The sequence below is a fragment of the Camelus ferus genome, chromosome 7, assembly GCF_009834535.1.
Source record: "Camelus ferus isolate YT-003-E chromosome 7, BCGSAC_Cfer_1.0, whole genome shotgun sequence".
Lineage (NCBI taxonomy): Eukaryota > Metazoa > Chordata > Mammalia > Artiodactyla > Camelidae > Camelus > Camelus ferus.
Window position 1 is genome coordinate 77,937,473 of NC_045702.1, and position 144,179 is coordinate 78,081,651.

At 40.5% G+C, this 144,179-nt stretch overlaps 3 protein-coding genes and 1 long non-coding RNA gene across 10 annotated transcripts; 2 read left to right on the forward strand and 2 right to left on the reverse strand.

The window, feature by feature from the left end:
* Positions 1 to 5,636: 5,636 nt before the first annotated feature.
* On the forward strand, positions 5,637 to 54,749 carry SLC26A4 (solute carrier family 26 member 4). 6 transcript variants are annotated; one of them, XM_032484229.1, is made up of 21 exons: positions 5,637 to 5,660; positions 6,684 to 6,850; positions 8,424 to 8,563; positions 13,970 to 14,080; positions 15,693 to 15,877; positions 16,478 to 16,642; positions 21,779 to 21,931; positions 22,027 to 22,109; positions 25,266 to 25,413; positions 27,213 to 27,326; positions 31,210 to 31,287; positions 31,426 to 31,521; positions 32,693 to 32,799; positions 34,863 to 34,932; positions 41,139 to 41,231; positions 42,275 to 42,370; positions 43,158 to 43,388; positions 45,372 to 45,426; positions 47,852 to 47,997; positions 49,813 to 49,896; positions 51,972 to 54,749. In XM_032484229.1, the coding sequence occupies exons 2-21, from the start codon at positions 6,687 to 6,689 to the stop codon at positions 51,993 to 51,995; spliced, it is 2,343 nt and encodes a 780-aa protein (XP_032340120.1). In that variant the 5' UTR covers positions 5,637 to 5,660; positions 6,684 to 6,686; the 3' UTR covers positions 51,996 to 54,749. The 6 variants fall into 6 exon arrangements, with proteins under 6 accessions (XP_032340120.1, XP_032340119.1, XP_032340115.1 ...); XM_032484228.1 differs by lacking the exon at positions 5,637 to 5,660 and adding an exon at positions 5,685 to 5,715; XM_032484224.1 differs by lacking the exon at positions 5,637 to 5,660 and adding an exon at positions 5,740 to 5,896.
* Positions 27,390 to 34,925, reverse strand: LOC116665043. Its single transcript, XR_004321631.1, has 3 exons — positions 34,843 to 34,925; positions 32,637 to 32,824; positions 27,390 to 28,127 (listed from the first exon to the last, which is right to left on the reverse strand). It is a non-coding gene; the product is annotated as an uncharacterized LOC116665043 (long non-coding RNA).
* Positions 54,750 to 72,878: 18,129 nt separating the features above from the next.
* On the forward strand, positions 72,879 to 88,824 carry CBLL1 (Cbl proto-oncogene like 1). 2 transcript variants are annotated; one of them, XM_006185311.3, is made up of 6 exons: positions 72,879 to 73,013; positions 77,764 to 77,931; positions 80,744 to 80,844; positions 81,257 to 81,340; positions 82,314 to 82,387; positions 84,558 to 88,824. In XM_006185311.3, the coding sequence occupies exons 1-6, from the start codon at positions 73,001 to 73,003 to the stop codon at positions 85,591 to 85,593; spliced, it is 1,476 nt and encodes a 491-aa protein (XP_006185373.1). In that variant the 5' UTR covers positions 72,879 to 73,000; the 3' UTR covers positions 85,594 to 88,824. The 2 variants fall into 2 exon arrangements, with proteins under 2 accessions (XP_006185373.1, XP_006185374.1); XM_006185312.3 differs by having other exon boundaries at positions 80,747 to 80,844.
* A 3,066-nt stretch (positions 88,825 to 91,890) lies between these two features.
* SLC26A3 (solute carrier family 26 member 3) lies at positions 91,891 to 117,925 on the reverse strand. The gene is made up of 20 exons (XM_006185310.2): positions 117,597 to 117,925; positions 116,858 to 116,997; positions 115,248 to 115,358; positions 114,821 to 114,996; positions 113,414 to 113,578; positions 111,632 to 111,784; positions 111,095 to 111,177; positions 107,622 to 107,769; positions 107,400 to 107,513; positions 107,207 to 107,284; positions 103,790 to 103,885; positions 102,314 to 102,420; positions 101,113 to 101,182; positions 100,924 to 101,016; positions 99,417 to 99,512; positions 98,876 to 99,106; positions 97,108 to 97,162; positions 94,234 to 94,376; positions 94,040 to 94,105; positions 91,891 to 92,304 (listed from the first exon to the last, which is right to left on the reverse strand). Exons 1-20 carry the CDS (start codon positions 117,725 to 117,727, stop codon positions 92,281 to 92,283), a joined length of 2,280 nt encoding a protein of 759 aa, XP_006185372.1. The 5' UTR covers positions 117,728 to 117,925; the 3' UTR covers positions 91,891 to 92,280.
* Between the last annotated feature and the right edge of the window lie 26,254 nt (positions 117,926 to 144,179).

Sequence of the window (144,179 nt, forward strand, 5' to 3'; positions counted from 1 at the left end):
CTGAACAAACTACTGACTTTAGTTAGTAAGAATGTATCACTATGGCCTTTTAAACTGTGGCAAATATGCCATACAAATTTAAGATGTTCATATGGGAGCTCTTTGTATTATCTTCTTGATTTTTCTGTGAATTTAAGACTGCTCTAAAAAGTGTATTTTTTAAAAAGTCTCTTGCTTCCATCAGAACCTATCATCTTGTGACTCTTCCCAGAAATACTCTATGCTTATACATAGAGAGTCTCTACTGGCTCCTCCCTGTCCTCTCTGCACTTTTCTCTCCTCTGCTCTGTGTCCTGAGGACTCACCTTATGTGCGATGCCCACAGGCTCCTCAGCTCTCTGGCTTCTTCCCATAGAACTTGAGCAGTGGAGGGAGGAAGGGATGGTGGGGAAGTCCCTACCAGCAGGAGGTCAGACGGGAGGGGAGGAGTATGTGTACTCATTCCTCCAGCTCCTTCCTCCTTGAGCCTGGAACTAGCAGGCTCCATACCTCTACCCTAGGCCACAGTGCCTGTCCAGCAGGGCAGCCCTCTCCAGCCACACTCTGGGTCCTGATAACAGCTCCCTCCTCCACCCCCTGGGGTGAAGATTGCTGACTGCTCTCTTCTCTGACCTTTGACAGCTCCCTTCAGCCAGCCCTGAGGGGTTTCACTCTGCCTCGTTGGTTTTCCTTGAGCCTGCCCGCAGTTTTGTAAACAGTCCGTTTAATAGCTCTATCTCAGTGTGTGATCTCGTTCTTCCTAGGACTCTGATTCATATCATATTTGAATGTACATCCCCTTCATTTATACAGATATGAACACACACTACACATTTTTTGTACTTTGCCTTTTTTCATCTATAATACATGTTGGATTTCTTTCCATGTCATATACATTGATCCACTTTGGTAGGATCCTATAGTACCCCATTTTCTGTGTATATCATACTTCTAAATATTATATCAAAAGAGGAGAAATTGAAGCTGACATTTAGCAGAGGGACTGTGAAGCCTGGGCTGGGGCACTAAGACAGGACTAGACATTCTGTGATTTGGGGGCAAGGTGAGCTGATGTTGATAAAGTCCTGGGTAGTTTCAGAAAAGTGACAAGAGTGGCCTTTGGAGTCAAATTTCTTGGGTTCAGACCCCAGCTCAGCCAGACTGTGTGACCCTGGCCAAATGACTTAACCGTTCTGGGTGTATCTTCTCATCTGTAAAATGGGAATAACAATATCCACCGTGATACTTATGCTCAAAAGCAGTTTAGTTTTCAATTCAGACCACACAGGGCAATAGGGCACAGCCAGCGGGAAAAATGCCTTGAGCCTCCGTCCTGCTCTCTCTCCCCTGTCCCAGTCCTTTGATTCTTTTCTCTTCTGCCTCCCTCCACTTTGTCCTTCCCTCTCTCTTCTCTGCTCATGGACCAGCCTCTTCCTTTATGCAGGAAACGCTTTCTCTCTGTTGATACTGAAGCTTCGTTTTTTTAAATGAAGAATTAGACAGTAGACTCTAGGATTAATTGTGTTGTTACTAATCTGTAGTTTGATAGAGGAGATATGACCAAATTTTAAAAGCATTCTTTTTAAAGCAAAGTAGCTGTCATCCAGCTCCCTCTCCTCAAAAGAAAGACAAACAGCCTTAAGTGATCTGCTGTTGTTTTCCACCAAAGGAAGTTGGTGTGACTGCCTGGATCAATTTCTGCTCAGAACTACTTGAGTTACCTTGACTATTGAGAACTTACTGAATGGAAGGCACCACCAGTACCAAAAAAGTAAACTATTAAGCACACAGGCAATAATTAGAAACCAATAGGATACATTTTAAATATTAGGATTTCTTCCTTTACATGTGTTATTTAAAAGCATAGCTACCAAAAACATTTATTCAGAGAATAATTCTTCAAAGCATTCTAAGTATTTTAGATTTTTTTTCCCTCCACCTGAGTTCAAGGATTCTCTGCATTTTCCAGCAGAAAGAAGCCCCCTCCCCCTCCTGCTGGGATCTCTCAGGGGCTGAGTGCTGGCCTTGTTTTATCTGTCCACCTTCTCTCCCTAAATGCCAGGTTATAATTGCCGCATGTGTACGGAGGACTATCTGCTATCTCCAGATCTGCCTTATCCAGATTTCAACCTTCCTTTCTGTTTCTCAAGCGCATCACACTCCTTCCTGACTCAGGGGTTTTGCCTTCGCTGTTCTCTTTTCCAGGAAGGCTGGTCTCCTTCTCATACTCAGATTCCTCTTAAAATGTCAGCTCCTTCAAAAGAGAGAGGCCTCCCCTGACCACCCCATTTAAAGCCTTCCTCTCGCCCTGCTGTCATTGCCCCCACTGGTAATTCTACATGACACCTTTCTGTTTACTTCTCTAATAGGTTTTACCATCACAGAATAGTATCTGATTTATTTGTGTATAGTCATTGTCCCCCGCTAGACTCCATGCCCTTTGAGGGCTTGTTCTCTGCTGTATCCCCAGTGCTTACGATGGTGTCTGACACAAGTAGGGGACTCCATAAATGCTCACTGAATGAACGAGTGTCTGAATATATGTCCAGATGAATGAATGAATGAATGAATGAATGAGATACTTAAACATCCAACTCAGGATAACACAGAACATCAGTGTTTACTTGAAACATCGCTCAAGTTTCTTTTTTCTCCCTTCGTTGAAAAACCATAGAGTTCATGGAATAGGTAAGCAAAGATAACTTTAAAAGTTAAATACCTTTAAATAATAAGAAACTTGGGCAGGCCTTTAAATTACTTTGTTTAAAAAAAAAAACTGTGCCATTATTTCATGCCAGTGAGAGACAAATTTACTAAGCCACATATCAAATTTGGATTCATATTACAGAATGTACAGAATGTACCTCTACTATGTGAGACATTTATTGAATTACATTATATAAAAATGAATTTTTATTGACACTGGAAGTTGCTTTAAATTGGAATGGACTGCCACATAAATTTAGAAAGAATTCTTTCGTTTAGTGATTTTCTTAAAAAAAATTCTCATCTTGAAAAATTAGTTTCATTCCTACCCAATGATTTTTCAAGATCCCATCGTTAGGAATATGAAAATGAATGTGTGTATGTGTGTCCCAGTCATGCATATACATACATATATTAGTTTTCATGTTCTTTTTCATTAAAGGTTATTACAATATATTGAATATAGTTCTTAATAGATCCTTGAATAAATGAATAAATGAGTGAGTGTGCAGATCTAATAATGGACTCTGTCTTACACTCCAAGTACCTAAAGGCTAAATAAGAAAATGCATTTTAAATCAGCATTAACTGCTAAATAAGTGCTGAAAAGTAACACTAATATTGTCTGACATTTGTTTTGAAATGACACATCCATCTCTTTGGAAAGAAGTCCTGGAAACAATTATATTCTGGAAATAAGAACCACCCACCTGCATGAGGAACAGGTGAAGCTTGATTTCTAAAGCCTAAGTGAGTAATTTTGAGGTGTTTAATATAACAAGTAAATCAGATGAGGAGAGCAAGCTGTTATCACGTCCTACTCTTTGTTTTTAAAGGATGGCCACATTCAGACCATTGAAAAAAGTAGTTTTATACTTTATAGAAAACTGTAAGGGAGATGCCATTTTGTCCATGCACCATTCATTTCTTCAGTAGAAAAGGCTTTTAACAGGAAAAAAAAAATCAGTATCTTCATCCAGGTACATACAAGTCTTTTAGTGTGATAATTATTAAACTGAATTCTTACATAGTAAGATGCAAAGAAGAATTCTGTCTATTCTCCAAGAGAAGTTACACCATTGACTCCTAGGGTTATTTGATAGCTTATATTCTCCTCTGTCCTTCGGACACCTTTATCCCACTCTTTGTTCCTTTGAATTGTGCCATCACCATCATCACCAAGTTCTGAAGCAAAGTGGTCCACAGAGCTGACTGGACTACACTAAAACTGTTCACAGTAGCAAGTAACAGGGGTCAGAAATGCCTATCAGAATGGGACTCAGATTATATTTATATTTGCACAGCATGCTTTCAGATTAACTTAGTAAAGAATGGTGAGTTGTCTGGGTAAGTTACTGTGGAACTGAGTATGTGAGCTGATAGTATGAAATCCTAGACAGCTACTGATAAAGTTAAGAAAAATCCATATGTACTCACCTGGAAAAATATCCATGACATAGACTTAACTAAAAAAAAAAAAAAAAAAAAAGTTGTAGACCAATATGTAGTGTAATTTTTAATTGTTTTTATTCTACTTTATTTTAATTTCTTTTAGGGGGAGGTAATTAGATTTATCTGTCTGTTTTTTTATTTTTAGTGTAGGTACTGGGTATTGAATCCAGGACCTCTACCACTGAGCTACACCATCCCTCCCTTGTTTTGTTTTGTTTTGTTTTTTTAATATGTTTGGGCTGTAGATACATCGTTTTAGAAGACATTAGGTAGAAGGTAATAATGACTGAATGTTTAGTAGCATCCCTGGCCTCTTTCCACAAGATTACAGCAGTGTCCCTCCAATATGACAGCCAAAAATGTGTCTAGACATTGCCAAATCTCTCCCGGGTGGGAGTGGGGGTGGGGGATTGTCCTTAGTTTTAAGAACCACTACCATATATATACTCTCCTCTGCAGAGGAATAAAAATCCTAAACTTTGTGACTTGGATTTTCTTTTTAGATCATTTCTTCAAGGGTTCTTAACCTTAATAATGGTCAAGTAAGCTTTGGAAGATCTGTAGAAAGCTGGAGACTCATTCATTGCTCAGAAAAAAAAACACACACACACGCTTATATCTCATCAAATACAATTTCAGGGGATTTACACTTGGGTTCTCCTGAGAGGATTCTGTTTTCTGTTGCTTGTAGAATTGTCATGGTCTGTATTTTCCAGGTAACGGAAGGCTGGTGTCCGGAGGTCCACATTTTGGAGCCTCTTCTGCATATACTTCAGAACACACAATCAGGGGAGAATCTTCCTGTTTACCAAACTCTCTTTCCTTTCATCGTGACCTGAATTAGTCAGTTTTAGCAAGATTCATCCCAGCAGAAGACAAAACATGGATGAGGTAGGATCCACCCCACTCTCCCTCGCTCCCTTCTAGTCCTGATTCCTGTCTAGTCCAGCTTATTCCCTCCTTGATTTTCCAGATGCATGAGAAGAAAGAAAGAACCAAAGAGTCAGTTAGGTAAGAAAGGGGGCCAGCTGGACACTTGATTTTTTTTTATTGAGGTATAGTCAGTTTACAATGTTGTGTCAGTTTCTGGTGTACAGCACAATTCCTCAGCCATACAAGAATATGCATATATTCGCTTGATTTTGATGGTGTAGTAAAAACACAGGGTCACAGAAAAGTTGGTATCTAAGGTTTATGAATAAATTATGAACTCTTTTTAACCACCACCCACCGGGTACTTCTTAAAAAAAGACTTAGAAACCGAAAGCCTAATTAAATGCAGACTGGCCACTGCTCCTTTCCTCCTCCTCACCTAGTGTGAGGGCTTTGTGGTAGACCACGGAGCTTTCGGATTTAGGCGTCAAGGTCAGCGATGCCGGTAATCGCTGGCCTCTTCTTTCTTCCACGCTGGGCTCTGCTCTCCTGTAACAAGTTCCCCTGGGGCTGTCCCGCCCCTGACCTCGCAGCCCACGTTATTAATTGCGAGGCGAGTGAGGATTCGGGTGGCCCCTGGGTGACAGCCGGTAAGATTCTCAGCCTTCCCGGTTCGTTTCAGGAAAGGGAAAGAATGCTGGAGGGGTAAGATTTTTCTTTCCTGGTAGGATAGGTGGGGAAAGACCGCTGCCTGTGTGTCCCTCTTTTGGACTAAGGTGTCTCTGTTGCTCCATAAATAAAACGTCTCACTGCCTTCTGCGAGCGCTATAAAGGCGGCGGAACGGCCGTCCCGGGGGCATTCCAGGCAGGACGTGAGCCGAAGCAGGTGAGATCGTCACTGAAGACGCAGCGCACCCCACCCCGCCCTGGCTGAACTCTCGGGGAGGCATCGCAGTTTGGGGATGGGACTAATGGCCGGGGAGGTGTGGCGGCTGGGCATGGAGCCTCCGGGCAGAGGCAGCACAGCCTTCTTTCTGAGAAGCTGAGAGCGAGAGGGAAGATAAGAAAACAGGCCCGGGGTGAGACGTGCTCCACCCGCCCAAACTTCTGTCCCGGGGAGAGCGGGAACCGCTGTTGGAATTTGCCTGCAGCGCGCGCGCAGCCTCCGGACCTGGGGAGTGTGGCCTGAGGGTCTCACGCCCGGCCCCGGGGGCTGTGCTTCTTTCTAAAGGGGTGCCTGGCGCTGCGCCCTGGGTCAGGTACCGGAGAAGAGGGACACTCATTCGTAGTGTCCCCTGTCCGCCCCATACGCGCCGTGGGCCCCAGCTCGAGTTTGGGGAGATTTCAGGACGCGGACAGCGCCCTGGCTGCAGGTCGGAAGGGACTTGGTCCGGCTCCGGCAGCCCCCGTAGCGGGCCTCACTCCCTAAAAGTCCCGGAGCTCCGGGCAGCAGGTGCAGGCTCAGGACCCGGAGGTCCTCGGGGACCCCTCAGGGAGGCTGCTGGTGCGCGCCCGGGGGCGGCGGGCCTGGGAAGCCGAGGGCGGCAGCGAGCCGGCCAGGCTTTCGGGGATCGGATGCAACAGGTGGGGCCGGGAGGCAGCTAACGGGCGGCCTTCACCTCCTCTTCTCGTCTGGCGCTCCATCGTCTCCGTTCTCCTCGTCCTCCTCGCAGGTCATGGCAGCTCCTGGCGGCAGGTTGGAGCCGCCGCCGCTCCCCGAGTACAGCTGCAGCTACGTGGTGTCGCGGCCGGTCTACAACGAGCTCGCCTTTCAGCAGCAGTATGAGCGGCGCCTGCAGGAACGCAAGACGATGCGCGAGAGCCTGGCCAAGGGCTGCAGGTAGCGGCCGCGGCAGGCGGGGCGCGGGACGCGGTGGAGCCGGGCGTCGGGGCGAGCGGACCGGCGGGCGTGCCTGGCCGCGGAGCGTGGGATGCCGCGCCGCCCTGACGAGTCGCGCCGGCTGATGCCAGCGCACGGACTCTGGTTCTCCCGTCCGCAACGCGGGCTGTCCTGGGGGGAGGGTAGCGCCATCATTCTCGGCCGGAATCGACCCTAGTCTCGGAAACTCATCTTTGGGGAGAGTGTGTTCCGGGAGCGCCATCTCCTTTTCCTTTCTTAAGAGTACTTGGAGTGCGCCTTGGGATTCAGCGAGTTCCTGCGGCCTTCTAGTGAAGGCCAGGCTGAGAGTGGGAGAGCAAGGAGCTCGATTACAAAGAGATGATGGGTAACCCCATCACCTGACTTAGAATCCTTGAAAGCCTCAAGCTCATCTAGGCAGGATGCTACTCAGACACGGAATGAAGGCTAGAGCACAGGAGAAGCGCTGTGTGCTCCAGGTTCTCCACCATCAGGCAGTGGGACACCCCGCCCCCGCTCCGGTTCTAAATCCAAACGGGCCACCGGTAATTAGAGATCACAAACAAAAAGAACTGTCAGGTGCTGCCAGACTTTTTCTTAAAAAAAAAAAAAACTTTCATTATAAAACATTTCAAATACATTCAAAAGTAGGCGTGGTCGTGTAATAAACCCCCTCCATGTTTTTACCCATCACCCAGCTTCAACGATGATCTCAAAGTTAATCTTGTTTCACCTATCACCACACACTTGCCTCACTTCACTATTTTTTTTTTTTTTTTGGCAGCAAATCCCATATAGTGTTGCTGGTTGTTGTTGTTGTTGTTGTTGTCGTCGTCGTCTATATTTCAGTATATATCTTTTAGGGACTCTTTTTTAAAATACAACCACAATTCCATTATCACGCACAAAAATAATTTCTTCATATAAAAATTGAGTCAATAAAATTTCCAATTGTCTCAAATATAATTTTTAAAATAATTTATTTGAATCAGGAGACAGTGTTCACCTACTTTTAATATGTGTTTTTCTTTTGCCTAGATAGAGGTTGTTGAATTTAAAAAACTAGATAGCAAGGGACAGTGAGATATACACTCATGTTAAAAGAGCTTTGTAAAAACTGGTTCCAAGCTCCTATTGCCAAAATAGACAGAGCTTATTTATGTTTCTTTAAAGCAAAATAGAAGAAAAAGAAGGTGCCTGGGTTAGGAAGTCTGAAAACTAATCTCCATTTAAAGACTCCAACATTGATCAGTCTGTGGCTGGACCAGAAAATGGGTTCTTGTTTAGGGATATTTTCTCAGAGGATTAAGAAAGTGGGAGAGGGGAGGGAACACTTAATCCTGTGTTTTCTAGTACAGTGCATTTAAAAGGGTAAATAAATAGAGTTCTTGGCAAAAACATGGTAAGCACTTCACTGTTAGTATTTTCCATGCAATTCCGATTCTTTTTTCTAAGTAGTTAGAAACATTAGCAGAGTTCGGTTCAAAATTTTGTGATTTGCAGTGGGTTGTGACCGAGATTGAATTGGCAGTCTAGTTTTCTTGTCTTTTGACAGTTGTCCAAGAAAGAGGACCCTTGGTGTGCTGAAGACTCTCCTGCCCATCTTGGACTGGCTCCCCAAATACCGGATCAAGGAATGGCTGCTTAGTGATATCATTTCGGGAGTTAGTACTGGGCTAGTGGGGACACTACAAGGTAAGCTACTGCTGGGCTAGCTCGTGAGTGATTGAGCATCACAGTTTCCAGCCGCAGTTCCTAACTGCCGCCTGGCTCCCATGAGTCTGCACCAAATGCTTGCTCATCTTTTAAGACCTTTTAAGACCTTCATCTTTTCTTCAGAGCCTGCCCCTTAGTGGTGAGAGTCCCTTCTTTCTTCTCTTCCTAGGAAACCCTGCTGCTTCGCTAGCTGCCTGGCTCCAACTAGAGCCCTAGCACCTAAACAGTGACTCCCCAGTTTTCATTGACCACAGCCCATGGGAAGAAGTATGTATTACTTCATGACCCATACACATGATCAGTATCTCAACTTTTGCGAAATAACATTTACCTTCACTACAAGTGATACCCTCTGATATTTTCTATCCTGCCCTATTCTATTCTGCTTGTATTTTTTAAAAAATGATGATTGTAGCCCTGTAAGTTATTTGACATTTCATGCATGGTCTTGACCTGCAGTTTGAAACTGACTTAAGTTTCTCTTAAGGAAAAGAGAAGAAAGTATTTTAGTCTAGACTACACGTAAGCATTTTTTTCCTGCTCCTACCCTCACCCCCACTTTTTTAGTCCATTCCCATATTTTCTGGCAAAATGTCCCAGACTAGGTGGTTATTCATTTTAACTGCCTTTATGCTGTATTTCCATGAGGGTCTTGGAAATCTGTGGCATAGCTGGTGAATAGCTGTATGGGCATTCTCCTCTATCTCCCATCCCCATCATCTTGCTTCTGCCCTCCCCTCAACTCTACAAATCCCCTGAACCATGAAAACAGAAATCTCATTTATTTATTGTAATTTTATGGAACGGGCATATGTTTATGCCGGGCAGTAGGTACACTGACATGAATAAGATGCACCTCCTGCTTTCTAGGTGTTTATTATAGTCCAATGGGGAGGGAGATAGATAACAATTCAATGTGAGGGCTGTAGCAGGGGTAACATTGCTTGGGAAGGGAGTGTACACAGGGGCAGTCGACCCTGGAGACTGGGAATGGCTTCCTGGAGGAGGATTGGTCAGAGCTGTTTCCCTGAAGGTTGAGTCTCAGTTTGCCAAGTGATGGGAAGTAGGGTGGAATAGAAACGTGTGTAGAAAGATGGCCCGGAAATGGACTATTTCAGAAATTAGTCATAATGGTTGTGCAATGTCATGAGCCAAAATTTGCCTGTGGAGCTCTCAGGATTACTAAGAGCAGGCCAGGTAGAGTTCCACAGAGAAGGAGGATGTGCTGTGGCCTCAGTGTGGAGCCCCCACCTAGTCAACGGTGTTTTCAATCACAAAGGTGCACAGGAGAGTTGGACGGGGCTGTGCGGCTCCTATGTTGAATGATGCCAAGTACCTGTGTGCACAGTGGGCTCTAGTAGCTGTGACATGGCAACACCCGGTGGCTCCCCGGGGACGGGAACCATCTAATTCATGTTTGGTCCGCTCGTGCCTCGCATGAGGCTGACACAGAATAGATGGCCCTGTAACACTTAATGAAGAGGACCGAATTGCATTCCTGATAATGAATCATCTTTATATATGAAAAATGGTATTTCAAACTGTGTCTCCCAAGTGTTCAGAGACAAGTATCTTATAAAGACTTAGTTTTAATTTTAGTTTTGTTTATTATCAGACACTATGCTAAGGGCTTTGGCCAGTTATCTCATTTAATCCTCACAACAACTATAATTAGGTCATTTTCAGTAGTTGAGACATCTGTTAAATCCTGCTCAAGGTCGTGGAGCCAGGAAATGGTAGAGCTGGGATTTGAACCCAGAGTCTAATTCCTAGGATCTTAATTTATACACCATGCAGTTCCTTGATTTATGAATATGTTTTCCAGAAACATTATCTCTGTAAAGTTATCTTTGTAAGGTGAATTTCTAGGAGGGTAACCTGGTTCATTCATACATTCATTCTTCATCCATCATCATTCATTCACTTAGTAATATTTATAAGACCAGCCATGGGGATTCAGTGGTTTACTGACAGGCACAGGTACTGACTTCCTGGAGCTCATTTTGAGTAGTAGACAGAGGAATTAAATAAGCAAAGAAATAGAGAAATAATTATAGATTGTGGTATCTATTATGGTGGATTAAATATGCTTTAATAGGGATTAATTTGGGGAGGGACTGTTTATTTTAGATACAATGGTCAAGGAAGGCCTTCCTGAGGGGTGAGATTTAATCAGTGTCAGGAAGATGGGAAGGAGACAACCATGTAAAGGAGCAGAAAGAAGAGTGTACCAGGCAAAGGTGCAAAGTCCCTGAGGTCAAAAAAAGCTTAATATTTTCAAGGGAGGAACGGGAAGAATTCTAATGTGTGGGTGGAGAAAGGGCCAGGGTGGGGGAGCAAACAACGAGATAAGGTTAGGGCCAGGGTTTAGGGTGAGATGGATGAGTCACTTACAGGGAGCCTTCTTAAATAATGTGCCCTGGGCAACTCACTTGCCTCGCCCTAGTCCCAGCCCTGAGGATAGACAGCTTGAAGCAGGTCAAGCAGGAGATGGAGCTGAACAGATCTGAAATATATTTTGGAGCAAGAATTACTGATCATATACTGATGGATTAGGACTGGCTGAGGAGCAGGTTTGGGATGAAAAACCAAGTTTCCTTTTGGACATGTTAAATTTGAGATGCACATGAGACATCTAAGCAGAGATGCTCAATACAGAGTTGGAATTACTGGAGGCATGAAGGTCATTGGAGAGGTCTGGGCTAGCCATCAAAGTCAGGAAAGCATCACTCTAGAGGTGATAGTTAAAGGGAATGGGAATGCCAGAGAATATCTAGGCAGAAGGGGCAGATGAGGAAGAGAATTGGGCTGGAGTACTTAAAGGTGAGGAGGATAAAGAGAGCCCACAAAGAAACATGCAGAGGTTGGGCTCAGGAAGTTAGAGAAAAAGAACAATCTGAGCAATGTGGGGTTAGAAGCCAAGAAAGAAGTTTGCTTGCTTGCTTGCTTTCTCTTTTTCTTTCCTCTCTCTCTTTCTTCCTTTCTTTCTTTCTCAGTATAGAGGTATTGATAGTGTGGAATGCTCTAGAGGGCAGAGTATGATGATGAGACAGACAAATGCTTTTAAGAAGGTTTGCTGTGAAGCAGAGTAGACAAATGGCTGTAACCAGAGGCATAAGGGACAAAGGTAGAGTGGCAGGAGGATTTATTTTTCCTTTAATATATGAGGTCCTAGAACATATCTGTGACCCAGTGGGAATGACCTAATAGAAAGATTTGTGGTCCAAGAGGTAGAGGAGAAATCAACTGAAAGTAGTGAGAAGGGGCAAGTGTAGATGGGTTCAAGGACAGAAGGGGGAGGGCCTAACGATGGGATAGTTCCTTCATTTTCAAAGGAGGAAAGACAGACAAAATGGTGCAGATGCAAGGAGACTTGAAATTGTGGTAAAAAGCCAGTTAGGGACATCTTGTGGATTCTGTGGTTTGGATGAAGTTGAAGATTCATCCGTGAATCATGTCTGTGTGGGATGGGTGGGGTGGGCAGTTTGAGGAAAGTAGGGGAAGTCTGAGTATCCAGCTCAGAGATAGGAAGAGCACACTTCCTGGGAAATGGGATTGGATCACCAGGCAGTGTTAAGTGCCCACTGGGGGTGGGCCATCGTGAAATTTATGTGAAACTTGTCAGCCCCAATGTAGTCTCTATGTCAGTTGTCTAGCTGTTCCAATGCTGGCATGGAAAAGGGTGATGTTTGGGTTCAGCCAGATTGGGGTTTCACCGGACAAGAAAAGGAGAGAAGAGAGAGAGTGGAGCGAGGAAATTCAGGGTATTTGCGAAAATTCTACGGACAAGGTGGCAAGTGAAGGCAGGAAGCTGTCAAGGATAGGGGAAAGTGGGTCACTTCGTGGATTAGAAGCCTCATGAGAACAGAGAAATGTTGCAGGAAGGATTCCTGAAGCAGGTGAACGGAAGAGCTAGGCGGATGTAGGCCGAGAGACGGAGGCTCAACATTGATATTTCAGAGCTGATGCTGCTGTTTCTACGGAAGCAACGTCTGTGACATATCCGTTGGCTGGGCAGCCGAGGAGTGGAGGAGAACTCATCAAGGCGACAGAGTTACTGAGAAGCCAGAAAGGCTAAGGATAACGAGGTCTTTTTTACTTTTGTTCTTAAAATAATTCCCAGCAGGCAGCAAGAAATCAGCGCAGCCCTTTTAGTGCTATTTTTATTCACAGCTATGGGGAATGCACTCTCCACTCTCTACTTTTGCCTTCTAGATGCTTCCAAATAGTTGCTTGGCACCACCTTTATCAATATATGCACCATTCTACACATGAAGTGCACCAACACAGAGATTCCATAGTTTAAAACAATGGCTTAAATTTCTTTACAAATTGTATAATGTCAAAATTATTGTACCAACTTCCTATATGATTACAGGATATTTGAGTGGCATTTGTCCCTAAATAGGATACTATGTGAAAAATGTAAAAGTCCTCATTTCCCAGGCCTGTAAGAACTGTAGAGTCCAGTTTAGGGAAGTGGAAGTTTGAGAAAGACTTGGAAGTTCATTTCCTGTTCCTTCTTTTCTTGTCTTCCCTTTGTAGAGTCGTCTTTTATTCCATCTTCTTAGAGAACAACTGATTATTGCAATTCCTTGCTGTAATTTATATATTGAAGCAACAGCATCAGTAATACAGATTTCTCTTCTTGAATGCAAACTCTCTAAGGGCAGAGACTTTGTTTTGTCCACTGCCGTATTCCCCCAAACCTCGAACAGCGCCTGGCACATGGAGGGGACACACTCAATAGCTGTTGAATGAATGAATGATTAAATGAATGCTCATTGTGGGAAACTAGAAAAGACATATAAGGAACATGAAAAAATACCTTACCAACAAACTAGAAGTCTCCTTTGATGCTACCATAGCGACAACCCACTGAACCCGTATTTTAGAAAACATCCTACTAGACACACAAATGCCTATGTATATAAAAGAAGAAAGAACTGTCTGAGAATGATAAGCACTAAATTCAGGAGAGTGGTTCAGGATAGTGGTTGCCTTCTGAGGGTGGAGGGAGGAGACAGGAAGGGATGGAGAAAGAGTATACAGGGAGTTTCAACTGTACTGGCAATAATTTATTTCTTAAGCATGATGGTGGATATTATTTCATAGTCTTTATGTCACCCAATGAGAGGATGACTGGATTATTGATCGGTGGAGTCAACTCATTTGAGCAGGTGACACTGTGAAGATGCAATCATTATCCCAGCTGACTCGAATCATGTTCTGCATCCTAGGGTAGCCACAGACCGTATGCAAAATAAGGAGATCACTCAGGACGAGCTGCAAATCGAAGAGGTCTATGAAAAGACGTCTCCTTGTACAGTAGGAATATAGCGTAACTTTTGTTTGTGGATCTGACCATTTTGGATGTACTTTCAGGCTTGGCGTACGCTCTGCTAGCTGCTGTTCCCGTGGGATATGGTCTCTACTCTGCTTTTTTCCCTATCCTGACATACTTTATCTTTGGAACATCAAGACACATCTCAGTTGGTAATTATCTGCATATACAATTGTATTTGTTCATGTGTTTTGGCTGTATTATGTGCGTTCTGCTTCCATATCTTTGTTAACGTTTGCCAGGGAGATGTAGGACATAAGAGCTTTGACAGCCCTTCCTAGTCAATGATGCAATGGTTCTTAGCTTTCAGAATACTATGCTGTTAGTCAGGTTTATGCTTAACTTTTTTTTTTTTTTAATGAAGAGGAAGAATTGGAAAGATTGTTTAAAAATTATAGCCTACCTTCAAATCTTAGCATGTTTTGATTTTCAAAAATATCATACATTTGAATCCATATTTAGAAAGTGTTCTCTTCCAAGGGGAAAAAATCTTCAAGCGGTCTTTGAACCTACTGTTTTACTAGATTAACTCAGCTTTGACTAAATTATGTTCATCAAATACATATTCATTGTTTTGTTAAGGAGCATACTTAAAGTCACTAATATTGGAAGACTGGCAAAATCGTGCCAAAAAAATTTAGAAACTAAACTTGACTTTCCTTCTTGGCATGGCTCAAAATAGGTTTATTTCCTAATGTTCCTAAAATTTGAATTTTCTTTTGCTAGAATGTTCTAGTAAATGAATGTTTCAATGCTATTTTGCAACTCTGACATTTATACTTGAGATAATTTTGTGCCTACATCCATCTGCTGGCTAGACATGTCTGCCTGGACAATCTTCTTGAAACAAATTCAACCACCTACTACTATATCCCCTACCCCTATCCTGGTCCTTAGTTGTACTTTCCCCAGTAGTGGGCATATTGCCTTTTCTGTAAAAGGGAATCAGGAAGAGGTTATTGACTGACGGGACTTCCTCACCTGGGAGAATGGATCAGTATCAAATGAGTGACAAGCTGAGGAACATAGAAGCAGATTTTCTTCCCTTTGGTATTCTATGCATTTAGATACTCCAGGTTACTGCACTTGGATCCTGAGTCCTCCCAACTGTTAAAACCTTCCATGATCAAATGATAGGATCGTCATCATCATGGATAAAAATATCAGTAGTGAATGAAGCAGCTGCTGGAAGAAAAGTACTTTTTAAATATAGAATCTTACAGATTGGCATTTGATATGAAAAAATAATCTGTCTTGGAAAGAGAAAGAGAGAAAATCTATACTCCGTTTGCTATTTCTTTATCTGAATTTTGGCCCTGTGATATTGATCAAGGTACTCAGTTCTACAGAGATCAGGACATTGGACACTGTAGGAATTGAACTTACGTGGAGTAAAAATATCCTGGGACAAGTAAGGATTCAGCTAGTATGCCATTTCTGCCAGGAAACCTTTCCTGATAGCTCCCCCCTCCATCTCGTCCTCACCCATACACATGAAGATCAAACACAGATAGGTTAGACACCCTTTATGAGTACTTAGAACGCATCCTGAAAGCTGTATTATAATTACCCACCTACATGTCTGTCTTGCTCATTTCTGGGTCATGAATGCCTTGAAATGCCTGCTTTTTAGCTTCTTTTATGAACAAACAGTATTTTCTCAATCACAGCTAATTACTTCAGTACTTCCAATCCTATGTAGACATATTGAGCTTAAATATTTGCAATTAATGCTTTTTAACTGATAGAGGCTTCTTTCCCCAGGACCTTTCCCAGTGGTCAGTTTAATGGTGGGATCTGTTGTTCTGAGCATGGCCCCCGATGAACACTTTCTCATAACCAGCAGTAATGGAACTGCACTGAATACCACCGTGATAGACTCTGTGGCTAGAGACACAACGAGAGTATTAATTGCGAGCACCCTTACTCTTTTAGTTGGAATCATACAGGTAATGGGTTTACAAGGAATATATAGATTGGCATGATTTTTATTTGAAATAACTTAATTGTAAGGCAAGTAGACTTAAAGATTCATTTAAAAGCAAAACAAATCAACTTACTGGTTCCCCAAAGTTATTTTTTAAATTATATTGTTTTAGGTCAGATGCTAACATAGTCAGCGAGAGCCCACTTATTAAGGCTCACTTAATCATCAGAGACAGAGAAAAAAAAGTAAAAGAACATGCTTTTGATTCAAGTGATTCAAATGACGATGAGAGAAGGGAAGTGGGCAAGAACCTATCAAGAGAAAAAGGCATTCTGGTGAGCAGAGCCATGAAACTTCAAAGTCACAGACATAAGCTACAGGATTTTTCCTTTTCTTGTTACATATCTAGAAATACTTCTAGGTGCATGTTACACATGGTTTTCAAATTTTAGATTGGTGAAGGGGGGGAGATAGGGAATTAAGAAATTCAGATTTGTTTCCCCAGGTATGTATTGGCAGGCTACCAGAGTTTTAATTGGTGTTAAATTTAATTTACTAATAATTCAAAGGGGTTGGTTCTTCTCCCAGGCAAACATGTAATTTTCCTTTCTTCGTGTTCCAGTTGATATTTGGAGGTTTGCAGATTGGATTCATAGTGAGGTACTTGGCAGATCCTTTGGTTGGTGGATTCACGACAGCTGCTGCCTTCCAAGTGTTGGTCTCACAGCTGAAGATCGTCCTCAACGTTTCAACCAAAAACTATAATGGAATTCTCTCCATTATCTATGTAAGTGTTGCTCCCTACTCCGGGGATGATTCAGTTTTTCTGTTTAACATGAATCTGGGGATCGTACGGTTCCTTCTTGCCTTTGGGGGCCGTTGAAAATATTCTTCTCTGAAATAAGCCGTAGAATCAGGAGTAACATTGAAGAAGACGGATTTTGCAAATCATTGTTCTCAACTGATCAAAATGGTTTCAGATGTGTCACTGCTCTTAAAAATATTAATGAAAGCAAAGTGGTATAGTGAAGTGAAGACTGATTTGGGAGGCAACAGACTTGAGTTCTGGTCTCAACTTTGCCTCTGACAAGAAGTGACCCATGTAGACATATCATGGAGGATAGCAGTTGAAATCTCAGTTTTGGAGCAAGATGACCGGGATTCATATCCTGACTACTAGCTTTATGAGCGTATCACCATGCCTCAGTTTCCTTCTCTGCAAAATGGGGTTGGTAATAATATCTACCAGTTAAGTTAAATAAGGACATAAGAGAAGCACTTGGCCCCCAGGGCTGGCACTTAACAAAGTCCTCAAAAAAAAAAAAAAAAAAGCATTATTTTGAAATTATTATTTCACATCTCAAGGCTTCTTTTCTGTTTTATTTATAAAAATGAAATGACTTGAGATGTATCTCTAAAGCCCTTTTTAACTGTGAGAGTCCATAAAATGCATAATATAAATGTCTCAGCAATTATAGATGAAAAGGAACATTAGATTCAGAGATGATTCAACATGCAAAAGAGATGCAAAAGGAGGATGTAGATCACACTAATTAGATCTGCAACAGTTCTTGGATCGAAATGTATGTTCTATATAAAGCATGTTATCGATGCTTGAGAAGTGGTGATAATAGTAACATGATGTCACCCACGCTGGGGGAGAACGGGCCTATGCAAATAGAATGTGCCAGCATTAAGAATGGCGTTTGAGTCCTTGAATGAGCCAGGTGTTAGTTTCTAAAACAATGTAAGGCTGTGATCATATCTAAAACTTAGTGAGGTTGGGGGGAGTTGGCTCAAGTTCACAATAGTGCCACAATCCCCCATTACTTGGGCCATTCAGCAAATACTGCCAAGTGCTAGCACAGGCCAGGTACTGTGCTAAGTCGTGGGACAAGGTAGAGGAGGGGGTATAACACAGGGATTAAGACCATGGACTTTGCCCTTCAATAGACTTCAGCTGGAGTCCTGGATCCACCACCTACCCACCCATGTGATTCTGGGCATGTCGTATTTAACCTCTCAGTGTTCTCGGTTGTAAAATGGGAGTAATAATGGTAGCTGCCTGTAGAATTGTGAGGATTCAACAAGAAAATGTGTGGAAAGCCCTTAGGCTCCAGGGCTCATGGTGAGAGTTCAGTCTCCTATTGTTATTTCCAGTCTCGTGATGATCAGACCCTGCGGAGGTCACTGTTCGCTTCTCAAGGACCCAGGCTATTAGCAGACATCAGCACAGGCTGGTTTTGAAGTCATCATTATTTTTGTCATTGTTGATTTTTTTCCTACCAAGTCCTTGGTTTGCTTTGAGACCTTCTGACTGCCTTTTTCTAACAGCCCTCTCACTTTGGCCGTCCCTACGAACCTTGCTTTTTCTTGCATTCATATTTTCCCTGTCAACTGTTCATTCATTTATTCCTTCATTGTCATCCATTCATCTTTTCAGGAAGTATTTATTGACAACCTACCATGTGTCAAGCACTGTTCACTCCCTGTACAAACCCACTGACTCCTGCATCCACCAAGACACCCCTGAGTGTATTCGAATGCCTCTTTGTGTGAACAGTGCTAGGCCCGCATCCACACAGATCACAGGAGGCCTAGGCCAGTCGTTCACCTGGATCCCTGACCGTTGGTGGACTTCTACAGACGGGGGGCTGAATCAGTTCTTCTGGTCTCCTAGGACTATGTTGAGGATGAATCTCGCTGCAAATAATCCCACTTTCAACAAAGACTAAAATAACCAGGAAACACTAGAACAGCATCAAAACTAGTCTAAACCAAATGCGATCATTATGCAACTTATGTCCTGTTGAACATTGTTCTTGAAGCCTCAGGTTAGAGTGTGTCCCAGAATTCTGCAAGCAGTTCCTCCCACACCAGCCAGGTTGGATAAGGATACTTCAATCGTCTCTATGTGAGGGTGAACATTAGCTTGCTCCTCCGGAAAAAGAGAGTCAACAGATCTGGAAATAATTGCATAAGGGTTGAATGAGCCAGTCAGTACCTGAACAGAGGGTTCTCCTTATGATATTACCAGTTGCAATTATTCGTGAAAGAATCCTTCAACAAATGCAGGGCAGCAGTGGATCCCTCCAGGCAAGACTGTAAGATTGTTGTAAAATGCTGTTCCTGGAATGCAGTTAACACCCCTTTTGTTACAAGCCTGTACTTTGAATTGCCTGCCTGCCACTCCCCTCCATCCCCCCCAAAAAAGGAAATAATGAATACAGAGAATAGGAGAAGGAAATATTGGGGAAGAAAAGAAAAATAGAAAACTTGATTTACAAACACCAGAGAGGCTGGGTATGGGATGCAGAAGGGAAAAGGACAGGGTGTTGGCAGAATTCAGAATTAGTAATACTCTTCCTGCCACGGTGTACTATTCAGTTATGTAAGTAAACCACACAGTCCCTTTCCGAGTGTTCATGTTTTCCTGTCCTTCTCTGTGAGTTGCTTGTCTCCATAGACAAGGGGAGCCTCTTACTAAATTGATGCTATTTCCCCATTGCTTCCCCTAATGAGAAGGAAGAATACACTGAAAAGTTCTGCCCAGATGGCGAGAGTTTTGAAAGCCACCACTAAGCTCGATCAGATTCATTACTTCGAATCTAGTTCAGTATGTAAAAATGAAGCCATTGTAATAAGGAAAGTAACACGTTAAGGGTCGAGCTTATATACACACAGAAGTTCCGGCAGGAGGAAATGCCTGAGAGCAAGGGGTGATTATTGAAGGATTTGTTATATTCGTAGAGATAAGATGAATTAAAATAAACTTGGCACCGAAAGTTAACCAATGAATTTTCTCATATGTAATACCAGGTATAATTTTTAACTTATGGCTGCCTATACCCAGAAGGAAGAAATTCTCTGAATGAAATGGTCCTAAAATTCTCCAAGCATGATAGGAAATATAGTAAAATATTACCCAGTTCTGAAAAGTTTCATTATCTTGATTTGAACTATTCTGGGCTAAAATAGAGAATCATAAGCGTATTCATATTTTAAACATATTTTAGTAAGTGTTTTAAAAGTAAACTAAATTAGAATTACTTTTCAGTGCTTTCTTAAAGCATCATTTCTGTATCTTTGAGAACAATCTCACTACTTCAGTTTATATGGGTGAGTTTTATTTCCAAATAGGTTGAACTTTCTATTGCAGAACTTAAGAGAGTCAGCTAGTATATTCATATGCCTTGCTGGGTGCAATTGTGTAATATAAACTGATTTTGGTTTTTGCAGCTCATAGTTGCAAGAGATGCTTTTTATTCAAAGGTCTAAGTGACTCTCAGCTTAAACGGGAACCCTGTCAGTAACCACTTTTGTAAGATGAAAGGTTTTAGGATTGGGATAGTCATTCTGATTGTTTCTGAGTTTGAATTTTTCCATCACGCCCTTAAAGTAAACCTTCATCGTATAGACAGTTAATTGAAATATTGTATCTAGCTCATGAATTAAGGAGGGTCATCACTAGAAAACTGATAAGGTAAAGGGCCAGACAGCAATATCTTCAAGACTCTGAGGTGTGTGGGGCTGTCTACCCCCATGGTAGACGCCCTAAGTTGTGTCCACTCCTGGTAGTTTCTCCATTTTTTTTTCGCCCTGCTGCCACTTGCTTCACCTTGTTACTATCAATGTATCCACATTTTTACTAACTCTGGAAAGCAACATAAATGTGCTAGTATTGGGTTGAAAGCAAGAGCAAAACTGCAAGTCAGAATCTTGAACTCTGGTTCAAGCACGTGCAGGAATGTACTATGCTTGCACAATGACTTCTCTCGCTCCCTTACTCCTGAATATTTTCCAAAGAGTTGAGGTTGCTGGCAAGATGACTCTTAGATTACTTAGCGATCGTTATAGATAATTGTTACCTGGTTGTTATAATTATTTTAAGTAGTATTTTATCCCCATATAAAAGCATATCTTTTTATATCTTCATATAAAAAGCATATTCAAAGAAAAGCAACCTTCACCGGGGGATTACTTGTCTCAAAGAATTGAGGAATACCTCCTTCAGTCATGCCTTCTACAGAACTGACGTTGCTATAACAAAGACACCAGTGTTCTCCCCTGGGATGCTCCCTTGCTAATCTCCCTTGATTCCCAGAAACCTCCTATTTACAAAACAAAACGAGTTCTTCTTGAGCTGGCTTGTCTGTCCACTTGGAAAGAGTTATTTTTATTTCAGTCATCTTAGTTCAAGTTTCAATTAAGTACCAGGTTAATTTCTAAAAATTTATACTTGACCTATATATCAATTCAGTAGCTTTTCTTTGCCGTAAAGAATGGATCAGTCCATAGGCATCTACCTATGAAGTATTTTAAGAATTTTTATTATCACCTGTATCATTCAGGCTTAGTGAAGAGCTCTACCTAAAATACTGGTTAATTGGGACTTTTTGGTTTATCAGTTTTTAATCTCAACAATACCATATCAGCATGGTAAAAATTTATAGGTCATTTAATGGCACCTGTAAAACCACTTAAGCTATAAACTTTTAAAGCTTCTCTGCAAGCAAAAGACAGTATATAATGATATATTTTATATAATTTCTATTTTTTTAACTGTTTTTTAATGGAGGTACTGGGGATTGAACCTAGGACCTCGCATGTGCTTAGCACACACTCTACCACTGAGCTATACCCCCACCCCCAATTATGATATAGTTTCTTTTTTAAAAGGGCTCATTTTTATTGTAAAAAGTACCGATAAGCAAAAATAAGAAAGCAGAAATCACCTATAGTTTTACACTCTAAATTAACCATCATTAATAACTTGGTATATGTATTGCAGAGACTGGAGGTATTTAATTGTTTCTGTATTAGCCAACACACTTTTATGATTTTTACATGCAATTCTTAAGTGCTGTTTGGTGATGATATGATTTTTCACATGGGAAGTATATAAAATTATTTTTTTTGACAGACTCTGATTGAGATTTTTCAAAATATTGGTAACACCAACCTTGCTGATTTCATTGCTGGATTACTCACCATTATCATCTGCATGGCAGTTAAGGAAGTAAATGATCGGTTTAAACACAAAATCCCAGTCCCTATTCCTATAGAAGTCATTGTGGTAAGTAGAATATGTCATTAGAAAATTCAGCATTCATGAGAAAGGAAAGAAATTGTTAAAACACATGAACTTTTACCTCTTTCATTTTGTTTCAGACAATAATTGCTACTGGTATTTCATATGGAGTTAACCTGGAAAAAAAATTTAATGCTGGCATTGTTAAATCCATCCCTAGGGGGTGAGTACGGAGTTGCTCTTAGGCAATGCTGATATATTGTCGGTGCTTTCTATTTAAATGAAACCTTTTATTACAAGCTTCATTTCATTGGTGCTCCTTTAACACTCTTAAAGAAATACCCATTTGTGCAAACTAGTGGATAAACAGTATGTGAGTAGATAAAGATCAAGCTGTTTGTTTAAAAGCAGCCCCCAGATGCTCTCTTTTCTCTTTCTTAAAACACAGCAGGACAGGCACAGTTAATGCCAGGCTCCTGACTTAAACTCACATGTATAATTACAGTATACAATAAAGAGAACCATGGCTAGTAACATTTACTGTACTGAGAACGGTCTGCTTAAAGGATAAGGGACATCTGGCCTAAATTCTCCTCCATTTAGTTTAATCAGTCTTAGGTAACAGTTACATCATTTGATCTTATAAATAAAATGGTTTATCTTCAAGGGAGGTTTGATGTTTGATATGTTTGGTAGTTTGGTGAATGAAAAGAACAAAGAGAGGGTGGGTAATAGCTCAGTGGTAGAACATGTGCTTAGCATGCATGAGGTCCTGGGTTCAATCCCCAGCACCTCCATTAAAAAAATAAAACAGTAAAGAACTGAAGTCCCTTGTCCACCTCTGTCACTATCTAGCCCTGTGGCCCTGGCGGGCTCTCCTATAACACAGAGATAATGACAGACTTCCGAAATCTCAACTGAAGCTTGTGGTGGAACACCAAAGAGGTCGTTCACATAGTACAGCGGGGACCAAGGGCCCTACACTATAATTTGATCACAGGACGTTGAAAAAGAAGCCCAGGTGTTTATTAGATCTGTAACACTAACTTATAGCATCTACGACTAGACTTGCAGTTAGATAACCAGTAAGTACTAGTCTCCCCTCCCTCAACACTAGCTGAGGAACCTGGACCAGTCTGTGTTTCTCATGCTCTTGGTACAAACTCCCTGGGTTGGCGAAGTCCTGGTGCTCATTCCCCAGGAACTGCTGCCTTGCTATTGGATTACTCTTACAGTTCCTTCTAATCTGTTAAAAAAAAACAAACTGAAAAATTACAACTGGCTGTATGGTGCTTAATTTACATATCATCCATTCCAGTGTTTCTCAGACTTACTTCTTTGTAAGAATCACAGGAGACCCTGGTTAACACACATTCCCAGTTCCCACCCTGAATCTATGGAGTCAGGCGTTCCAGGGGAGGGACCTGGGACTTAATATTTTTCAAAGGGTCCTCAAGTGATTCTAACAACCAGGTAAATTTGGGAAACTTTACATTAGGATCAACATTTTGATAGTGAATCCTAATGCCGGCATAAATTCAGTGATAAAAGATGCAGCGTGGCTACTTGAGTGACGGCGTTTCTACCCTAACAATTAGATGATTTGAGTAGTTGTAAAGAGCTACATTAAGAGAGACGTTTTAGAGGTCCCTGTTGTCAGGCTTTCCAGGATGTAGCACTTGGAGGAGGTCCACAGCAAAGGCGCTGTCCCAGAAGTCCATGCTCCGTTAAGAGGTTTTGGGAACTCAGTTTTGCTCCCTAGCTGATCCTTTCTGGTCCTGTCCAGAGCTTTCCTGGCTGCACTCCTGCTGAGAATGAATCTCTGGCCTCTTGCTCTGGGGCTTATCAAGCTGTATCGCTGACAGACCACCTGGTGTGACTGGCCAGCTGACCTAACCTATCTGGCCCTGGGACTACAGCTCCTCCCCCAGGGCATGATCCCATTGGTCTTGTTCGCTTTTTGGTAGCACAGAAACAAGCCTGGTAACATGAACAAAGAGAAAGAGAAACGTGGCGCTAGCCCACCTCTATACCCCTCCCCGGTTCAGTCCCCCAATAAGGGAGTAAAAGCATCTTCCTTTTGTCTTATTGAGGGTCAAGGCCATGTGTTAGTGTCACTCGGTGCCCAATGACACCGTCCCCCAGATCATGACCATTACCCTTCTCCCCACCCCCTATCCTGGCGAAATACACAATTTCTCCATGTCCGGTCAGCTTCTGAGTAACCCACTAAGATTCACCCAAACCCTCATTCCCTCACTAAGGCTTTTTCTTAACACGCAGGCTCTAAGAGGGCCCATCAGCCCTTGCTACCCAGGAAATCGTCTAATGGCTAACTTCATACCTAGACCTACTAAATGACCTTGAGCAAATCACTTCACTTATCGGAGAGTCAGTTCCCTTAACAGCAAAAAGAGAGAAGTGGATTCAACAATATGTAGGATATTAGATTAGGATATTAATTTGGATAATATTAAGATATTAGCTAGCTCTAGATGTCTATTGTTTTCTATAAGAATCTTATTTCGACTTTACCATATCCCTCTAATTATGCAGGGGGGGGGAATGTAGTTTCCTATTAAGGGAACTTTTGGCTTAAGTGAGTTAGGACAGGGAGATTGGTTTTTGTTTGTATTTTTTGGCCAGGGGCCTCTGGAATTACACCATATGGATAGTCATCAAAATACAGGTACAAGAAAGCCATCCCTCCAATTTTCTATTTTCATATTTAGCGACAACTGTATGCTTATAAACTTGCAGGTTTATTTCTTTATATGGTTGGTACAGTAGCTCTAGTTTTGTCGAACAGTAATTGTTTGAACCCACAATCATTGGGATGTCTTAGTCGCTGTGACTATTCCGGTAATTACATAAATTTCATCCTTTTTGGACTCCAGAAGATTTTAATATCATGGCTCTTAGAAATGGATTTTCCACTATTTTAGCATCTTATATTCTTTGCCTTTTTAACAGACCTGACATCTCTTTGTATGAGGTAAATCTCATTTTCTGGCTGGGACGTCTTTTAAATTCAAAGACCTTTAAGATGAAATTGTGTCAGGGGAAACATTAATGTGTGAAATGGCGTGGCATGGGATTGTATGGTAGTAAAGAATCAGTAATGACAGATTTGTTCTTGTCAGAGGCATAGATAAAGCAGCACTTGTAGGCTCTCAAATAAAGGAATCAGCCAGTGAGAAAGCACCAACTTCTGATTAAAAACTGGAAAAGCAGTTGATACATCTCACGTACCTCTTGTCCTTTTGGGTTAAGTCCTTTCATGTGTGACTTGTGGCTGCACTGATAGAGCATTTGGTGGGGTGTGGAAAGAGTGCTGTGGTCAAATCTTCACGGCATTTTTTGTTTAAAAACTCACTAGGTTTTTGCCTCCTGTACTTCCTCCTGTGAGCCTGTTTTCCGAGATGCTGACGGCATCATTTTCCATCGCTGTGGTAGCTTATGCCATCGCAGTGTCTGTAGGAAAAGTATACGCCATCAAGTATGATTACACCATCGATGGGAACCAGGTAGGGTCACCCTTTGGCTGAACTGGTTTTGAAGGGCTGCAAATAAGGAGAAAACAGAAAATAGCAAAGATTTTGTTGTCTGCTAAAGAAGGGACTGGTTTCTTCCACCCACCTCTATTGAGTTGGTTTCTCTCCTGTGTATGCTAATGTGAAATTATTTGGAAATCTGTGTGCTGTATCACTTTACTTTTTAAAATCTATTTTACTGTTTATCCATATTTTATTTCATTATATATCTCTGAAAGATAAACATTTAAAAAACACAATCATGATACATCACTTACATTAAAAAATGAGCTGTAACTCCCTAAAAACATCTAATATCCAGTCCGTTTCTAGGTATAACCACAATATCATTTTCACAACTAAAAATTTTAACAGTAATTCCTTAATAACATCAAATATCTAGTCAGTTTTCAAATTATCTTAAAAAGTTTTTTTAAACAGTTGTTTTGTTTGCCTAAGTATCCAAACAAGCCCCATGGGTTGTATTAGCTTGATATAGTTCTTTTTTACATTTTTAAAAAATTTATTTTTCTTAATTGAGGCATAGTTGATGTACATTATTATATGTTTCAGGTGTATAACACAGTGATTCACAAGTTTTAAAGGTTATACTCCATTTATAGTTATTATAAAATATTGGCTATATGTCCTTGCTGTATACATCAATTTACTTTTTAAGAAATAAGTTGAAGTAATCCTAATTTAAGAAAATAATTCAGTCAAATCGTAAGTAATATTTAAGGTTAACATATGAAGTCAGAATAAGAATTCTTCATGTAATCTAGTATCTCCCGGTAATTTTTTTTTAAGTGATGGTTATAATACAGCAAAACAATACAACAAACATCAGTAATATGTTGTGACCATTTTAAATTGAGGCAGTTCACTGTGCAATGGTAGGTTTCGCCCTCTATCCAAAAGTAGAGTGTTCCCATGAAATCTTTCTTAAGCTGAAATTGTGTCAAGTGAAGAAGCAATCACCTTAGGACACATCTTGCAAACAGATGCACGAAATAAACCGAGATGGAGAACAAGTGTTCACAATAATACAGTTAAGAGCGATGGCAGCTTGATGCTGAGATGCTGAGTGTGGTTCCTGGGGAAGGAGCTTGGCGGCGCCGCTCTCCCTGCTTGGGGGTGGGGGGCGGCACGCAGCCTCTGTACTGGCTTACTGCAAAACAAACGCTTTGTGCCCTTTTTCATGAAAGCGAAAATCCTCTTGAGATTTCCTTCAGTTAGCAAAAACAAGTACTAATGTAGGTCTCTCACAAAAGCCAAGTGGCGCAAAGCGAACTTTCGAAAAGCAGGGGATGCCTGTAATAGCTACAGGACAGGTTTTATAGCGTATGATGTGTTACCAGGTGAGCATTTTCCACTGCTCACAAAGCTGCAAGTATGGTGTTTCTGAAAACACAGCATAGCAATTACAGCAGTTAGACAATTAGTACTCAGAATAGTAGCTCTCTTAGTCATAATATGCTTCGTAGCAAATATCCAACCACAGAAAAAATGTTCTATGTGAGAGCTCCACAAATGCCATTCACCAGGAAGTGAAATTAGCGTTTGAGCAAAAGATCAATCTTAAAAACAACTGGGAGCAGTGAGGCCTCTCTCAGGCTCAGTGGATGTCTTTCAAGGGCTCCAAGCACCTTTAATGGTAAGAATAAAACTGGGGATCCCAGGCAGGGTGGGTTTGGGAGGTGGCTTTCTTAACGTTCTTCTTTAAACCCTCCTGGTGAGGATCTTACCAAGACTGTATTTGGAGCATCACTCTCATCTAGTCTCTCTTTTAGGAATTCATTGCCTTTGGGATCAGCAACATCTTCTCTGGATTCTTCTCGTGTTTTGTGGCCACTACGGCCCTGTCCCGCACGGCTGTCCAGGAGAGCACAGGGGGAAAGACACAGGTATGGAAGCAGTGCGGTGATCCCTGCCACAGAGAGTGACTCAGGGCAGTGGTGGCTCAGAAAGGCTTGCAAAGCTCTGAGCAGGACTATTAGCCTTTGAGAAGAGAGAAACTTGCCCTTTCTGACCTGATTTCACCTCGGGCCTATCTCTCTTCGCGATCTACCCCCTCCCGGAAAACTTCCTCAACAACAACATTTATGGTTTTCTGATGCAGCCATTCTCCAGCCTCTTTGTGTCCCTGCTTAGCTGGCAGCCAGCTATGCTTACCTGCTTTTTCAGGGAAAATAACCGTTGACAAGCAATCAGTAATGAAGAATGCTATTTTTACCAATTTGTTATCTGAGGATAGAGAAGGCCTGGTAGTAAGAGCACTTCATGGCTGAGTGAGTTATTATATTTTCAGGAAAATGAAAAGCGTCAATTTATATTTCCTTTATAAGAGTCAGGGACTTCCTCCAGAAGTGTTTGGTCCCACAGAACAGCAGTTTGCTGGCCAACGTTATTTTTGTTGGAACATTTTGGCATTTATCCCTGAGTAAGATTTTTCTTCCTGGCATTCTGAATGTGGGTTTAATCTTGCTGTTTAAATGTGGTTTTTAGTTGTTGCCTTTGCAAGGTGACCCAAAACCCAGCATCCCAGTTAATCTCTGGCAAACCCCTCCTTCAGTCGTCCAGAAAGTTTGGGAGCTGTTCTCAGAAGCCATCCTTTCCAGCTGCATGTGAGTCAGCAAGGCCAAACCAGCGGATGGGGCAGGAGGCAGGCTCAGGAACTAGGCTTCTGTTTGTTGGTGAGTTTTCTCCTAACAACACAGAAAGAACTATTATTGAAGAGTAAAAAGTTCATTGAGACAATAAAGAACAACAAACCCAAAGTAAATAGTGTAACACACACACATACACACACACATATACATCCCCCTGCCCTTACACACGGTCTTCAAATAAGGTTTTTTTAAGGCAGAGACACTAACAAATAAGCATGAAAGCAAGTAACTGAGATAACTGACTCCAACCCTGAGCTTCCCTGGGACAGTTTTCATTGTCCCCAAAGTGCCCGTGGTATTCCTTTCCATTTTTAAAAAATTAAAATAAAAATCTTTTGATGGAGGCACTGGAGATTGAACCCACGACCTTGTGCATGCTAAGCATGCGCTCTACCCCTGAGCTATTTCCATCCTTCTACTTTCCCATTTATAATAGGTCTTTGTGACGGGGTTGGAAGAATCAACTTCTTCCCATTTCATGGCTCCTGCTGAACAAAAATTTAATTTTCATTTTCAGAATTTTTATTTTAAAAATGGAGTATTCTTTTTTTTTCTGCAAACATTTCTAGTTCTGAGGGAGCATGTAAAACAACACAGCCCCAACAGGAAGCATGAGCGCAGATCGGGGTCAAGGGGAAGAGGTCGGGGGTGATTTCCAGAGTTGCCCGTGTTCGGGGGCAGCTGTCAACAGCTAGAGTTTCTGCTGCTTCCACTGGAAATGGGGCACTGATGAGCTCCCCAGGGCACACGGCTGTAAGAGGATGCAGGCAGACCCCCACGTGGTGATCTCCACACTCCTGCTGTTACCTCCAGGCTCAACGGAGGCACACCCCCCTCCATACGACCCTCCCCACCGCCCCCTGGAGAGAATGCCCATGTAAAGTGATTCCTTGGCAGAGGGTTTGGGGATAATGGTGTTCTGGTAAGCTAATAGCCCCTGCCACACACTGGCGTGTATTATATTTAGGAATGAAGGATGCCAGGATTTCAGTACTGAAGAATGAAACAAGCACAGAAATAGCTTGATATTTAATTACTGAAATGTATACTAAATTCTGGGGTTAAAAGTCTAAATGCCTGGACTGAAATCCAGGGACCCATGATCAAATAAACTGGCAGGTCTTCCCTTGTGTGGCTTCTCATGCTCTCTTTTAATGTTGGAGCCTCAGTTTCAGCATCTATGCAATGGGGATAATCACTGAATCCCTCTCATAGGGACGTTGTGAGGATTGAATAAGAAAATGTTTGTAAAATCCCTGCCCATACTTGTAAATGTGGATCATTCCAGTCATTAGCTTCTCCAGGTAGGAACAGTGTCTTAGCACCTGAGACACATACGTTGTACCTGACACGTAAGAAACATCCAGCATATATTTGCTGAGTGAGTGAACGGAAGCATGAGTGTTGGTGGACATCAAGTGTTTCCAGCACATCTGCAGACTGTAGACGAGCTCATCGCTGCAACCTGCTATTTCAGTCCCATCTGACTGCTACTGCTTCATTAAAAAGTAATTCTGATGACAAACTACTCTCTAGCTCTGATTACCCTCTCACTCAACAGAAGAATTAATTTTCTAGTAATCGAGTCTGCTCAGAGATATAAAATCTACAGCATTTCCCACAAAATAAGTAATTTCCCCTTATAAATTAAGTACAGGTAATGGGTCATTCACAGACTCTAATATAGTAATGAAAATTAATGTTGGTCCCCTAATTGCAGGCTAATTATTCCCTATGCTTGGTGAGTCGGTGGCCACCCTCCTGGCGTGAATTGGGCAGCTGGCTGTGGTTCCTGTCCCCAGCTCTCTATCTCTCTCACCAGTCCATAGAGCCCTACATCCACAGTGAGATACATATGGCTCAGGACAGACAATAGATACTGGTTAAGAAACTGCATGGAAGGAAGGAGGGAAGGAGGGAGAGAGGATGCTAGCTTCTCTTAGATAGGAGAGGGGAAAGCTCACAAGGTACTGGGAACCCAGAGGTATGGTTCTGGGAGGTAATAAATTGCCTAGAAAGGAGATCTGTCTGAACAGAGCAGACTTTTCAGTACATCATGTACATAATACTGCCTCAGGATGGTCTAGCTGTCCTCTGAACGTGCATGATCAATTTGCCAGGTGAAGTGAATGAGTGTGACTGTGAAATTGCCTTAAGTTTTCAGATTTTCTATGTATATTGGCTTTTTGTGTCTCCTTTGACTCAAGCATCTTGCACGTGGCAGTACTTGTGCCCAATGCAACCTTCTCTGCTGCTTCCCCTCTGATCGCTTTGCCTCTGGCTCCCTGTCTCCTCTCCTTTGTTTCAGAGCTTCTAGCCTTCACCTCGGCCAGGTCCCAGCTGTCTCAGCAGAGAATCCACTGGTCATCTAATCACACCAGAGAATAGTCCCCACCCCCTCAGCCTCTCTCCTAACTATTTATGGATCTTAGGAGAGCTTTTTTGCCAGCGAAGGTAAAGTTTCTGAAGCTTCCTTTTCTCCTGCTAATTGACCCGCCTTCACTGGGGCTGCTGCGGGGCACAGCTCTGAGCCTGCGTCTGTGCAGCTGGGAGAGGATGTGTGGTCTCACCTCTCAGCAGGCTCCTGTGGTTTTGTGAATTTGCAGTGGGACTGGTAAGCGTATTTTCTCTGAGATTTTCATGGCAGCCATGTGCTCAAAAGCAATAGCAGAATTGTTATCAGGCTGCTGATTCAATAATGCAGAAGAATCAGTTTCGTGCTGAGAATGTATTTCCCAAGCACATTACGACGAGGATCTGTTGTCGAGAAAGGGGGGTGGTCCCTGTTTCCTGGTATGGCAAGTGACTAGAAGTTTGCCCTCCTGAACTGACACCAAAAGTATAGGTCTGTAATATATCCAAGGGCAATCCAGGTCAAATAGGCTATCTCCACATTTAATTTGTCTGCCACAGCTACTAAATGTATGGTTTCCATTTTCCCTCAGTTTTGTAGTTTTAGCAACTAATTCTCATTTCTCTCAACAGTATTGAGCAGAAGGGGGGAGGTCAGGAAGCGCCAAGTGCACCCCTGAGCGGGCTCTCTCACGCACACATCCAGCAGACAGACATCCAGAGGGGACGGGATGAACCCTGTTGATGGGAGATGTGTGTCTTTCAGGTTGCTGGCATCATCTCGGCTGGGATCGTGATGATTGCCATCGTTGCCCTGGGGAAGCTTCTGGAACCCTTGCAGAAGGTATAACCCTGCTTCTCCCCACCCTGATTGCATAATCTCCCTTCACTGCTCTGCCCCCAGAGAAATAACAGATTTAAACATCATCACATGGAAATCCATTCCCCAGCATAACACAGCCTTCCCTGTCTCCCCTGGCAGTCGGTCTTGGCAGCTGTCGTAATTGCCAACCTGAAAGGGATGTTTATGCAGGTGTGTGATGTACCTCGCCTGTGGAGGCAGAATAAGACTGATGCCGTAAGTCACTTACCCATTTTTCTCTGAAATAAGAATTGCTTCTTACGTGCTTCTTGCCTATTACTCCATCCCTGTATCTCCTAAGTCTGACTTGCATTTTGGGACTACAGCAGAAATTAGAATTTTGTGGATGAGCCAAAGCTGCGAAACCTCCCACGTGAGCTGCGTTTTGTGAAAGTCCTGTATCTCTGGGAAGATGGAATTCCAGCAAGAATCCCATAAGAACTCACTCATATACCCTTGGTCTTCTAAAGCCAAAAAAGAAAACAAACAAACTTTATATATATTAAAAAAGAATCCTCAGGGCAGAGTATAGCTCAAGCGGTAGAGTGCATGCTTAGCATGCACGAGGTCCTGGGTTCAATCCCCAGTACCTCCTCCAAATATCAATAAATAAACCCAATTATCTTCCCCATAAAGAAAAAAGAGGAAAAAAAAAAAAAAAACCCCAAATCCCCCAATTTAGAAGGGCAAACAAAGCAAAAACAATAAGCCAAAATACAAAAACCCACACAGATTATAATTCTGATTAAAGTCACATTTACAACTGTTCTGAGGAATGGTTGAAAAAAAAGATAAACTCTTTTGAATTCTCCTCTAATTTAAACCAGAACAGATAAAAAGAATGGGAAAATTTCTTATATATCAAGATGGAAAGACCTCCAAGACAAATTGTTAAGTGAAAAATACCAGTGCAAAACAGAAGACTGTGTATAACACATTAAAAGATGGGAAAATAAAATACGCTTTGTAGTCATATTTGCTTGTATTTGTGAAAAGTCATGAGCAAAAAGTGTGCACTTTTGCACACATACACACAAATAAAAGATACAACAAGGGAGACAGGTTGGGAGTGGGGAAAAGGCTGCAAGCAAGATTTTCCACTGCACACCTTTCTTATACTAATTTCATTTTGAACTACGTTAATATATTACCTGTTCAAAAATTACATTAAAATATTTAAATGGGACATATATTTAAATATTTAAATGGCCTTTATTGAAAAGGCCAATTTCCACTTCCACTTAAAATATGAAATGAAGTCAGGCTATTTTAAAAAGCTGTGATTTGTTCATGGGCAATTGATCTTATTATTTTTACAGGTAGTCACTCACCTGATGGCACCTGATGAAGAATTAACATAATTCTTTCCATTTCCATATTTTCCTAGGTTATCTGGGTGTTTACATGCATAGCATCCATCATTCTGGGGCTCGACCTTGGTTTACTAGCTGGCCTTATATTTGGATTTCTGACTGTGGTCCTGAGAGTTCAATTGTGAGTAATACAAGATCCAGGTTACCTATAAACAGGACAGCACACCCTGAGATTTCTTATACTTCCTTTCATAATGCTTCCTACATACTGAGTGCTTCTACGAATTAAGCATATGGTGCTTTACTCATGTTGTTATATTTAACCTTCAAAAAAGAAATCCTGTGAATAGGTTTTATTATTCCCATTCTATGCATAAGATCATTGAAGCTCAGAAAGGTTAAGAACCTTCCCCAAGATCACACAGCTAGTAAGTGGCTGAGCCAGGATTTGAACCCAGGTGTATCTCACCCCCAAATCTATGCACTTATTCACCTACTCTACTGCTGTGCTCTCCCCTGAGTCATGGTGAGACGAAAAGATACATTTGGTTCAGCAAAAGACTGAGGTGGCTGTGTAGTTTCTTTATAAAATGAGATGAAGTCTGAGAGGCACTGGGCCCAAGGCTTGGAACCAGACAACTGCTAAATGTATTACAGCTCATTTTCTTTGGAAGCTCATAACCCAGAAGTTAGGTAACCAAGAACTGGAGACTTCAACACAGTTGACTGTAGCCAAAATTCATTCCGATCTGCCAAATAACGGTATGTACCCAATAAGCCACGCGGATCAGGTGAAGTCGACATAATCAGATCATGTGCAGAGTGCAAGCCGCAGAGACACAGTTTAAAGTCATGGCTCCTGTGAGGCAGCCTGAAGGGGCGTGCTGCTTCCCTCATTTTGTTTTGTCTCTAGAGGGGCCTTTGGTAGGTGCCCTGGGTGTCTGGAATTGTCTAGACGGAGCGCAGAGGAGAACTTCTCTCCTTCCTCAAAATTTCCGTCATTTCCCCAGACTTCTGGTCCCTTCTCTGCCTGCGCTTGGGCCATGAAGGAATAAGAAACCCAGGAAAACCTCAGCTTAGCATGAGTCCACCTTCCCTGTTCCAGCAACTAATTCTCCTTCCCTCCTTCCTTCCCTACCCTGGCAGGTGGGAGCCTGCCCAAGGGCTTGTGTTTATGCCCCCAGCACCCTTCAATGGTTGCCCAAGGGCCCGGAAGAATTCTGAAGCTTCCAAAGTATCCAGTTTGCTGTGGGGAAATCCCTCAGAAACTGTCCTTGGAAAAGGATGCCATTTGTGCTTTGTGTGCCTCCGTATTTGTTTTTCCTTGTGTGAGTGTGAATGGGGAGAGAAGGGTTTTGTAGAGGAAGACTTTCACAGTTGCTGAGCTTTAAGGTAAAATTCAGCACAGCACAGCAGGCCCAGGGGAAATCAGTGGAGAAACAGTTTAGCTGCAGGTTTGGTAAACGAGGCTTTCAGCCAAGCAAAAGCAGTGTCCTCCCCAGTATTTAATTTCTAGTAATTATAAGGCTGATCCAGAGAGCACATGGCTGAGAGGACCCCAAACAGATACTCTTTCTTCAGGAACTGTATTTACAATCTGTCCTTAGTCACACCTGAAGAATCATGGAATTTATTTGATTGCACCAGGGACAGGAAACCAGCAGCCTGGTGGCTGGGGAGGACTTATTTCTGGTCCTCCCAGACTCCTGTCTCTATGAAGAGAGACTAACTTGATCACTGCAGACTCTCCAGAATTAATCAGAGAGTTGCTTAGCTCCCAAGTAAGTTGCAGGCACTGTACCAGGCAGGGAGGACCCAGGGGTTACAGTTAGAGGCTGGGCTGCCTTTTCCCCCCAGCACCTTTATTGAACTTCTCTGAACCTGTTTACTCACCAGTAAAAAAAATGAAGGCAATACTGTGACCTTTCAGGGTTATGTCCTTAAATAAGATTTAACTTGTGTGAAAGCTCTTTGCTTATCCCATAAGGTGTTAAAATATATGAAAGTAGGATGCCATGCACGTCTCTCCACCACCAGAAAAGAGTCACACTTCCTCCTTCTCCCCCAGTTCCACGCAAACACCAGCTGTTCACTTCAGAGTTAGCTACCGGAAAATGTCATCTACACTCAAGACAGAGTCCCCAAACACCCAAATTATGGGTTCTTCAGTATCCGTAATTTCTTCTTTTTATTCCAAAATATGCCCATTCCACAAAATTCTGACCTTAGTTTTTCTCCTTTTAGTCCCTCATGGAACAGCCTTGGAAGCATCCCGAGCACAGACATCTACAAAAGCACCAAGAATTATAAAAACGTAAGTGCCTTTGTTTGACATTTGGTGGATCTGGGTTCACTAAGCTGGATTTTCCGGGGTTGCGTATTTCTCTTGTAGCATTTCTCAAGGTAGCCAAATGGGAAGGCTTCTCTTGAGAAAGTCTGTCTAGAAGTCCACTGGGAGTAATATGAAAACTTTTGATCCAATGTACCCTCAGATATCCTTGGTTTATATGAATTTTGTCCACACTAGTTAAATGTCATTTTAATGTCAGACCACTGTAAGAGGAATTTTAAAAAATAGGCAATTCAGTTATTTCCAGAGTTGAATCAAACTTCTATTTCTCCAAGTGAAGGGGGTCAAAAGGTACAAACTTCCAGTTATAAAATACATAAGTCATAGCAATGTAATGCACAGTAGGGTGACCTTAGTTAACAGTACTATATTGCATATTTGAAAGTTGCTAAGAGAGTAGATCCTGAAAGTTCTCATCACACGCACAAAATTTTGTAACTATGTATGGTGACATTTAGTTAGACTTACTGTGGTGATCATTTTGCATTGTACACAAAAATCAGGTTGTACACCTGAAACAAATGTAATACATCAATTATACCTCCAAAAAAGGACAGAGCCTCAGAAATCTCTAGAACAAAATAAAACATATCAACATATTTGTGATGGGAGTCCCCCAAAAGAGAGAAAAAAAGATACAATATTTGAATTAGTATCAAAATTTTCCCCAATTTGATGAAAGATATGATGTACAAATCCAAAATGCCCACTGAGCTCAATCAATATACACAAAGGTCCACACCTAGACACATTATAGTAACACTGTTGAAAGCCAAGACATTACGTTTTTTTAAGTAAGAGAAACAAAATTCTATTTCTGCACTATGTTACCCTTATCCTCTGTGAAATTGTATGGAATCCTTGTAAGATTTTCTTCTGTTCAGTTCTAAGAAGAGACTTTCATGTTCTCTGTCACCAAGAACCTTGTTGGACATCTTTCCCTAACCTTGGAATCAGAAGAAATAATATTAATACAGAAAACAAAAAACAAAGAAAATAAACAACCCAATGATGGGCTTGTGTTCCCTGAAAATAAGACTGCTCAGTGACCACCAGGGGGAACAACGATGAAAAACTGAGAAGGAGAGAAAATAAAGGGGGTTGGTCCAAGATGGTGGCACAGGAAGATTCTGAACTCACCTCCTCCTACGGACACACCAAATCTACAGCTACATATGGAATAATTCTTGCTGAAAAAGAACTGATAGCTAGATGAGCAGCTCTTCCACAACAAGGAATTAAAGGGCCACAGGAGACAAGTAGGAGAGGCAGAGATGCAGTCTCCCAAAACCCCACTGCTGGCTCCACAACCCATGATAGGGAGGGATCTCCTAAGTCCAGGGCTCCTCCCTGAGGAGCAGGCAGTTTGTGCCCCACATCCCTTGGGACCCTCACCAAAGAGACGAGGCCTCTAAAATGTCTCGCTTTGGAAACCAGTGGGGCTACATCCAGGGGCCCTGGGAGGGGTGCTATGGGAATGAGATATTTCTTTTGAGAGGCTAACTTGTGGACTCACTCATCCTGGGACTCAACATGAAGGCAGCAGTTTGAAAGTGCCTGGACTATATGTGAAAGAAATTCATTTGCTCATCTTAAAGCATCTGCCAGAGGGGCAAGGACCAGTTGGGACGTTTGTCAGGGAGGAAGGCGCTGGCAGATGCCATATTTGCGTACTCCCCATACCTTGCTAGCGCAGGTGGCTGTACCCAGGTACGACTTCAGTAGAGCTACAGCAACCCCGCCCCTGGTGCTCTTCTCTTGCATTGCTAACGCTGTGCAGTGCCCCACCCTCAGCCCTCTCCTGTAGCCAGACTAAAGCAGACAGGCCAACACAGTCCACACAAGGAATGCCCCATGGTTCCCTGACCCTGGGGGACCAGAGGGGCTTGCATGCCTGGGCCCCACCAGACTGAAACAGTTGGAAAGCTAGTCCTGGGCAGTCTACCACACCCAGGGTACTGCGCACAGAGAAGACTGAAACATACCCTGGTCTGCCTGTGAAAAAGGCCCATTTATTTATCCTAGAGCTTCAACCTGAGGGATAGGCTGCAGGTCTGCCACACATGTAGTGGCTACAGAGGTGCTCTTGGCCATGTAGGCAGGGAGACACCATCCTTGCACCTTTCCTCGGCCTCGCAGCAGCTTGTGGTACCTCCCAGAAAGGAGCTTAATTACACTCATCTGAAGCTCCAGTTTTTGCAGCCATTATCCAGCAGGTATCTTCAGATCTCCTGATTTGGAGGTCAGCAGGGTTTACAGTTATGGTCCCACAAGACTGTGTGTATTTGCATACTTTAAAAGCTGCTGCCTGAGGATCTGGATTCCAATCAGCCTGAAACCAGGTGCTGACTGACAGCCCTCCCTTTGGAACACTGACAGGTCTTGGCACACCCTCAACAACTGGGACAGATCAAAAATAAACCAGGCTACTCAGACAAGCACAAAGGTTTGAGAGCCAACTAAGAGCAAGGGCAAGGCTGAACAATAAGGTTCCTCTCCTACACAGGCCACTCCTTTAAGACTAGAAGAGGTAGCTGTTTTGCCTGATACACAGAAACAGAGAATCATGCAAAATGAGGAAACAGAGGAATAGGTTCCAAATGAAAGACTGAGATAAAACGTCAGAAAGAGATCTGAATGAAACAGATCAGTAATCTACCTGATAAAGAGTTCAAAGTAATGGTTGTAAGGGGGGAGAGTATAGCTCAGTGGTGAAGTGCATGCTTAGCATTCACAAGGTCCTGGGTTCAATCCCCAGTACCTCCTCTAAAAATAAATAAACCTAATACCTTCCCCCCAAAACAATCAATCAATCAATCAATATTCAAATTAATGGTTATAAAGATGCTCACTGAACTCAGGAGAAGAATGGATGAACACATGAGAACTTCAACAGAGACAGAAAATATAAGAAAGTCTAAACAGAAGTCACGGAGCTGAAGAATACAATAACCGAACGGAAGAATACACTAGACGAGTTCAACAGCAAACTGGATGAAGCAGAAAAATGGACCAGCAACCTAGAAGACAGGGCAGTGGGACTGACCCCAGCAGAGCAGCAAAAAGAAGGTGAGGACAGCTTACGGGACCTATGAGACAGCATCAAGCAGAATAACATTCATATTGTAGGGGAACAAGAAGGAGGAGAGAGAAAGAGAGAGGCAGAGAACCTTTTGAAGAAATAATGGCTGAAAACTTCCCTAACCTGGGGAAGGAAACAAACATCCAGGTCCAGGAAGTACAGTGAGTTCCAAATAAGATGAACCCAAAGAGATCTATACCAAGACATTATAATTAAAATATCAAAAGTTAAAGACTGAGTCTTAAAAATAGCAAAGAAAAATAACTTGTTACATACACGGGAACCCCCAAGGGGGGGGGGGTCAGCTGATTTTTCAGCAGCAACTTTGCAGGACAGAGGGGAGTGGCATTACGTACGCAGAGTATATCATGAAAGGACAAAACTTCCAACCAAGAATTCTCCACCCGGCAAGGTTATTATTCAGAATCAAAGGAAAGATAAAGAGTTTTCCAGCCAAGCAAAAGCTAACGGAGTTCATCTCCACTAAACTAGCTTCACAAAAATGTGAAAGGGATTTCTTTAAACTGAAAGGAAAAGGCACTAACTAGCAACAAGAAAATGTATGAAAGTAAAAATCTCACTGGTAAAGGCAAATATATAGTAAAGGTAGTAGGTTAACTGCTTACACAGCTAACATGAAGGTTAAAAGACAAAGGTAGTAAAATTAATTATAACTACAATAAATAGCTAAGGAATATGCAAAACAAAAGGATGTAAAATATGACATCTAAAACGAAAGGTGGGGGAGGAGCAAAAATGTAGACATTCTAGAGTACATTCAAACTTAAGTTGCTGTCAGCTTAAAATAGGCTATTTTATTTATAGATTTACAGGCTGCTATATGTGAACCTCATGGTAACTACAAAGCAAAAACCTACAGTAGATACACAAAAGACAATGAGAAAAGACTCTAAATATAACATTAAAGAAAGTCATCAAACCACAGCGAAGAGAGCAAGAGAAAGAGAAAGGAACAGAACAAGTCTCAACACACGTAAGAAGGTTGAAATGGTATTAAACATCTTTTCCACAACGGTATTAAACTAGAAATCAATTATAAGAAGAAAACTAAAAAAACCACAAAATCACAAATATATGAAGACTAAGCCACATGTTACTGAACAAACAATGGGTCAATGAAGAAACCAAAGGGGAATTAAAAAAAAATACCTCAAGGAGGGAGGGTATAGCTCAGTGGTAGAGTGTATGCCTAGCATGCATGAGGTCCTGGGTTCAATCCCCAGCACCGCCATCTAAAAAAATAAATAAATAAACCTAATTACCTCCCACCTCCCAAAAAAAAAAGAAAAAGAAAAAAAAAAAAACCTCGAGACCAGTGAAAATGGAAATACAACATTCTGAAATTGATGAGATGCAGCAAAAGCAGTTCTAAGAGGGAAGTTCACAGCAATACAGGCCTAACAGAAGAAACATGAAACATCTCAAATAAACAGTCTAATTTACATCCAAAGGAACTAGAAAAAGAGCCCAAAGTTAGTAGAAAGAAGGCAATAATCAAGATCAGAGTGGAAACAAATGAAACAGACTTAAAAAAAAAAAAGAAAGAAAAAAGAAAAGGAAAGATAAAAAACCAAAGAGCTGGTTCTTTGAAAAGATAGACAAAATTGACAAACTTTTAGCTTGGCTCACCTAAGAAAAAAACAGGAAAATAGAGAGGGCTCAAATAAATAAAATCAGAAACAAAAGAGGCAAACTTACAAATGATACCACAGAAATTCAGAGGATCGTTAAAAGACTACTATTAACAACTATACAGCAACAAATTGTAGAACTGAGAAAAAAAGGATAAATGCCTAGAAACATACAATCTTGCAAGACTGAATCATGAAGAAAAAGAAAATCTGGACAGACTGATCACTAGTGAGGAGATTAAGTCAGTAATAATAATAAAAAAAAAATCCCAACAAACAAAAGCCCAGGACCAGACTGTTTCACTGGCAAATTCTAACAAAGATTCAAAGAAAAGTGAATACCTATTCTTCTCAACACTTCCAAAACACGGAAGAGCAAGGAATGGGTAAACAGGCTCCATTGTCTAGTGACAGACGGTAACCAGATTTACTGTGGTGATCACTGGAGAAATTGCTTATGGAGAAAGTGGACCTGCCATGAAGGAAAGTTAGAAAGAAATGAAGGGAGGGAGGGAGGAAGAAAGAAACGTAAGAAAGTATTAATTTCACAACAAATAGTTTTTAAAAGCAAAAAAAAATTTTTTTTTTAATGTGAACCCTAGGAAGTTGTAGTCTAATATTACCTTAACATTAAAAAAAATGTTGGCTACTGACTGGAATTGCAGTAGCTGCTGCTTCATTTATTTCTATAATCTTTCTCAGTTATGTTGAACCAGGTACCATCAAGAGCTAGAAATGACTCTAGAGACGAATCTTTTTGCTCTGTGGCAGGGAACCCTAGGTGAGTCTCGGGTTCAGAGTTTGAGGCTCTGGCTTGTGGAGACCTTGCCGAGTAGCTGAGTCACGCAGCCTCTCAGGACGTCAGTTTTCTCATCTGGAGAGGCTATGATCACTAAATCACTATGATCTAAAAGACTAAAATAGACTAAATAGACATAGACTAAAATCACTATGATCCCTAAAAGCAGAAAAGCCTGTGATTCTGTGGGGTCCACCTGTGGTCTGGCCACTGTGCATCAGGGTAAGAACAAGCAAATGACATCATAGGCCTCAGTTCCTGCAAGTCCCCTTGATTTTGCCCCCTCCCTTTATAACAGAATTTGGCTTGGGGGTGGGGAAGAGAGAGCCAGTGATATGACCTTAAGGCAAATCATATCACCATTCTGAGCCTCAGTGTCTTCATCTGGAAATCACAGGGTTGAATAATTGTTTTCTAAGGTCTTCTAACTTGACCTTCTGTGGGACTGTGTGTATAACCCCAGTGCTTCTCAAATGCAATGCAGCCCCTCTTCAAAGACAGTTGAGTGCAGCCGCCTGGCTCCCCTGAGCAACTGCAACTCAGTTCCTCACTGAATAGCCAAAAACTTAATTGCATATTTGAGGCATGAAATAATTTAAACTCACACAATTTCTTTTTTTCTTTTTTTTAATGCTAGATTGAAGAGCCTGAAGGAGTAAAGATTCTTAGATTTTCTAGTCCTATTTTTTATGGCAACGTTGATGGCTTAAAAAAATGTATCAAGTCCACAGTAAGTATTTTATCCCTAGAAATCTGGCTTCTAACCTCCTTTGAGACTTCATTCATTCTACAGGCCCTATACCCTATTCCCTTCGTACAAGACATTAAGAATTAAAATATCCTTGCCCTCAAATAACTTTTTTTTTAAGTTTTATTTGTTTATTTTTGCAGGGAGGTAATTAGGTTTACTTATGTATGTATTTATTTTTCAGAGGTAGGTACTGGGGATTGAACCCAGGACCTTGTGCATGCCAAGCATGCAACCTACCACTTGAGCTATGCCCTCCCCCCAAATAACTTTCAATCTATTTGAGGATAGGAAAAAAACAACAACAACACATATGTTAAAATCCAGGTAGCAATAACTCTGCCACACAAAACCACTAAGAGATGTCTCCAGGCAGAATTTGAGTAAGTTCCAAAAGTAAGATTAAGTAGTGTAGACAGTTAAGTGTTAAGATTTCTTGGAAGGGAGCAGTCCATGTTAGTTGATCAGGCTTTGGGTGGCAGCTGGGCAGAAGGAAGGATGTCAGGTGTCTGGGAACTATGTGGGCTGAGAGGAAAGTCTGGGAACGTGGGCAGGAGTTGGGGTTTGGGTTGGGGGGGGTGTGCCCAGCTGGAATAAAGGGTAAAAACTCTAAGTGGAATACACAAGCAGGAAATCCTGGTTCAAATCCATGCTATACTTTGAAGTTGGGGTTTGCCTCTAGATCACTGTTTTCCTAAGGTTCAGAGGAATGTTCACAGATGCTGCAATAACAAAAGGGCTCTATGATGTCAATGAAGTTTGGAAAACATAGACTTAAAGCTCAAGAGTTTATTTTTTGCTGTTTTTTTTTTAATTGTCTTGGAGTCTTTAATATGCTACTGCTGAGTCTCTGTGTGGGTAGGGTGGCCTGGTAGTGGAGACCTGCATCAGACCTCAGAATTTCTTTTTTGGCAGGATATATTGAAGAATAATGTCACTTGAGAAATAGGCTTTCCAGATAACAGTTGCCACTAATGAGCATTAGGCACCAGAACTTTTAAGTAACTTGATATTTATTTCCAAAGGTTGGATTTGATGCCATTAGAGTGTATAATAAGAGGCTGAAAGCATTGAGGAAAATACAAAAACTCATCAAAAAAGGACAATTAAGAGCAACAAAGGTGAGGTAACATCATTCTTTCCCCTCTTAAATCCTTTACTTTCTCAGATGAGACTAAGGCAGTTAGAGTGTCTAAAATGAAATATACCCGCTTTGGTACTCAGATGCGTACAAGCAGATGACATATGTATGTCAGAGGACAGCTGAGTTGTAGGCAAGAAGGAATAAAACGAAACCAGCAGAGCTCTTTGGAAACACAGGGTGTGATTTTTTTCTTTCCTTACGTGAAATAAACCTTAATTTTACCGAAAGGAACAAAACAAGTGCTAATTCAATGCCAGAAAATTACAACAGAAAGCACTCGTAAGTTCATTAACTTTAGCGCTATTATCTTTTATTCAAACTCTCCTGCCAGTGTATCTCTTGGCTAAGGTCCACAGTCTTCCAGAAATCATGCATGTTCTGGCTCCACCACTCATCCGTTTTTCTTCCTGGAGCACATTAAAATTTGGGCTGAGGTAAACCTCATTCTTGAAGAGTTCATCCCCTCGACGTTTTGCTTACCAAGGAACAGTCTGTAGGATTTTTAAGAAATTTTATTTTATTTTATTTTTTTAAATTGAAGTATAGTCTATTTACAATGTTGTGTTAATTTCTGGTATACAGCATAGTGATTCAGTTTATATATATATATATAAAATATATGAATTATATATATTCCCTTTCATATTCTTTTTTATTCTAGGCTATTACAAGGTATTGAATATAGTTCCCTTTAAGAAATTTTAATTTGTTGAAAGATATCCCAAATCATTGGTAATTAAGTTGGCAATGTTTTCTTTCTTTAGAATGGCATTATAAGTGATGCTGGTACATCCAATAATGCTTTTGAGCCTGATGAAGATATCGAAGATCCAGAAGAACTTGGTATCCCAACCAAGGAAATAGAGATTCAGGTGGATTGGAACTCCGAGCTCCCAGTCAAAGTGAATGTTCCCAAAGTGCCGATCCACAGCCTCGTGCTTGACTGTGGAGCTGTATCTTTCTTGGATGTTGTTGGAGTGAGATCATTGCAAGTGGTAAGGTTCTGGTGTTTTGAATTCTGGTGTTTTTGCATCTGGTGTTTCGATCTGGAGTTTTGGCAACAGTAAAATGGTATGGGTTGCCCAGTCTTGTAGAAAGGGTGACATTGCGTGGGCTCTGTAATTTTTCTAGGGGGCTGCTTTTGCAAAAGAGTATGATATTTTAAAGCACAGGCTGTGAAGACAGACTACCTGGAGTTGAATCCTGGCTCTACCACTTACTAGTAGTGTGACTTTGGGCAAGTTGCTTCATCTGTCTGTACCTCAATTTCTTCATCTGTAATATGGGGATAATGATGGTACTGACTTCATGGGGTTGTTATGAGGATTAAATGAGAATATATTCATATATATATGAATAACAGAAGAATGAAGAGTGTCTGGAACATAGTCATCCGTCAACAAATATTAACATATGTTTTATTTTTCTGAGAATATACAGGACATGGAATGTGAAAAGAAAGAAAAAAGGACAAAATTATATGTTATGTTTTTATTATGTGAACAGCAGCAGAATGAGGTTCATGTTAGGACTGGAAAACTCAGGCAGTATGAAGGTTAGATCAGCAGGAAGCAGGTTGGGCATTTATGACGTCAAAGAGTCGAGGAGCATGCAGGACAGAAACACTCATGATATCAGAAACCAGGTATGCTTGCAAGCTCAAGTTCAATGATTCTTTCAACAAATTGATGTGAAATGCCTCATGTGTGCCAAGCACTCAGCCAGGCGCAAGAAATTAATTACGAAGTCACTACCCTCATGGGACTAAGCAGTCTGGGGGGCAAAGCAAATGTTAAGTAACCTCGCAAATAACAACTGTACTAAGTGCTCCAAAGCAGACTAGCTATAGGGTGTCACCTTGACCAGGAGTGTCAAGTTTAGGTGAAGCTTCAGGTAGGTTCAAGAGGATCAGGCAGAGAAACAGACAGGTTCAAGGTTCCAACAATCAGATGTAATAATCTGAAACTAACCCCGACCTGAGGTTTAGCTTAGCTGGGGCTTCTTGGCTTCCTCTGTAAGGGCAGGAAATGATGCCAGGATGTGGGTGCTAGGCAGGTCAGGTGGAAAAGTGACTATACCTGACAAAAGCGTGCGAGAATATGCTGGTAGGTTCTATTCCAGGTCCCTTAGCAGACCTGGTTATTGGCTCATTTGAGAACGTAGTCTTGTTCGTCCTCGTGCATTTCATTCCAGGCATTGGCTCAAATCCATTTTGTCGGCCAAAGGGTTTAATGAATTACTTTGGGGAAGAGTCATCAAACTTCATGCCAGGATATTTTCCACATCTAACAAATAGTTGCTTTCAGATGCTATAATGACAATTCTGAAAACTCCAAACATACCTGCATAGAGGTCTTGATCTTTCACCCCAAAACCTCAAGTTCTATTGAATTGTCGCCCATAGGTCTGGAGCCTTGATTTTTTTTAATTGAACTTTTTCTTTTGAGATAATTGTAGATCTCCGTGAAGTTGTAACAAACAATACAGAGAGATCCTCTGTACCCTTTACTCAGTTTCTTTCAATGATAACATCTTGCAAAACTATAGTACAAAATTACAGTCAAGATACAAAGGCTCTGGTTTTCAGGTCAGTTTTTACATTTGGAATCTGGTGGCCACATATCCACACCCATATGTCTTTCATTCAAAGATATAAACTAATACTCTTCTTTCTAATCAGCAAGGGCTGCATTAGGAAGCGTTCTGTCCTCCTGTCTCTCTGTCCTTCCACAAATATTTATGACGCATCTCTGCGCTATCCTACTGAGCACTGGATGCTGCCACCTCTTGAGATACGGTCTTTTCACCCCTAACACTATACTGAAAACCACTGTGGTTTTCTAATAATGAGCTTTCCTCAAACTCCTGATTAACCATGAAAGTGTTGGAAGTTTCTCCTGAGCAAGTAACTGAATGCTACTGAATTATGGGCAGATAAAGTTACTCACTGTTGCAAATTCTCCTTTTTAAATTTTTAGATTGTCAAAGAATTCCAAAGAATTGATGTAAATGTGTACTTTGCATCACTTCAAGGTAAATGCATATATGTACATATCTATCTATAAGACTTTCCCCTAAGCCCTTTCTCCTACCTTGGAATGTAAGTACATGATGTCCAAAGGCCTTTTTTCCCCAAAACTTTTTTTATTGTGGTAAAAGATGTATAATATAAAATTCGCCATTTTAGTCAAGTTCAAGTGTACAATTAGGTACATTCACACTGCTGTACAATCATCACAACTATGTATTTTTTTTTTTTTTACTATTTTATGCTGTTTGTTTTTGTCCACGTCTTTGAGATCTAGTGTGTATTTTACATTTACTGAACATTTTTTTGGTTGTTGTTGCTATTGTTGATTTTGTATTTATTTATTTTACTGGAGGTACTGGGGACTGCGCCCAGGACCTCGTGCATGCCAAGCATGCACTCAGCCACTGAGCTATACCCACATCCTCCAGTTTTTAATTTTTTTTCTTTTCTTTTTTTATTGGAGTATAGTTGATTTACAATATTATATTGTTTTCAGGTGCACATCATAGTGATTTACTATTTTAGCAGACTATACTCCATTATAGGTTATTACAAGATGATGGCTATAATTCCCTGTGCTATATACTATGTCCTTCTTGCTTGCCTATTATTTACATAGTAGTTTGTATCTATTTATCTCATACCCCAAATTTGTCCCCCCCTGCCCTTTTGGTAACCACAAGCTTTTTTTTTCTATATCTGTGGGTTTGTTTCTGTTCTGCATATATATTCATTTGTATTTTTAAAAAAGGTTACACATATAAGTAATTTCATACAGTATTTGTCTTTCTCTGACTTACTTCACTAAGCATAATATTCCCTAGGTCCTCCAACATTGCTGCAATTGGCAGAATTTTAGTTTTTAATGGCTGAGTAATATTCCATTATATATGTGGAATATTATAAATATACATACACACACCCCACATCTTAATCTAGTCTTCTGTTGATGGACATTTGGTTGCTTCCATGTCTTAGCTACTATAAGTAATATGGGACCTAATTAAACTTAAAAGCTTTTGCACAGCAAAGGAAACCACCAACAAAATGAACAGACAACCTATGGACTGGGAGAAAATATTTGCAAATGATGTGATTGACAAGGGGTTAATATCCAAAATATACAAACAGCTCATACAACTCAATATCGAAAAACCCAAACAACCCAATCAAAAAATGGGCAGAAGATCTGAAAAAACATTTTTCTGAAGAAGACATACAGATGGCCAACAGGCACATGAAAAGATGCTCAACTTTGCTAATTATTAGAGAAATGCAAATCAAAACAACAAGATATCACCTCACACCTGTCAGAATGGCCATCATTAAAAAGTCTACAAATAATAAATGCTGGGGAGGGTGTGGAGAAAAGGGCACCCTTGTACACTGTTGGTGAGAATATAAATTGGTGCGGCCACTGTGGAAAAGAGTATGGAGGTTTCTCAAAAAACTAAGAATAGAGTTACCATATGATCCAGCAATTTCACTCCTGGGTATATATCTGGAAAAAAACGAAAACTCTAATTTGAAAAGTTACATGCTCTCCAATGTTCATCACATCTGTTTTCAAAAATTTCATCGCCACAAACAGAAACTCTACCCATGAGGCAATCACTTGGAAAGCCTTTTTGAACCTAGAAAGATTATATCCAATTTGTACCACAGAGCTGGTAAGGCATGGAAACCTCTGTCCTGACAGCAGTGCAGGATCCATGGGGAGAATTACCATGCAGAGATCAGAGACAGAGATGACAGACCCCTTAGAACTAGAGGAACTTCCAGGTATGAGTCTGTGTCTATGTGCAAGTGTTCATGTGTAGGAAAATACTAGAGTTTAGGCTGAGTTTTCTAGAAGAATAGAGATAAAGATTCTTGCATAAGTGATTTATTGAGATACACTCTGGAAAATTCAGGAAGGAGCAAGGGGAGTAGGATAGGACAGGGAACGAAGACAAAGACATGGTTTCAGAATTTACCTTAGCCCAAGTCCATGGGAGCACACAGCAGGAAAAGCACCAGATGGTCACCCCTCCTCGAGGTCAGGGCGCTGGCCCTTGTACCTCCGTATCAGTCAGTCAGTGGCTGCAGGCCACCCCAAGGGGGTGGTATAACCCCCCAGATCCTGAAAGAAAGTTCTCTAGAAAAGGGCACAGCTGTGAACCATCAGCAGCCAGACCCAGGGCAGCTGGAGAATGAGTCCCCGGCAGAGGGGATGTGGCTGGGGAAACGAGGCCGTCTCCTACAGCCAGTTAGGGTATAGCCATTCCATAGGCTACTGGAAAAGAAACTCTGTTTAGAGCAGGCTCACATTTTGGAAATGAGAAAAAAACAAAACAAAAAACTAAAAAGAGGAGGAACCACAACTTACTATTGGTTGGCATTACAAAAATGTCTTTTCTTAGAGACTAAACATTCTTTCTTTTGAAGATCATGTGATAGAAAAGCTGGAGAAATGTGGCTTCTTTAATGACAACATTAGGAAGGACATATTCTTTCTGACCGTCCATGATGCTGTCCTCCATCTACAGAGCCAGGTTAAATCCCAAGAGGTTCAAGATTCCATCTTAGAAACAGTAAGCATTCGACCTTTCTATGTATGTGTCTTTCCTAAACTATAATGCTTTCTGTAAATGGCAAAAATTCCACAAATCTAGGTTTGAATCCCAGGCTACTGGGATTTCAAGCCATCTACTTGACTTCTTATAGCCTCAGTTTTCTCATCAGTAAAATGGGAGTAAAAACATGCACCTTTGCTGGGGAGCGACAAAGACTAAATATGACAGTTTATAGGAAAGTAACTGGTAGTACCTAGTATGTATTAATTCTCCAACGTGTGAGTTTACTAATAAAAGTGGGCATTAGCTATAGTGACTTGAGAATATAGGCACTGAATCTTGGATCTTCTGTAATTCATATATAAACTGCATTTTAAATTCTCAGCAGTCTGGAAACTCTCAATTATAAATGTCTCTAAATAGGATCCATTAGGTGTAAGTGACCTTTGAAAAACCAAAAAAAAAAAAAAAAAAAAAAAAAAAATTAAAAGCCATCGATCAGCCCAGAATTAACCGTTCCCCACAAAACAAAATAGACCGCGATTTCCCACAGGCCTCCGTATTTTGTCGTTTCTCCTGTAAAACAGCCAGGAGAGTTGAGTATTCTGGTGTGGGTCACTGGGCTGGGCCTACTGCCTGGTACAAGAGCCTCATCTCACCATGAATTTGAGAAACTAAAACAAATACTTTATAAAAATAACAACAATAATTATTATTCCAGTGACACAGCCTACTGTAGTTTAAATTGCTTTCCTTTTTTTTTTTCTTTCCTCCAAGTAGGATAAGTAGAGTCTTACTGTAGTTGGGAAGTTAATATTTGAAGTAAAACTAATTTAGAAAACAATAATACATTCTTCTTAGCTATTTTTAGTGAAGAGATTGTTCTGCTTAATGCTATTGGAAAAAATACTAGTCCTAAATACCAAAATGTGGATCTTAAATACAAAAACAAAAATAAAACTACACGCAAGATGCTCAGCTTTGAAAACTCATAAACTTTTTTTTAATCTAACTTAAAATTCTCTAACCCGTTTATAACAACAGCAAAGCAGGATCATATAAAGAGAACTGGGTTATTTATTTGCTTTTTTTGGGGTAGGAGTAACTAGGGATTTTTTTTTTTAATGGAGGTACTGGGTGTTGAACCCAGGACCTCGTGTATGCTAGGCATGCACTCTGCCACTGAGCTATGAGCTCCCTCACTGCTTATTTATTTGTGAGATGAAAAGTAGCTAAGAAGCATTTTGAAATGTCACTCTTGCCTTGATACACATTTAGAGTTGCTCCGGGGATATCCTTTACACATAGGACAAAGTCCAGGTTGCTGCTGGTTTTACAAACTACTGTTAAACAACAGCAGAACTTTCCCAAACAACCTACTTGGTCCATACATGTTGGTTTCCATCTCCAATAAAATTAAGCCCCACCCAATTCAACCTGAGACTGTTTATTGTCATCAGTCACGAACCCTTCCCCGGGCATTCACTGCATCCTCAGTGCTGTACTGAGTGCTGTTAGCTTAGCCATTGAAAGAAAAACACCACTGACTGCTGACTCGTTTAGGCAGACGGGGTGACTCATTAAGAGGCATGCACTTCAGAGGTTGGGGAAGAGAGCTGCAAGGGAGGTTCAACAATGGAGAGCGATACCAGTTCACACCTGATGTGAAGAAATGATAAGGGGAAAATTCTAAGTGGGAAATAGAAAAGGACAAGAGAGCTGAAAGGACTTTGAAGTACAGATTGCAGATGAGAGGCACCAGCAAAACATTCTTAGTACCAAGTGAGTTGACTCTATTATACTTCCAATAAATACTCTCTGTGTTCTGTCAAGATCACCCTCATCCAGGACTGTAAAGATCCTCTTGAGTTAATGGAAGCAGAGCTGATTGAAGAAGAACTTGATGTCCAAGATGAGGTATGATCATTATTTTCTTTCAAAGAAAATACTTTGGATTAAATAGAATAATACATGTAGTGACTATGTCTGATAAAAACTACTCAGGGAAAATAATTGTTAAAAAAATTCTAAGAGGATGGCTTCATTGAATGGGGAAAATAGAAAACAAGAATTCTCCTTTGAAGATATTAAGTACCTGGGGGGACCTTTTGCCCCAGGCATACAGGTGTGATCAGTATCTAGAAGCAGCCAACACGCTGGTCCTGACTTTATACAGACGCCTCACATACTTTCTCTTCCAGAGACCTAAGGTCCGTGGGATAGGAGAAAGGTGAATAGTGGGAATTTTTAACCCAGGAGTTTCTTAAGCTTCAGAAACAGTACGTGAGGAACAGGAAACCTCATGACCTTTCTTTATCTGACTAATAATGGCTTAAAAAAGAGACTCTCACAATTTCCAGGCTGATTCTGTGTATTTCTGATGTTCTTGGGGCTTCAGACTATTCCTAGGAAACCTGAATGAAACTTCCAGTATCTGAGTGAACTTTGTGGCTCCATCATTCAGTGAAATGGGACCAAAAAAGAAGAGCATAGAATTTTAAAGTTGAAAGAAGTCTTAGAAGTCAAATAGTCCCATACCCTGGGCCATGCTGAAATCTCTCCCACCTCATCCCTAAGGTTATTACCTCAGCCTTTGTGTGAACATTTCCAGATATTGGCAACAAGTAGCTTTTCAAGGGAGTTTGTTACACAATTGAAAGTCTCCAAGTGTTCATTGTGCTTGCAAATTAGACTCAGTCTTTCTCCAATGACCACCCAGTGGACTGAGACCCTTTGTGTTGCCTTCTCTGAACAGCCCTTAAATATCTGAGAGGAGCTCTCATGTCTCCAGCAGACTCCACCGCACGCGAGACTCCTCCAGTTCTTCACCGTTCCTCATAGACATGAAATTTGTCAATCCATCCCCGGTCAAGAAGGGGACACAAAACCTCACACAGGGTCAACCATGACCTACCTTGATCTCATCAAGATGCTGCCATTACTGCGACTTAAAAACAGGTTTATTTTCATAATAACTACATCAGAATCTCTGCTTCTATTGAGCAGGGGTCAACAAAAGACTTGGGCATTTTCACATGAACTATGGTCTAGCTGGGCTCCCCCATTTATATTTATGTGATTGGCTTTGACCCTAATGCAGAACTACAAATTCTCCTGCTAGATTACAGCTTATTGGTTCCACTTTATTGGCATTATTTTGAATTCTGAATCTATCATCCAGCATATTAAATATACACCCTACGGGTGCCATATGCAAATTTGGATAGGCAGGCCTTCTCTGACTTATTCTACTTCCTGATAAAAATGTTGAAAAGAATAACATTCAAACTGCAATGATAAAATCAGGCAGCGAGGATGATAGGCAGAGAAGATTTTTATGGGAGAAATATACTACTGGAGGTTTTGCATTTAGTCCATCAGCTTACTGAGCCCAGAAATGTCATTATTGAGCTGGGAAGTCCTTCCAGATTCAGTAGCTTATGACTGAGGATACAGGGCCAGCTTAGCTGAGTAAAAACTCATACATCAAAATTGGAATTTAAGAAGTTGCCACACTATAAAAGTATTTTTGATGCTGCATAAAATCATGATTCAGGTAGGGTTCCTGTACATAGGGACGCAGTATGGCAGAGTGGTTTTAATGGTATGGGCTTTAGAACCAGACAGATTTGAGTGCTTCTGCAACGTACTGGCTAGGTAGCCCAGGGCAAATTACTTACCCTGTCTTCACTTTAGTTTTTCATGTTTTTCACAGAGTTATGAAAATTAATAGGTGCATGTATAGTAATAAAATGGTGTCTTGTACATAATATAATTGTTCAAGAAATAGTAATTATTGCTTTTAAAATACATCCAGTTAAAGTATGATGAGGTACAAAATGAAGTTTTTACCCTTCTTTTATTGTGATGTTGTACACCTAAGATGAGTATATGTAAGCAACCAACAGTACAAAAACATAGTTGCAAAAAAAGTAAGGTAGACTTAAAGAGAATTCATTTGCATCAAGGCTGTTTCCCCTTGGCTTTCACAGGCTATGCGAAGACTTGCTTCCTGAAACTGGGCTCAGGAGGTCATGCTAAGCCAGGACTGGAAGGCAAAAGTTACCTACCACGTAATTCTATGCAAATATTTTCTGCATTGACTATTTTCTTTGAACTTGAAGCACTCATTCGTTTTCTGTTCTATTTTTTTAAACTCTTGGATTTTTCTTTTTAACCTCTCAACCATTGAAAGAGAAGCGCTAAGTTTGTTTCGAGGCTTTATTTATAATATGAGTAGCTTACTTCTAAAATGTGCAAAATGGTGAGGAGAATTTAGCAATGTCCAGGACCTGCTGATGTTCTGCTGCTGTTCCCCACCACGGACTTGCCAACAGTGTTCGCGTCGGTGCGCGTGTACCTCCCTGCAGCTGGGGCAAGAGTCGCCCAACAGCCTCTGTGGACAGGTGAGTCAGGAGTGATTATCCTACAGAAAATTCTATTTCTGACTGACCTTGAGACCCATGAGCTGCACTGATCACAGTGTAAGGTCACGATGAATAAATGCTGAACTATAATTACTAATGTACTTATCAATACATGCCTTTAAAAATCCCTCTTGGTAAGTACAAAAATAAATTTTTTAATGCGTATTTGGTTAGTGCTTAATAATGAGGTATTACTATATATGTTACCAGATATGTAACCAGAATTCAGAATAAAGGAAATGGTTCACTTAAAAGCTACAGAACTGGGCTGATAACATTTTAGAAATATTGACTCAGAGAAGTGAAGTGATAAGATTACTGTAGTTTACAGAAACCATTTTTCAATATGATAATAGTCAAGGATCACAAGTGTCAATGAAAAATCAAGTAACAATCAAGCTAAGAAAAAAAGAAAAGAGAATTTTATTTCAGCCAAATTGAGGCTTATAACCTGGGAAATAGATTCTGAGAAGCTCTGAGAACTGCTCCATTAATCAGGAGTTAGAGATGCAGTTTCATACATTTTTTGGAGACAAATTATTTATGTACCATATTGACAGATTAGCATTGTATGCAGTTTATCAAAAACCATCTGTTAGTGAGTTATGCATATACAGAACAAGCCTTTGGTAAATGTGACCCCCTGTATGACATGAAAAAGAAATATTAACCACAGAATTACAATGCTGGCATCTGAAGAAAAGGGACGAACTATTCTCAAAGATTGATTTCATCCTCTTGCTTTGAGGATGTCTGATTAATACATTATGTAGATGAATAGTGCACACCGGGATAGGCCGACCACAAAGGGGGAATGTCATTTGTCTTTCTTTCTGTCTTAGTTTGATTGTCCTGCCATAGAAAATTTATGATTTTTCCCCATCACTAGTAAGATCAACTAAAATATATGACAGACTATCTTTAGTTCAAAAATGCAGTTTGCTTTATCTTAGTTTATAGAAATTGTCATTACATAGAGATATATTTAAGCATGGTCTATTTAAAATCTAACACAAGAATTGTTATTTGGAACAAAAATCAGTTTTGATATGTTTATGACTGGTGATTGAAACAAGTTTATATTTTTCTATAAAATTTTAGCAGGATGTGAAGTGATCTTTAACTGATTCTAACTACCTTTCAAAAAAAAAAATCTAAAAAGCAAACTGCCTATATTGGTTAAGATAAAACATTCTAAATGAACTCAGTATCAAAGGAAAAAACTTAGTTTGGAATATACACATTGAAAATATGTAAGTTTAAAAAAAATCCGTATGTTAGGCCAGAAAATATTTTTTACTTGATCATTTCTGAGTGCCAACAATTTTCAGGCATTGAATATGATGACAATGTATACGGCTTTGGTCCTCTGGACTGGTCTCATATATTTCACACTAGAGAGAACGAAGTTGTACTTTTCTAGAGAAAAATACTCAGGTCCCCAACTAAGACAATGTCTTAACTTGACTGAGAACTACATTGTACCTTTGGCAGATGTGTGAAATTCCCAAATGTGTTTGGCTGTCCAAAGACAGCATGTCTTATCTCTGTTTTTCTTCTTAAACACAATCAGAAATAAGGTCTCCGTCTACTTCTGGAGGAGTATCATTAGTGATCATATCAAACTGGTTGACTAAGAGAATCTCATCGTCCTCTCCATTCCCCTTCCCATACTACATATTGGAATTGCAGGAAGTCGTAATGGGCTGTGGTGTTCTAACAGTCTTTCATGCTCATGGGTTACAATGTCTTTAATTGATGTGGAACAGACTTCTCCCCCTGTTGGGTACAGCGTAACCAGGATTATAACACTATCTCATTTTCACAGTTATACCTGCTTACAAGGGCGACAAATCATATCTCTAAAGAGTGAACATAATAGTCTTGCAGAAAATGGATGAATACCTCTGTTCAATAGAGGAAATATGCACTGCTCATTTTTTTTTTAATTAGTTGAAGGAAATACCAAAGTTACATTTCAAAGGCTAGAGTTTTGTAAAATCTTGGGTCTGTCTGTGGCTACGTAAGACCACAGTCTATTTGACTTGTTTCCCAAGCACACTCTAGAAATACTATCTCTTCCATGTATCTTGTGAATAGTAAACATACTTTTAATTCTGTTTGTCAATGAAAATTTTACTTGAAATTAAAGCTTTTGTTATATTTTTAACCTGTAGAATATGATTCCAGTATTGTATATGAATTTCAATAACAAGTGGAAAAAGTCAAATCATGTACATTTGGAAATATTTGTGCATATTTTTTGAGATGTAGTGTTGCCTTTTAAACTACTCTGATGTGTCCTTTCTGAACAAAACTATTAAATATAGTAAAAATGCTAAATTTTAAGTGTGCCACTACTTTTTCTTAATTGGCATATAGTTGATTTATGATATTATATTAGTTTCAACATAGTGATTCAAATTTTTTATACATTATACTTCATTTAAAGTTATTGTAAAATATTGGCTATATTCCCTGTGTTGTACAACAGATCCTTGTAGCTTATTTTATACATAGTAGTTTGTACCTCTTATTTCCCTACCCCTATCTTACTCCTCCTCCTTTCTCTCTCCCCACTGGTAACCACTAGTTTGTTCAATATATCTGTGTGTCTGTTTCTATTTTGTTATATTCATTTGTTTATTTTTTTAGATTCCATGTATAAGTGGTAACATACAGTTTTTGTCTTTCTCTGGCTTATTTCACTAAGTATAATACCCTCCTGGTCCATCCATGTTATTGCAAATGGCAAAATTTCATTATTTTTTATGACTGAATAGTATTCTATTGGAAATTTATGTGTGTGTGTGTATGTTGTATATATGTATATGTATACACAACACATCTTTATCCATTCATATATTGATGGACACTTAGGTTGCTTCCACATGTTGGCTATTGTAAATAAAGCTGCTGTGAACATTGGGGCGCATGTATCTTTTCAAATTAGTGTTTTTGTTTTCTTTTTTGGATATATATCCAGCAGTGGATTTGCTGGATCATATGGTAGTTCTATTTTTAGTTTTCTGAGGAACCTCCATACTGTTTTCCACATGGCTGCATCAATTTATATTCCAACAGTGTATAAGGGCTCTTTTTTTCTCCACATCCTCACCAACATTTGTTAACTTTTTGATGACAGCCATTCTGGCAGGTGTGAGTTAATATCTCGTGGTTTTGATTTGCATTCCTCTGATGATCGACGACACTGGGCATCTTTTCATGTGTCTGCTGGCCATCTGGATGACTTCTTTAGAAAAATGTCTATTCAGGTCTTCTGCCCATTTTTTGACTGGGTGGTTTGTTTTTTTGATACTGAGTTGTATGAGTTGTTTATATATTTTGAACACTAACCCTTTATCGGTCATATCATTGCAAATACATTCTCCCATTCAGTAGGTTTTCATTTTGTCAGTGGTCTCCTGTGCTGTGCAGTGTGTCAGTACTCGGTAATCAGTCATCATTTTGATGTATTCTTTATAGCTCTACTTTCATCTGTTTGTGTGTGATTTCTTTTTGTAAAGACTTAATGTCCCCAGTACCTCTATTAAAAATAAATAAAAACCTAATTACCTCTTCCCCCACCAAAAAAAAAAAAAAAAAAAAAGACTTAATGCAATAAATGATGGTACAAATATCTAAGTTCAATCTTGTAATTCTTACCCAAATATTTCCAGCTTATTTTTTACTTCATTATTTTAAGCAAAATTTTCTCTCTGGTGTGACATACACATAAAAATGTTACAAAGTGTAGCATACCGCATGAAGAATTTTCACAAAACAAGCACACCAGTATAGCTAGCACCCATATCAATAAGCAAAACATAACTAGCACCCAGTTTTTTCTACTATATGCCTAGCCCTCTGCATTTCCATACATATTTTAGAAGAGCCTCTCAATTTCTAGCAATCATAATTCTTAGTGTATTTTCTAGAATTAGCAAAAATTTTCATCAGGGACCAATGACACTCAACTTAAAAATTAAATGAAATAATACATGTTGAAACCTACAAAAATTAATCATGGTTATATCTTACTAGATGATATAAAATACAAAAGCAACATGATTTTTATCTTTGTGTGGTTTTTTAAATTAGAAATGTAAATTTCAACTTGTCTGCCTCATGAACTTTCAGGGGGGGACTCCTGAGTTGAAGTCAAGTTGTGTCTTCTTGGAACTGAGATGTGTCCAGGCACTGACACTGATGGGCCAGGCTAAATAGAAGTCTGTGTAATGACTGAGAAGCCTCCTGGGCTAGAGATACTCATTCTAAAGCAAGAAGGAGCAGACTTAAAGAGCTGACCCAGTAACAAGGCTGAGTTGTTGGTGGACGGGGTGATTGGGGGTAATACCGTGCCTGTCATTCTGGAGTATGTTCTAAGCCAGATCTCACGTTTGGGTCCTATGAAGAAATGAAGCTGTAAAAATATAATCCAAAAAAGCTGCTTTACCAAGATCCCTATAAAAGGATGGGGCACATGCAATACTCTTGGCAACCATTATAACAATATAATTCCAAAGACAAAGACAAAGGAAGGCATTCTGCCCTAGTCTCCAGGCACACCTAGAGCTCTGGAGATACCTCAGGTCTTAACGATGGTCCCCTGAAAGAGTGCATGGAGGACAGCAGTCCTTGGTAGAACGGACTTGCTCATGAACACGTCAGGCACTTACTGGAACTTCCAGAAATATTTGGGGCTTAGACCTGTGTGAACAGATGAGATGAGAGTCAGTAAATCAGGGCTTGTTTCCATTTGCATCCAGCTGGGTTCCTAAAGGAAGTTTGGTTTCATTTAGAATAGGAAGCATTTATCATGCAAACAATATAACAAAAGCCACATGAACTTGAATCATATGAACTTCAGTTCCACAGAAAAGCCACATAAAGACAAATAGCGAGAAAGAATGGGAGAGAAAAATAAAAATGATGAGGGAGGAAGGAAAGGAAGATAAAAAGGAAAAAGATTAAAGAGCCACTGATGAAGAAAATGGCGCCAGAGAAGGTAGGTAAATAAGAAAGGGGGAATTAGAAAAGAAAAAAGAAAGGGTGAATTAATTGAAGAAAGAGAAAAAAGGAAGGCTAAAATGAAGGAGAGAAGAGACAGGAAATCAGGGAAAAGCAGAAAGGAATGATGAGGGAGAGAATCTGGTAGTAGAAAAAGAAAATTCAAACAGGGGATTGGTTGCAATACAATCATATCATTTGAGAACTCAAGAGTATTTAGCAACGCTCCCTCTCCCACACATCACACCATTTCCTGAATTCTAGGTCCCCCCACTTGGTCCTATTTTTTTCCTCCATAATAGTTACCACCTTCTAGTATGCTCTATAACCCACCCAGGACTGCTTATTTTCTCTCCCTGCCTCCTCCCTTGTGCTAAAACAGAAGCTCCACCAGGGAAGGGATCTTTGTTTTATTCCTGGACAGATTCCAAGCTCTAGAAGAGTGAGGAGTACCAGGAGCACAGCAGATGACTGGTACTGTTGGAAAACTGAATTCAGCTGCAGTGATGCTGAGTAAAGGCAGCATGGTTTGAGGACGGCAGTCACCTGAGTAAACAAGACATCCAGTTTCCTGGGCCTTCGGCCCCCTTCCTATGGCCTACCACAACTCACCTGCCCGTCTGCCTGCTCTCCCTGCAGGTCTCCAGAAAAGCAGCTGGGGATTCACCTGGATGCTCACAGAGCTCCAAGGAGCTGAAGGCCCTTCTAGACTCTGCACTCATTTTGCATCTGCTAAGGTAGCCCACTTCATCCCTTTTTTCAGGAACATCTTTAAGTCTAGACACAGAGGAACTGTTTTTGCATAAGATCTAGCTTAAAGGCCAGTCCCAATGCACTGTTTTAGATCAAGTGCTTCAGTATTCTGAGTCCCTCCCCATTACGCTTAAAAAAGAAAAAAAAAAAAAAACACTTTTACTTTGAAATGATTATAGATTCACAGCAATCTGTATGGCACAGCTCCCACGCACCCTTCACCCAGCCTCCCCCAGTGTTAACATCGTGCATAACTACAGTATAGTATAAAACCCTGGAAACTGGCATTGGTATACACCATAGGGCTTATTCACAAGTCACCATGCATGTGCGAAGCTCTATGCAATTTTATCCCAAGTATAGCTTTACGTAAACACCACCACGATCAAGATGCACAGCTGTGCCATCAGCACAAGACTCCTCCCGAGGGCCCTTTTAAAAAAGCCCGCCACGTGCAGATACACCTTTCCACGTCACACCACTCCCAGACTCCCTGTGACCGACAAGGACATTCTGAGTTGCAGAAGCACCTCTGATACTACACTTCCTGAGGCCAGGATAGGCTGACTGCCTAATATGCCAGTTTAGACTTTGTCTGCAATTTTCTCCAGTTTCACTCATGACTATCCCAGTCATGGAGGAGTTCTAGGCCGCACAGGAGGAGGATCTAAAGGTCACCCTCTGAATGTAAAAGAAAGATACAAGTCCTTGACCAACCAGAGCTACAAGGTGGTGGAGACGCTTCAGGATGGAGACCACATAGGGTTCTTGTCCTAGTCAGTTCAGACTGCTGTAACAAATTGCTATAGGTCGAACGGCTTAAACAACAAACATTTCTATTTACTTCTCATAGTTCTGGAGGGTAAAGGTCTGAGACCAGTGTGCCAGCATAGGCAGGTTCTTGGGGAATGCCCTCTTCTGGTTTACAGAGGGCGCTCAGAGGGTGTCCTCACCCAGCTAGCTCTCTACCTGCAAGGCACTCATCCCATCGTGAGGGCTCCACTACCTCCCCAAGACCCCGTCTCCAAATACCATCACTTTGGGACTATGGTTTCAACATGTAAGTTTGGGGGAGGGATACAGTTAGTTCACTGAAGCTCTCTGCAAGGCACCTGTGAGCTAGGGGACACGACTACACACTGAGGATGGGTCCTGCTCTCTGTGTGTTGATCAGAGCAGGCAACCCTACCCCTTTCAGGTGAATTCACTTCCTAGCTCATCACTTTGTGATTTCAGGATCCTTTAACTCATTCCTCCAAGCCTGTATCATATACGGGCATCCTGCTATACCCTGGCACAGAAGTATTCAGGTGAAGAGAGGTCTGGACCATTGGAACACACTTGTGTGCCCACGACCTTTCTCCGGTAAGCTCCCAATAAAGTGGGTAAGGGAAGGCAGTGGTGGGAAACGAGGTTGGGTGGTAGACTGGGGCCAGATTACGAGAGACCTTGTATGTTACATTAAGGAGCTTGGATTTTATCCTCTACTCTGGTAAGAGATAAAGGCAAAATGGCTGGGTTACATTACCTAGCTAATCCAATCAGCTGACTTGGATACCTAGAAATAAATTCAGGAGAAATTAAAGTAGAGATGAATGCAGCTTTTGTTGTTTGGTTTCCAAGGACAGGGAAACAGATGAAAGATTAGCTTTTGTGACTTAGAAATAAAAACCTTGTTCCATGGATGTAATTTTTATTTCCCCAGTTTACCCCTTTAAGACAATACTAGTATTCTGTTATCTATCTGAGACATTACTTTTATGATTAGGAAAGTATGTGCTGTGTTAAAACACTGAAGGCAGAAGCAGATACTGATTCAAGTTTGTGGCATTAATGTTCCATCACAGACACGTTATACTGTTTCTTATGCGGGAGCTGCTGTCTTTTCTGGTTTTACTTGCTGGTTAAAAAAACAAAGGAACTTCTGGTGCCTAAAACAAAGGACGAAGTGATTGCTTAATATTTCTGTTTAAACTAGTTATTAAATGTCTGTGACAAAATACAAGGTCTGGCACACAAGCATTCTGTGCTTGCTGTCACCTCCTCCCAAAGGACCGAAGGCTTCTACCCTGTGGGGGTGAGGCCCGCTCTGCTCTCCGCACCGGGTGGCAGAGACGCAGCCAGCAGACACGCAGTGTGACAAGGCTCAGGATAAAATCTATACTCGGGGGTAGAAACCACACAGAGGCCAGATTTACCTGCTTAAATAGCTGGGACCTATTTCTTTTTTTAGTTTCACCTGTCTTTTTTTTTTTTTTTTTTTTCTTTTTTAATCAGGGCACATGCTTCTCCATCAGTTCCTTATTGAAGTGCCTCTTCAGTGACAGGCAGGGAACTAGAGGCTGGGGCTACAGTAAGTGGTAAACAAAATAAGAGACCATCTCTATTCTCAGGTGACAGAGTCTAATGTGGGAGATGGTTGATCAGCAGGTAAACATCCCAATAAAGATACGCTGACTGCTTGTGGTGGGGGCTTGAAGGCGACAAACAGAGGGCCTTGCGTCATGGAGAATGACACAGACCTGGGGGGAAACTGTCCAAGCTGGGGACAGCAGAGGGAAGAGCCCTGAGGCAGGAACAATCTCAGCTGAGAAGCAGTCATTTGGGACTGAAAGATCAGCAGGACTGAGGAGGCTGCCAACGCAGGGTCCTAAATACTCAAGGCTTTGTAACCAGAAGGCACTGAAAGGCCTTAAACTAGGGGAGATACGGCCAGTTTTGTGTTTTTGTAAGATTACTCTGGGAGATGTACAGACTTGTTTGTTTTCACATGTGGAGAGCATCTCTCAAGGAATCACACAGGCTCTGGTCATGTCGGTTGCCTACAGGAAGAGGAGCTGGGAGATGGCTGGGGGCAAGGGCGGGAGGAAGAAGGCCTCCTGGAGACCCTTTATTCACATCTGATTTTGAGGGTATTGTCGGTATTTTAATACTGGACGCAGGAACAGGAAGAAAGCTATTGCAGACGTCCAGGACAAATCGGAGACATACTGACAAAAACCTGGTGATCAGACTGTGGGAGTGAGGGACGAGGGAGGAATGAAGATGATTTCTGTTTTTGGATCTAGGATTAAGCAACTAAGTAGATGATAACTGAAACTGGAGAGAGCTGAAGAGGATCAGCTTGGGGACACTGGCAGCTCCAGTTTCTAGTTAGAAGAGGCTTGGGGGGTGGCTATCTAGTTGGAAGTAGAGGCTAGAAGAGATCTGTTTTAAATACTGACTTTGCAGAGCATTTCTGTCAGCCAGGGCATGTTGGATTATATGTGGTAACCGAAGATACACGCACATGGACACACCTGAGAACTAAAAAAAGAGCAAAAACCTCAGTGACTTACACAACAAAGGTCTTTTTTTGTTTGTTTTTCCCTTCTTGCTCAACATTTGCTGCATGTTCAAGTGACTCCCTGGGCAATTTTTTCCCACATAATGGCTCAGCATTCTAGGCTGCTTTGATTTTAGGCATCTATGTCTTGATAAATGATAAAACCTTGTAATAAAGAAGGGAAAAAAAGACAACAAGGAGAATTGTGCACCTAATCTTAAATATGTCCACCCAGAAGCAATACGTATAATTTTCACTTACATATCAGTGGCCAAGGTAAGAGCTACAGCCAAGTCTACCTTCAAGGAAGTGGATAAATAAAATCCTCTTATATAAATAAATATGATGTCTAGGAGAGGAAGGAGAGTTCACAGTACTGGTGCGCTCTAGCAATGCTTACTACACGTAAGAACGAAAACACTTCGAGTCTGTATCAGGAGAGTGAGGGTGGAGGTTACAAGGAGAGGTGGAACCTGGGCCATCGGTGAGCACCCACCACCCTCCACGTCTGCCACGCCCTATTCAGTGCTGTGTTTTGTGTGTGGAGAAGACTCAAGAATCCCAATTTTGGACACATTAAATTCAAGATGCCTCTATCCAAGCAGACATGTCAAATAAGCAGCTAAATCAGGTCAGAGGACAGGTCTGGGCTGGAGATATAATTTGGGAGATTAAGAACTATAGTTGGATATGAGAGTATGAAGTCCACGCGAGTGGTCCGGGCTGATGTGCTTGGGCGAAAGACTGTCTAAGGAAGATGTAAAGAGGATAGTTGGACAGAACCCTGCTGACGAAGAAATGAAAGGGGAGACTGAGAAGAATCAGAGAGGAAGGCAGAGAATCAGGAGTGACACTGTGAAAAGTAAGGGGGAAAAGCTTTAAAAGGTATGTGCATTTCTGCTGTTATCAAAGCAAACTCCTCCATGTGTGTGGTGAAGTCCCACCCTCTTCTGCACCTCAGTTCCTCTCTCTCCTGAATCTTATCTATTAGCACTTACACCTGCTCCAGTGACTGTGAGAGGTGAGCAGGCAGGCTTACTGACCCTGCCTGATTAACAACAAGGGAAAGAAAACGCCAGGCTGTTAAAAAACAAGTTGTTCCTCTCTTCCCAGAGCTGGCACCTTGATTCCAAGGACGTAACCATACAACACGCCACAACTGCTGCATTGATCCCAAGGACATATCCTGATATCTCTTTCTTTGCTCTCTTCCATCTGCCAAAGTTTTTGGGCTGAGCTCCATGGGAGGAAAGAGCCAGTAACAGAAAATGATTGGCACCACCTGAGTGATGGTCACGATGGCAAAGCTGCCCAATAAAAGGCCCCGTGGCCGGATGGGGGCTGGAGCTGTCTCATCTAGCTCCCTTGCTGACGGCTCCTGCTCAAGTGTTTTTTTCTTTTTCTTTTTTTTTTTTTTTTGCCTTCCCCCCACCTTCTCTCTCTGATCAATAAAGCAGGTCTTTACTCCCATCCCCCGATGTTGTCCCTCTGCCTCTAGTGAGAATTCTTTCTCAACGGCAGGCAAGGACCCACAAGTTTGCGGGGGCTTGCCCACACTTTGATGGGCTTTCCCATCTGGGGTCTCTCTACCTGCCAACAGCATCTCCCATCTGATAAACAAGGCCCACCTCGTCCAGCCTCCTTTCTAACCACTGTCATGTCCTGAAGCTCCAGGCACATGGCTCTCCTCCCAGTTCCCCAACATTCCAAGTTCTTCGGTGCCTTTCCATTTACTCTTCCCTCTGCCTGGCAGGCTTTCCCCCAGGTTTTTCTAAACCTTTTCATCTTTTAAGTCTCAACTTAAATGTCATCTTCTCAAAGAGGCCTTCTTTGACCATACTCCAACCCAGTTCTCCCAGTGCCACAGCTGCCGGTCTCAGTTTGTTTGGGTGGCTATCACAAAAAAGCCATCAACTCGGTGACTTACAAACAACAAACATTTCTTTCTCATAATTCTGGAGGCTGATCAGCGTCTGGGGAGGGCCCACTTCCTGGGTCACGGCAGGTGCCTTCTCACTGTGTCGTTACATGGGAGGAATGGGCAAGGCATCCCTGTGGGGCCTCTTTTATTAGGGCACTGATCCTACTCATGAGGGCTTCACCTTAAGACCTAATCGCTTTCCAAAGGCCCCATCTCCTAATCATCACCTTGGGGTAAGGATTTCAACTTACGAATTTGGAGGGGATATGAGCCTTCAGAGCTTATTAAGTGCTTTATATCATGTTGTCCTGCTCTATTTCTTTCACAGTATTTACAGTTCTCTGAAATTAAATGTTTACATGGGTACTGTGAGTTTCACCCCACCAGAGATCAAGCTACGAGAGGACAGAAGGCAGGCTTTGTTGGGGGAGTGGTCATTTCCTCCTAAAATAACACATTTTCAGCAATTTTAAGATACTACATTGATAAAAGAGTGGTTAACAATATGATGAAAATAACATTTGCGCAGGCGGTCTGGAATTCACACCGTCATGCAGGCGGAGAAGGCAGTCAAAGGCTGGCGCTTTCACAAGAGCCTGCTGCCCCGCCAATCCAAGCTGCAGGGCTCCCCACACCCCGAGCCCAGGCCCGGGGCCAGGTCACTCTGATGGCAGCAGGACCTGACTGCACCCTTGAGACACCACTGTGCTTAGAACAGTGTCAAACACACAGCAGGAGCTCAGTAATTACTGGATAAACGTTAACAGCTGCAAACGTTGCAGCCGGCTTAGAGTTCCTGCTGATAACCACCCAATGACTTTGACAGGAAGAATTTCCCTGCTCACCTCCGTGGGGGCATTTGCAGGTGGGTGTGGGCAAAATGGCTGGATTGCAGGGTGGGGAACAGAAAGGGAAGAAAGGGAGTGGAGCCAGGGGGACTGCTCTTTCTAGAAGCGTGGCTGCAAAGGGAAGAAAGAACAGGACAGTAACTACAGGATGCTAAATGAAGAGAGAGTTTTGTTTCAAAAGGTACGGACTTGAACTTTTAAAAAAATATGTCTAGAGACTAGAGCCAGCAATGAAAGAATTGGAACTGATAACTGATGGAGTCTGGACAGAAGAGATCTAGCATATATAAGGACAAAGAATTCCCTTTCCTCTGGGGTAGAAAGGAGGTAAGATGAATTGGAGGTAGGGGGTCAGGAAGCTGAAGAAGTGGGTCTGCCACTGGCTCTATTTTCTTTCTAAACAGAAAGCTCAGAAACAACTCCCCAGATTGCTCTTGTCAGTCTCTCCCCTTAACCAATATAATTCTGTCCCGTTTGTCTGCATTTCTCATCACTACCGCCCAGGTGTGCTCTATAACCTTCCCCCTGTTCTGGATGTGCCTGCAGCCCCCAGACCTTTAGCTGGTTTAGGGTATGACCATGGCCAGTCTTCTAGGATTGCCCTGCTCTTGGATACCCAAACGACAAAACCTTCCATCCTAGGAAACTACAGGGATTCCAGGCTTTTATCTGATTTCTTTAAACATCAATGAGGATTCCCATTGAGTGCTTTCGCGTTTCAATCTTTATCACCTCACTTCTGTAACTCAGTTCCAATGGGTATAATAATTCAGCCCAAAGGTGGACACAAATCTCTCCCTTAACTCCCTACAGTATAACTAAGATATTTTAAACAAGACTCCATTTGAAGGCTTAGGGATAACAGAAAGGAGTAACAAGAAAGAAAAGTAAGAAGGTGCTGTAACTCAAATGTCCAGCCCGTTTTGTTCTTGCTCTACCTTGAGATCATTTTCACAGATGTCAGAAGAGCACATCTACTCGCAAAAGCTCTGGTGATACTCTTTATCACATAGAAAAACTTGCAAAACGCTCTGTCTGAACTCTTCTGCACTTCCAAGTTTCTGTCTCTGTCAGCGGTTGGTTGCCTGCAAAAGTTTCCTCCCTTAGCACACAAAAATCTCAGGCCTGCAGCAAGGTCTTTCTCCAAATCACACCCTACTCAGCCTAACAAAAGCTGGAGAAACACATTTCTGCAAAACAAAAACCTCCGTTGTTAGCCAGACCTGACTGAACAATACACTGGCACTCCGTGATAACCTAATGGGAGCGTTTTTGTTTCTCTGCTGATCCTCCTGCATCAGAATCTCCTGGGGTCTGGGAATCAAACCAGAACATGTTTGACTAGTAGCTGTTCTCAAACAACTGCTTTAGGTAATTATCATGGAGCAAATGCTTAGTTTTGGGGCCACAATATATTTATCCCTATATATGCACACTGCCTTATTACTATTACAGTTTTCTGTCTCTTCATACTTTCAAACATTCGATGAAATATGGTATACGTGTAGATTTTGTTTACCTGTGGCTAGTGCCATCTAGTGGACATCACCTAAACAGCTTTGGGTCCAGGATTTGTATCTACCTGGCAAAGGTGATGATAAAGATGAACGTGGCCATGGCTGACAATCATTGCGTGTTTATCGCTTGTTGGGCACGGCATTAGATGGGATGCTAATCTATTTAAAGTCATTAATCTCCAAAACAACACTAAAAGGTGGAAACAACTGTCCCCATTTTGCAGAATATGGAATCCGAGACAAGGAAGGCTTGAGTGAGTTGCCTAAAGCCGCTCAGGAAATAAATGGCAGAGTTAAAATTCCAGAGTCCACGCATTAATATATTGGGAAGTGGGTGGATGTGGATGGTGTGGTTTAGCACCTGGGAGATGACTAAAGAAGACAAGTCCTGACGGGTTCCAAGGAAGCAGCTCAGTTGCCTCCTGGGGCAACAAGAAGGGGCCAAAGAAACATCTAGCAGCAGACATTGGGCAGACAGGACTCGTTCGGAATTTCTCTGGTGCCCTAGGCAAGAATGCAGGGGGACCACGCCATCATTTTTATTGTCTTTCACTGCAAGAGATAAGCAAATATTCACAATAAATAGGCTAGGTGAAGCAGGGTGAAGACTGACCCTTTCCCTTCCTCCCCTCAAATTAGAAAGCACTGACTCTGCCCTGACAAACTAGAGTCTTTATTCCTGATGAAGGGAGAGGACAGAAGAGCCCCTCCGTGAGAAGTTCAGGGCACACAAGTTCTCATCTTTTCTCTGCTGAGTAGCCTTCAGATTCATGGTGCTCTCAAGGATTTTCTTCATCACTCAGGAAAATCAGGTCATTCCTAGAGGTATTGGTTAGCTTGGGCTGCAACAACAAAATACCACAGAGTGAGTGGTTTGAACAATGGAAATTTATTTCCTTATAGTTCTGGAAGCTAGAAGTCCGAGATCTGGATGCCAGCCTGTTTGGGTTCTGGTGAGAGCTCCCTTCCCAGCCACGGGGTGCATGTGGAGGAAGAGAGAGCAAGTTCTCTGGGGTCTCTTCCAAGGGTACTAACCCTATCACAAGGGCCCCCTCTCATGACCTCATTTGATCCTAATTACCTTCTGAAGGCCCCACCTCCAAATGCCACCACATTGGGGGTCAGGACTTCAATGTATGAATTTTAGAAGGATGTAAATATTCAGTCCTTCACACGCTGTCACTGGCCCATCAAAATTCACATCCTTATCCCATGCGAAATACACCCATGCCATCCTAACAACTCGAAAAGTCTTAGTTCATTTCAGTATCAACTCTGAAGTCTGAAGTCCAAATCTCATTCTAGAAATGACAGACAGGATTCATCCTGAGGCAAAATTCCTCTCCAGCTCACTCAAGAAGAGCTCAGGTGTGCTCTGCTGCTTGAGTTCCTTAACATTTGAAGATATGAGCTAATGTCTTCTGCTAGTCAGTGTTCTTTGCTCATTCTATTGGATGAACTACGAATACTGGTGTAATAAATTGTCACTGATTGTTTACAATTTTAGTGGTCAGTGCCATCCTATCAGTTACTATTTTTATTGTAAGCTTTTATCCAGTTATCACGTTCATTTCTGTGCAAGCACTTTAAACGTTTCTTTGACAGGGTCATATTACCTTTGATGACGTTCTTCAGTAAGTCAACAAGTATTCTGTGAGCGCCTTCTGTTATACTACTGGGTATTATGAGACTATGAATGGCCAATGGACGCTGTCCCCTGGGAGCTTGTCTTACAGGGTGGATAAAGTAAGTATGCCGCTGCTATATGAAGTAGAGAGTGATGTCTCAAAGGAAACATAGTGCCTGGATGCTCTGCAGGGACAGTGATTACCAAGAGGAATGAAGGAAAGGAACATCTATGGAAGACGTGTTATTTGGCAAGCAATAAAGAGCCTTCAAGGATGTTATCTTCTTTGATCTTTTCAGGAAAACTCTCTAAGGGAAGTTTTTATTATCCCCATTTTACTGATATACAAGTTGAGCTTGAGTGATTGCCCAGTGTCATATAGGAAGGGTGGAGATGTGAATCCAGTTCTACCTGATTCCAAAGCTCACGCTCCTTCTCTACCACATGTCACCCACTGCAAGGATGAGTCAGGCAAGCCTTGATGGGGAGAGTGGCATCTGAGCAGGGGCCTTGATGGGTAGGTAGGTTTTAAGGTGGGAGTAAGAATTGCAAATCCATGCTTAGTATTTTTCTCAGCTGAGGGACAGGTGGGTGTTAAATCTACTGTCAAGAAATTGTTTTTGTTCATTTGAAACCCCAGTTCTGAGGAGGAGAGAAACTCCAAGTAGCCTTGTTCTTGAGTTTCCTGGTATTGTTTAATCTTGGATGTCTATCTTCTTCCTCATCACCCCTTTATGCAGCCAACACCATGGTCCTCCCAGTGCAAAGATTTATCCCTCCTTTCAGACATTTCTAGAATAGTATAACCTCTTCAAAACACTGTGGGAGATATAAAGCACTGGTTTCAAACTTAAATTCCAAGCCATTAATGTACTTTAACATTTTAGTGGGTCATAACCACCCCTTTTTTTTTTTAAGGACAGAACAGAATAGAAATAGCAGAGAGCACTGCTTGTAGAAAGGGTAAGTATAGTTTCATGACACTATGTATATGTGTGTGTGTTTGTGTACTGGGCTATGACATAAAATATATTTCTGATTGAGTGACAGAGATTTCTTTAACTCTAACAGGGCCTATTTACAAACCAAGTATACCAGGGAAAGCCCCTTCCAACTGGCATGGAGTGGGAGCTGGGGTGAGGGTCAGGGAGCCCTTGGACAAAAGCTTTCTCAAGTCTAGGAAACAGTATCACAGACTGCTTGCTCACAGCAATTTCAGACCCTAAGCATTCCTTCCGGAGTGAGCTGAATAGAAATGCAGAGAGAAAAACCAAGATGGTTATCTCTGAGCAGAGGAGATGGAGGGAAGAGCAGGCCTGTCCAGCTCAAAGGATATCCATGGCCAAATTTTCCTTCTCGAAAGAGAAGGCAGGCTGCAGGGCCTCTCCGGCTCAGACTCCTGCCCACGCGGGTGTACAGAGGGAGTAGGGAGAGGCCTTCCACCAGCAGTGCTCAGTCCTTGTGTCTTACTTCCTTCTTATTCCCGGAATCTGTCTGTTGCCCAGTTTTTGACGGTGTTTGGAAAGCTGGCTGCCATACTGTGGTAATATGCTGAAGCTGGGACTGTGTGGGGCTGGAGTTAAGTCAGCTAACTGAGCTTCATTTCCAGTCACTCAACTGACTCCAATATACAGAAGTCAAAGAATTTTGGCTAAACATCAGGCTTGCTTTGTGTGCATCAGGATGCTAACAGGCCCACGGCTGCCCTACTGAACCTATCTTCAAAACCTATCTCCAGTCCATACCTACAAGTAATAGTGACATTGCGGCTAACATTCAATACTCATTCAATAATGTGCCAGCTGCTATACGTTATCTCATGTAATCCTTACTGTCACCTCAAGAAGCAATGAATACTAACTACCATTTAATGAGGGCTTACTGTGCAATAGAAAATAACATTTCATTCCCACAGCCACCCTAAAGGTAGGTACTATCATTATCCCCTTTTCACAAGTGAAAGAAGTCAATCACAAAGATTAGGTAATCTAAAGTCTTATAACTGGTAAACCGAAGTGCTGGGCTTGGAACCCACAGTTTTTCATTCCCAAGTGCATATATCTGACCACTCTATGCTACTATTTTTCCCGTCCACCGCTACTTAACAAACTTGTTTATGTGTGGTGGATGCCACCCTGATCATTACCAGTTCATTCATACTTGCTGGCATTTGGCCATCAAAGAGGTCTCACGCTTCTCGGTCAACTGTTCTTATGTGTAACAGTACTGAATTGCTCTGCTCCCCCCGCCACCACCCCCACCCCCCACCCCGAATTTAAGATCTGCACATTGTTTTTGAATATATCTTGCTGAATAGATCATGCTAGGTTTTTTGTTTTTTAAATTGAGCTATAGTCGATTTACAATGCTGTGTCAGTTTCTGGCGTACAGCACAATTTTTCAGTCATACATGAATATACATATATTCATTTTCATATTCTTTTTCCCCGTGAGCTACCACAAGAACTTGAATATATTTCCCTTTGCTATACAATCTCGAACTCCCAGTCTGTCCCTTCCCATCCACCTCCCCCCCACACTAGGTTTTGTATATATGCTCCTTCTTAACTGTTACTCTGAAATCTTACTTTTCAAGGTTCTCCACAATCATACTTTATTTCACTTTTCAGTACTTCCAAACATGGATCAGCAGTACTAACTGAAGCTGATCACTGTCCTTTGTAGAAGCTATAACAACTCTTACATCTGTGCCCCTGCTCCTTCCTGTTTGATATGCCTCCTTCATTGCTCTTATCTTCAAATCCTGACCCGTTCATCAAGGGTCATCTTATATCCCTCCATAAAGCCTACCTTTATCCTACTGCTCGTCATTTTCTCTGCAAGTAGGTAGCACTGCATTCCCTTGAAACACTTGAGAATTTCATTATATGTTTTTAATTATTTCTATAAAGGCTGGCTGGTATGGTCCTGGCTGTAGGGACCATTATTTGCAGGATTGCAGTGCTTGCCTCCTGCAGCCTTAGCCCCTGCAGCGTGATACAACTGAAAGAGCGTGAAGGACATGAAGGTTACCGTCCTCATCTGGTACTGGTGAGTCTCACACAGGCTCCTGGGGAAAGCTCTCTGGTACCCCTACTGTTTTCCTCATAGGTGAACAGTGCTATACAAATGGAAAGCCATCAAAACACCTTGAAGAACATTTGCTTATAATGCACAGGCCAGCAGATGCCTGTCAGTAGGATGAAAATACGCACCTCAGTGCTCAGATCGTCCATTACGATGACATTTCATTTTTATAAACCTCAGGACAGTACCAAGCTATAAAATAAATACGAATGTCGACTTTCAATAAAGAAATTGTGACCAATTACAGAGCCCAGGTTACCAGCAACGGATACCAGAGGGCAGTAATAAAATGTAAGTCTTCATACTGTTTCATTTATCAATTTAGGTGAAGAAATTAGTGTCATACTGCTACTGCACTGGCAAAGTGAGGCAACTACAGCTAAGGGGGAGGTGAATATAGAGTTTAAAACAATACATAGAGCAACAGAGGTCAAGTCAAACAATTCAACAAATCAACAGGAAATCTAAAATAAGTGAGTTTTCTCTCAGTAAATTTTCATAACTTGATGCACCATAAAATGCTGACAAAACTTCTGACTTACATATTAAATTACGCAAACCACAGTTTGAAGGCTCTTTTTAATTCTAATTCTTTAAATATTAGCATCAGCAGACACTAATATTATTACTCTGAACCTGGATTTGCATCAATTCCGTCAATGGCTGACAGGCTAAATACGAGGATAGGAAAAATAAAAAGAGCTCCTCCTAGGTGAAAGCGACCTTTTTTTATACCCCAAATTGGTGAAAAATGCCTGATCATATCAGCACTGCATTTAGATAAATAGGGAGGTATGGGAGAAAGGTTAAGCTTCCACCAGCCTGCAAAATTTAAAAAAAAAAATGCGCAGCAGATGAGAGCATCTTGAAAAACCACTTAGCAATACAGAAACTTACATTTTAACAAAAGCAGGAGTTCCTTTGATTCACAATTGCCGTAGCTGTGAATGTACCTAAAAACTTGTTTATAATGCTGCAGATATAGTGGGAAAGTCTTTAAAAAGATCCCAGTAAAACACTCACCAGATAACACAGAATACTTACAGTACTGCTCTTTATTATTATTATTAAAGCTCTTACTGTTTAACGAACAGATATAACCCATTGCTACACCTACTTTATTCGTAATTCAGCCCCATGAAACCACTTCTATAAGAGGTCAATACAATAATCTGATTGATCTAGGAACTCTGGCACAGAAAGCGTGCATAACACAAGGTAATGATGTCGTCACCGAGGGACGACAGGAATAGAACCCAAATCCCTTGACTCCCGAGCTTGTGTTTTCCACTAATTGTGCTCCTTTCTACTGATTCGAGAGCATCAAGTGTGAAGGGTTGGAGAAGCGAGTGGACACAGATGCGCCAAGACCGAGAGGTGCAGACCGCACTAAAGGTCCTCAGGAGTCACTCTCTGGCACTTGCCTTTTGTTTCGGCTGAGGACGATGAAAGCGGCAGCCAGCACGAACCCCTGGGACCAAGAACTGGAACTAGGTACTGCCGGTGGTGATAACTGTCTCTTCCTCATTTTAGGCCGTTCCTCTTTCACTTCACCCTTCCGGCCAGCCCTAACGCGCTCTCCGGTCCTCAGCTCCACAATGCACTTTAGTGTCGCTGTCCTCTAGTAAGAAGCGGCCGCGCTGCACCCGGCCTCCACCTGGCCCTGCTGCCAGTCCTTAGGAGGGATGTTCTGGGGAGGGATTCTAGTGCCACCAGCGTTTTCCCTTGAAAATTAGTGCTAACCAAGCGTTAGAAATGGGTTTCAATTGTTAGCAACTTAAGAGGTGGGAACGGGGGCAGATACTCAAGTCTGCTCTGCGTGGGTCTCCGCAGCTCGTCACGACAAAGCGAAATGCAGACAATAAGCATAGAGCCTTTCTTTCTAGCTCGGAGCCTCACACAGCTCAGCTGTTCCCCGGGCAACCTCCCACTGGAGGACGCCTTCCGGAGCGCGCGTGTTTACACTTTTCCTAGACCAGGAGGTAGGAGACCGTCGCTCGCGGACTCTGGGGGATTCCAAACCGTTACTCCGCCCGCCGGGGTGGGGCCTGCGCAACGGCCGAGCCTGCGCAGTGGGCCTCGCCGGCTCCGGGGTCCCGGCGCGCACTACAAGTCCCAGAAGGCAACGCTCCGCCGGGGGCCGGCGGCCGCCTTACCTGCCGCGAGCCTAGTCCTCCGGTTACTACCGCTCTCCCCCTCCCCTGTTCCCGTCGGTCTCCTCTCCACAGTTAACGGCTACTTCCTCTTGAAGCACATGAGAGGAAGCCTTAGCCACCTCGACATCGAAGTTCTCCGCGTTCTCGCTCTTTCTCCCTCTGCCCGAACTATGCCTGACTCCCTCACCGGGGTCGGCTAGCCGACGCGAGAGAAGGAAGCCTTTGGAGGCCCCAACCCGGGCAACCTGGTCGCACTTCCGCCTCCCGGACTTCGGAAGGTAGCGCGCACGCGCTCCCTGCGACTCCGGCGCGGTTGACTTCCGCTCCCACTGTGCCCTGCGAGCCGAATCATGGATCACACTGGTAAGGAGGCGGAGGCAGTGGGGGTCCCGGTTCCATGCCCCCTTGGCCGGCTTGGGACCGGTCCCCCAGCGAGCATAGAAGGGTTACGCTCGCCCTACAGCACTGGGGTGTGGCGGCGAGAAAGAAATCTCACAGACCCCTCCCAGTGCCCGGCCCAGGCCTGCTACTTCCCGGCCTACCGTCCGGTGTGGTACCTACAGCCTCGGTGCCGGCAGCAGCCGCTCCTTCTCTGCTTCTGCTGAGCTCCCAGCCGGGACGACGGGCGGCGCGGGCCTCGTGGGGAGGAGAGAGCGCCGGCACTTTTTTTCCCCTCATCCTGGGTGCTCTGCCCCACGTTATGAGGACTGGCGGGTAGATTCCAATCTCGGAGTCGGGGAAGCCTCGTTACGCTGGGAGTCGATGCGCTAGAGTGGGTTGGAGACTTCCTGCTGTCTCAGTCAGCTTTGGGCGGGTGCTGTGTTGGTCACCGCTTCTCGTTATTGTCTCTCCGGTCTTTCATGGACTCTAGAGGTGGGAGAAGGGAGTCGGATATGGTTTTCGGAATTATACCGGGAGCAGCTTTTCTGGTTAAGCCCAAAGCATGCCCCGCACTTTGGCAGTGGTCGTTAACCATCAATCTTGAGCTTAAAATCAATCTACGTGAGCTTAAAATGAAGCTATTCTCATCTCTTTCTCCAAGTAAGGATGGCTCCACTCTTTGTTATGTGGTTTTTGACTTTTGCTTCCTCCTGGTTTTTGGATACTGAGTGAATGCATTTGGAGTTAGATACTGTTCCGTACAGTTGTATCAGCCGTATTACAAGTAGTGGAAAAAGGCTTTTTCCAGTATTAAATATTGGCTAGGGTATACTCAGTCACAAACTGTCTGCTTGATTTCATTTATATACATGTTTGTGTATATATAAACATAACGTATGCCAGATATTCTAGGCCTGGAAATGGAATGGTAAACGAGATGAAATGAGTTCCTGTTCCCTTGTAGGTTACATTCTATTGGGAAAGACACAATAAACCCAAGTTTTTTTTTTTTTTCAAAGCTTAAATGTTTACAGATTGTCAATGCTTTGAAGAAGATAAATGGGTGCGGTGGTAAAGACTATTAGGAGGAAGCTTCAGAGAGGGTGGTCAGGAAAGGTCTTTCTGGAAAAGTAACGTTTGTAAGCTGGGATCTGGTGGATGAGAAGAATCCAGCATTGAATAAATCAAGAAGAAAGCATTTACAGCAAGTACAAAGAGGTAGGAAATTGCAGAGAAGACCAATCAACTGCACCTTAGTTAGCAAAAGGGAAAGAGCCTTAAGATGAGATTGGAAAGGAAGGCAGGAATCAGTTTGTGCAAGTCCATGGTAAAGATGTGAATTTAATTTTAAATGCACTATGAAGCCATTGAGCAGTAGTAGAGGAGGAACATAATCTCTTTTTAAAATAATAGATTGTTCTGTGGAGAATGGTGTAAGAGACAGAAAATAGAAAATTTGGGGGATGGTTGCAATAGACCAGAAGGGAGGCTTGGCTTAGTTGAGATGGCTTGGTTTAATGAGAAGGGGAGTGAGCGGATTCAGGTGGTAGAGCTTGAACACGCACCAGTGGGTTGGTTTGGAGGCATGTGAGAGAAAGCAGATGTGCCTAGGTTTCTAGTTTGAGTAGCTAGGTGACACCCATTACTGGAAAACTTGAAAGAAAACCACTTTTTTTTTTTTATGAAGAAGAGGTGAGAAATGGGAATTTGGGAACTAGATTTTGGACTGCTAAGTATGAAATGTGTATTGAGACACAAAGGGAGATGTCAAGTGGAGATCAGACAAAAGTTTGGGACTTAGTACCACATAGCTGATATTTTAAGGCATGAGGGTGGATGAGATCACTTAATGAAAAGGAATACAGATGAGGGCCTCAGGAACTCTAATGTTTGGAAATTTATAGAGTCAAAACTCTGGGATCTTGGTATTAAAGTGGCATACATGTCACGTTGGCAAAATGTTTCTCGTTTGAACCTATTACTGGAATTGGGAGTCAAGCTCCTTTCACAGTTTAGAGGATGTTAGGAAACTGTAATATGAGTGTTTATTATCCTAGTTCTCTAAGGTAAAAGTTTGCCTAAGAAAGTAAAAGTGATCCTAACATGAAAATATTCACTAATGAGCTGACCACTTAAAAAATTAGTTTCTAGTCAAATATCCCTGCTGCTCAACACCAGCTTCTTTTCTGTTATTTATTTAATTTTGTTATAAGCCAGTGTCCTTGGTGTTTCATATCAAGAAATGGTATCAAATGCTGTACATTGATTGTGATTACAAGCCTTACAGAAGATTCAGGTTTTTATGAAATTCATAAATGTGAATTTGGGAACTATTTGAATCACAAATAAAATCTTTGGCAAGTGAGGAAATGCCAGTTGGCTAGCTAATTGAATACATTATGACAGGATAGGAATTTCAAAAGGATGATTCTAATATCAAAGGATTAAGAGAGGCCCTTGGGGAAATTGATGAAGCCCTTGAATGTTATGCAGAAATGACTGGTTTTGTGATCGTGCAGTAAAAGCCAGTCATAAAATGAACACTATCCTGTGGTGTTCTCCAAGAAACTCTTAATTAACACTTGATTCATCCTTTGGTCATTCTAAGAATTAGCACTTAGTTGTAACTATAACCTGGTTTTTGTACAATATTTCTTGGTTCCTTTAGTTCGAGATAAAATTGCAAACAAAACTTTTAAAAACCTGTGTAATGTAAAAGCATTATGCCTTTTTAAAGTGGATTTCACTTTAAATGTGCCAGTTACATCCTTAATTCTCACTTTCTGTAGAGACTTTTGTTGTTAGGGCTTTATGTTTTCAGTTGACATATTCAAAAGGAAATTATGCTGTACTGATTCTTAATAAACCCCCAAACCCCAAGACGTACCTAGAATGATGTCACTATTAAATGCTGTTCTTTGTTTATGAACTTGCAATCTGAAGCAGGCTGCAAGGTGTCAAAGGGAAGCAGGCTCTTGAAAGTCATAGTAGGCTAAGCAAGCCATGATAGTGACCTCAAGTGTCCAGGGTGTTGTGAAAGGGACTTGTAGTAGTGAAGTGTTTGTATTTTGATCATTCAGCAAGGTCAAACTGTTAAGAGTCCTTTTTAATATCCGAAGGACAGCATTGAATAGCTATCTGTCTAATGACAACTTGCTTTGGAAAATCAGGAAAGCCTTTTGAGAGAGGGAAAAAAAATCACTGTCATATCTATCTTTTTGCTGTTACGTTGCTTGTAGGTATTTTAAGAAACTAGAATAAAAGCAGGTGAAATACATTATTCGGGTTGTTAATACATTTAGTGAAGTGTTAAGAGTTGGTCAAGTTGGATTTATCCTAATTTAAGATTATAGCTATTCATGTAATCCCTTTTCCATGAATTTCGGAGGGGGAGGAATTATGAAAGCAGTGGTAGAAAGTAGACTGAAGGATATTTAAATTAATAATTAAGGGCTGGTTTTGAATTTTGTTTTATATATTGTTCAGAAAGAGTACGAATTGGTGTGAGTTTAACATGCATCTGTAATTCTAGTACCCTTGGAGGGCATTAGTAGTAACCAGGTTACTACTTCCAAGTTTGGCTTTACTGAATTTAATGTGGGCAATTTGGCTGTCACTCTGAATTGTGCTGTCTCCTGCAGTGGCAGTTAAACATCCTTGTTCACTAAATGTCGTATTTAAAACATTACTATTTTTTAAAAATTATTTTATTTCCGTTTCCTACTTAGGGCATTTCCCTTTCTGTGTTTAGTAGGTAAAGGTGGATATTTTCTGGATTGTAATGTCTTGTCGTGGACTTGAAAAGGGATGGCTTTCAATCTTCAAGTGGAGTCAGTTCTATGAAATAATGCTCCTGTTACTCATGGGATATGAGTTAACTTATTACATAAGCTAGTAACAGTCAGTTGTTCAGACCTAGTTGAAGTACAGAAACCTTGCATCCTTCTAAACTATAATTTTCCATTACAGTGCTGGCTAAGAACAAAACAGTTACATTTATATGTAGACATGTTATAACACAAATAAATTACTGTGTTTCTACTACTAAAAGCTATAATGTTTTACTATATTCCTGAATGCTTTTTAGAAAAACTATTTTACACTTAAGAGAATAATCCCTTCTAAAACTAACTTTATTTTCAGTGCATTATTTATTTAATTTTACCGTTGTCAGTGTTAGTTCTTTGTTTCCAGTTTTTGGTTGTCCTGATGTAGATGCAGATTACTCAGTTTACTGAGTGACTACTTTGCATGCTTGATAAAGATAGTGATGGTTTTCTTTCTTGTTCTTCTTCCTCTTACTTTTCTTTTTCTTCTTTTAAAACAGAATCTCTTAGGTGCCTCGTTAGCACAGTAGGTAGTCCGTCAGTCTCATAAAACAAAATCTCTTACAGTTCCAAGACAGAGGTTCTTATTTTAGTCTTGTGATGGATTTTATGTTTACATAAGGTACCCTGGAATTACATGGAAAATTTCATTGTCCACTTTTTTAGGGAGTGGTTCAATAACTTTTATTAACTATTTAAAGGGTTCTGTGTCTCAAAAAGCATTGCTTTAAGGGTTTATCCAAAATAGAGAAAAGTAATACTTGAACTGACATAACGTAGTATTTAAAATCAGAACTCAGATATTCAACATCTGATAATGTTGAGTATATTGCTTTAATACCTGTGGCAGAATAATCTTCAAAAAGAAAAACTAAAAGAAATTACAACTTTTTTTTCTAACGTAGACAATGAGTTACAAGGCACTAATAGTTCTGGATCAGTGGGTGGTCTTGATGTTCGAAGACGAATTCCTATAAAACTCATCTCCAAACAAGGGAACAAAGCCAAAGCTTCACCTCGAACTCCAAGGACTATAAACAGAATGCCTGCAAAGGCTCCACCTGGTGATGAAGGTAATTTGTTTAAACTAACAGATCCCAAAGCCTTTCTGTTATATCTGATCCCACCAAACAATCCATGTGATTTTACTTACTTTTGGCCACCTCTTTTTTTTTTAATCTTACACACTCTTCATTCTTTAGTCTTTTTGACTTCTCATTTTGACATTGTGCTTTTTTCTCCCTTAGTAAATACTTTTGGTTTACTTTCTCTTGCTGTTGAAGATAACACTGCCTTTTGTTTAAAAAAAACCTAAAACAAGATTGCAGAAAACATAAAAGTGAAAATTGTCCCTCTCTCCCTTTAATTCTTCTCCCCCAAAATAATGCCTGGTGAGACTTATTTTTGTAGTTACTTTATGTATAACTGCCCTTTTTCCATGTAAGATGCATTTTGAGATTTTGCCCTCTCAGTACACACATATGTATCTCATTTGAGAAAATAGGTTTAGATATTTCATTTATGGATATACCATAATTTATTTAACAATTTTTCTAATTTTTTGCGATTAAGAACAATTTGCAGTCAGTATCCTTGTACATAAACCTTAGTGTGTATATTTTATAGAATTTAAACTGTGTGAATTTGGGCATTTTAGAATTCATGCATTTTAGAATTTGACAGATAACATCAAATGGCTCTACAAAAAAAGTACATTGCTTTATATTCCCATACCAATATTGGTACTACTAACTTTTAAAAATTTTTGTTCTGATACACTTTCTTTAATTATGAGTGGGGTTGTGTATCTTTTCATAGTGTTGGTCATTTCTTTTGCCTAGGATCTACCTGTTCATATCCTTTCCCCCCTTTTTTTTCCTGTTTGATTGTCTTTCTGCTGATTTTTATGAGTTCTTTGTAAATTAGTAAAATTGGCCTTTTGTCATATACTGTGTATATACCCCATTTGTCTTTTGAGTTTTATATGTAAATTTTTCATTGTAGAGATGCTTGACAATTCTATGTAGTCAGATATCCAATCTTTTCTGATGTGACTTCTGGGTTTTATGACATCCTTAGAAAGGCCTTTCCCTGTTCAATGAGTATAAGAGTTTTCCCATCTTACCCGTTAATACAGAGTCAGCAAACAATGGCCTATGGGCCAAATCGAGCCCTGTATTGGTAAATAAAGTTTTAAATGAATGCCTATTCATTTAAGTATTGTCTGTGGCTACTTTCACTACATAACGGCATAGTTGAGTAATTGCAAGTATGGCCTACATAGCCTAAAATATTTACTTCTCTGCCCTTTAAGCAGGAAGAGTTTGCTGACCCCTGCTTTGGAACTTTTACGGATATGTATTTGGATATTAAAACAGAAAGGGGTGTGGGCTTGGAGTGGGAGGGGATGAAGGGATACCTGAGAGCAAAGGGCTGGAAGGGGGATTTTAGCTTTTTTACATTGTTTTATTATTACAATAAGAATTTATTTGTACATTACTATGTAGTTGAAAAAATTATTTAAAAAACAAAAAGCCCAATAGGGTTACCCTGGGTTTTTTGATAGAGCTGCTGCAACTGGTGTATTATCCATACAAAAACATATCAGCTTAACAATGGGAGTACAGGTTGAACTACTCTGGAAAATGGTAATGTGCTCCTGATTTACTGGGCTATTGTTCGGCTCAGTAATTTTCTGAGTTTTAGATAAGTAGGAAAATTGACTTGCCTTATTTTGAGTTTAGATGACACCAGGATTTATAAGGTATAAATAAATGGGCCATCTAAGAGCCTAGGGTCACTCAGATGCAACTTACAAGAACACTCTTTGAACTCTCCGTTTGTGTTGGTGCTAATTAGATAGCTCCACTGGACTCCACTGGAACGTCTGTCAGCTTCCGAAAATTCTTGTGTGTGGATGTGGGTGTGGGTGTCCATCTGTTTGTGTCTGTGGGTCTGTATGCAGGTGCTGTAATGTAGCCATGTGGGTGAAGTTAAAACTTGTGTGCTTTGGCTACTCTGTTTACCAGTTCCAGGGCCAAAAGAGTCATGAGAAGCCTAGCACCTTGGAGGGATAGATCTGTCTTCTCAGCTTTCCTTTAGGTAATTGGATTCTACCTAGAATCCCCATCAGACTGTTCCTTGGCTTTCTTTTCTTTTGTATGAGATGAGAGGATTACCATCAACTTTTTAATTAGGTCAGAACAGTTGAGCTCATTGGATCTTTATATTGTTTTAAGTTTATTGATGGCAATATATGCAGTGCAGGGGAAGATATTCGTAAGTGGATATGATACAACTTCTGCTGTTCGGGGGATTAACCAAGGAGAGGTTTTAATTGCAAGAATGAATATGTTGATATTTCCAAAATCAGGTTCAATTTAAAGCTGAAGAAGAGGATACCTAATTTATTATGTCATAAGAAGAAAATCTGCAGAATTCTATATGTTTTCATTTTTCCTTTGGCAATAATAGCAGTTTCTTGCAGCATGATGCCACTTTTATAGCTAGATCAGAATAAATGGTGATTAATTTCTTTTATTTGTGTAACAATCATGATCATGATAATTAATAAATAGTTTTGTGAATTAATAAGAGCACTTGAATGGGAGTGAAGAGATCGGAGGTCTGTTCCTAGCTCTGCCACTGGTCTTCTCTGTGTTGAGTAATTATGATCTCCAATACCACAGTGTTCTCAGTTGTGAGAGCTGGATTGCGTGATTGCCAAGATCATTTCCAGCCGATGTTTTAAACTAGTCTTGATAATCTTGTTCTTAGAAGAGCTTTCAATGGTATCAGTGAACAGGCCTGTTTTGTCATGTATATGTGCTTCTAGAATTAGATTTGAGATATGAAAAGTTAATAGGTAACACTTTGTTTTCTCAGAAGGATTTGACTATAATGAAGAAGAACGATATGACTGTAAAGGAGGCGAAGTATTTGGAAATCAGCGAAGATTTCCCGGACACCTTTTTTGGGACTTTCAGGTATAACTAAAATCTAAAAATTTTATTAGGACAGTAAAAAATTTTAAGTGTGTTATTAGAACAATGTAGAATACATAAAGAATGGTACGAACTTTTATCATAGTTATGTCTTTCGGCACCCACAAATCATTTATTAGTGCCCTGTTTCTGCTGTTTCCAAAATTAATTTGAAGTAATTTTCAGTAAAGTCAAGTAAAATCAATAACCACTAACACTTCTGAAGAGAAAAGAGAACAGCCCCCCAGAACTGATGGTGGCCCAGATAATGTGGAGTGTGTGGAAATTGTACCAAGAAACCTTCATTTCTACTTGTTTTAATGACTTTTATAAAATACTAACCAATTCACTGGGTAAATTATAGATAGAATTTTTAGAAATGCTTAAGGAAAATTTAATCGTATCATTTCAACAGATAAACATCTTAGGTGAAAAGGATGATACACCAGTTCATTTCTGTGACAAATGTGGATTGCCTATTAAAATCTATGGGCGAATGGTAAGTATAACTAAATTAAATTCTGTTTTTGTAAATGTAATCATTTGTGTAGAGGTAAGATTCTGGAATTTAAGTAGATGTGTTTATCATTGTTCAATGATTAAGTTTGAAACATTTTAAATAAGTGAAAAATAGCTATGGGAAATTTGGGGATAATATGCATTTATTATAATTATCTTGACAAATTCTTGAATTTTCTTATAAAAAATTAAGGAAACTAATTCTGAAAACTAAATAATTTCTTTGGACTATTTGATACCTGTTAGTTGTATTTATTGTAGTTTATAAGGAAAAAATTTGTTTTCTTGCAGAAACAGAATAGAATCAATTACTCATTTCTGAAGGCTATAAATTTTAATGTAAAACTGAATAAATAATATTTATACTTTCCAAGAATTGAATTCTAATCATTAAAAAAAAATACTACCTTACTGTAATTTTATAGTAATTTTGACATATCCTCCCTTTAAAAAAATTTTACATTTGTGTTTGAAGAAAATTGAATTCAGTCATATATATCGGTGATGGTAGAGGGCATGGATGGTACATTGTTGGTTTGCTGAATAACATAGCTAAGAAACAGGAAGGGCCTGGGAGTTTTTACGTGGTATAACATCTGGGAAGAATGCTACTTATTTGTTCTTTTACTGCCTTGGAATAGATTCAGGAGGAACAGGATAATATAAAACATTATACAGTATTCCTCAGGAGCTTTTAACCTATAGGGACCGTGAATGTGTAAGCAAATGTGCGTATATACATTTACTGGGGAAAGGGCCAATATTTTCATCACAGTTTTCACAAAGAGCGTTGTGACTGGAAAAGGTGAACTATTGCTTTAATATAATTAGTGCTTAATAAATGTTCATTTTTGACAAACAGCTCTCAGGTGCCTTCTCTGCCTAGGTCACTTTTTTTATGAAACTATTTTAACTTGTTTTAGTGTGTTTAACTGTAATGTCTCTGTTCACAGATTCCATGCAAGCATGTTTTTTGCTATGACTGTGCTATTTTACATGAAAAAAAGGGAGATAAGATGTGTCCAGGGTAAGATCATCATTAAATTTTTAAATAATAAAGTTTGTGATAAGTGATTTATGATCTAGGTTAAAGGTTGTGGTGTAATATAAACCACTGGAAGGATATGAAATGTGTAGACATGGCTAATCCTTGTCTGTGAGCCTAGAGTTGTCCTTATCCTTCTCAGGATAGGGTGAATCAGCTGTTATCAGTCAGTTCAAATTGGCCAAAATAACAGTATATTCACCATCACAATTAACATTATAAACCAAAATTAGTTATTTTCTTGTTTTAATAGGACACGAGAGAGGTAGTATGACGGAGTGATTGAGAGCAAAGACTCTGAAATTAGAATTCCTGGGTACAAATCCCTATTCCTGTCCTTTATTAGCCGTGTGACATAGGCTGTTTCTTCATCTATAAAATGGAGCTAATAATAATAGTGCTTCCCTCCCTGGGTTATTAAGTTAAATGAGTTAATACATACATAGTTCCTAGCATACAGTAAGTACTAAGTAAGTATAAGCTTTTATCTATTACCTTCAAATATGTTTCTTATGTCTTGAATATATCTTAGACCACCATCATGGCATAGAATCAGATCAGTTATGGAGAGCTGGAGGTGTTAGTTGATAGTGATCTATTTTGGGATGGTCTTGAAGGATCCAGAATAAACTATGAATTCTTATATCAATTCAGAACCCTGGTGGGTTTGAGAAAAGCTTTCAGAGCAACTACAAGGAAGGAAAAACAGATACAACTCAAAATCAAGAATACAGAGCCACTTAATATAGTGTCAAATGACCTGACACACATACTCAGTGATAATGGCTTATATGTGCATAGTGCTTAACTGGTGATTAAATACTGTCATTTTTGTTCTGTTTGTTAAGGATACTCTCTTAAGTAGGATGCAGTGGATATAAAAACGTGAATTAGGTAGAGTAAATGTTTTAACCCGATGTTACAGATGAAACAAAGTTTAAATGACTTTTCCAAGATGACAGCACTGATACCATATCCCAGTTCTGATTACTAATTCAGTCCTCTTTCCACTATTTCAAGAAGACTCTGAAAGCAAGAGTGAATTAAAAATAGTGAATGAAGAATAGTTACAATTTTGACCCTGACTTGTTAAGCAAATAGTGACTTAAATTTAGTGATTATAATTTAGAAAAGCAGACATGTGTAACACTTTGTAGCAGTAACATTGTCTAACAATTCAGAAAGACCTCTTCTGTAAGAGACTCTTGGTATTGAGAGTTCAAGTTTACATTGTCTGTGTTGTTTAATGTTGAGAACCTTGATGGTTAGGATGATTCTATGTATTTTTGTAGTCCTTGTAGCAGCTTCCACTTAGTAGTATTTGCTCAGAAAATAACTTGACTGCTCAATAAATACTGTACAAGCTTGAATTCCATGATTGTAACAGATCCTTTGGTTACTGGCGCTTCCTGGATTTTTTTTGCAAATGGTTGTAAAGCATAGAATTGTTTGAAAAAATCAGGTAAATTATAGGTCTTGGGAAGAATAAGGTCTTTTCTTAAAATATACTCTGTTTCATAAACACTTTGAAATTTTTCTTGTACTAAGAGTTCTGAGGTTGACAGAAATGCTGATGCTTAATATGGAATCACTGTGCTATACACCTGAAACTAATATAATATTGTAGATAAACTATACGTCAATTTAAAAAAATTGCTGGTTCTTAATAGTGAACAGACAACAAAGGGGAAAAGGTTAAAGGTTCACTTACAGTAACCATAACTTTTAATGGTGAATTTTCGCAATGTTTTCCATAACAAATTTGAAAATTAGTTGTATCTTTATCTTTGAAACTAAGTGCATTATTTTTTGTTTGTTTTTTAACGTTTTGGGCATCAGTAAATATCGAGCTAGTTTATTATTTTCAGTGACTACATAATATTCCATTATATAGATGAACCATCATTTTTATTTATTTTTAAATTTTAATTTTTTATTGAATTTTTAACCTTGAAGTATAGTCAGCTTACAATGTTGTTTTAACTTCTGGTGTACAGCATAGCAGTTCAGTTACATGTATATATTCCTTTTCAAATTCTTTTTCTTTATAGGTTATTACAAGACACTGAATTTAGTTCCCTGTGCTATACTAAGTGCATTATCTTTATGGTCTGTTTTTAGTAAATCAAACTTGTTTCCCCTTCTCATTTAGCTGTAGTGATCCCGTGCAGCGAATTGAGCAGTGTACACGCGGTTCTCTCTTCATGTGTAGCATTGTGCAAGGGTGCAAGAGAACGTATTTGTCTCAGAGAGACTTACAGGCTCATATCAACCACCGCCATATGAGAGCTGGAAAACCTGTTCCCCGTGCTTCACTTGAGAATGTTCATCCTCCTATTGCCCCACCACCAGCTGAGATCCCCGATCGGTTTATTATGCCGCCAGACAAGCACCACATGAGCCATATTCCGCCAAAGCAGCACATCATGATGCCACCACCTCCTTTGCAACATGTGCCACACGAGCACTATAATCAGCCACATGAGGATATTCGTGCTCCTCCAGCAGAATTGTCCATGGCTCCACCTCCACCTCGTTCGGTCAGTCAGGAAACCTTTCGTATCTCAACAAGAAAACACAGCAATTTAATAACTGTCCCTATTCAGGATGACTCAAATTCAGGTGCTAGAGAACCACCACCTCCTGCCCCAGCACCTGCTCACCATCATCCTGAGTATCAGGGTCAACCAGTGGTATCGCACCCTCATCATATTATGCCTCCACAGCAACATTATGCACCACCCCCACCTCCTCCACCACCAATAAGCCATCCAATGCCACATCCTCCCCAGGCCGCAGGTACTCCTCACTTGGTTTATAGCCAAGCTCCACCTCCGCCAATGACCTCTGCTCCACCACCAATAACCCCTCCCCCTGGACATATTATTGCCCAGATGCCACCTTATATGAATCATCCTCCTCCTGGACCTCCCCCACCTCAGCACGGTGGTCCACCTGTAACTGCACCCCCTCCTCACCATTATAATCCTAACTCTCTACCCCAGTTCACTGAAGATCAAGGAACTCTGAGCCCTCCATTTACACAGCCAGGGGGAATGAGTCCTGGTATATGGCCTGCACCAAGAGGGCCACCTCCTCCTCCACGAATGCAGGGTCCGCCTTCTCAAACCCCACTTCCTGGACCACATCATCCAGATCAGACAAGATACAGACCGTATTACCAATGATAATAGTGTTTTGAACTGAAGATATGATGAGGAAACAAAACTTGTGTATGGCCAATCTTTTAATTAAGCATTGACTGGGGAAGGAAAAGCACCTCTTGCTGAGGTGGCTGTAAACACTTAGGGTCTTGTCTCTTAAAATGGTTTTAAATCTTGACCTTAGGATTGATTTCAAGTACTATGCTATAGTGCAGATAAGTGGCTCCGTTGAGCACAGCTATATTTTAACACCTTCGTTCCCCTAATATGGTAAATTGACCCCAAGGTGACCGTTTGTAAAAAATTTGAAAAAAAAATTTTTCATCGTTCCACTTTCAAAAGTATTGCTTTTTGTTAAACCCAATGTTTAGTTTTTCTTGTGATACGTTTTTGTTAACCTGTGTAAAAGGATTAAATTTCAATATGGTTGTAAAAATGCTATTTTTATGTGAATTTAAGTGCAGCCACATACTGTTTTTTAAACCATATGTTTTACCACTAATTTCCCAAAGTTACAATAAAATCCTAAAAGTAAAAATCTACTAGAATTTACTGTAAGGCAGACTGTTAAATGCTAGAAAATTATTTCACATTTCAGGCACTGAAATTTTGAGGTATTTTAAGTACGTAATGCACTTCACTTGGATGCCTTTTCATTTTTAGGCAGCCTCAGGAGCACCGAAATACATTGGAATTCTAGTATTAAGTTAGATGTATGTTTGTAATGTTAAAAGGCATTGCTAATTATTTGGAAAGGTGTGGCCAAAGTCACCAGCTCTTTGGGCTCCAAGTTGTTGGGGGGTGCTGTTAATCATTACTGCTTTTTACTGAATGGTTGGAATCACATAATGCACCACACTTACTAATCTTCAGTAACATAATTTTGTAGAACTGTTTAAATGGTGTTATTAGATAAAGTGTGCTCTACTCTGCTCATTGTCTTAAATGAAATATTTAGGGCTGAATAGGCTATGTGTAACTCCTCATTTCATGGTAGAATTTGATCCTGTACTTAAGTGGGTTCTTGTTGATTGGGTTTGAAACTGTGCTTTGAATGCCGTGGAGGGATTTGAATACTGTATTAATGAAGGGTGTTCTTGTGTCACAGATTTGCATTGCTCAGGTTTCGTTACTGTGTGATAAGGGTTTTTTCTCTTAACTTGACATTTAAAAACTATTCTTTCCTGTTTCTTTTATTGATTAAGCAGTCTAAAACTTGGAACATGTTAGCATGGAGTCAACAGTGAAGACTGCCAGATAATTTTGTATTGGGAAGAAAAAAGTAATGTCTAAATTGTGAATTTCAGTGCTTTATAAGGTGCCTTCAGAGTCAGCTTTTGCATTATAGGGGCTTGATACAGTCCAGATAACATGACCACTTACAGTTTATGCAGAACTCATATGTACAAATTAATATTCTTAGGATATTACTGTGTATCCTTTGAATAAACCCCTGTGAAGTATTTCCTCCCCCCTACAATGGTGCATAATATAAACATGAAATGTGTAGTATGCAGATACCATTTATTAAATAGTTTGTAGTGTATAAATTTAGAACATTTCTTTTTGACAAGGGGTGAACTGATTAATAATTTACCATTTATTTGTGTCAGATACAGGCAAAACAATTTCTCATCTCGGATAATCAGATGCAAAGTCATCTATGAACTTAGAGTTGAAGTTAGAAATAATCTAAATGACCTTTTCAACCTTGACCAGCCGAAAATAACTCATAAACCTTTTTTTAAAGATAAAGTAAGTGATTTTTCACACCTAGCAATTTGAGAGTCCAGTGTTAATGCAATATTTCTAGTGAGAAATTGTCATTAGAAGCATGGGAGTGAAATAGTGTGAAATGATGGTGAGTGCTTCTATCGTGTTACTGTAGGTACTTGGACTGGTGCAAACTTGATTCCCCTTTGTGGCCCTATTTAGGAGCTGTTAAAATATTATTGTTGAAAATCCAGTACCCTTTTTTGTTTCATGTAATAGGAAATAGCCAAATTCACAGTAGGTCTTCTCAACTATTTTAATTGAAATTCAGTAGAGTTGAACGTGGTATGGAACCACTTAAACTGTATGTATTGGACAAAAAAAAACTAATATGATAAAGTTCCACATGTTAAGAGAATTCTTGTAGGCTTTTAAAAAATGATTTATTTTCAGTTAGGTTTAAGGAATTTATGTTATGCAGGGAGGCAGATCAGATGAATGTGTTGTAGCAGACAATTTTTTGAAACGGTGTTAGACTTGAATTCATCCGGTTATTGTTTGAATGAGAGTGGGTGGGTAGAAGGATAAAGTTACTGTTAGTGTTTCGTTCCTTAAGGAAAAAGATGTGAATCCCAGCCTTATTTCAGGGAAGCCTTTGAAGCTATGATGGACATAAGTCTAAATTAAATGTATGTATGTTTCATTATATTGCTCTTAAGACTACTGAGGTGGCAGTTTAATTCTTAAAAACAATAAAATGAAAGCATAAATACTATTTTGCCTAGGTGAATTTTTACCTAATGATGACACATTTGGGAGAATGCAGAGTTTTTCATTTTGAGACAACTTTTACAACTTTTTTGGAGATTAAAACCAGCAAGCTGAACATTAGTATTTCTCAAGTGGCATGCCTGTTCAGAGTATGATATTGTATTTGGGGGAACTATCAGTTGCAAAAACCATAAGAAATTATAGCCTTTTTGCCCTATGAATACTACTTGCTCAAGTTACTGTATAAATACTAATGAGATACCTCTGAAATATAAATGCAAAAGAAAATTTGAACATACTTTAAAACTCCCAGTAGGTGATGTTATACTATGTGAAGTATACAGAACTGCTTTAGGCTTTGTTCTAACATATTGGAAGAGTATCTTTCATACTTCTTTTTGGAAAAACCCTATCAAAATTTTTGAAGAAGCTTTATGTTATAAAAATGTGGGAAACAACTAACAAATACCTGAAACCAAAACGTACTCTTCTAATTATTAGATTGGCCATCAAATTGGTTTATTGATGTTCATTGAGACTTGACATAGTCATCCTATATTCTGACTAAGTGGATTTATTTTTCTTCACTGGTTTGTAACTGTAATCTGTTAAAGTGTGGCCTAGACCAAGCAGAATTTACTTATTACAATATATGTCCAGTCTAATGAGACAATGTTTCGTATACTAGGCTTAAAGGGGAGAGAGAGAGCGCGCGAGAAGCAAGTTAAAATACTCAGTAACGATACTAATAAAAACATTTGAATTTTGAAACATTTTTGTTTTGATTCATGTCCCTTCAGTTTTTCATCTTTGAGGGGAAAAGTGTTAAGGCAGAATTCTTAAAGCTACATTTTAGTATTAAACTTTAATTTTCTCACCTTCCTTAGAATTTGAATTTTGAGGCGTTACTGAATCACAGGATTTAAGTGAACAATGGTAGATCATAGGCTTAGCTCTAACACTTGGGCAGGACCCTGTCTTTTAAAAATGATAGCATTTTGAGATGTTAATTCTACATCCTCAGAATATCCCAATTCTATTCTAAATAGTTATAAGCACCAACTTTTATATTTATTTAAGCCCATTTCCTATTAACCTACCTTTAAAATTCTCCCTTTATCTCAATTCAGAGGTAATGGCAGCGGTAACGGGGAGGTCATAGGCTTTCTAGGCCATTGGAAAGACATTGACCTTACTGTGACATGGGAAGCCACGGTGGGGTTCTGAGCAAAGGAGTGGAATGGTCTGGCTCTTTTAAGAGGATTATTCTGGCTGTGTGGAGGAAAGATGAGGGAAGCAAAGATAAGAAAGCCAGCTAGAAGGTGGTTTTCATAATTTACACAAAAGATGATGGTAGTAACATTATTAGTATCAAGAAGTGGGTGACTTGAAGGTTGGATGTATATATACTTTATATATAAATTTATATACATAAATTAAGCACATATGCTAGACATGTGTATATAGTGATAAATAAAATAGACATGGTCCCTGCTCATTAGGAGCTTATATTCTAACTTATCCAAGAATTATTCTTGATAGTAACTTAAATTTTCCTCAAAAATTTTTATTATATTTTTTTTCAAAATATAGTGGCTAGGAAAAAAAATTTTTCAACGTGTTATATTACAAAAACACACACACACACACACACACATATACAAACATAACAAGAGAGAGATGTTAAGTTTATTTGATTCTGGACATTAATAATATATTTCCTAGTACCTTTTATGGGTATATTTAATTGTGCAATGCTAAATAAGTGACTTTAGAACAAATCTGTAGAATGAGCCTGTACTGTTCCTGAGTGTAGTCTTGCCTTGTGCTAGACCAGTTTTCAGACAGGTTTTAATTTCTTCAGGCGGGTAATATTTCATAGTGATAAAGAGCATAGGCTCTGGGGTCAGACAGTCTAGACTGAATTCTGCTTGTACTGCCTGCAACTGTATAACTTGGACTAATTACTTATCTTCCTTGAGTCTTGATTTATTTTGTTTTCTAAAAAATGAAGATAAACATAGTACCTTCCTTATGGGTGCTATTTTAAGAATTAAATGAATTGATTCTGGATGTATTTAAAAGGTAGAGTCAATAGAATTTTTCTGACAAATTTTTTTAGCCTGAGCAGCTGGAAGGCTGGAGTTGGCATTAACTGAGGTGGGAGAGATCAGTAGATCGGTTTTGACATGTAGACGTCCCGATGAAGACGGCAGACGGATATTACATCTCCTCTGTTCTTGCTTAGCAGTGTAAAGTCAATCTTGCACTTAAGACATTTCATTTACATTACTAAGTGGTAAGTTACTGTGTTTAAACAAGAATATGTATCAAATGCTTAAGTTAGTATTAGAAAATAATTTCAGAGATAAACTGCTCAACATGTATGAGCTTCAACCTTTAATTTCTATACTGTGTCTGTTTCTTCACAAGTGCTTCTGTCTCCCAGTTGCATCACTGGACATCTCCCCTTCAGTCTTACTTTGGTTTATGAAAGTTTTATTTTTATATTTCAGCACAATCTCTTGGCCTCTTTCTCAATCAGGGACCAGAGGTTTTGCCCTAGTCAGTTTCCAATATTTGCTCTGAAGCAGGCAAGTAGAGGCCCATTACCCAAAGCACATCCACCTTAGAGGCTTCAGAGAAAAAACATGGAAGGGTGAGCGTAGTGAACCTCTAAGATGTTGAGGTTGAATGGATTGTGATGGAGTCACGATAGTTGGAGTGCTTGTTCCTGCTCTATGATATTTTGTTGGCAAGAAGAGTATAGAGGACACCTTTGCTTGGAAAGATGCAGACATCAGTGACAAGTTCTACTTAAGGATTTTGCCCCACTCCCAAGCCAAATGATCGATAAAGTAGTCTCATATTTTCGATTTCTACTTGCTCTCTATAAAGAGAGATCTCTTAACCTGAGGTTCATAGGACATCATATACAAATGTATATGTGTGTATGTATTTTCTTCCAAACTCCATAGTGTACACGAGGCTCTGTATGGTGTCCATGACTCAAAAAGTTCAAGAAACGTTGCTATAAAGAGTGCTGATATTCTGGTCTTTAATTGCGAGTAGCTATGTAAATAAGCCTTTGTTTTACCTTTCTGTAATTGGTTTTAAGTCCAATAGACAAGCCCTCTCAGTAAAGGATGGAAGGGTACTTTGACAATAAATATTGAGAGGTGAGATTTAAAACAATTGGGACAACTTTTCCAATTGACAGAGTTGTTTGATGTTGAACAGAGGTCACTGAATCTTTTTCTTTTGGTGATGATGTTTAATTTCTATTACATAAAATAAATACAAATTTGCACCAAGAACAGTGCCAGTGAAAAAGAGAAGCATGTGCTGAATCTCATTCTCCAGCCTAATTAACTCTAGAGCTGTTATTCTGCCCTATGAGTTACAAGTAATGGCCAGCAGTGAAGGAAGAGTCATACTGTTTCTTAACTATCTTTTCTTTCCTCCTGGTAAGACCAGGAAGAACTGTCTACCTATCACGTTATCTCTTTACTTTTCATCTTCTTGCTTTTTCATTTTATATCTTCCATCCGCATATACATTTTTCATACTAAGAGGTGAAAAAAAAAATAAGGATTTGCTTCAAAAAGTAGTTATAGTTACAGATACGGCATCAGGATTATATCTAAATCTGGATAGGAGGTTGAGTGCTTTCAAAAGCTATAGTGACATTCATAAAATCTGGGCAAACAGGTTTCATTACAGGAGATTTAGAAGATGCTCATGCAGCAGGATTCCAGTCAGATCACTGTAAAGAGGACCCACAGCAAGCATGTTTCAGAAAGCTAACAAGAAATTTAACAAAACATGACACACCCGCTGTACAACTGATTTTTAATGAAGGGATATATATTAGTAGGAGCTGTATAAATTACAAGATTCAAAACAGTGGTGCAAATACACTGCAAAACATGCACGAAGGTAGTGACTTGGATAGAAATCTGTTAATGCTATAAATATACATGTAAACAAAATAATTTTCTTCCTTTGATAAATCTACAAGGTATAAAATCAAGAGTATTTCACATTATTTTATACTAGATATGTGAAAAATATACCATGCTAGAACAATCTCGTTCCAAAGTTTGAAACATAATTTCTGTCAAGTAAAAATATTCTTCATACAATGTATGAATTTATCAGTAACTTTCTGGGTATAAAGTTGTTCTTTATGTGACAGATGAGGATTCCTTCTGAATTATATTTTGATTAGAATTTTGTTTCCATTGGTACCTGGAAGAAGACAGAAAATTCTTATTTTAAAAGACTTGTTAAAAAAAAAGAGACTTGTTAAGTTCTGTCCCTTTTAATAATCCTATCCTGTATTTAAAAAGCATATATGTGGTCAATCTGATTAAAATTAGGAGCTAGAATTTACCAGAGTCATCAGCATGCTTTTTTTTTTGTCTTGAATTTTAATGATCAAATACCTCCCATGGCTTCTACTTGGTTAACATTAGACTCATGTGATACCATGTTGTACTAGAAATGCATCTTTCAGAGGCCTAATTTAACTCAATCAAAATAACAATATAATGTGTTGTAGTAATGTACTTTGGTGGCCAATCCATGACTACTGGTTTATCTTCCTCTAAGCAACACAAAGAACTAGTGTTAAATGTTCCTTTTTTCTAACATAGGGAAACAGGTACAGGATGGGACTGGCCACAGTCTGTTCCACAGTTGGTTCTAAAGCTTTGATCAGACATCAGACTTAAATTCTGTTCCTATACTTTATCCTTTAAAACTTGGTGACAATTTTAAATCCAACTACTGGGCAGAGGATGTCCGGCAAGGCTCTCTTTCAAAGGGGCCTCTGGCAAGGCACTAGATGTGGGTTCTTCCAGAACCCAGCCCTGGGAAACAGAATCATGGTGTTCTTCAAAGCTCTCCATCCTTATGTCTCTCTAACTTTCTGGAATGGCTTTTTCATCTAACCTTTTCCTATCTGATAAAACTCTTAATCATCCAGGGTTATCGTAGGCTATCCATTTCTAAATTTCTAATCTAAATTCCTTTTTGCCATTCTTCCTAGACCTTTCTTCAAATAAGAGAAATATCGCCAGCCACCTCCCGTACTTGAAGACAATTATTAGATTCTTTCTCAGGACCCTCGCTTCCATTAGTCTTTCAGCAAAGGATAGCGCCTGTAGAATAGGGTGTGCAGAGCACAGGTCTTGGCATCAGACAGCTCTTGCTTCAAATCCTGTTGCTGTCACTTTGCTGTGCAACCTTAAGCAAATTAGTTAGGCTGTCTGAGCCCTTCCTAATCTTCTCATTTGTGAAATGAAGATATCTTCTTTGCATTTTGTTGTAGGGATTGAGATCATGAATATAATTCACCTACCATATGCTTGGCTTACAGCAGATACCCATTTTGATTTGTAGTTCTGCTTTTCCCAAACTAGAGAGAGTCCCTTAAAGTACTGACTATTCTAGAAAGGAAGGTTCTAGAACGAGATGGCCCTATCCAGTTAAATGAGGGTTTGGCAACTCTCTCTAGTAAGGAAGTAAAGGAACCTAACTTTCAGTGCTGGGCTAGGCACTGTGCTTGGGGCTTTGCGTGCTTCTGGGAGTCAGGAAGTGTGCATTGGCTTCTCTGCTCCATCACAAATTCATATGTAAATGGCAAAAGTGATTCCTTCCCTGCCTTGTGAATTATTACAAGACCAGAATAAGATCCTGGTTGTAAATACTTTGAAGACATAAAGTGTTCTCTCTCTCTATGCCCAATATTGCATTAATAGAGATCTAGTATCTCTTTTTCCCATCCTTTCTTGAACTGGTCTGAGTTTATCTTCCCACAAAGTCCTTTAGAGATTGGCATTGCTTCAGCTTTCTAAGGATGAGACACAGAGGTTCAAACACGTGCTGGGCTTTCTGCAGAATGCTGGAAGAGTGGAAGAGGCTTCGCTACTTTTTTTTGTTGTGATGTTTATATAAAGATGAACGTGTTGAAGAATCTCACCTGGCATTCCCGATTACGTAATCCTCCATTTGTACTTAAGGCGAAATCATATGCTGCTGCTTTTTCCTGAGAAAACCAGAATGGAATTATGGATTAGGAATATTTTTTTTCCAATGTTGAAAAAGAAAGGGAAATTTAAGAAGCCCAGATACGAATGGGTTATACAAATGTGAAAGTCACCAAAAAGCTGGTACCTGACTGGGATTAAACTTGGAAGTACTGTAATCTTTCTTCGTCAAAATGTGCAAAACAGCATCATGGATTGTTAAGAAAAATATTGAGTCCGTGACTTCATCATCAAAAAATTTACACCGTGCAAGCTTCTCAATGAAGTCATCTGAAGAGAGGAAAGAAAGAGTAAGAGTTAGGAGGAAGTCATCGTCTGGCCACAGGTTTCTCCTTAAGGCTGGGGATTTGAACTTCCATTTGCAAATGTGCATTTCATTGGTGTTTGTTTAGGTATTTGGGGGTTGCAATGGTACAATACCAGTGTACCATTAATTAGTGCACTGTTTTCTGGAACTAAAGGACACCGTTCTAATAAGATTGCACAATTAATGCCTTAATGTAAAAAGAAAGAAGGAAAATGTTCCAATGAGAAAAACTTTTAGTAGTTCCTAGAAGAAAATCAATCCACTTTTCTTTAGGCAGGAGCCTTGTGAGTTAATCTCCCCACGTAATGACTAGAGCATCAAACGTGGCTTATTACTAAAAATTGGGATTCTGCCAAAATAGAAAGCATGCTCATAGACCAGTGATGTGCCTATGGTTCTGGATTGCTGGACCTATTATTATTTATCACTTACTGTAGTCCATTTTCCCAAAGCGGCTGGGTTCCATCAGGAAACATTGTCCTTGGTACCCTGCATTACCTCTGCAGTCATCCTTGAGGACTCCTATTCTTGTAGGCACTAACCAGCACTTGTTTGCACAGATCACTCAACCACATATTACCTCATGTCTACTATATACAAAACTCTGGCTGGGTAATTTGAAGAATCAAAAGATAAATTAGACATGCATCTTGCCCTCGAGGCAGATAGAGCGCTTATATACTATCTTAATGAAAGGAAAGTGTATAGAATAATAAAGGCAATTAGCAATCTGATATTTTTCTTTAATGTTTTCTTAGTTCTTAAAATAATGCCCATGCACATAGCGGGTCCTCACATTTTTGTTGAATGAATAAGAGAGGTACAGATCATATGCTATGGAAATTCAGAGAAAGAAGGATAAAGACTGCTTCCTCTTGGTCGGACTCTGGGAAGATTTGATGAAGCAGATATCATTTAAAAGAATGCTTGGAGGTTGAAGAACGATGGAGGAACAGAGGTCCGAAAGCCTGGAGGTGGGAAAGTGTTCACCGGCAAGCTTTCAACATGGCTAGACCTAGCAGTGACTGAGGGAGACAGGATGGCCTTGCGGTTGCCAGAGCCCAGCATGGAGGCGAGTGATGCGCAGTGGGAAGGAAGGTGGTGATCTTTAGTTAAGGACTGAGAGGGACATCAGGCAGCAGAGGTAGTAGGAAGGCACACTTTCAAAAGATCTAGGACTTTGGAGAAGGAGTAAATTGTTTCATAGATGAAAGGGTTACTGAGATCAAGAGAATATTTTAATTGTAAAGAAGCATTGAAATCAGAATATATCTGTAGGTATTAAGGAGTTAGTAGAGAATAAAAATTAAAGATGCCAAAAAAATTTCACGCCTTCCTCAGAACCTGTGTGCTTGTCGCCCCCTCTCCCTAAAACGTGTTCCCCCAAGACACTGTCAAGGTTGATTCCCACACGCCACTCCAGTCTCTGCTCAAATGTCACATTACTGGACATCCTCTATCATCTGTCTAAAAGAGCACCATCCCTGCTGCTCTGCCTCTGAACCCTGCTCTTTGCTTTATAGCACTTATTACCTGAAATATCTCTGATTTGTTTATTATCTGGCTTTCCTAATAGATTATAAGCTTCATGAGAAAGATTAATAGGATGAGTCAAAAAATGGGATGGCAGAACATTCTAGAGATAAACAAGGACACTGGTTAGTTCTTCCAGAAGACCTAGATAAGAAATGATAAGGGACTGGATCAAGGTTGTAGAAATGGAGAGGAAGAGACTGATTCAACAGAAAATATTGATGGTGACTCACTGACTCTGGAGGGATGGGGAGAAGGAGAAATTAAAGATGGCCCCAAGGTTTCTACTTTGGTTGGGTGGGTATGTGGCAGTGCAGTGACTGAGATAGGAGAGGAGAAGGAGTCGTTTGGGGAGGGAGGGTAATATATTTGGCTTTGAATATGTGTATCTTGGGTGCTGGGGCAGGGTGGGGGACATGGAGACAGTTGGATACATGGGTCTGCAGCTCAGAAAAATGGCCTGGGCTGGAGGAGTGGTTTGGGGATTCATTATCATGGTGATATACGTGCAGTCCTCAGCATGTAGGAGATTGACTGGGGAGAGTCAGGTGCAGGGAATTCGAGCTACAGGGTTTAGGGCTGAAGCTTGGGGAAGACTGACAGTCAAGGAGAGGGGAGGAGCCAATGTCAGACCCTGCAGCACTCTGACTGTGGTGGGAGGGGACTCAGAAGAATGGTCTTGCAGAAGTCAGGGAGGCAGAGGCTAAAGAAAGGGTCAGATGCTAAAGTAAGCACCATGAGAATGAGGCTGGGAGGGCGGGAGTTGATCTCCACGACCGGACATCGCTGATGACCTTGGCAAGGGCAACCTCATTGGTGACGTGGAGCAGAAACCAGGTCAACATGGGCCGATGAATCAAGGGAGGCAAGGAAGAGACAAAACAAGCCTACTTTCCCAGGAAGATTAGAGTTTTAAAAATGGTTACATGTGCACTTTTTTGCTGCCTGTTATACTAGGATACACATTGTAAAGTTAACTGAATTATGTATGGACACAACTAAAATGTAAAGATGTTATTTCTGTAGAGACTTCTGTTGGAAATCTACAAATTAGATTCCTTCTTGATAATCATAAAAATACCTGTTCTTTGGAGAGGCTTAGAGTGAGTGCTAGCAGTGAGCCTGAAGGAACTGTCAGAACAGAAAAATAAAACAGCTTACCGTCGGTTCCAACGATATACACATCCACCTGGATCCTGATAAATTCTTGCAAAATCTGTTAAAAATAAAGTAGATCCTCCTTAGGGAACAATTTCACTCGTCAGAAACGTCAAGAAAACTATCGTAATTTTGCATAATGGGTGATATGTTGCTTTCAGAGCCTTTTACATTTTGAAAAGAGGTAATAGTACAGAGACGCTAAAGTTAATCACAAGACTCTGGGACAGAAAGAAGGAAAGAAATCCAAACAAAAGAGCTCTCCTCTTCCCTAGGAAGTTAGAAACGATTGTTCTCAAGGGATGTCTGATGGGAAAATGTTCTGCCTCAACCCAAAAGATGGACTCTGATTTAATTGTAAGACAGTTTCTTCTACGGGATGATCTTGACTAGAGCTTTCAATCTACATAAAAGTAAAAAAACTCCAGGACCGACATGTTGTTCATTACTCCTGTCCACGGCGACTGGATGTACCTAGCACCAAGGGATCCTTATCCACTTTCTTGGTCCCTAGGCTCAGAACAAGTGCCAGGAGGGGCATGAGTAAGGTCATATAAGGTAAGAAAAGTAGCTTGTACTGTTGATCAACTTAGATAATCATTAACATCACTGTTATCATCAATAAACACGTTTAGAACCTCCTCTGGGGACTGAATTAAGAATTAGGGCCTTAAGAAAACATAAGGCAGAACCCTTATCCTTTGTGCCATACTGCTGGGATCAAAAAATAAATTTTACGTGTGTGTGTGTAATTTCTCTTCCAAAGCTAAAACAGACACAAAAACAAAGAAAGAAAAGAAGTAGTAAGCAGGCTTGAAAAGTTATGTGATGTTAAGGTTGTTTTTTTTTTTTTTTAAAGACAACTTTGAAGGAAATGAAATCAATCCTCTTTTCTAATTTTAAATTCAGTTAACCTGTACTTAATAGAGCCTATCTTAGCTTGGTTCTTATGTAGGCAGATTTCTGTAAAAAAACAAACAAACAAAAAACAAGCAAAAGAAAGGGACGTGGAATTTCTTAAATTTTCTTTACATTCATCTCTGCATTTCTCTTAGAAACTGATGTATTTTAGAAATGCTGATAAAACTGGTGAGAAAACAGCCTGCAACCTGATTGTTACAGTTCTGTTTTTAAATCACATGTGACATTTACTCCCTCATTTATCTACTTTAAAAAAAAAAGTATGGGAGGAGGGTATAGCTCAATGGAAGAGTGTGTGCTTAGCAGGCATGAAGTCCTGGGTTCAATCCCCAGTACCTCTATTTAAAAAACAAACAAACAAATAAATAAACCAAATTACCGCCTCCTCCCCAAATAAACAAACAAACAAAAAATAGACAGATTGTTATATAGCCAAGTGAAATTTCATCAGCTTATGACAGATGAAGATAAAAACAACAGGATCCACTCTTCCACTTTTGCCCAAGGCCTTTCCACATCTCTGTTTCTGGAAAATTTAGATACAAGGCCTGCAAGGATCCGAAAGCCCCGCAGAACTGGAATTTGATAGGGGTGTGAGCATAGTTGTCTACTAGCAGGTCCAGCATACATCAGATATGTAGGTTTGGTTGCCTTCAAAATTATCTGCAGTCTCATGGGAAATGCACTTTTAAAGAGTTTCCTGAACACGCCCCACCTGGAAATTTTCTAAGATTAAAACTGATTTCTACTTAAGTTGCACTATCTAAAGGAGCATCCTTCCACACACACAATTTTTTTTTTTTAACTTTCGCCACTGATTGTATGTTTCCATCAAGAAAGAAGAAATTACCGTTTTCAGACCCCTCATTGAAGAAACGTCAAGAAATGACACTGCTGAGAAATCCAGAATGAGGCTGTGCAGGTTGATCTGAGGGACCACGATGTTGACAGGAAGGTCCGCGTTCCAGTCTATCTGGAAGGGCAGGTCTGTGGTATTGATTGGCTGATCCAGCTCTTCTGTCTTATCGTCCAGCTCGTCATCGGAATCTTTGAAGTCATCGAGAGTACTTACAAATCCTTTCTGCAAGGGAGGGTAACAATACGTGTGAGAACTCTGACCAGGAAAAACACTGTGTATGTCAAGGGTAAGCAGTGAACTTCCAAAGCACAGATTCAAAGCTGGGTCCAGCGATGGGACTGTAAACTCTTTCATTTGGAGAGTAACAATTCTAAGGAGTCCCTCAAAGCTGACATTTAAAAATAAGACACTAATTGATACATGAGGTACCTTGTTTATTCAGCATTTCATTTAAAGGAATGAAACCAACGTCTTGAAGCACGTTTCCCTAAGCTTTTAGCTCTAACGCACAGGATGTAGGCAAGAGGCTTACCGAGGTCACTTGCAGCAGGCCCTTCTTCTGCAGTTTTCGGATTTTCTTCAAAGCTTTGTTGCGCTTGCGTAGAACTCGAAGTGGACTAAAGCCAACCTGAAAAACCCGTTGCTGTGTTACAAGAGTCCTGAATATTCTGCTACTTAACATAGCACAATTTTAGTTCATAGCATCATTCTCCCGAAATAGCATAATTAAGTGGGATGGCTTGAGAGACCGGGGCACAGAAAGATATTTGTAGCAAAATTTTAAAAGTGGCCCAAACAAACATCATCATTGAGAGCATATGGTCTGTGCAGCCTGGATGCAGTCATCAACATTCAAAAACCTCTGTACCATCCAGGTTTTGTCTATAAATCACCCACAAATGGGTCTAAATCTTGTCTGAATCTGTTTGCGTTTTCGGTCCACACAACCCCTTAGGGAATTTTCTTTCCCTTCTATTTGTTGAATCCAAGTGGTGTCTAATTAGTACCCTGCTTCTACAGAATTTTTGGTCTATTAAAATGTATGAGTATATTTTATGGTATCTACTACTATATGCTCCAGTTTTATAACTTTAGGATTAGGTTTGTAGGTAGCCTGCTTTTTTCCCTTTTCAAAGCAAATGTGTTCTTTTTGTGGCAGCAGTTAGCTCCAGAGTAATAAGTAAGGAGGCTCAAACTATGTAGTAAAAAAATCCTTGACCAAAAAATTGTAGTGAGATGGAAAGACACTAGATTAAGTGAAAAGGTCAGTGTCTAAAGCATATATACAAGATCATCCCATTTTTGCATAAATAATAAAAAGTTGGAAAAAAAAAGTTAGGTAGAAAAATACGTGATGCATAGCAGATGAATAAGAATAGTTGGGGCTTAAGGCAGAAACCTTATGCAGAGTAGACCAGAAGGCTTTTTCAAGACTAAATGCTATTAAAGAAATACATGTGTAAATAAATAAACTTAATTATCTTCCCCCCCTGGAAAAAGACCGAAAAAACAAAGAGAGCTGAGCGTTTGTTTCTAAACCTTAAAGACTGCTTCTGTGTTATCTTCTCTCCAGTCCACCTGGGACACTAGCTGTTATTTAGAGTTAAATATTCATTTATGTTATATTTATTCATTTCACTTAGATAATAAATATTCATTTGCTATCCTGAATCTCTTCAATGATGCAGTCAAATATTAAAGACACTCTTGTTGTCTCTGAAGTTGATTCCCAAAGAAAATCTGTAGAAAATCTCTGAAATCCAGCAGCCCAAAGTCTTGGGGTTAAGTCTTTTTACTCTACAGCAGAATTTAATAAAAAGTGTGTCTATATTGGACCGCATCGGAAGAGTCTCATTACCCAACATGTTAAGGGACCCCTTATAAGGTAGTTTCACCTGCCCTGGGACACATGAAGCAAAAACACTAATACAACCCAGTCTCAAATGTGTGACATCAATGACCCTCCCGTTACAGCACAAGCATTTCATTCCTAGACATTCAGCGGAACTTTTAAAAATATTAATAACCCCAAGCCTTACAGCATCGATAAGTTTCTGCTTAAAGAAACCAATGTTGGCAAAGTAAATAGGAGATGGACATCTGAAAATCTTCACGCCTTCTGGTTCATACATCTGTAAGGCAGAGAAATCGTGTTAGGTGGTGCCTACTGGATTCATATTACTACCATTTAGCAAATCAAAGTTAAAAAAAAAAAGAGTCTTCCTTACTTCCAAGTAGTCTTTTCTATTCTTATAGATGTTGCTTCTTCCAACGTTAGCCAGTGTGCTGCATTTGGGACTGCGGGGAAAATCAACACCAAGAAATCATCCATGCGTCTTTGTTAGGCTTATAAGGCTAACATTGCTACTTTCCTAGGATCCCAAAATCGGCTCACTTTTCCAGATTTGAAAGGTTGGGGAATCATCACACCATCATGCCCCAGAGGGCAAACACCTTATTTGACTAATCCTCCCACAGTTCCTGGAACAGCACCTCCCATCCACCTGGTTGTAAAATCCAGTCTACAAAGCACTCCCATGTGCGGTGGCCTTTTTGATTTTGAGTATCACAGTTATTCGGTGAAATACGGCAGATACAATCACCTCGCTGTATGGATGAGGACATGAAGAAGTGTCACGATTTGCCTACGACCACCCAGTTTGTCTTTGCGTTTGAGGGGCCCCCAAGAAATGAGTGAAAATGTAAGTGAAGAAAAGAGCGTGGGAACATCTCAATGTAAACGTATTCCATCGGTCCAGGACCAGCTTTGACTATGGTAACACCCAATCCACAGATGCCCAAAAAGCTTCATTTCTCTGTCTTGCCACATAGTCCAGCACAGGCCGAGTGGCCACTTGGTGGTGACATTATATGGCAGAGATTTAAGAATCCAAAAGATGTTTGGACTGGGTGTCTGTTAAGAGTCAAGAATTCTAAGTGGCTTTTGTGGCATTTTAGGAGGACAGGGGCCTCTGAGAAGTTCTCTAATCCGGCTCCACGATTCTCAGTGGGCGTACAATCTAACAACCCGCCGGGGGAACCACTCTGCACTAGATACGGAGAACCTTACAGGCTTCTCAGGAATGCTTTCCTGTGTTTAACAAGTCTGAGGCAAAGACATTAAACCTGATCAGGACAGAATGACTTCCTGTGTAAAGTTGGGCAGACAGACTCAGAGATTTATGATTTCTTTGAATTGGTGTCAAAGCAGGGAGCCGACCAGCAGCTGGTGGGACCTTGACTCATGTGCTAGGGCTGGGCCATTCTTTCACCATCAGGCCTTGGGGTGAGGAAGAACACACTGGCCAATCTTGATAGACGTGCATTCCTGGCAACTAAACTACTTTCCCCTTAACCAGTGGCAAGCTTTTCTCCTCTGACACTGGAGGGTCAAAGCCTGCGAGGGTGCAGAGGACAGTGAGCACTTACAACTGGGTCCTGAAAACGATGGTCAGGAGCTGAAACGCCACACTAGCCGCCAGGCCTAAACCCAGTCCCAGGACAACGGCCAAGATGAAGGTCATGACCCAGATCAGCTGTCAAAAGAAGGCAACGTGCACGTTACAGTTTACTCTGATTCAGTACAGTGTCTCTGTTCTAGAGCTATGGGAAGGCATGAACTTCTAGGGCCCAATACAGAGTCCTGCCTCCAGCGGTCATTTCCCCTGGCTCAGGTTCTGAGTCGCATGAAAGCACAAAGCAAATCTTTAAGAAAAATTCAAAAGAGAGTGTATCCATCTCTAATCCCATCCCTGAACCACTTAAGGAAATGACTGAGTCTGTCACAGCTAGAATTCCGGAACCAGCCTCTGTTATAAGTGAAGTGAGCCAGAAAGAGAAAGAAAAATACCATATGATATCGCTTATATGTGGAATCTAAAAAAAAAGACACAAATGAACTTATTTGCAAAACAGAAACAGACTCACAGACACAGAAAACAAACATGATTACCGGGGGGAAAGAGGGTAGGAAGGGATAAATTGGGAGTTTGAGATTTGCAGATACTAACTGCTATATATAAAATAAACAGCAAGGTCCTACTGTACAGCACAGGGAACTATATTCAATACCTTGTAGTAAAACCTATAATGAAAAAGAATATAAAAAGGACTGTATGTATGGATGGATGACTGAAACATTATGCCGTACACCAGAAATCGACACAACATTGTAAACTGACTATATTTCAAAAAAAAAAAAAAAAAAAAAGATCAGCCAATTAATTGGCAGAGTCTGTGCTCATCTCTTCCTTTTGGTCTGCAGATTTCATTAAAGGCTACTATCTCTATGGGATTTTTAGCATACCAATAAAAGTGTTAACATCCCCCACAATTATCCATGGGGAGAAAACTAAACCAAGGGTAGCTTATTACTTTATGCTTGTTTATTACCATAGGCTAAGTTTAACGAGTCTTTTTACACCACAGACTTTGACCCTGGTATAATTACGGACACGGCCTCTCATCTCAAGGCACTTGAGGGCAAGGGGAGCCTTTGTAGAGTATTTCCAAAAGGAATGTTCAGAATTTAAGTTCTTCACAGATACTCTGGAAACTAACATACGATGTAATGAAGAACAGAAGCAATGCATATCCTAAAATTCAGAGAGTTCCTGTGGCACGGGAGATGACTGCAAGAATTTTTAGAACAAATGGAAGAAGTTCTCTATCAGTGTTTCGTGGACCATTTCCTACTAGCAAGTGGCTCAACCTTTGACATTAAAATCCCAGAGAATGATCATTAGAGAATGCAGCTTAAAGGTAGCAAGTAAAACAAACTCGGGTTACCTGAACAGATGTATAAAAACAAAATTTCACTTCGTTCATGATATACGTATGCGTTCTACATCAGCATTAAAATGCTATTCCAATACCTCCCTTTCGGATACCATTGCCTCTACTTACGCAATCGTACTTATCCTTTCGCCACAATCTTCGTATCTCAGAAAACTGCATCAGCATTCCTTTCAAGTTCCCAAGTGCTAAAGCTGCCAGAACAGACTGTGAAAACACATAAACCGCAGATGTATTTTGAGATAATCAAGTAAACCATATAGAAGCAAAGGTGAAGGTTGCAGATAAGCGAGTCCTTTAAAGGGCCTCCAAGCCTATTGAAGGATATACCCTTTTCCGGTGTGCAATGCTGCGCAAGACAGCCCAGACCTGGGACTCTGGTCTGTCCCCAGGGATGAATTTGTTCCCGCCTCAGTGACAGTGACATGCCATTGAAGATCTGATAGCACTTACTAGCCTGTACCTTGGGACAGAGAAAGGCAGATCTGAAGATCTACGATTGAAATAAACTCTTCCCAATCAGAGATAGTCTAGTGTGTGTCTATTTGTCTATTTATTATAGATGAGGAGAGAAGGTTGCTCTATGCTTCAAAAAAAAAAATGGGGAGCTTTGAATCTTGGAATCAGAATTCAAACCTTCGATGATAATCAGCAGTTGTGCCACTGAGGAAGAGGAAGGGGAGGATCATGGAGGAATTAACAGAGATTTGAGGCCGGCTTTCTGGGACGGCATGAACTGCCTCTGCCTTGTTCCCGGCTAGGTCCCCAGAACCTGCAGGGGTAAATGCACGTGGGAGGGGCTTAATCATTATTCAGTGAATGAGTGGATCAGCTAGGGAGCAGAAGAGGCAGTAACTGCCCCTTTTGAGAAGCCTGATGGTGGGGAAAAAAAGAGCCTGATGTTGACAGCACTGAATAGGAGATTCACAAAGAGTGGTCTGGGTGACTCAGCTCTGCTACAGCAACACTTCAGCCCTCTGTTTCTTCTCATGCCAAAACGAGCTCATTTGTCTTGCAGGGAATTATGCTCATAAAGGTGAAAAATGCTGAATAGCCAAGGCTGCTCTCTTCCGTATTTGGGTTTTCATGCAGTGGAAGGAACAGGCCCCCCCAATCCCTGCCCCCGATTCAAGCACCTCCATTCTGAATGGACTAGAGAATTTGGATACTGACTACTTTCCCACCATAAAAAAAAAAAAAAAAGAAATATCCAAGAAAAAAAACAAACACGGTTTTTATTTTCCTATCTCAAAGACAGTTTGAATGATCCAGACATTTTTAATTTTCATAGGTTACGTTTATAAGGTAATGCCTAACCAGGTAATTTTACTCATGGTGAGAATAGAGGTCGTTGTTTAGAAGGCGAAATATGGTCTTAAGTGACTTTAAAAAGGAAATTGCACACAAATGCACACCAGTTAAAAAATGGTAGAAACTGAATAAAGGCTGTACTCTGCTTTAACAGTACTGTGCCGATCTCAGCGGACTGGTTTTGGTACTGTAGTTTAGGTATACAAGATGTCACCCCTGTGGTAGCTGTGGGAAAGGTTCCTAGGACCCTGTGCAGTATGCCTCTCGCTTTGGGGGACTTTAGTATAAAACAAGCCATGTGCCACCTGCAGAAGAGACATCTCATTTTTTCTTTCCGTTAGGCATTATTTCCCACTTGGTCAGTGTTCCATTGAAAACCAATTTGAAACACGAGCATTGAGAAGCCATAGACAGGAAAAGGGGGATCATTTTCCCAGGAACCTGGTATCCATACTGGAATTGACATAAAGGGTGAACTACAAATGAAACGCTTAGAACTCTGCCGTTGCTTAGTCCACACTCAAGAAACATTTGTTATTAGCTATCGTGAAGGGTTATTTTGCTCTCATATAATAAAAAGAGGCAGACCAGTTATTCAGATGAAACAAAGACAATGCAGACACAAGGGTCTAAGAAGAAATTGTCACATGGATCCTTTACAGTAGGGCCTTTGATTAACATCCTTGGGTGTGGCTTACTCGTGAGAGATGGGATTTTAAACGGCAATTTTTTTTTGTTTTTGTTTTTTGGTTTTTTTAGATTCTGGGTATACCTGGGGAGAAGCACACAGGACAGAATTCTCAATGTAGGGGGGTTATGTGTGCATTTATTTATTTTATTTGGGGGGGGCAGGTAATTAGGTTTTTATTAATTTATTTTAATGGAGGTACTGGGGATTGAACCCAGGACCTCACACATGCTAAGCACGTGCTCTACCCCTGAGCTATACTTCTCCCTGGGTTTATTTTTGAGATATACATTCTTCTAATTCCTTGGTGGTGACTTTTGGACTCTTTTTATGCCATCCCTTTGGAAATCAGTAGGTGAGCACATGAAGAGTGGGTCATTTTGGCACACAGCACTGTACACTGCTTGAAGACAGATTTGGCCAGATTTGGGATGACCAACCTGGGATTCCAGAAATTTGGGACAAAATCCAGGTTCCAGCTACCAACCAACAAGGAAAAAGGCCTAGATCACAACCACCGATTTTGGTGGGCTGGGTCTTATTCTGATGTCCTTTGTAGTCAGTAATAACATGTTTGTAGAACCAGAATAGCAACAACAGTGGCCATAGTCACAAAGGCTCTCCTCTAGGAAGGGTTCATCCTGTGTCACACCTGGGGCTGAATACTTGACATGTATTGCTTCATTTAATTTTGGCAACAACGCTGTAAAGTGGGTACTATTTCCCTCCCTAGTTTACAAATTGGGAACTCAAGGTTCAGAGAGGTTAAGCAACTTGCCTGAAATACACAGATACTAAGTGGCAGAGCCAGGATTAAAAGTAGGTCTCCAGGATTGGGCCAGGGCTCCAGGTACTACCTCCAGGTCATATGAACACCACAAAGAACAGCGTCTTGACCGTCACCTGGCTTCCTGGATGTGCTTTTCAGGGTCTGCTGTCATTTGGGTCATCTGGGTGCTGCAGCAGTGGACAGAGCCATTCAGCTAAACCTCAAAGATAACAGTTTGGGAGAGCTGGACAGAGGACCACGAGGGTGGAGGTGCAAGGTCAGTGTCCGGCTGTTGGCTCGCACCCAGCAATCTGACAGCTTTGGTCTTGGAGTCAAACCAAGCTCTGGGAGCCACCGGGCGTATTCCTAAGAACAGGCTGTGTGGCTGGTAGCACCATTCTCTGAATGAGACACAGGCCCTGATTGCCTTAACCTTTAAGAACATCTTCACTTCCATCAATTGGTATTGAAGCTACAGTGCCAGGATGTCTTTCTATCTGAACATTAATTATATTTGGGGCTACAAATCTGCACAGAGTAGATAAGGTAGCTGGACACCTGCATTCCTCACATTCATAAAATACTGCCAGGGGAAAAAAATGAATATTTTTGGCCCCTAGAGTATTGGCCAAGAGAGTACCTGAGAGTTTGTAGATCCCTCATTTCTCCTAGTTTAGTTTGTGCTCCCAGGATTTAAGAATCAGGGTCTTTGATTCATCACCCAAAGGAGAAAGCTGTTTCCAAGGGAGAGGAGCGCTACCTTTTGTAGAGGCTCCAGGAGAAATCCAATGGCTACGATGACAATCAGCACGATGATGGCGGAGATAAGGCCAGCGATCTGGGAAGAGGAGAGCACGCCTGTCACCAGCCCAGCTTCCCCCCTCCCTGCCCCGGGGCTCCGAATCCCCAGGGACCCCTGCCAGGATGGCCTTGCAGCCAACACCGCCCAGTACCTGGGTTTTGCCCCCTGTGCTCTCCTGAACCGCCGATCTGGAGAGGGCGGTACTCGCGGCAAATCCTCTGAATGATCCCCCAAATATGTTGCTGATGCCCAAGGCTATTAACTCCTGCCAGGAGAACAGGGGGGAGCGTTTTTTCAGGCGTGGCATCACTGATATTAAGTACACAGAATATTAAAGTGGCCCAAGTAGACCCAGTGCTGGTGGTACCCTCACCTGGTTGCCACTGATCGGATAATCACATTTGAGGGAGTAGACGCTGGCCACAGAAAAGGCCACTGCAAAGCCAACAATGGCAATGCTGAAGCAATCTCCGATGGCGTCTTGGAAAGTCTGCACGTCAGGTGTGATAGGGGGCTGAAATCTGAAATTGAAACTAAGTCAGAATGTTGCCCGCTTGCTTATAAACCTTCAAGCGGCACCCATTTGCTCTCAGAAAAAGTCCAAATTCCTTAGCAGGGCCGCAGTTACCCGCCTCCCCACCATCCAGCTCAATCACCACCATCTCCCAGAAGTTATGCTCCAACTCTACCAAGCTGTTTTTGTTTGTTTCTCATCATCCATTCTCTCACCTTGACAGCGTCTCATTCGCTGTTCCTTCTGCCTGAACCACTCCCCTCATCCCCATCCTTCCCCCCAGAAAGTCCTTTCTCACCCCTAAGGTCAAGGGTAGGTGAGATTTTCTGGGCTTCCCCAGTTCTTGGTGTCTCCCATCTTCATCCCTCCCTCTCTCCTCACCCAACTCTCCTCCCAGACCCAGAGCAGGGACTGGTTCACTATTCTATGATCCGGACCAAACACTCTTCACAGCATGTATCAGGTGGTCAGTAATTGTTGGGCAAATGAATGAATGAATGAATGCAAACTAGGCCACGTTTGCCTCACTTTGGAGTCTGACTGGCAAGAATTTCACACTGCTGAAAACTTTGGAATCTGTTATCTTACTGTAGGAAAGTAAGGCTGCCTGAATTTGATATAAGATTGTAAATCCAGTCCAATGATAGCGATAAACCTGATATGATTTTGCTAGGATAGCTACGTGACAGTGTACACTTTTTTTTGTACACTTTTATCAATATAAGCTTCACACAAAATGCCTCCGATCTTACTTGTATTGTTATGCTGGGTTGCAAAGCATCACCCACGATGCCTCCATTAGTTATCCGTGGATGAAGGCTCTCCGAGCAAACACAATTCTGAGACAAGGAAAGCAAGAAATTCTTCCCTGCGTTGATAACAATAAGCTTTTCATGGAAAATCCTTAACAAACATATGGGTGTTGGACTCTGCCCTGCACTCTGCAGACTTGCTAGAGCTGACCATGGCCCTGAGGGAGAGTGGCTTTCTATTTAAAGATGACATAGTGTCAGGGAAACATTCAACTCCCAGAGGCTACTTTTGGGCTTATGCCTCACTCAGTGTCTCCTCTGAACTGTCAGGACTTGGCTCTAGCCACCTCACACAAAGCACTGCATATTGTTTACAGTAATTTATGGCCAAGGAAATCTGGTTTCATTCAGTTCTTTTTTTATGATCAATACTAATTGTATTATAAAACTACTAATATCTCAAACTCAACATCACTTAACTAGAATGCTCAGTGCCTATAAATATCTGTTTCTGACCTAAAACTTACTGGAAGTGGGTTAACGCTTTCTTAATTGCTGTTCATGTTGTGAGAATATTTATGTGAATACATTTTTAGCTCTAATTTTGAAGAAGTACTATTATTTTGTATTCTGCAGCTATCATAAATCAGAAAGTTGTGGGGCTGGGTAGAGCTCAGTGGTAGAGTGCATGCTTAGTAGGCACGAGATCCTGGGCTCGATTCCCAGTACCTCCATTAAAAAAAAAGAAACAAATAAGAAAAAGAACAAATGAAAAAAAATCAGAAAGTTGGCTTGGAATATTATACATGTATATAAACCTATAATCAGCGATATAATTAAAATTTGCATTTTATACCAAATAACCAGAAGCCCAGGTGATGATTCTTCTGTTCCGGCCTCTAAACACCATAGACAGAGGGGCATGGTGGAGATTTACAGTCTGAAAACTTGATTCATTTCCTGGCTCTGCCACTTACCCTACCTGGAGCCAGTTTCCTCATCTGTAAAGTGATGATAATAAACTTGTTTCCCTGTCTTCACAATTTTTGTGGGAGGGAGGGTCACATAAAATACTGTGACAGCCAGGCACAGGAGCTCATCACACGTATTAACTCGCTTGATCCTTACGAGAATCCTATGTGATAACTGCTATTTTTAGCCCCATTTTTACAGCCAAAGACATTAAGGCACAGGGTTTAATTATTTGCCCAAGATCAGGAAGTGAGTCAGAAGTAAATCCCACCAGGGCACTCTGCCTCTAGGAAACCTGACTTTGCTTGCGGGGCTACCTGCCTCTCCATTATGCTCATAATGACCTATAAATGAGTTACCCTCCTCCCCACCTGCACACACTGTGGAGACACATCCACAGACATTTAAAATATATTTACTAAGTAATGTCTCTGAGATTGTAACCCAGGGATCTTAAGTTTATCCTTTATTTCCAAAACCCTTCTGACGAGATCCTTTAAAATTTTCTATCTGTCTGTCAAGTCTCCCAAGATGTTTAAATAAAGTGTAATCACTTGAAAGCTGCAGAGTAGAGAGAAACCCTAGAAACAGTCTTTTGGCTTCAGCCTAATTTCTACCTTTTAAATTAAAAGTGATGCTTGCCATATAATGGAAAAGAATCTAAAAAGAACTATGTATGTATATGTCTAACTGAATCACTTTGCTGTACACCTGAAATTAACATTATAAATCAATTACATGTCAATAAAAACTAAAATTCTGTAAATGTGATGTTTGTGATTCACTAAGTGTAACACATGAATATCTGATGGTAAAAATATTTTTTAAAAATATATATATTTGCTTTTAATAGAATGTAGCTATTTTTAAGTCAACAAGGCACTGCATAGAAATGCTGATGTCTGGAATTTTCAAATACTCCTTAAGCATGAAGAGGGAAGGAGGTCTTTTTTTTTTTTTAGATAGGAATATAACCTTCCCTTGGTAAATAAATTGGAAGAAATTGATGCTAAGTGGAATATGCTTTCAAATTCCACATACAGACTGGACCTCCCATCCTGCTGCAGAGGTAAGAGTTGCTCTGGCCTTGTTTTGAACTTGATCTTGAGAAAGGACAGAGTGTGCCCATCTGGACTGCTCAAGCCACGTGGGCCAGGTATTCCTTCATTGTCTCCTTTGAACTGTCGGCATTTGGCTCTAGCAACCTCACACAAAACACTGCATATTGTTTATAGTAATTTATGGCCAAGGAAATCTGGTTTCATTTGGTTCTTTTTTATGAAGAGAAGCAAGTTTAATTTGCCTAGTGTTTGGTTTTTTTTTTTAATTTGCCTACTATCTCCCTTCTACTTCTGTGTGAGTCCCTCCTCCTCTGGTGTGTGAGTTCTTCCACACAGAGAAACGTTCTGATCTTATAAACTGCAGACACTCGTGTCCTTGGTGGCTCCTTCCTACAAGAACAGTGAACCTTCCTCCTGGGTGCATCATAGATGCCAGATGCAGGGAGGGTTCTAAGACAGGGGAATGCATTTCAGCTTGGAGTCCTCCATCGCGAGTGCTTACTCTCTAATTAGCGCTTGGAGAGGCCATCATAAGGGACACACTTACCCTCTTTTCATCTCCCCAATCACGGCCACGTTAAACCTGTTCTTGAAGTCACAGCCGTAGGACACGCCTGCTGCGATCACCGTCTGCAAAGTTGCAAATTGCCCAGATTAGAAATAGGAGATGTAACGAAGAGACCTGCTTTGAAAAAACCGCTGTTGCCAAAAGCTACCCCTTGACCTATTAGATAAGAATCTCAAGCTCAGGTTTTGCTACTTTTTGAAGAGTCCCAAGGCAATTGCAATGCACCACCGGAGCTGGGAACCACAGCCCTGATTCCAGTGGCTGTATCACCGTGATTCTCACAGGTCCTGCTCTCCGCACTACCCTTGTCTTACGTGGAAAGAATAACCCCCAGATCATCGAAGGAAGCTATTAAATTCTGAATGAAGAGAAAACCATACTAAATATCATACCCAGAGACTGCAGAGGGGGGCTGGTCCCACTAAAACTTCCTGATCTACACATGGTGAAGGACTTCCGACATGAAAACACAGGACTAGCGTATTAATGAAAGAAAGTCTTAAGACGGTAAGTTACCACGATGAGTTCAATTGGGATGGGCACTGGAAGTTTGGCTTTGAAGCGCTGGTTTATTTCTTTAAACACAGATACAATCACTAGGATAATCAAGGATGTCACAAGGTCTGCAATGTTAGTCTTCTCTATTTGTGAGAATACGGAAATTAGTACCTAAAAGTATAAAAGCAAAAAACAACCAAATATTACATTAGTGTATAATTTGGACACAATACAATTACTTCCAAACAGATAAAAATAAACATAGAAGCAAAAGGACTGACAGACTGATAGTCATTCCCTGTTCAGCTCATGTTAACTGTGAGTGAGTCACTGCCGAGACCAGCATGGAGATACAAGAAAGGTGAGTTAGTAAAGCACCATCAACCACACTGATTCAGGGATGCTTCTGGCATTTTTGCTGAAAATCTCTTTTGGCTGGTATCTTGGATGCTTTTCACATTTTTGTAACTGGTCTCTTCTGCTCTTAGGTCTCTTTGCCATCATTTTTTATTTCACAATCAACACTACTGCTCTGTTCAGGGAATAACTTCTGATTTCTGATAGTTTTTCTTAGCATGTATCCCTTAATTGTTAGTCTTTTGTAGGGTTCAGACCCCTCTTATTTTTTTGTTGAATCTGTCACTTCTGGAAAATAGTTTCCTGGCTAACTGTGCACTGTATTCCTTATCTATGGGATCTGGAACGGCTCAAGCAGGTCCAAACTAGATCCTAAATTGCCCCCAGAAGACTCCACTTCTGGGATTGCTCTGGATGGGGGTGAGACAGTGCTGGTTCCAATCTGGAGCAAGTTCTATCTCAGACTCCCGAAGACTGTCTTGATAGAAGCGCCAACAAGCCCAAAGGTAGCAAAAGGAAGGAAATAACAAAGATCAGAGTGGAAAGAAAAGCAATAGAAACTAAAAAGACCATAGAAAAGATCAATGAAAGGAAAAGCTGGATTTTTGAAAAGATAAAAGACATAGACAAACCTTTAGCTAGAATCTCCCAGAAAAAAAAAGGCTGAGGATTTAAACATATAAAATCAGAAGCACTAAGAACACTGTTCTACAGTGCATCCTCTAGAGGAGAGAAAACACATATGTTCTATTTTGCATATTGGCCCACTGCCTTTTGCATAAAAGAGTCAGAAGAACTTGAGTTCTAAAAGACTAAGACCAGCTTTTCAGAAATAGGGATGCACTGCTACTCAATTAGCACGTTTCTTTCAAAACAAGATTTTAGGGACATTTTTAAAACTTGGGACAATGCTTTTAATAATGTGCATTGGCTTTTTTTCTTTTTAAACATTGAAAAGAAGTGATACTTAATTTCTGTTCTTCACAGTAGCTGTATGGCAGCTATGGGAGATTTTCAGTGTTGTTCTTTTTGCCACTAACTTGTGCTTAATGTGAATATATTTCACAACCCATCGATTTCTTGGAAGTTGTAGGTAAGCCCCGCCACAAGAGCATGAAAGCAAAGTCCTCCGGGAAACATGCTAGTAAATTTCACCTATTTCCGTATTTTTTTGTTGTTGGCAGGAGGTAATGTGGTTTGTTTGTTTATTTGTTTGTTTGTTTGTACTTGAAGTATAGTCAATTACTAAGTGTCAGTCTCTGGTGTACAGCACAATGCCCCAGTCATGCATATACATACATATCTTCCTTTTCATATTTTTATTTATTTTTTTAACGGAGGCACTGGGGATTGAACCCAGGACTTCCAAGTGTTCTAGGCATGCACTCTACCACTCAGCTCTGCCCTTCCTTCCAATATTTTTAAGCTGAGAAGAATACTTACTTTGAAGATGGAAAATGGATCAGTGTGCGCTGGGACTGTCAGCTGAAGAATAAATTTGAGCTGGGAAACCAGAACATGAATAGCTGCAGCTGTGGTGAAGCCACTGATCAGAGACTCGGATAGATATATCACCACGAATCCCAGCTGCAGAACCCCCATGAGCAACTGGAAAGAGAAGGTAAAGCCTTTGTGAGTGTAGATTCAGAGTACGCCTTGGCAAACTGAAGGACCAGCCACTGAAATGAGTCCAATACAGAGGTTCGCCCTGTACTCGTGTGCCTTGAAGAAGCCAGTGCCGCTGCCTCCTGGAACATCTCCCGTTCAGGGTCCTTCCCTCCCCCATCCCACCCGCCAAGGTGGAATGTTAGCTGGCGTTCAAATAGGACTGAAGTCTAGTGCACCCCCAAGAAGTCACAGGCTTCCTCTCTTCCCTCTTTTGAAGTTGCAGTATCTTTAGGACACTCATCCATAAACCTTTCTTATCTAGCATCAGCCCTCATAAATTTTCCCACGGAATTTTAAGTTACCCTTTTTAGCTGCTGTCAGCAGGCATGGATGAACATCCATTCAGATGCCCTCAAACAAGTCGCTCGACTTTCGTTAAGAAATAGGTAACTGCGTATGACAACAATAGTGCTCAGTTTTAACTGAGAGCAAGAGTGGTTCATTTCCCCCCAAAGCCTCGGGATTTTGCAAAAGTGAATGGATGGGTTCCTGGCCTGCCTCTCCACTTCTGTCCCCGGAATACAGCTGGAGCTGTGAATGTCCAAAGGCGCTGGGATCAGAAATGCACTGGGGAGAACTGACCCCGTCCTTGGTCAAGACGCTTGTCTTGGTTTGAATTGCCTTTTTTTTTTTTTTTAAGGAATGGTCTTAACCAACAATGTCATTAAGCATAAAAGTTGGCAAGGTCTTAAGGAGTCTGTGACATTTTTTCACTACCCAGCCATGGGGTCGGGGGTGCGGCTTGGGAGCGAGCTTCAGATCCCTCTATGACCCTTTTCCACGATCTCCAAATATTTGAGAGGGACAATTCAAAACACTAAGCCTTGATCCCTTCCAATGAGATTACAGTTAATGAGGAAATAGAAAGAAAAAATTTCTGAAGCTTCCAGTTTCTCTGTGGTTATGGTGAGTATTTTGCTGAAATCAGCATTTCACTTGTCACCACATGTGCCTCCCTGTTCTCATTCTTCCTCCTCTCTAGACGCACACTCACTCATCTTTGCCTTGTGGATCTGCCTCTCCACTTCTGGTTGTTAAACTATTTCTTATGGGCCACTGGAGGAGGCATACGAATTCATGGGAAGAGTTGAGAAGGGTGGCACAAAGGAGAAAAACCAGAAAGATGGGTACCAGTCAGGACAATTAGACTGGGGAGGGTAGGTTATGTGACAAAGTGCTCACCTGGATGATTCCAGAAAGAACTGTGATCGACGCAGCCACCAGCACCTTCTGCTCATCTAATAACGATGAATCATTACTCATGGAGCTATTAGAGACAATTGAATCCCCTGTCTCGTCTGTTGAGGTTAATCTCACAACTGCTGCTCCCACCATCATGCTCAGAACCGGAAATGGACCTAATAGAGAGAGGTTGAGTTACAGTCAGTAGATGACCTCCCAGCACAACTGTCTTTCAGCCATAATGTGGCGTATAAAGACTGTCGTCTCTAGTCCTGGCCTCCTTCCCCAAGCTCCAGTCCTAATTCTAACGAGAAACTATGACTCTTTTCCTGGATTAGGCATATTTTGGCACTGACACTACGTGTGGCTAATGGCATGCATAAAGAAAAAGTGGTGTGAGCATTAATTAGCCCAGTAATTCACTTACCCACAGATATGTGTCTAGATGTGCCCAAGAAAAAGTAGATGATGACAGGGAAGAAGGCTGCATACAATCCATAGCTTGGGGGAATATTGACCAGCAGAGCAAATGCTAAACCTGCAAATATACAAGCATCGATATCCTTATTGCATGCATGTGGATCACAGAAGTTTTCATTTGGTTCTTCAAGTATCTAAGATTGCACCTTAAAAATTACATTATTAACTCAAATGTATCAAAGATGTCAATGTAAGGGGGAAAACTATAAAACTCGTGGAAGAAAACCTGGGTGTAAGCCTTTGTGACATTGGATTAGGGAATGGTTTTTTGGAAACAATACCACCTATAGCATAAGCAACCGATTAAAAACAGATAAATTGGGCTCCATCAAAATGTAAAAATGTGTGCTTCAAAGGATAATATCAAAAAAGTGAAGTGACAACCCACAGAGAGGGAGAAATTATTTGCAAATCATTATCTTGGATAAGGGTCTAGTATCTAGAATATATAAGTAATCTTTGCAACTCAATAGTAAAAAGACAATGGCCTGATTTTAAAATATGCAAAATAGTAAAAGAGATATTTCTCCACTGATGTACAAGCAGCCACTAAGCTCACAGAAGGATGCTCAATATTGTTAGTAATTAGGGGAATGCAAGTCAAAACCACAATGAGATGCCATTCCAAACTCACTAGGATAGCTAAAATAACACAAGCAGACAATAGCAAGTGTTCACAAGGACGCTAGAGCAATTTAAACCTTCACCACTGCTAGTGGGTTACTATGTGACACAGAAATTACACTCCTCGGTACATACCCAAGAGAATTGAAACATATGTTGACAAAAAAACTTGTGTACAAGTGTTCAGTAATAGTATTATTCATAATAGCCACAGACCATCAACTGATGAATGGACAAACAAAATGTAGTCTATCTCTACCGCAGAATATAATTCATTCATGAATGGAGCACCCACATATCATGGATGAAACTTGCAAACATTATACTCAGTGAAAGAAACCAGACACAAAAGACCACATATTCTGAGATTCTGTTTACATGAAATGCCAAGAATAGGCCAATTCATTGAGACAGAAGTTTGTTGCCAACGGGGATGGGTGGAGGGTGGATTGGAAGTGACTGTTAATAGGCAAGAGATTTTGAGGGTGGTTGTGGTGAAAATGTCTTGGAATTACATAATGGTGATGGTTGCACAGCCTTGTGAGTATCCCCCCAAAATACCAACTTCTCACAGATGTAGAAAACAAACTTATGGTTACCAAAGGGGAAAGAGTGGGGGGAGGGACAAATTAGGAGTTTGGGATGAGCAGATACACACACTACTACACATAAAACAAAGAAACAAGGACCTACTGCATAGCACAGGGAACTATATTCAGTATCTTGTAATCACCTACAATGGAAAAGAATCTGAAAATGAATATATATACATATATACAGACATATATATGTAAAACTGAATCACTTTGCTGGGTATCTGAAACCAACACTGACACTGTAAATCAATTACACTACAATGTAAGAAAACACTGACTTTACACACTAAAAGATTGAATTTTATCATCTATGAATTACATCTCAAAAAAAAGTTACCTTGTAGTACAGCCACCAGCCCTGTGCTGATCCCAGAAACAATGTCACTGAGTAGCCATTCCCTTATGCGGTACGCTGGCAACCAAGATGCTACAGGGAACAAGGAGAGGGCAATTTTCTTGGCCTTTTGCGGGGAACAGCTGAAAGAAAACATTGAGAGCCACAGGTCAGTTAATGCACATCCAATTTTAAGTCTAGCACCCAACTGCAGATGGAAAAATTGGTGAAGATAATATACTCAAGTACTTTAACTTTCCCACTAACATTTACCTCCTTGCCATGTCAACTGCTCCCTGACCACCACAAAAGGATTTTTTTCTTAAGAAAAATGTTGCTTTTCTTTAGCTATAATAAACTAATTTGTCATCCTCAGCTTGTATTGTACCCCACTTCGGGTTTTTTTTTAACTGAAGTATAATCAGTTACACTGTGTCAACTTCTGCTCTATAGCACTTTGGTTGAGAAGTTTCCTGTGTCTTCATCTATTCGTCCTCTGATATGGAAAGATGGTATTGAGAGCCAAGATGGTGTTCATTTTAGAGAAATTTACCTTTTACCTTTCCAGCCCTGGCAGGGAGTAGGAGGTTTGGAGACCAAAGAGAAAAAGACTCCGGAGACTATGGGCAACAGCTAGAAAGGAGAGCTTGGAAGCTGAAAAACTGCAGAGAAAGTGCTTCATCTATTTCTAATGCCAGTCAGTACCGTAAAAAAAAAAACAAAACAAAAAAAAAAACCTTACCTGCAACACTGTTTGAGACAATCCAGAAATGTCTTATGATATCTCTGTTTCTTCTTATGTTCTTCCCCAAAAGCATTTGCAGAATACACTGGCCTGGACACGACGTACTGATTCCCAATGGGTTCGATCATTTTGCTTTCTCTGACGGCTGTGGTAAGTGGGAGACCTTTGGAACTATGTGGCAAACCCTTCTTGTCTTAAGCAGGTTAAAATGCCTGAAACCAAACAGAGCTTGCTTCTTAAATAACTCGGAGATAATGTGATGCAATTTACAGATGAGTGAGCTCTGAACTGAATGTTACCACCTTTTGAGATCAAAAGAGGCAGGATTAAGGGACCTAGATTGTGTTTTGCCACAGTGATACTGCTTTTTACTCCAACGAGCTGGACACGGCTCCGCTGGGTAAGTAAACAAGGGCTTGTATTTATTTATTTTTAAAACATTACTCAAAAGCAATAGGAACTGACTCAGTTTACTAACCAGTGAGTGCATTTTTTTTACCTGTAAAGTTGAGGTCTCATCAAGGAAAGAAAGAAATTTACTTAAAAAAAATTTTTTTTCAGCAATGTTTCCAAAGTGATGGCATTGGAGGACTGGGCCAGATTAAAGTCTATTCATTGCCCCCAACTCTAGGCAAGCCTGTTCCATTTTACCCATCAGACTTTTCATAATACCTTATAAAATGCTTTTAATTTGTGAAATTCCAGGATATTGCCCCTTTAAGTTATTTCTTATGCACCTCTGGGAATTAAAGTTTTGTAATTTATAGTTGAGGAAACTATAGCACAAAGTATCACTTGGTTACTTAGTTCATTAGTGACTGAGGTTTTTAAAGGGACGACCTTGAGCAATGAACCTTTTTGAGCCTCCATTATATGCTTGGAAGAATAATACTCAAGTTTCCAGGTGACGGTGAAGATTAAATGAGAACATTTTCAGAGCATCCAGCACTGCACCTAGCACACTACAGGCATTCACTAAATGGTAGTTATTATTCTAACTATTGGCATTTCCTGCACAAGGTGTTTAAGTTTTTTGTTCTTAGTCTCAATTCTGCTTTTATTATAGTCAAAAGATCAGTTTTGCAAATGCTCTTAAGGCACCTTACCTATTTAGCCCTCACAAGCTTTTGAGGCACTTTCTATGGTTAATACTGTCCTCTTCTTACAAATGAGAATGTAATAAATAGCACACTCCTCCCCACAAAAATCTAAGTATTTTTTGCTTCAGGTCACACAGCTATAATGGTGTCAAAAATGCGACCTGTGTTTTTAGATTTTGCTATTCTGCAACACGCAGCCTCTCTACTGCCCAATGTGCACATAATTGAAGAACCTCCTGACTAACTGTTAGCACTTTTCCCCTCTGATCTTGGTTCTCTGCTACTACCCGTAATACCCAGGGTTTTGTTCCCTGACCCCAATCACAGTTATTACTGGAATTATCTCAAACTAGACTGTACCTTGTCACATGGCGCTCTCCCGTAGCTTAGGGGACTTTCAGTGTGTTTGCAGAGCTCACGCTATAACCGGGAGTCAGATGCTGGCCTCAACTTCTGGCCCCACTGATCTCTCCCTGACACCTATTTCTTCCCCTGCTCCCATTCCCTAGCTTCCTCCAAAGTCCTTTCTATGGACTTTTTCTGACCATGAGGTAGTGCTTCTGCCCCACTCTCTGGCTTGACCTCCAGAATTTGAGTCCCCTTGAACTTTGTTACAACTGTTAGACCCCCTTTGCTATTCTTTCTGAGCCCCCTCTGACCCCAAGCTGCTTGCCTTCCCTGCTTCTCATCTCTGTCCCATCCCACCTCTGCACCCCCAGTTCCAGGTGTCACACCCCACTCACTATATAGTACTTCCCATTGTCAGAAGAACTTGGACGTGAATTGGGGTTGGCTATACTCATTGCTGTGCAGAGCACGGATTTTTAGTCCTCATTTGCCAATTACCAACTATATGGTTGGGGCATTAACGGAAGATCTTATCCACGTTAGTGACTCCTGGCACCTGAAGTCTTTTGTAGAGGCTGTCTTTCAAGAACAGCTTTAATCCTGCGAGATATACAACCTAGCCAACCTTAGGATGAAGAATACTTCGGTAGCGTGCATTTTATTTCTGGCAGATGCTGCCATGGATAGAGGGGGAAAAAAGGATGCCACTCTTTTATTGCTTTACTCGTATTTTCACCAAGTTGTTCACAGAAACTCATTAGTTCTCTTCCTTAAGAAAGATCCTGAAAGTACTTTTTTTTCTTCCTTTATTTCTATATGTGTGTTTTCTCTGCTAAGTCATGGTCTAATCTTTTTTTTTTTTTTTTTTTTTTTTTTTGCCAGTGATGATGATGGCAGATAAAACTTCATCGTTATGAAGCTTCCTTCCCTGAGGATGATCATAGCTGGCTCTTTAGTGGGTCAAAGGTCTGAGCTCGGGGCATCCTGCCACAGCCTGGAAAATGTCTCCACCTCACACAAGGGGAACGCTGGAGGGCTGGAATCAGGGTGGTTTGAGAAATCGTTCCAGAATTCAGAGCAAGAGGCCTCGAGGGTCACAATTCCAGTCTTGCGGTTTTCTCTTTGCTGTCATCTCTGCTTCCCAAAGCTGCTGCCTCCTATTCCACGAGCAATCAACCATCTGAGCCACTGAGCCGACCACCTGGATGGTGCCTCTGCTGAGACACACTCCAGATACTCATAAATTCATGTCATTCTCCGTTTCATCATTTCTGGGATTCTTGAGAATGACCTACTTTAGTTAGGAATTTAAAGGTGATTTTTCTTCACTTAAAAAAAGAAAAAACAGCCCTGAACAAATTACCTTTTCCCCAGAAATTCTTGGAAAAAATTTTCTTGGTTCCTAGAATCACAAGTCCAGTTTCAGATATTACACTCATATTAATGTCCACCTTTTCAGTGTTCTGTTTTATCTTCATGCCTCACATTTTTCTCTGGGTTCCTTAGGGTGTCAGTGGCTTTGGGGGGATTGAAATTCATTCTCAGGGATTTCTCCTCCTAATAATTTTTCAATGTTAAGCCTTGATTTGTATACAGTTCCACTCTTAACTACCTTTCCTACGATGTGTTCTTTTAATTGTTTTGCCTTTATTATATACATATTACATACATAGACATGCATGTACACACACATATACATACATATAACTACATACCTTGGCCCTATGGCTTAGTCATGTACATGTTATTCTCTGCTTTTATTTTTTTTTCTTTTTTCTGAGCAGAAATTTAATCTTGGGATTAATTTCTGGGCTGTTTTTTCCAATTCAATTATTCTGGTTTATTAGTAACATTTTGACATTTCTAGGAATTAGGGATGATATGTGCATTAGCCGTCGCCCTAGCCGCCCCGCTCCCGCCCCCACCCCTGCAGAGCTCCCCACATCCCCAGCTCAGCCCAGCACTGTCATCGCCTGGCTGCCAGTTACCTGGGCACCTCCATTCTGCCCCGCCCCACTGCCTGGAGAAGTGTCAATGGCCCTGACCTTTCTACGTCTCAGCATGTATCCAGCCAGTGTTCTGGTCTTTCAGAGGTCTGCCCTTTCTGCAGGAAACAACTGATTTGAACCAAGATGCTCACAAGTGATGCTCGTATTTTTCTTTAATTGGTGGTCCTTGGAAACCAGGAGGCAAGCAGCTGTGCTGAGCGTCTCCCGGCCGCTCCCCAGTCGCGGCAGATCCCTCCCCACTCCCGCGCAAGGCGCGCTCGCAGGGTCGCCGCCCCTCACTAGGAGCTCCAGACACCCGGTGCCTGTCAGCGGAAAACCAGAGGTAGACCAGCCCTATTTCATGAACTGACCCTTGGAAAAAGGGAAATACAGCTGTGTCTTGCTGGCTAGACTTGGGGGAAAGGTCGGGAACAAGCAGAGTAATTGCTCAGTGAGAACCTTCACAGGGACCCCAATCCGCAGGCAAAAAGGAACCAGGAAAGCACGGCACACACATCCGCATTCTGGTTGCTGTCAAGCGGGATGGAAGCAGGGAGATGATGGCATCATATCGGAGCGTGCTAGAGTGGTGGTTAGGAGTAACCGGGCTTGGGGCGGGGGCGGGGGTGGGAGTGGAGGCGGGTGGGAAGGGTGTCGGTGCAGATGTTGATGAAGAGAGGTCAGAAGGGGTCAGAGGCTGGGGCAGGCTCTAACGTCTAGTTCAATGCTGTGATTCTTGTGTGCTTCGGTCACTTCTGAAACACAGTGGGGTAATTAATTAATTAAGCTATGGTATAGATGTGAACCCGAACCCAGCAGCTCTTTCGTTGGGAGAAATAAATGGATCTGTTATAATTCAGAACATAAAAAAACCACTCCTGTTTCCCCCTACCCTTTAGTCACGATCCTTTGAAAACTATCAGCATCTCACAAACCCTTCTAGATTGTCTTCGAAGCCAGAGTCCTCCCCCGGAAGAGGGGATACTCTGACATGGAAGGCAATTAAGGATGATGGGGCTGGAATGAGGATGCTAAGGGCGTGGAGACAGTATCTCCAAAGAGTCCCAAGGTGAGACAATTAAAGGAAAAGATTTTGGATTTTTTTTTTTTTTTGCCAAAAAATTATGGATGATTTATGCATCTCCTAGTGAGCAAGAATGTTAACAGGTGTCTTGTATTGCTTATTCAAGAAGTCTGTTTATGTGGCTTATTTAATTTATAGTGGTCTTATCTTCTAGGAGCTTAGCTCAGTTTTATCTTAATCTTAGTTCAGGCTCTAAGCATTATTATTACTACTATTGATGACTCTTTTTATTGGCAATTATTATTATTGGCTACACTGCTGAAAAACTAAGTCAAATCTAATTTAGCTGGGAGGTGCAGCAGAAAAGAGTGAGAATTTGGCAGCAAAGTAGACCTGCCTTCACATCCTTGCTTTGCCATCACTTAACTGTGTTCTGTGGGCAAGTGCTTGAAGCCTTAGTTTTACTAATGGTGAAACGAGGGATGACCTTCCTTGTAGGGCCTTGTCAAGACTGAAAGTAAGGTGTGTAAGGAGAGCCTTCTTAGCTTTAATTGCATGGATAATGGCTTCAGGGCTAAGTTTAATATCGACTGTGTAGGCCCTACATGATAGAGTCAACTGGAACCTGTGGGAAAATGTTAGTGTCGCCATCTTTTCTATGACTTCATGTTTATTCTGAGCTTACCCAGAATTCGCAGTTTTCCATTCTCACCCATTCATCTGAACATAATTTTAAAGCATCTACCTACCCAAGCTTCTTAGCATGGTGTACAAGGCCCTTCATATTTTGGCTCTGGCCAATCTCACAATCTTCTTCACTCCACCTCCTCCTTCCAATTACAGCAATTTCTTAACACACCATGGTATTTTACATCCGCACCCCTTTGCATACATTATTTCCTTTATCTGTGTTCTTCTCCTCTGACACCTGGTAAATTCCAATTCACCCTTAAAAATACTCAGCTGTCCCTGACCATTGATTTGTCCCTTTGTTCCTTGAGCATTTATCATCCTATTGTTTGTTAGAAACTTTGTTCTTAACATAACTGTGTAAGATAAGTCGATGCTGTAAAGACTTCATGGAATCCCCTAAAAAGAGTTAATCATTTCCTTCTCGTCCACACCTTGCGTGTATTTCTATCTGATAGTGTACTGTATTATCAATATTTGTTTATAAGTTTCTCTGCCAATAAGACTCTGTTCCCCAAGGACAAGGCCCAGATCTTAATCACTTTTCCCCCTTTTGCATTGTACCTATAACCCAGTAATTACTCCGAAAGGTTTGTTGAAATAAACTGAACTATGAACAATACATGTCCAAATGATGCCAAGTTTACTTGCACAGAAGGAGTGCCACAAATGACTGGTACAGATAATAAACTGTAAGAAGAAAGGATGTGATTGTGGGTTGGAGTTGAGGAAAATTTCATCAAGGAACTGGGGGTCTTGAGTTAGACCTTAAAGAATAGGTACGTTTGAAAGAGAGGATGAGAAAGCAGTGGGGAATGAACACATCATGTTCAAAGGCTTGTGATCCAAACATGGGAGAAGACTTTGTTGGCCAAAAGGCTCAAATGTTAGAGAAATGTTAACTTGTGCCGTAGGAAGGAATCTCAGACCCACTAATAATAAGCAACATAATAAAGAGAATAAACATAACACACATAATAGAGAGAACCCCTTGACTTGCTATAAGCCTTTGCCTTTTCCTAAGCCCTTTCGTTTTTCTCCCTTGAGCATGATCCTGTGAAGTAGGCAGAAAAGGTAGGCATCATTATCGCCAATGGACAGATCAAGACATTGAGGTCAGAGAAGATGTAAGACTTCCCCAAGTCTCACAGGTGGCAAGTGACAGAGCCTGGACAAGAAGCCAAGTCTTGTAAATGATTCCCTCCGATAGACTCTCTTCTCTGCCTTTTGGTCTGGAGGTGCCCATTCACCCTGATCCGCGAGAGAGACAAAGCAAGAGATCAGAGCTCCAGATGCGGCCCCTGCAGTGCTCTTGCCCCTGCTGGTAGAAGCCCCTCCTGCCAAACTCTTCACAACACAAAATGTGAGCCTGGGGAGCCTGGGGTTCAATCTCATGGAAGTGAATCGGTTTATTCTCCTCTTTGCGACCCAACAAAGTGAAACAGATGCTGGTGGAAGGCCCTTCTTTTCTCCTTGTTTGGAGAACCAAGGACCTTCATTATGGAGAGAAGCTGGACCAAGCTGTAACTCATTTATTCTAGTAATTAAAAGATATCCAGGAGATGGGTATAGCTCAGAGGTGGAGCACATGCTTAGTACGCAGGAGGTTCGATCCCCAGTACCTCCATTAAAATAAGGAAAGAAAGAAAGAGACTTAATTACCTCCCCCCTCAAAACCAAACAAAATATCCATTCTCACTTTGTGAACTGCTTTGTTCCTTAGTCAAATATAAGCTGTTTAGTAGATACTGAGCTATTTGTTCCTTTATTTAAATACTTGCTTATTCATTTATCCAGGTGGAGGAGGCAAGGGGTGTATGAATCCACTGGAAACTCCTTTTTTTCTGAAATCAAATACTTGCTCCCTAATGTCCCAATAGGAATAATCTTTATGTGGCCAACTTTTACTACACTGTTCCTCTGAATGACAAATTTACTTTGAAAAAGAGAATTATTTAGTCCAAAGATTTAATAAGTTCTTTCTCATTCTCACATTTGAAAAATGTTGTGTTATCGTCTTCTGACATATTAAAACATGCAATAAATTTTCTTGTTAGGACTGGAAATCTGTAGGAAAAGTACCCCTGCACAGTGTAATACTAATTGTTGCATATGACACTCTAATTCTTTCCAATTGTTGCAAATGACACTCTAATCCATCGTCATGGATGTCAGGACTCTACCATTAAGATATCTTCCCCAATGACTTTTTCTTCTCGATCTCTCTTCCTTTTTCACTGTCCACCCTACTTGCTCCTATTCCCTTTTCTCCTCTCCCATATTTCCCTTCTCGGACTTTCTAGGGGTGTCTGGCAGATAAATCCTTTACTTCTGGACCAAAAGACTTTTCTCAACACCTTCTACTAGATCACTCTGTCTCCTGGAAAAAACTTTCCTAAAAGCTTGCTTTATTTGCCAAACTTCAGGACAGATGGTCTACTTAAAAAGTCAAATTTGGGTGCAGATTTAAGGAATCTGTAAATAATGAAAGCAAAAACCCCTGCTATCTTTGAAAAGTCTATTGAAAACTTAACAATGCATACAAACATTTACTCAGTCAAATCAAAACCTACTCAAATATTTACTTCACATTGCTAAGGCTCCAGACTAACACTTCTAGCCTATTGTTAGTGGAATCATTCAGAATATTCCTGCTCATGGAATCAAGTCAAGAATGCAGCCTGAACTTTTGAATAGGTTTTGATCAGAAAAGACACCATTTTCAAGGAACAAAAAACCAGTTTGAGTAAAATGATCATAAATTTGGTTCCTACCTGATTCACACTCATTGAGGCATTTGAGCGATGGTGGGAAATAGCCCAGTTCTTAGAGGCAGTGTCTGTCCACTTAGGTCTATGGGTTCTGCTTGCATCCATATGTACAGGGATGTCTATATATAGGTTACGTACGGCAGTGGGAAGATCATCTTTCTGTCAGCTTTAATAATTAACTTTCATTAACTTTTACAACAATAGAAAGACTCCAATGTGGTCTTGACCTTTGAGACTCTGATCAGCAGATGGGATGATGACAACAGCTTCCTCAAGTTCCTTGTGAGATTACACCGCTCATTGCACGTGTGTGTGTGTGTGAGTGTGTGTGTTTCATTGGTTTGCAGAGATTTGCACAGCAGATGTGTATATAGAAGTAAAAAAAAAAAAAATCTCAGCAAGAGTTATCTTTCTGACATTTTACCTACCAGTTTAGATGGGTGTTCAGAGGTGTTACTTCTTGGCTGGCTGGCTCACCTTATGGAGCGCTCATGAGCTGTAAAAGCGTGGTGCACAGGCCAACTCATGGTACGATTGAGGCCCGTGCCAGGAAGCTCCCCCAACTCCGGCCATAGGCTTCTGTTTTCACTCTCATTTCTGCCCTACCACTCTGGCTAAGAGCAGTAACCCCTAAGTTGCTAAATCCAATGAGTATTTTGAATCTTCAGCTTACTGAACCTCTTAGCATTTGACCATGCCGACTACTCTTCCTGGAAATCCTCTTTCTAAAATGTTAGTTAAAAAAAAAAAATCACACTTCTCTCCATTTTTCACCTCATGCTTCTTTGCCAGCTCCTCTCATCAAGCCTTTCTTTAGCATTTCCTAAGGTTCTGTCCTAGACTCCCTTCTCTTCTCTCTGTCTACCCTCTTACCTTAACACGAGTCCCATGGCCCCCAGGGACTTCCAGATTTCCAACTGCAGCCTTCTGGATCCACATAATTAAACTGTGGTCCCAGTATCTCTGCTGGGCTGCCCCACCAGCATTTCAAACTTGACATACTGAATGTGACAGTCCTTCTCTTCCCTCTCAAATCTGCCTCATCTCTAGTCTTCCCCATTCTAGTAAAGAACACCCTCCTCTACTCATCTCAGAAATCTAAGAGCCATTTTGGCACTTTCTCTTGCAAACAGGCACCCCGTCTCCAGTCAGTGCATCCTCACCACGTCCAGTTGAACCTACCTCCAAAATATATCACAAAGCAATATTATTTTCAACTCGCTCCTGCCTCCCCAGCCTAAGTCGCCACCATCTCTCACAATAGCCTCTTGCTGCCTTTTCACTTCCTCTCTCATCCCTCCCAGTCTCTTCACCACCCAGGAGTTAGAATGATCTTTTCACAGAGCTAATGATTATACTTGGGATAAAAGACTGCCAAAGTCTTGCATGATATCCTCTTGCCCAACTCTCCAACCTCAGCTGGTCCTGCTCTGCCTCTTACTGTTTTCTCTGCGCCAACCATCGTGGCATCTTTAGTGCCTTGAATTTGTCAGCCCCCTTCAGGGGTTGTTTCCTCTGCTTAAATGCCCTTGTCCCTCTCTGTCTGGCTGGCTGCTACTGGCTTCCATATCACTTCCTCAGAGAGAACCCCTTTGGTTTCCGAATCTAAGTGAACTCCTCTTGTGGCATTCTCTTAGAGCATCCTGTACTTCTCTGATATAGCATCATAACTAAAAAGTAATCATTTTTGCCACTATTTGTTAAATGTTTGCTCCCTCCTTAGAATAAAAACTCTACACAGGCAGTGACCTGGACTGTCTTATTCACGACTGTCCCTAGTACCTAGGATGAATCTACTGCAGAACCGGCTGAATGACAGTTAAGTGAATGAGTTGTGTTCGGTAAAACACAATTCCTTAAGAATCTGGACAAGTCTCTAGAGTTTGTTCTAACTTAACCTAACCTGTATTTTCACATGTGGCTCAAACATGTACTAACTGTGTAACTGGATTAGTTGTGGCATCATTTAAAGCATGTAATACTGCTTTTTATAGTTTAAAAAAATGTACAGCATTTATTCAGAACTACTGTGCATTGATCAAACTGTGCTTTTAGGTTGAGTTCTTGAAAGAACTGAAAAACACTGCATATAAAGATAGAATCTCAGAACCATTGGTCAGATTAAAAATTATTTATTTTAGAACAAATAAGAGAGCTTTGCAAGGTTTATGGATACAAGCTGAACGAAGACAAGTCAAAAGCATTGCTATATACCAGCAGTTATCAAGCACGAAATGTAGTGGAAAGAAAGATATTGTCAGTAATAGCAACAAAAGATACAAAGTAGGAGTCCACTTTATTTAAAGACATCTGAGAACTTTATAGAGAAAATTGCAAAACATCACTAAGCGAGGAGGAGGAAATCTGAGAAAAATATACAGCCATACATCGTCATGGACTCTGTATCATTAAGATTTCTTCCCCAATTTAATCTACTACATTAAATGTTATTGCAATGAAAAATTTTAAGTTCTTTTTCCCCATGGGGCTGGAAATATTTGCCCTAAAACTTGTATGGAAACACAAAGGACCACGAAAGGGAAGACACAATTTTGAAGAAGAAAAAGTGGGGAGATTTATTCTGCCAGATGTAAAGGCTTATTACAAAGCTTCAGTAATTATGACAGTGCTCTGTGCTACAGGAGACCAATACAGCAGTGGAGCAGAGCAGAAGGCCCAGAAGCATATTGAAACCTGATATATGACTGATGTTATATTAGGGCAGAGAAAGGATGGACTAGTCAATAAACGGTGCTGAGACAACTGAATGTCAATTGGGGCATCACTGCGAGAGCAGCTTGGCACTGTCTTATCAAGTTGAAGATGCACGTTTTCTAAGACTTGGCAATTCTACTCTGTAATTTCTGAAGTCTGTACCCTTAAGAAATGTCAACCTGTGTTCAAAGATGTTTCTAGCAACAATGTTTGTAATAGTGGGGGGAAAAGGGAATACCCTAAGTGTCCATTGACAGGGTGACAGATAAAGAAATGTTGCTTTGTTCATACAGTGGAATTCCATACAATGATGAAAATTAGTGCATCAGAGCTGCACGTAGCAACACGCTCATTGAGTAAAAAAATTATGAAAGAATACATACACTATGATTCTGTTTATATAAAGTTTAAAAACATGCAAAATGTTTGTGATTCACTCAGAGCAAATGTCTAAACACAAGCAATAGAATGATAAACAAGAAATTAAGGATACTGGTTAATTGTGGTGAGAGGAGAGACATTTACTGGGCAGAACTATGAAGGGGCTTCAACTGTATCTTTAATATTTCTTTTCTGTTTCTTACTGCAGATTTCTTTCTTTTTTTCTTGTAAAATATGTATTAGTTTCCCAGCGCTGCCTTAACAAAGTTCCACAAACTAGGTGGCTTAAAACAACAGAAATTTATTCTCCCACAGTTTTGGAGGTCAGACGCCCAAAATTAAGGGGTTACAGGGCTACGCCCCTGTGTGATACACTGGGTAGAACCCCTCCTTGCCTCTTCCTGGCTTTTGACAATGGACGTCAACCCTGGACGTTCCTGGTCTTTCAGTCGCTTCTTTCCCATCTCTGCCTCTGTCACCACACGGTGTTCTCACTGTGTGTCTCTGTCATCTCCCCTTTTTATAAGGGCACTAGTCATTTTGGACTAAGGACCCATCCTGTTTTGTATGGCCTCATCTTAACTAATTACATCTGCAACCATCCTTTTTTCAAATACAGTCATTCTGAAGTGCTGGGAGCTAGGACCTTAACATGTCTTTTCAGTTTTCTCTGGATATATGCCCAGAAATGGGATTGCTGGATCATATGCTAAGTCTGTTTTTAGTTTTTTTAAGGACTCTCCATACTCTTTCCACAGTGGATGCACCAATTTACATTCCCACCAGCAGTGTGGGAGGGTTCCCTTTTCTCCACATCCTCTCCAGCATTTATTGTTTATAGACTTTTTAATAGTGGCCATAGATAAATAACAAGGTCCTACTGTATAGCACAGGGAACTACATCCAATATCTTGTAATAACCTATAGTGAAAAAGAATATATACATATATATATATATACACACATATACACACACACATGTATAACTGAATCACTGTGCTGTACACCAGAAATTAACACAACATTGTAGATCAACTATATTTCAATTAAAAAGAGAAACTGAAGAACCCCAAACATATCTTTTCAGGATACACAGTACAATCCATAACAAGATATAATTTACATGCCGTGAAACATACAGATCTAAAATGTATATTTTGATGAGTTTTGACAAATGCATGTGCCTATTTGTATTAGTTTTCTATTGATCCGCAAACTCAGTGGCTTAAAGCAATGCACATTTATTATCTTACTCTCCTCTAGATCAGAAGTGTAAGATAGATCTCACTGGATGAAGATCAAGGTGTTGACTGGGCTGTGTTCCTTTCCGGGAGCTCTAGAGGGGAATCTGTTTCCTTACCTATTCCAACTTCTAAGGACATTCCCCGGCACATAGCTCTCTCCTCCATCTTCAAAGCCAGCAGCGTTACATCTCTGCCCTGTCTTCTGGTGTCAGGCTCTCACTCTGAGTACCGCTTGGAAAGGGTCTCTGCTTTTCAGGGCTGCTATGATTAGACTGAGCCCACCCAGGTAATCTCTCCACTTCAAGGCCCTTAATCCTAATCAACTCTGCAAAGTTGGATTTGATAAGATAAGATTTGCTGGATAAGATAACACACTCCAGGCCTGGAACGTTAAGACATGGATTTCTTTGGGGAACATTATTCTGCTTACTACACCGTGAAATACGCACCCAAAGTATAAAACATTTCCAAATGTCTAGAAAATTCCTTTATGCCTCTTCTCTGTCAGTCATAGCCAACACCCAGAGGCAACCTCTGTTCTGATTTCTATCATCTTCAATTAGTTGGGCCTGTTCTAGAATAGGACATACAGTATGTTCTCTTTTGTGTGTAGCTTCTGTCTCACTGCGTAATATTTTTGAGGTTCTTCTATGTTGTTACATTTATCAGTTACCCATCCTTTTTCCTTGTTGAATAGTATTCCATTTTACGAATATACGAAAATTTGTGTAGTCTCTTTTTGAGAAACATTTGGGTTATTTTCTGGTCTGAGGCAATTATAAACTTTCTCATATAAATCTTTTTTGGACACATGTTTTAATTTCTGTTGGGTAAAAACTTAGGTGAATTGCTGAGTCATGGGACAGAAAATATTTAACTTTATATGAAACTGCCAAATTGTTTTCCGGAAGTAGTGTTTACCAATTTAAATTCCCACCATCAGTGAATGAGAATTCCTGTTCCTCCTTATCTTTGCCAACATTTGATATTATTGATCTTTTCAGTTTTAGCCACTAGGTGGGTGTTTATTTCTTAAAAATGGATAACAGAAGCAATTTTTTTTTCTCCAACAACAAAATAAGGAATATTCCTCAAAACTTTAGCTCGAGTTTTATAGAGTAAAGCTTTGTTGGTATACATTAGCAAATTATTTTTATGGCCATCGTAAGATTATAACTTAGAAGTATTCTTAAAATTTTTAAAAATTAATTTCTTAATATAAGAAATTTATTGATTTATATATAATCTATATATATCTATATCTATATCTATATATATCTATCTTAGGAAACCAATCTTTTTCTCTCCCATCAAATTTCATCCTTGTAATTGACCTGATGCCTTTAATTAAATACTTCTCTTGGTTTTTCAACATTTTCCCACTTTCTGAAGATGGGCTGTTTTATTTATCTGTCTTTCTGTCTCTAGTGCATAGCACAGTGCTGGGAACATAGCCAGTGCTCACTAAGGTTGTTGAATGCATAAACAGATAAATATGCTCACTGATACAAAGCCACATAGGAAAGATGAGAGCTACCTATCTCTCTTATAATAGAAAACTAGTTTCAGATTTGTGCTTAAATCTTAATTTGACCTCAGTTACAAATTTGAGTTGAGATAAAATCTTTTTTAAACTCAATTTATATTTATTTTAATGGTTGCCTTCTCTTTATTTTTTAATTTATGTTTTATTTTTTTACTGAAGTATAGTTGAAGAGATAAAACCCTTTTAATTCTATTTATAGTGAAATTCGCTTGAGAAGAAAATTAGCATTTGTAAAAAAAAAAAGATCAGGGATCTGATGTCCGTGTTCTCTTAAACCACTAATTTTCCATCCACAGGCTTGTTTTCAGGTGTGACATAACATGACTCATAACACTTCTGGGGTGGCTGTTTTTATATTTAGTAGTCTGATATCACCTTATTCTACACCAAAAGTCATGGCCATGGCCTTCCAGCTGTTTTGAGTTCTACTAGAAATGAAAGTCTCTGGATAAAATTTTCGTGAGTCAAACTGAATCTAAATGTAACCAGAAGTGCCTGTCTGTTACCTCCGAATCTGTAGGTAGAGTTCAGGGACTCTGTTAAAATTCTGCAAAAAAAAAAAATAAATAAAAGTGTATGTGTGTGTGAGTGTGCAAGTGTGAACTTTTCAGGGAAGACAGTCCACTTTTCATCAGATTTTCAAAAGCCAAGAAATATGAAAAATTATAGAGCAGAGTTAACAGATTTAATGCTGTGGCTACATTGACTTGCCAGTTACGTCTATTTGTGCATAACAGTCCCTCAACTCATTAAATTAAATAATTAACTTGATTATTCTTCTTCTGAGTTGACCGTGCAAGTGTTTGCTTGAATAGATCAAAACAATTTCCTGACATAATGCAGGTGCATCTCCAGATATCACTGACACAATGGGAAGAAATTTCACCAGGAGGCAAATCTCTCGGTCATAGAAAGCACAGAACTTCACCTCTCTGAGATTTACTGTTATGTCTAGACTTCAAATCATTTTGATTGTTCTAATAGACTCAGGCTGCCTTTCCAAAGGTCCAATTTGCCCATCCAGATCATCTTTTTCTGTTTCCTTGAGGGGTCAGGCAATGAGATAGTTATTCTTTGGCATTTCATAAAGATTGACCCCCAAAGGATTCCAATCCGTCAAAAACTAATTCCCAGTTTAGTATGAATCTCTTGATTCCTCTTAGTGTCAAGATGAGACTAGACACGAGATGGAAACTCAAATTTCAGAACAGAGAAAAAAGTAAAACAAACCAGGATTACCAATCAGATTTAGGAAAGGGTACAAGGCGAAAGAAGAAGCAAACCTGTAGAATATAATCCTTTGGAAGAGTCTGGATTAGAGTGGCCCAGGGAAGTCAGTCATCATCAGATATAAATGGGAGTGTGGGGGAGGGGGGTTCTGAGACATTTGCAGGAAGTACACTTTGTACAAACTTGAAAAGTCACCTAGGGCTCATGACTCTCCTTCCGAGCCTAAGTCACATCCCCTTTATTGTTTATTGTTATTTCAGTTCGTTTTATTGCGTGTAGTAGTATAAGACTTCTTACAGCAATGCTGGAATGCAGGTTTACTTTTTTATGTGTTTAAATATTAACATTATAACCTCCTGTCCTCATCAATCCAGGCCTCCCTCCCATTGCTAGTCTTCATTTCAGAGGTGGGACTCCCAGTAAAAGAATGAGTGTACATTGGGATGGGATGGCCAAACTGGGCATTGGGAAACTGCATTCTACTTTATTGCCAACATTACCTAACATTTTGGAAGTGAAGCCAGCTTCATCTTTTGCGGGGTTTAAAGAGCTGGCTGGGGTTTGCACCAGCTTCATCGTGGTAGAATTTTCTAGTAAACGGTAAAGTTTTCTAACGTGGATGTTGTCCACATGCGTCTGTTTCCATTTCTCTGCCAAATCAAAGGGCTCCTGTTTGGCCCTGTCCCTAGTTCTTGATGCAATGTGTTAGACTTTTCACCTCCTTCCTGGAACTCTCCTCCTTTGCTGTCTGTCATCTAAAATTCTCTCAGCTTTCTTGTCTCTTATCAGTCTTCTTTCCGCAATCATCTCTGATTCCCCAAGGCTTAGTTTTCTTCCTCTGCTTTTCTAACTCTACATTCATTCCCCTCCCCTCTTTTTTTATGGTCTTCCAAATATGTATGTATATGTGGATGCATTTACTTATTTAAATAAATGGTAAGTGTTTGTTATATTTTGTCAAACTGTATATACAGTTATCCCTCAGTGTCCATGGGGGATTGGTTCCAGGAACCCCACCATGGACACCAAAATCCACAGATGCTCAAGTCCCTTATATAAATTGGTGTAGAATTTGCATATAACCTATGCACATTTTCCCAGATACTTTATTACTTTTTAAATTTACTTTTCTTATAAGGAAAAAGAAACAGACTCACTGTTCTTGTCTGATATAGAGAACAAACTAGTGGTTATACCAGTTGGGAGAGGGGAGTGGGGAGGGGCAAGATAGGGGTAGAGGCTTAAGAGGTGCAAACTACTGTATACAAGATAAATAAGCTAGAAGGATGTATTACACAGCATAGGGAATATAGATAATATTTTATAATAACTATAAATGGAGTGTAACCTTTAAAAATTGTGAATCGCTGTGTTGTACACTTGAAACTTATATAATATGGTACATCAGCTATACCTCAGCACATTCACTCTTTGAGAGAACTTTATTCTTTCCGTGGTTGTGATTCCAGAATCATGTATGCTCCCCACTCACTCTAGTGCAGATCCTCTACTGGTAGCTGCCCATGTAAATGCTCCCTTTAAGCGACCCCACAGCTCTCCAAATTCAGAACGTCTAAAATTTCATGCAGCAACCTAGAACTATAAGACAGCAACATTATTCATGTGTCAGTCTGCCAGGACAGAAAAGCTTGAAAATATTCATTCTAATGAGAGTGTGGAGACATGGCTCTTTGTGCTCCGTGAGTACAGGTGTTTATTTATTGGTACACATTTATTTGGCAATGTTTGTCAACATTTAAAAGATGCCTATTACATTTTTGAAAAATATATTATTTGGCCTAGCTCATTTACTGCTAAGAATCTAGCTTAGAGATATATGTCCATAAATATGTAAAAATAATTGCATACAAGAATTTGCATTGTAGCAATGTTTTGTAGGTGCAGACAATAATAGTAGCAACAGCATCCCACCAAAGCAATCCCATTAAACACAGCTAATCAGGAAGACTGGTTAAATAAAGTAAGTCCATACCATGAAATACTATATAGCTGTCAAAAAGAATAAGTCCTCTCTGGAAAGCTCTGTCTTAAAAATATACTATTCAAGGCAATGCAAATAAGAGTTGGTAGAATATGATCATGTTGGTGTAAAAGACACTTTCAAGAAAGAATACACAAGAAGCAGCTACTGGTCACTGTGTTTTGAGACTATGAGCTGGGAAAGAGGGGGAAGAGGATTTTACTTTTCATTATATGCCATATTGTATTTCTTGGGTATTGAAACTGTTTGTAGTTTTATTGATAACACTAAAAAAGAAAATGACTTCTTTCTTTCTTACAAGTTCATTTCCTGTTTTCCCCAACTTTGTCCACATCACTCTCCTATCCACCTGGCTTGAGGGTTGGAATCAGCCTTGATTTCTCTATCATTTTTAACTTTATTGTAGAGTCTTTAAATCTTCTTTCTCTTCAATGTCTCTGAGTTTCATCCTTTCCCCTCCAGTAAGGCTACCTCTGCCCGGCTCCTGATTCTTCACCACTTCTTGTGGGAATCTGGGAAAGCCATTTAATCACTCTTTAAATTCCTTATATGTAAAATGGAAATAATAACCCCTATCTTGGGGCAGAAGGGACATTTTAGGATCAAATTAGGTAAGAGATTTAAGTTTCTGGCACATAGTATGTGCTCAGTAAATGCTATTTTCCACTTTCTCTCTAGAAAGTTTCCATATTCCTACTATATCCTCTAATTTATATTAAATTATGCAGATACCAAGTTGATTTTCTATAAATACTATTTTCTTCATTGAATTCCTTTGTTACATTCCTTTTGTGCTATGACTTTATGCTGGAATCACAGAATGACAAGTAGTCAGCATCATTACAGCTGGTGAGTTGTTGAGGCTCTTGGAGCATTTCTTCTGGGAGGAAGGGAGGTTGCTATTACTGTCATCGTGAGTCCATACTAGCAGAGCTGGGGGCGACTCCTGGAGCAAAGTTTTCCCAGTCAAAGTTTTCCTTGAGATCTTTCTGTAAATTCTCCTTGATCTACTTATGTAGGAATCAATGGGTAAGTAGATGCAGCCCCAAATTCTCTACTAAATGTCCAAGGTCTTATCCTATCAGGGATTGACCAAGACAGTGGAGAAGGGAGACCCTGAACTCACCTCCTTCCAGGGACCCACCAAAGTTACAACTATTTACAGAGGAACCATTGACGAGAATGACCTAAAGACTAGCAGGAAAGATCTTCTACAGCTAAAGATACAAAGAAGGAACCACAACGAGTTGGGTAGGAGGTGGAGACATGATATAGTCAAGCCCCTACTCCCAGGTGGGCGACCCACAAATGAGAGGATAATTGCAGAACTTGTCTCCAGGGAACAAGGGGTCTGAGCTCGAACGTCAGGCTCCCGAGCCTGGGGATCCTGCACCAGGAAGATAAGCCCTTAGAACATTTGGCCTTGAAGGCCAGTGGGGCTTACTCTTGGAAGAGCCAAAGGGCTGTGGGAAATAGACCCTCTCCTCTTAAAAAGTGCACACAAAACCTCACACACTCTGGGACCCAGGGCAGAAGTAGTATTTGAAAGGAGCCTGGGTCATACCTGCTTGCTGGCCTTGGAGCACCTCCCAGAGGGCAGGAGGCAACTGAAACTCACCCTGGGGACATAGATACTGGCAACAGCCATTTTTGGGAGCTCATCCCACCATGAGGATTCTGGTACTGGCAAGGGCCATTTTGAAATCCTCCCTCTAGCTAATTAGCGCTGAACTTGGCCTCACCCACCAGTCGGTCTGCACATGTCCTGGGACACTAGGCTGAGCACCTAGCTGGGTGGTGCCACAGCCCCACCCACCAATGGGCGGGCTCTAGCCCCAGATCCCAAGGGCCCCACAGCCAGCAATGGGACCCAGCTCATCCATCACCATTAGTGATGCTTAACATCACTAATCATCAGGGAAATACAAATCAAAACCACAATGACATATCACCTTACATCTGTCAGAAGGGCTTTTATCAAAAATAAAGTGTTGTTGAGGATATGGAGAAAAGGGAGCCCTCATACACTGTTGGTGGGAATGTAAATTGGTGAAGCCACTATCAAAGACAGTATGGAGATTGCACAAAAAATTAAAAATAGAACTACCGTATGATCCAGCAGTTCCACTCCTGGGTATTTGAAAATGAAAGCACTTATTTGAAAAGATACATGTACCCCTATGTTCATTGTAGCATTATTTACAATAGCCAAGATACGGAAGTGACCTAAGTGCCCATCAATAGATGAATTGATAAAGACAATGTGGCACGTAAATATGTGAATGGAATATTACTCAGCCATTAAAAGTAAAATCTTGCCATTGTGACAACATGAAATAAGTCAGAGAGAGAAAGACAAATACTGTGTGACTTGACTTTTATGTGAAATCTAAAAAACAAAACAAACGAACAAGCACAGCCAAACAGAAACAGAACCAGAGATACAGGTGTTTGCTAGAAGGGAGGGAGTTGCAGGGAGGAAAGAAAAAGGTGAGTGAGATTAAGCAGACAACTTTTCAGTTACGAAATAAATGAGTCACAGGTATGAAATGTACAGTGTGAGGAATATACTCCATCATTATGTAATAACTTTGTAGGGTGACAGATGACAACTAGACTTAGCATGGTAATCATTTTGAGATGTATAGAAATATCAAATTACTACACTGTATACCAGGAGCTAATGTAGTGTTGTACTTCAATTATGCTTCAAAAATAAGCAAGCAAACTCCTAGAAAAAAGATCAGATTTGTGGTTACCAGACATGGGCCTGGGGAGAGGGGGAATTGGATGAAGGTAGTTAAAAGGTACAAACTTCCATTTATAAGATAAACAAGTATTAGGGGTGTAATGTAAGACACGATAAATATAATTAACACTGCTGTAAGTTACGTATGAATGTTTTTTAGAGAGTAAATTGTAAGAATTCTCATCACAAGGAAAAATTTTTTTTCTGTTTCTTTAATGTTGTGTCTAAATGAGATGAAGGATGCTCACTAAACTTAGTGTGGTCATCATTACATGATGCATGTAAGTCAAATCAGTAGGCTGCACACCTCACCCTTATACAGAGCTGGATGTCAATTACATCTCCAAAAAACTGGAGGGAAAGAAAAGATCTTGCTCTATCATATCTATTTCATATTTTTTTCTAATTGTTCCTTAATTTGACCCAAGTCAATCCTTTTTTGTACCGTCCTTCCCATGTTTATTTTCTATTTTTACTTCTTTCAACACAAAAAATATGCATGCTCATTGTAAAAAAAAAAAAAAAAGCATTACATTTTACGGGAAAACACCGAATGAAAATGAGAGTACCCTTCTACCATCCCAACTTGACTAGTCAAGAAACGAAGCTCATCAAGAGAGAGTTAAGATAGAATTTTTGGTTTTGCCGATAGAGCCAGATAAAAAGAGCAACTGTAATATCCTTTTACCTTTTGTATCTGTCTAAATAGCACTGACCTTTGGAGATTTTTAAAGAGTTTCATGGATGGGGTGCAAACATTCCGTTTCTCTCTGCATGTGCTCATAGGGCAGGTAGGCGCTGGCTACTCCTGTCGCCCAGCAGAGGACCCAGTGGCCGATAGCATCGAAAATGAGTGAAGCACAGAAGCCTTGCAGGGGAGGTTCCCAGAACCACCCCACGCTTGGGTGAAAGGAGATACCATCTGGCGTGGCCAGGTATTTAAGACCTCAGGATCTCTCCCCTTTCCTCATCCCCGCACCCCAGGCACTCCCCATTCCAGGGTGAGGTTACCTCACCGGACATGCATCATGTCCCAGGAACCGTGCTGTCTCCTGGGCCCTCCTGTTCTCTGAAAGCCTCTCTGCTCATCTTGCCAAAATCCTCCATAGAACCCCTTGAATGAATACAATTCTTATACTTAGGTTATCAGGCTGCATTGGCCATTGATTTATGTACTCATTAAAAAGTATATTCTTATATAGTATATAGGCGTATGATTTAGAATTGATTAGATGTGATGCTGTGGTCATTTCTAAAAACTAAAGTGTATAGCATTTGGTTACAAATACAACCCTGCCTTGCAACATTGTTCCTATGAGAAAATCGGATTTGATTCACAAGCTGCTGATTTATTATACCTTTTTCAGGAATGCAACCCATTGTAAGTTCAAGAACTGCTGCTTCTACTATGAGTGCTATTTATAATCATTGCATGATTGTTGAGATCATTGTGAAGAGACTGAACAGGCAAGTACTGCCAACTTTACTGTAGTCTTTTCCATGTAATCAACGTGTTAGAAACAGAGAAGGAAGGAACACAAAAATCATGGGCAACTGAGTATGAAAGGGAAGGGAAAATGACTTCCTTTATTGAAAAAGGGGGCATTTTCTTGACAAAATTCACTGATGCTAAATAATAATTGACTTTGCTGCAGTGCTGTATTTAAAAAAAAATGAGAAACAGGATTTTTGTCACTCTTTCTCTTTTGTTGCAGTAACATTAAAACTATTTTCCTGTGACACCTTTCTGATCCCAGCAAATCCAGCATGTAATGCAGCCAAGATCACAGGACAGGCTATAGTGAATCTTAGAGATACAGCTGTTAGCTCAAAAACTCATTACCTTACATTTAATTTAAATTCGTTTTCAGCCCCAAACGTCATCCTCTAGTTTTTTGAACACTTGCAGAGCCTTAACAAATCTCCAAATCGTGTTCTGTCCCACTGGCTTTTCATTCTCCAAAACAATGTTGTCATAAATAAAATTTTGACTGTGTAGTCCCTCTTCCAGAGCACGCTGCTAAGATATTAAGTGAGGACAGTCTCCTCCATCCCTTTGTTAACCCTTTCCTGCCTCCAAATGTTCATTTTTGGTCTATTCTCTTGATTTCCTCTTAATTTGAGAAAACTCACTTTCTCATATCCAAGTTCTTAGACATTGTTTTTTCCGTGTCTATAGAGGGAAAAGCTTGACATATGAGAGTGTGAACTGGACATCCCCATATTTTCTGTGAGTTTCAGGGGTGCCAAATACAAGATCCCTGATTTTGATGCAATTTTCTAATAAGTTTGCTATGATCTGTCTCTTAACATCCATCCATCCAACATTGTTTGATGGCCTAAAATGTGCCTTCGCCTCAAACTTTTCCCCAAATCTTGCAATAATTCAATGTCCATTTTATTTATAGCTTTGAGAATAAAGCAGTGTTTTAAAATTCAAAAGAAAGCATGTAAGCAATTACCCTTATCTATGTTCTTAAGTATTTTTTTTAAGTTAAATCTAAAGGATGCATGACAGATGATTTTCCCTGACAAAAAGTCATGCCCCTTAGAGACCCAGAGAATGATCTTCCTTTCATTTTTCCTGCTGAGGAGACTTCAGATGTGGTGGTGAGTTATTTTGAATCATGTGGGTACAGGCAACCACTCTCGGGATGTAGAACCAGAGAGAAGAAGCCAAGGCCCCTGATACCATGAAGACTCTGTACCAGCCCCAAAAGACCCTTAGTTTTGTGTTGAATGATATCATTTTCCATTATAGTCCTACAGCTTGTCCAGGTAAAAAAATAAATTAGATCGTTAATCCACTGTGCTCAAGGCTTCTTAAAAATTTTTTTACAGCTGGAGTTTCAGCTGATAAGGAGCCTGTGTTATAATTAGAATTAGTGTTGAATCTGGCATTTCCCTCTGACTCCCCTAATTTTTTGCCAGGGCTCCAATTCTATATCATCTATGTCATTGTCTTCCCTTTTGGTTAGGAAGACACTATGTAGTTACTGGAACAGATAGTTCTTGGCTGCAAGTAACAGAAATCCTAAATCAAATAGGCTTCAACATAAAGAAGGAAAGTAATAGCTCATGCTATTGAAAAGCTCAGAAGTGGGCTTCACGTAAGTTTGGTCTGGCTTCATTTCTTTGAGACTTTCTTGGCTCCGCTGTCCTCAGTAATTTCCATCATCAAGTTAGATTTTTCTCATGAGGTAGAGATTACTTGATTTCAGTAGAATCTTCAGCTGGATCCATAATGGCCCTTTCCAAGCCCCCTTGCATCTGGGTGTGACCACATGACCAGATCTGGCCAACAGGATACGAGCAGAAGGGATGTTTGCAATTTCAGAGTCTTGATTTTAGAGGCTGAGGGTAGGGTAGAGGGTTGGGGGGGGGGGTCCTTCTCCCTTTGAGAGAGACTTTGATTTTCTCATTTGTTATTAGATATCTTAATGTTCTTTCAAGGAGCCAAGTAAAATTTAAATCTCTGAAAAGTGAGCAGTAGACTCTCTAGTGAAGTGGTTTTAAGAGCAAGGCTCCAGAATCACACTGCCTGGGTTCCAATCCAGACTGTACTCTGTGACCTTGGGCAAGGTGCTTCCCCCTCTGTTTCACTTTTCTCACCTGTAAAATGAGATTGTAAGCAATATCTACCTAAAAGGATATTTGAGATGATAAAACAAGATATTGTATGGAGAATGTTAGTGTAATGCCTGAGTATCTAGTAAATGCTCCATAAATGCTAGTTTTCACTCTTAAGAATAGTGGAAACAACCTAAATGTCCATCGACAGATGACTGGATAAAGAAGTTGTGGTATGTGGTGTATATATAATGGAATACTACTCAGACATAAAAAAGAATAAAATAATGCCATTTGCAGCAACATGGATGGACCTGGAGATTGTCAGACTAAGTGAAGTAAGCCAGAAAGAGAAAGAAAAATACCATATAGTATCACTTATGTATGGAATCTTAAAAAAAGTGACACAAATGAACTTATTTACAAAACAGAAAGAAACTCATAGACATAGAAAACAAACTTATGGTTACTAGGGGAGAAAGGAGGTGGGAAAGGATAAATTTGGAGTTTGAGATTTGCAGATACTAACTACTATATATAAAATAGATAAACAACAAGTTTCTTCTGTATAGCACAGGGAACTATATTCAATATCTTGTAGTAATTTATGGTGAAAAAGAATACAAAAAGGAATATATGTATGTACATGTATGGCTGAAACATTATGCTGTACACCAGAAACTGACACAACATTGTAAACTGACTATACTTCAATTGAAAAAAAAATAAATAAAACAAAAAAGTCAAAAAAAAAAAAGAATAAATAGCTGAAGGCATGATCAACCCTTTGTCATGACTGAACTAGAAGTAATGAATTAAGGGATTACTGGAAATCATGGCTTTGATTGGGCCACGTCTTGCTAATGTTCTGCTGTCTATCTTTATGTACTCAGTAAATATGAGACTGAGCATTTGTCTGAAGTTTTATTTTTAAAAATTTTCTGAACTAGACTTGAACAATTGAGAATATTAAAGAATTAGAAACAAGCAAGCATTTATCTTCAATGCCCAGTCCTCCTCCATAGAACCCCTCTTCCCTGTGGCCCCCGTAAGCCCTTAAGCAGTAAAACTTCCGTGTATTTGGTAACAGAAGCAGACATACTACCCCTTTCCAGCACCCACTCCTTGCCAATATGGAATATTACACTCTCATTCCTTTGTCCAGTCAATAAATTCTTATATGTACCAGTCTCTATATCCATTCCATTTATTCATTCCTTAGATTATTCATGTGTCATTTTATGATGTCATTGCTTCTCAGTATATATAGAAATTTGGGGGTTCCACAGCAAAACATTTCATAAAGGTCCTTTTGCTAACATAAAATACAGCTTTTCCTTGTGCTGCACTCCACCTTAAATGTCCAGAGAATATAGCTTATATTTTCTTCTAAAATGCAGAAGGAAGGAGCTGGCAGGACTATCTCTTTGTTCTGACTCTATCCAAAACTCAGTTGACTTTTTAAAAATTTATGTAAAATTTACATAACATAAAAGCAATCATTTTAAAGCATACAAATGCAATGGCACTTAGTACATTCACAATTTGGTGCAACCATCACTTGTATCTGGCTCCAAAATATTTCCATCATGGCCAAAGGAGGCCTTAAATCTGTTAAGCAGTCTCTCTCCATTCCCCAATCCCCTGATAACCACAAAATCTACTTTTTGTCTCTATGGTTTTAGATATTCAGAATATTTAATGTAATTGAGATCATACAATATATGACCTTCCATGTATGGCTTCTTTCAGTTAGCATAATGTTTTTAAGGTTCATCCATGTTGATGCATGTATCAGTACTTCATCTTTTTTATGGCTGAATAATATTCCACTGTGTAGACATGCCACAATTTGTTTATTCATTCATCTGCTGATGGACATTTGGGTTGTGCTGCTATGAATGTTCATGAGTAAGTATTTGTTTGAAAATCTGTTTTCAATTTTTTTGATATTTCCTAGGAGTGGAATTATTGGGTTATATCGTAAATTTTTGCCTGATTTCCCCCACCAGAGTGTAAGCTATGTGAGGGCAGAGCCTTGTTTTTTTTGTGTGTTGTTACTGTACTTCCTGTGCCTGGTGTAGTATCTGGTACATAATAATCAATAAATGCATTGTTGAATGCATAAGCAGTGGGGGAATGTGGGTATAGCTAAATGGTTTGAGTACATGCTCAGCATGCACAAGGTCCTGGGTTCAATCCCCAATACCTCCATTAAAAAATTAACTAAATAAAACTAATTACCTCCTCCTACCCTCAAAAAAACCCAAAAAGGCAACAACAACAACAAAAAAACCCAAACAAAATAAATTTTTTTAAAAAGCAGCCAATATCTGCATGACAAGAAAGTTTAATTCCATTTATTCCTCAGTCATCTATTAAACATTTATTGAATGTTGATTAGTGCTAAGTGCTGGGAATATAAAAGGAATAAAACACATCCCTCCCCTTTCTGAAATCTCAGTCTATTAAGACAGAGTAGTGGCCTGAATGTTGCCCCCCAAATATTAGACCCAAATCTCTAAACCTGTAAATATTACTTTATTTGGAGACAGGGTCGTTGTAGATATGATTAAGGATCTTGAGAGAGGGAGATTATCCTGGATTGTCCAGGTGGGCACTAAATGCCATCACACGTATCCTTGTAAGAGGGAGGCAGAAGGTGTTCTAGAAAACACACAGGAGAAGGTGATGTAAAGGTGGAGGCAGAGATTGGAGTGATGGGGCCGCAAGCCAAGGAATGCCAGCAGCCACCAGATGATGGAAGGGGCAAGGAACAAACTCTCCCCTAGGATCTCTTGAGAGAGTATGGTCTTGCTGACACCTTATTTTAGCCCAGTGATACCTGCTTTGGACTTCTGGCCCCCAGAACTGTGAGAGAACAAACTTCTGTTGTTTTAAGCCACCTGGTCTGTGGTAATTTGTCATAGCAGCCACAGGAAACTAGTACAGAGCGTGATCAGGTAAACAAATCCTTGCAAAACCTCATCTTATAAGGAGATAAGAATCCAGGAGGTGTAGGTTTGCAGAGAAAAGAGGTGTCTGGGAGGCATCTTGGAAGGTGTCCCAGAAGAAGGACACCAAGGACACTAAGGACACTAAAAGATAGCAACCGTTTTCCAAGCAGTGCCAGGGCTGAAGCTTGGGGAGGTCATTCTTGGCAGCAATGCAATGTGTCTAAAGACACGAGGATACACAGAGCGCATCATTGTCGGGAAGGGG

Coding starts and splice junctions, on each gene's coding strand:
- SLC26A4 (XM_032484229.1), top strand. CDS start 6,687: ATGGCAGCTCCTGGCGGCAGGTTGGAGCCGCCGCCGCTCCCCGAGTAC. Junction 34,933..41,138: donor GCACCAAGAATTATAAAAAC/GTAAGTGCCTTT, acceptor TTTTAATGCTAG/ATTGAAGAGCCTGAAGGAGT. Junction 47,998..49,812: donor AAGATTCCATCTTAGAAACA/GTAAGCATTCGA, acceptor TGTTCTGTCAAG/ATCACCCTCATCCAGGACTG.
- CBLL1 (XM_006185311.3), top strand. Junction 80,845..81,256: donor ACCTTTTTTGGGACTTTCAG/GTATAACTAAAA, acceptor TCATTTCAACAG/ATAAACATCTTAGGTGAAAA. Junction 82,388..84,557: donor GGAGATAAGATGTGTCCAGG/GTAAGATCATCA, acceptor CTTCTCATTTAG/CTGTAGTGATCCCGTGCAGC.
- SLC26A3 (XM_006185310.2), bottom strand. CDS start 117,727: ATGATCGAACCCATTGGGAATCAGTACGTCGTGTCCAGGCCAGTGTAT. Junction 107,285..107,399: donor GCACAGGGGGCAAAACCCAG/GTACTGGGCGGT, acceptor TCCTCTTCCCAG/ATCGCTGGCCTTATCTCCGC. Junction 99,107..99,416: donor GCCTGCTGCAAGTGACCTCG/GTAAGCCTCTTG, acceptor CCTCCCTTGCAG/AAAGGATTTGTAAGTACTCT.